The 144179-nt window shown below is 30.0% G+C and overlaps 8 protein-coding genes, 2 long non-coding RNA genes, 1 other non-coding gene and 1 pseudogene across 13 annotated transcripts; 9 read left to right on the forward strand and 3 right to left on the reverse strand.

Moving 5' to 3' along the window:
* The first annotated feature begins 2307 nt into the window (after nt 1-2307).
* Nucleotides 2308-5116, forward strand: LOC101254790 (protein LIKE COV 3-like). The gene is made up of 6 exons (XM_004238446.5): nt 2308-2615; nt 3211-3263; nt 3510-3619; nt 4102-4269; nt 4376-4600; nt 4810-5116. The coding sequence occupies exons 1-6, from the start codon at nt 2478-2480 to the stop codon at nt 4914-4916; spliced, it is 801 nt and encodes a 266-aa protein (XP_004238494.1). The 5' UTR covers nt 2308-2477; the 3' UTR covers nt 4917-5116.
* Nucleotides 5117-30376: 25260 nt separating this feature from the next.
* Nucleotides 30377-32538, forward strand: ERF84 (ethylene-responsive transcription factor ERF84). Its single transcript, XM_004237769.5, has 2 exons — nt 30377-31287; nt 31584-32538. Exons 1-2 carry the CDS (start codon nt 30780-30782, stop codon nt 32432-32434), a joined length of 1359 nt encoding a protein of 452 aa, XP_004237817.1. The 5' UTR covers nt 30377-30779; the 3' UTR covers nt 32435-32538.
* Nucleotides 32539-55484: 22946 nt separating this feature from the next.
* LOC138348214 (uncharacterized) lies at nt 55485-57081 on the reverse strand. Its single transcript, XM_069296838.1, has 3 exons — nt 56821-57081; nt 56114-56651; nt 55485-55993 (listed from the first exon to the last, which is right to left on the reverse strand). The coding sequence occupies exons 1-3, from the start codon at nt 57079-57081 to the stop codon at nt 55485-55487; spliced, it is 1308 nt and encodes a 435-aa protein (XP_069152939.1).
* Nucleotides 57082-62817: 5736 nt separating this feature from the next.
* LOC101251576 (cytochrome P450 71A1) lies at nt 62818-65219 on the forward strand. Its single transcript, XM_004237771.5, has 2 exons — nt 62818-64366; nt 64435-65219. The coding sequence occupies exons 1-2, from the start codon at nt 63323-63325 to the stop codon at nt 65056-65058; spliced, it is 1668 nt and encodes a 555-aa protein (XP_004237819.2). The 5' UTR covers nt 62818-63322; the 3' UTR covers nt 65059-65219.
* A 4136-nt stretch (nt 65220-69355) lies between these two features.
* LOC101255092 (trimethyltridecatetraene synthase-like) lies at nt 69356-71360 on the forward strand. The gene is made up of 2 exons (XM_004238447.4): nt 69356-70348; nt 70431-71360. The coding sequence occupies exons 1-2, from the start codon at nt 69440-69442 to the stop codon at nt 71052-71054; spliced, it is 1533 nt and encodes a 510-aa protein (XP_004238495.1). The 5' UTR covers nt 69356-69439; the 3' UTR covers nt 71055-71360.
* A 5461-nt stretch (nt 71361-76821) lies between these two features.
* Nucleotides 76822-79252, forward strand: LOC138348333 (uncharacterized). Its single transcript, XR_011220846.1, has 2 exons — nt 76822-77653; nt 78660-79252. It is a non-coding gene; the product is annotated as an uncharacterized lncRNA (long non-coding RNA).
* A 10476-nt stretch (nt 79253-89728) lies between these two features.
* On the forward strand, nt 89729-93519 carry CYP92B7 (cytochrome P450 92B7). Its single transcript, XM_004237772.5, has 2 exons — nt 89729-92638; nt 92728-93519. The coding sequence occupies exons 1-2, from the start codon at nt 91733-91735 to the stop codon at nt 93349-93351; spliced, it is 1530 nt and encodes a 509-aa protein (XP_004237820.1). The 5' UTR covers nt 89729-91732; the 3' UTR covers nt 93352-93519.
* On the reverse strand, nt 91200-91303 carry LOC112939975 (U6 spliceosomal RNA). The gene has a single exon (XR_003246689.1). It is a non-coding gene; the product is annotated as a U6 spliceosomal RNA (small nuclear RNA).
* Nucleotides 93520-108417: 14898 nt separating the features above from the next.
* LOC138347921 (uncharacterized) lies at nt 108418-109168 on the reverse strand. Its single transcript, XR_011220481.1, has 3 exons — nt 109057-109168; nt 108879-108911; nt 108418-108799 (listed from the first exon to the last, which is right to left on the reverse strand). It is a non-coding gene; the product is annotated as an uncharacterized lncRNA (long non-coding RNA).
* Nucleotides 109169-112226: 3058 nt separating this feature from the next.
* LOC101252174 (cytochrome P450 71A1-like) lies at nt 112227-114036 on the forward strand. Its single transcript, XM_004237773.5, has 2 exons — nt 112227-113192; nt 113267-114036. Exons 1-2 carry the CDS (start codon nt 112326-112328, stop codon nt 113888-113890), a joined length of 1491 nt encoding a protein of 496 aa, XP_004237821.1. The 5' UTR covers nt 112227-112325; the 3' UTR covers nt 113891-114036.
* A 6399-nt stretch (nt 114037-120435) lies between these two features.
* Nucleotides 120436-122738, forward strand: LOC101256280 (trimethyltridecatetraene synthase-like). Of its 2 annotated transcripts, XM_069297296.1 has the most exons (3): nt 120436-121094; nt 121272-121675; nt 121753-122738. In XM_069297296.1, the coding sequence occupies exons 1-3, from the start codon at nt 120785-120787 to the stop codon at nt 122374-122376; spliced, it is 1338 nt and encodes a 445-aa protein (XP_069153397.1). In that variant the 5' UTR covers nt 120436-120784; the 3' UTR covers nt 122377-122738. The 2 variants fall into 2 exon arrangements, with proteins under 2 accessions (XP_069153397.1, XP_010320112.1); XM_010321810.4 differs by having other exon boundaries at nt 120436-121675.
* A 2360-nt stretch (nt 122739-125098) lies between these two features.
* LOC112941315 (trimethyltridecatetraene synthase-like) lies at nt 125099-131234 on the forward strand (annotated as a pseudogene). The gene is made up of 2 exons (XR_011220499.1): nt 125099-125446; nt 130287-131234. The product of XR_011220499.1 is annotated as a trimethyltridecatetraene synthase-like (transcript).
* Nucleotides 131235-144179: the final 12945 nt, after the last annotated feature.

Below are 144179 nucleotides of genomic sequence, written 5' to 3' on the forward strand. Positions count from 1 at the left end.
TTTAATTAAAAAAATAATTTAATAGATTGAGTGACTTTTTGAGGAAAGAGTGAATAGTTGAGTGACTTTTTGAGGAAAGAGTGAATAATTGAGTGACTTTTGAATTAAAATTCAAAGTTGAGTGACTTTCTAAGAAAAAAGTGCATAGTTGAGTGACTTTTGAGTGAAAATTGAAAGTTGAATGACTTTCTGAGAGAAAAGTGCATAATTGAGTGACTATATGAGGTATTAACTCCTATATTTTCTTGTATTATTCACTTTTTTTTTTAATTTCCGTTGTATAATTCACTTCTTTTTTAAAAAAAGAAAAACCCTATAGATTAGGGCTGTTCAAACTGAGTCGAAATTATATTCGAACCAAAAAAAGTTATTAGTTCATCAATATTGGGTTATTAGTGATTTTGATTTTTTTTTTTGTTATCGATGAGGTTATTGCAGTTCTTAACTTTGAAATTTTTCTTAACGGGTTAACCGATAACCCGATAGTTAATTAAATAATAATTATACTTATATCATTTTGTAGATAAAGTTCTTGATTTAGAGTTCTGTTTCCTACTTTTATTTTTGATTATTTCAAACACTTGGTTATTCTATAATGTAAAAGTGTTTTTTTTATCAAGATATAACTTGTGAACATATGTGCAAGGTTTATTTGACTTATCACCTTTTCAAAGTTTTTTTTTTCAAATCTTAACGGTTAAATCGATAATTGAATTGGTAACAATCGAAAATTGATTATCCAATAACTGATAAACTAATATCTTAATAGTTCTATAACGGTTTAGTATCTCTGTAAATTGATAACCAATAAGTCAAATCAATAAATTTTAAAATCGAATCGACCGACGGCAGCTCTACTGGTCAAAAGCTATACGATGATAAATTAGAGAGTTAATATCTCAGGTGGTCACTCAACTATGCACTCTTCTCTCAGAAAGTCACTCAACTTTCAATTTTCACTCAAAAGTCACTCAACTATTGCTTTCTTTCTCAGAAAGTCACTCAACTTTTAATTTCACTCAAAAGTCACTCAACTATTATTTTCTTTCTCAGAAAGTCATTCAACTTTGAATTTTAACTCAAAAGTCACTCAACTATCCACTCTTTCCTCAAAAAGTCACTTAATCTATTAAATTATTTTTAATTAAAAATTGTTGATATTAATTATTTATATAACAAACCAAAAATTTTAAAAAATAAATTAAACCATTTAGTGATCCATCCACCTAACCCGACCCATTAAAAATATGATATGATCCATTTTATTTTGTCTTTAATTCTAAATTAATCCCTCTCTTTAAACCTTGAATTAGGATTAAAGACAAAATAAAATGGGTAATATCATATTTTTTTAATGGTCGGGTTAGGTGGGTGGATCACTAAATGGTTTAAATGGTATTTTTATTTTTTAAAAATTTTGGTTTGTTATATAAATAATTAATATCAATAAATTTTAATTAAAAAAACAACTAAATAGATTGAGTGACTTTTTGAGGAAAGAGTGAATAGTTAAGTGACTTTTTGAATTAAAATTCAAAGTTGAGTGACTTTCTGAGAAAGAAGTGTATCGTTGAGTGCTTTTGAGTGAAAATTGAAAGTTGAGTGGCTTTATGAGAGAAGAGTGCATCGTTGAGTGACCATCTGAGGTATTAACTCATAAATTAGAAATACTGAAAATAGACAAATTTAAATAGTGCGGCAATACATACAAACCTTAAAGAATTTTTTAAATATGACTTCTCGATTAGAAAAAAATATATCAGATACATAAAACTTCCTCGAACAAAATATCAGATACCTAATTATTAGTAGTCTTTGAGGAAAACAAAATATTTTTTTTGGTTTGTGTGTTGGTGAAGAGTTGAAGGTTATAGATGAATGAGTTTAATGAAGGCAATCACATGTTTAGATATATTTATAATAATATGTAAGTTGTTGATTTAGAAATTAGAATCCATATATGAGTGATTAATTAAATATGGAAACTTATAGGAGTAGAATTAACCAATCATGGGAATAATGCATGTCCTAATTAATTAAATCCTAAATTATTTGGGAACTAACTACCTATTATTTTCTTTTGATTTTAAGTAAATAACTAAATTAGGTATACGTGAAGAATCCGAAAACTTTGATCAAGACCGCCTTTAATTACAAATCAGCGGATTTTTTTCATTATTAAATATTAATCCTTTTTTACACTTAAAAAATCTAAAAAATATCATTTCATATATTCAAATGGTGTGTTGGACAAATAATTTCATTTTTTCTAAAAACAAAATGTAAAAGAATTCATTTATTTTGCATATCACATTAAAGTTGAAACTTTTCCAATTTACCACATGGGATGGAGTATTAGATGATTAGTATTTATTTTCTTTATTTTTTGATTAGGAGGAAATATTCAATAACTGCATTTTGCTTATGATCAGCATTTGTATTACCAGTTCTAATTAATTAATTACTGTTCATTAGAGATGGGAAGATCAGACAAGGATAGAGATCTGGAACGTCTGATGCCGGTGGGAACCTTGGCCGTTGATGTAACAAAAATCAACGGCTCCAAATCTTCAGATCAATCTCCCTCGCCTTCCTCTCATCACTCCGACAAAGAGGTCTTTTCTCTCTATCTCTATGTATTTTAGACGGATTTAGAATTGAAATTCTACGATTTCAAATATATTACTTATTGCAATTTTAAATAAATTTTATTTTTACATGAAAACACTGAATTCAAATGAGCTTGATATATCACTCTACCTCTATCCTTCTATCACATTATACACGTGACATAAGGGAAGCTTGGGTTAAATAAAAAATTATAGGGTTCAAAGACGAATTCGGTATTTAAATATTAGTAAAAAATGGTTCAATTTTGTGCTCTTTAATGAGCTCTAAATTGATTGTATAATTTAGATTATTGGTTCAAAATTTGATATGAAATTTTAGTAGTAATTTTTCAAATATAGACTTATATTACAAGACAAAAAAGTATTTATATTTTACCTAACATGTTAAAATATTGAATTCAGTTAAACATGTAGCTTAGTGATTTGACATTTAGGGTGAAGAAAAAAAGAAGGAAAACTTGAACTAAAATATCATGATAAATAGGATTTAACCTGTTATAATTTTCTTGTTTTAGAGTTGCTAATTAATTTCAGTGAAAATGAATTCAGCTAATATTTTGTTTAGTTTTCACCTTTGTAGGCATTTGGCAAACATATTCATAGCTGGCTTTCAAAAAAATTTGTGAGCGGATGGTTAGTTTCCTTCTTATCTTTATTTATAATTTTATACTCTTTTTGTAATAAACTGTGTTCAAGTAAATAAGACAATAGAAGTAAACTGGAAAACAGAAACAGAAATTTTTATTAAGAAAAGTATTTAAGTCCACAGAATTGATAATGTATTTTTAAGAAATTTAATTAATCCCCTTGTGATTTTATTTTACTCAAAGAGAAAGAAAACATCTTTGTTATTGATGTGATTCTCACATTGTTTTGCAGTGTCATATTATTTCCCATAGCCATAACTTTCTACCTTACTTGGAAGCTCATTAATTTTGTGGATGGCTTCTTTTCTCCAATCTATAATCATCTTGGGATTGATGTATTTGGTCAGTATATTAACTTCATTCTAATTTATGTCATTTAGTTTGATTTAGCAAGAATTTTAGTAAAAATTAGGAAGACTTTTTGAAATGTGTAGTCTTAATTAAACTTGTCATTACATTTGCGCGAGTCTTAAAAAAAAGCTTCACAAATGAGAATAAAATGAGGAGTTTAAATTTGAATTTCTTCGGGATAGCACCCAAACTTGTGATCTAGTGGTCAGTGTGGTAAGTTGGAAACTATGAGGTCTCAAGTTTAGTTCCTCGTAGAGATAACAACACTAGGTGATTTCTTCCTATCTGTCCTAGTATAAAATTATCGAGTATCTATTGTTGGTGAAATATGATAGATATCTCATGGATTAATTAGTCAAGGAGCTACCTGATGCCTATTGGTGGGAGGTGAGATGACAGATATTTCGTGGAATTGCTTGTTTTGATGAACAAGTATTTGTGTCTCTCATAACTATTTCTCTAACAATTTACAGGTCTTGGATTTGTGACATCCTTAATTTTCATATTCTTGGTTGGTGTGTCCATGTCCTCATGGTTAGGTGCATCTCTTCTTAGTTTAGGAGAATGGATCATTAAAAAAATGCCACTCATGAGTTATATCTACACTGCATCCAAGCAAATTAGTAGTGCAATTTCACCAGGTAACTAAATTACACCTTTTCTACCATTCAAAATAGATTCTCAAACGCTACAACTTCTGCCACAGTCTTAGACCTCCTATCGAGCTACGTTATTATTTTTTTTCAGATGAAGATTCACATGCCTTCAAAGAAGTGGCAATTATAAGGCATCCGCGCCTTGGTGAATACGCGTTTGGTTTCATTACATCAAGCATTGTTCTTCGTAAAAACACAGGTGCTGAGGAACTCTGTTGTGTTTATGTTCCTACTAATCATCTTTACCTTGGAGATGTATTCCTTATCAATTCTAAGGACATTATGAGGCCTAATCTCTCTGTTAGAGAAGGAATAGGTAAAGAGTTTAAACTTCAACTTTTACAAGTATTTTTACGTTTAGTTGGTACGATAGAAGTCATTAAAAATGACATACCTTTTTGAAAGAAGAAAAAACATACGTTCAATGTTAATAAATTATATAGAAAATGACTTCAGTCGTACCAAAACAATTTCCTGAGGATAATATAGTTATGAAGTGTCCGATTTTTCGTCTACATGTTGCAGAAATTGTAATCTCAGGAGGCATGTCTGTACCCCAACTATTGACGATAGTTGATAAGCAATCTACTCTATCTCCAAGAATTGGAAAATTTGCTGTTCCTCAAGTTTGATGATCATAATGTTTGAACTGGGGAAAATGCACTTTACTGTTAATATTATTCAATAGATAGTCTATTTGCTAGAGGCAAAGCCAGAATTTAAAGTTTGTGATTTTGTGTTTTTACTTCTGTTACGTTATTGGGTTCTAAATCAATAATTTGTACATATTAACTCAATGGATTACGTAAGGCAATATAAGATTTGAATCAAAGTTACTGTGTTCGCGGATTTGCTGCTGGTGGATAATTCTTGTGGCTCTTCTTTACTTGACACCCTTGTTTGAACAATGGTAAATGTGGGGAAAAAATATTTGTAATTCTAACTAGCCTATGAATGAGTTGGATATATAAAATCTCGTTAGGATTTTATATTGCTAAATCTTGTTCCTTTCTTCAAATCAATATATAATTCCTTTAATAATATTCAAATGTGAGTATGTGACGGGCTTAAACACGGTGTATTGAACAGTGATGATTCATACAGTCGGTTTTAACTTATACTTGGATGGATGGAAGTCTGGAAATCAAATGAATAACCTTGACTCTAATACCACTTGTTAAAATCAAAGGATGACTTTTATTTTAATCAAACCCATCGAATGAACATGTTCTATTCGTGACTCTGATTCTGACGCGACCACTCCAATCTCATCGTGATTGAAATAGTAGAACATTATGTGCAAGCTAATAATTGCAAATCATGATAGTGATATACGAAAAAGAAAATGAAGGGATTAGTTATCTTACGTAAGTTTTTCTGACCCAAAAAATTATGTACTTTTTGGACCATGCTAATTATATGCTTCAATTATACGCTCCTATCTTGAGTACAACAAGGTTCTATATCCTTGAAATATTAATTATTTTCACCATGTACTTGGAATATTTGAAATTTGGAAGTTAAAGGGATATATATAAATCTTCAAAATTGAAATCATATCTCTCAAATCGATTTAGATTTGACATGGAAAGGGTATTTAGGGTCAAAATTTTCCACTATTTTTAATTTGTATTTTCTTGACATTCCTTTTGAAATTTTCACCACAGGATGCATGATTATTAGACGTAATAAATGTTTATCCAAAACTAAAGATATTTCTTCCCAAGTTGATCAATATGCTTGGTTTTTCCTCTCTTCATATTACTAGAATGAGTGTATGCTATCTAATTCATCTTAAACATCGTTACATAATTTTGTCTTCTCAATATTACTATAGTGAATATACGATACGATATTTAATTCATTTTTAAATATAGTTATATAATTTTGTCTTCTCCATACATATCATTACTACAATGTAATATACAATATCTTATTGTGGAATTGGCAATCAAGATCTAATTAACTGCTTCCCCACAAATTGTTGGAACACGGTTTGTGTGTGGACAAAATGTGTGAATACAAAATGTGCTGATTGTTGAGGACAAAATATAATTATATTGAGCTAGTAATTAGATTTGTAGACCCACTCACTAAAACACAATTATAATTTCGTTTGTGATCACATCACCAATTTAAGTTCTTCAACTTTACAATCTATGTGATGAAAAGATTTCATTTCACATCATTGAATAATTTTTTTCCAATGAAGACGTATAGTAAAAATCACTAATATTGCATTTTTTGCATGCCTGAATATTTTTCGATGTTACTTCATTGGGTTTGCCTCTCCTTTTTGGGACTTTTATTTAGTTCTTAAATTAGAAATTCAGTGAATATAGTGTTGTCTCCTATATTCAGATTAGCAAAGCTGAAATAATAAAAAATGAAGAGAAAAACATAAAGAATTATCCGAGTCCACAGAATTCACTGTGTGTCCTTAATTAAAAAAATTTAATCCCGTCAAGTTCCTGAGGTTTGCAGATTACCTCCCATGATAAAACGGATTAACCATTAAAGAAGTAGTGGTACCTTAAACTTTAATAATTTCAACGAACTCAAAAAGACAACAATGAATCACACACACAGACACGATCAATCAAATTTATTTTGTACGAAATGTATGTAAGAAGAAGGGAAGAAGTCGATGCAGAAAAATAGAAGAAAGTCTCTCTATGTATAGCCGACAAAGGATAAAGATCACAATCATTTGAAAAGAAAACAATCTTTCAGAATTGTCACAACAGTTTAGAAAAGACACAACCTTCCAAACGGTCACAATCCATTAAAAAGGACACAACATTTCATGTTCACACCTTTATAACCCTGACATTTGGTGCTGCATGCCAACACTACTTGTTGTGCGGAATTTGAGATAATACGAGAAAATATAAACGCGAAAAACAAGACAACAGATTTACGTGGTTCACCAATAAATTGGCTACGTCCACGGGAAGAGAGGGAGCAGTTTTATTATGGAGAGGCAAAAACAGAATTACAGAATAGGGTTTGCCATAGCGTCTATATATAGTGCTAAGCTACGCCCTAAAAGGCTTGGGCCCAACATACAGAATCAACAGAAAATTAAGGGCCCAATACAACAACATTGCAGCGAGAACCCCGTCCTTTCTGTTTGTAGCGGGTCCGATTCAAGGCATTCAACACTACTCATCTAGTTTTAGGTAGTCTCAACCTAAGTTGTTTTTTATTCTTTATTTTTTGGTGGCGCATCCTTGTTGATAGATCATGAATATGGCTGTGGTATGAGATTCGTATAGAACTTGGTCAATTGGAATTTAAATACTTTGGTCATGATCGACTGAGACATTTGAAAATAATAGGATGATTTTTGTAATTAAAAATAAAAGTGAAAGGTCAAATTCCTCATGATATTTTTTCTTATAAATATGAAGATTTAATTTGAGTACCACCCCAAAGTAGGTTGATCTAAAGGAAAACTAAATGCTAACTCGATTTGCTCAGATAAAAAGAAGATAATTAGGATTGGACCTTTTGTCCTAAGTTACATTAGAAAAAGTATTAGTACAAGATTTATTCAAAATACAAGTGGCTAGCTCTATAGATAAGATCGAATATAGAGTATGTTATCTAGTGTTACCATTATATTTTGGGAAAATGCATAAGTATCTTTTTAATTTATGCCTGAAATTTAGAGACACTTTTATACTATATTAAGGTCCTATTACCCTCTGAACTTATTTTATAAATAAATTTTCTAACCCTTTTTGGTATACGTGGCACTAGCTTGAAAAAAAATGTCAACACATGTGGGCCCACAAGATAGTGCCACATAGACCGAAAAGGGGTAGAAAAATATTTATAAAATAAGTTCGGGAGATAATAAGACCTTAGTATAGTATAACTGTTTCTCTGAAATTTCGGGCATAGATTAAATGGGTATGTTTTCCCTTATATTTTTACAATATTGTCAAGGTAGCCTTATAAGGCAACACATAACAAAGTTCATATGATACATATGTTCTAAAATTCAATGACAATGTAGCTCAAAAATAATTATGTAAGGTCAGTTAAGCCAAAAACAGATAATACGTATTATAATGAACTTGGATCATGATCATACAAATCATATAAGACGAATAGGTTCTATTTAGTTTGATGTATTAGATGTAACAATCATGATATAAATATGGTCTATCTCGTTTATAGTTTTTATTATTTTAGATCATGCATAGCTAATTATATATGGTATGATTTAGTATTTAAGTGGTGTCATGAAATAACAACACACAAATACAAGAATTAAATACCAAAAACAAAACTATATATCTATTATATTTTCCCCAAATTCATCATCACCACCCTTTTAATTTTATTAATTTTGAAAATAATGTGAATATAGAATATGCTAATTGTGATGATAGGAGGCAAAAAAGTTTCAAGCCGTAATTAGATATTTTAGACCCACCACTAACATCTTTTCTCGAAGTACTTAATTAAGACATTCGAAGTGAAAAGCAAAACAAAAATGTACGATGATTAGTAGGAAATTAAACTTTATGTGAAAGAATAATGATTATTATATCTCCCTTTTCCTTTTAAATTTGAAAAAATAAATAAATAAAGTTTTAGATATATTCGGACGAAGTCAGAATTTTCATTGAGGATTTAATAAATTTAAAATAAATTATATAAATTTTATTATAATTTTTTATATCAAGTAACATCAGATAAATTTCCTTGCACACACTTGACTACGCTTCTACCGAGTTCTCTCCACCTTTTTTTTTTTATGGAATCTAGCATCCGTGATGTAAATATTTCAATTAACATCATTGAATTCATTGAATCAATCCACGATCGTAAAAAAAAATAAATTGATTTCGACTAATGCATGCTTAATTATTTTTGATGTCATTTCATTGCTTTTGCCTTTAATTTTCTTTATTCCTTAATTTGAGTTTGACAATAATTATATTCTCAGATTACTGCTACTTTAGGTTAATTATCTTCTTTATCGAAAGAATCTAATTCTACTAATGGAAACACCCCTAATATATAGAGTTTTAGCGAGAACAATTTTAATCATATTTTATGACTCTATTAGAAAGTAAAACAACAAATTGTTTCCACAGCAAATTAATTAAAAAAAAATTGAATTGTAAAATATAATTTCTTATCGAATCAATTCACTAAAAAAATATTAATACACATCTTTAAATAAAAACGATATATAAATAAGAATAGATTGAGAAATATTTATTCAATAAATTTTCTTCATGAAATGCATATACCTTCTAAAATTATCATTAATTAATACACATTCTTCCTTGTCATGATTCTCTTTTAACTTGCATTAGTGTGCCTAGCATGTTCCCTTTTTTACTTTAATCACTTCCAAGCCAATCAATTAAACTTTAGAACCCATAAATCAAAGGCGGCATGATTATAATATTTATCATAACATAGCTTAATTAAATCATTACTGTGGCGTCAATTATTTATAATTATTATTATTATTATATATATATCCCTGTTCATCTTTATTATTTACGGCTTCTAGAAGGCATACAAAATTAAGATGGTTAATTATTCTAAAAAAAATAATTTACGGCTTAAGTTAAATCTTTATATTGATTAATCATTTACTTTAGACTAACTATTTCATTTTTCTATTATATGTAATTTTTATAAGCTTCATGTTTGCTCATTAGAATTCGAAAAGTCTTGGGTCATTCGTTTTTGGGTCGTATTATTTTTTGTACAATGCATCGTAAGTTAAAAAAAAAACTGAAAATAACTCTGGTATTTAAAAAAACAAATATTTTACTAGGCAAATTTTTATATTTTCTTGTATACAACGCATAGTGAGTTATGCCTTGACTTATTCATTCCTACAAAACTTATTTATATCTTAAGAATAAATGTTCAGGTTCAAAACCCACAGGTTTTTTTAACCCACAAGTAACATGTTATGTGTCAATATTTATAACTAATTTACTATAATATCTTTTTCATTTTAATATAAATTAATTATTTTTTATTTTTTATTAAAAGGTATTCAAGTTAAAATAGTAAAAATATTTTAAAAGATAAAATAACAAAATGAAAAATATGTTATTTTATCATTCTGATCAAATTTAATTTTTATTAATATGATTAACTTTAATCTCTATCAGTAATTTCACCATCCCTAAAATTCAAATTCTAGTCTTTTATTTAAGGGCTCAGGGCTCATCTATTCCATCATATCCTTAATTATATTTATATTAGCGCAACCAACCACTATTATAATAATAGTAGTAGGATAATGACAAATGACAAGTCCTCACACCCCTTTTTTAGTTTGTTCTTCTCTGAAATGACGTAAAGTAGAGTTTTAGAGTAAAATAGTTTGAAATATAAAAGGGCTAAAAGAGACAAAGTTCATATACTCCTTCTTCTATTTCTATATATTTGTTCATATTTTTTTTATATTTGGCTCTATTTACTTATATATTTTAACAAAATAAGAAAGAATAATAATTTTTTTCTAATATATTTTTATTTAATTTTAGAAAATTTCTAATACTACTAAATTGTAATGTATGCTTTTGGGAATTAAAAAATATATTTATTATAATCTTTAAGTTAAGGGTAAATTTGTAACTAATCTTTGATAATCATTGATGACTTAATATGTGTGTCACTTCTAAAGTGAATAACTAAATAGAAACAGAGGGTGTATTAAATAAATGAGAGTTTGGTGCCAAAAAAATTTTTGTGCTCTAACAAGATTCAGAGAGATATCACACCTCAAGAGATATGATAAGACAAATATTTTGTGATCTGAAGCACAAAATTCAGAGAATTATCACACCTCAAGAAATATATTAAGACAAAGAGAACTACTAAATGGCCAGAAAAATATGGCAAGAATTTGGCCAGAATAGTGAAAAAGACTATTATAGCCTTTTCCTCCAAGATAAAATTAACTTTTTGATATTTTTAAAAAAGTATGGGCATTAATTATTTTAATAAAATTAATTTTCTGGGTCTCATGCTTTATTACTTCTTCAAATTTTTTTTCTTTTTGTCATTTCACTTCTCCTTCTTGACTTTTTTTCTCTTCTTATAAAAAAATTAGAATATGGTAAAAATAAATAATTTATATTTAAGCATTTAAATTGGTTAAATTCATCCTACGAATGAAACAATAAAAGAATTTATTTTATGTTTCTATTGGAACTTCATCAATGTAAATATTTTTTTAAGAGCATAAAGAAAATCAAATTTTTTGGAAAAAAGCATAATTTATTTGCTTCAATGTCAAATTTTCTATGTATAAATAATTAATACATTAATTATTTTTGTAATATGACTAAGTTTTAAATACACTCTCTATATTTTAAATTTAAACATTTATACTTTATGTACTATAAGAAATATACACTTACACCTCCAACTAAGTTATCCATAACTAATTATATTAAAATTTAATTATTAAATAATAAATTTAAAATATAAAAAAAATATTTTTTTGACGTCATTCTTACAAAATTAATTAGTGTTGATACTTATAAGTAATAAAAATTTTATGATTTCTGTATGTTTTGATGTTTATCGTATATAAAGTGTTTTGAGTTTTGCATGACTTTTATTGAAATATTTCAAATTATACTTACAAAATTATTTAAATATGTACTTTAAATTTATTTGAACACAACTTCATAAACTTATTTTGTTAGAACTCATATATATAATAATAAATAAGTAATAGTTCACATATTATCAAGTCAACATAATATAACTATCACATATTCAATATGATTGTTGTTAAATAGGATCGATGCTGACGAAATATATGAATTTAATTTTTTTTTTATATTTGCATCTCTAAGGTGTTTCGAGTTTTGATTGCCGTTATTAATATAGTTTTAGATTATATGTTAAAATATTCAAATAAATAACCTAAATATATTTAAACATAATAATTTATAAAATTATATACTTTTCATACTAACAATAAATATGATTAATGATCTATAATTTATCAAATTGACGTAATATATTGCGGATACAAGACTATAATTAACATTAACATGTTACTCTCAAGGATTCTCAGCAAGATGCAATATAATTAAAATAAATATGGATTCTAAAATTTACAATTGAATGATAATGATTAATACAATTTTCACTAATTAATTAACTGTTTATACATCGCATGTTTTTCTTTTAGAAAAATAATAACATAATCTTAGACTTAGATAGTTTTAATAACTATTAATAATAATGCAATTTTCGTAGTGATGCCTTGAATTAAGAAAGTTATTTCTTATTATATAATTATCTTAATATCAAGGTTGGCTACTCTCTTTTTAATATAATACTAACATTGATATATATAGAATAATCAAATAAGAAATAGAATATTTTTTCCATTTCATTACTATACCACATTGTTTGTTTGATCTTCATGATAATAATATTGTGCAAATTATGTTGAATTATTATTAGGAGAAAAAGATTTAGTATACTCCTTAATATTGTGATATAGAGATAATATATATTCCATAAAGAAAAGGTCACATATACATTTATTGTTACATGAGCAAATTAAATAACTTATATATCCTCTTTTAACTAACGAAAGTTATACTTTAGATTTTTAATTTATTTATTTTAGTTATTTAACCAATCACATAGAGGAAAATCATGTAGTTTTTTCACGTGATTTTATTTTTGAATTTTTTGAATTCAACGGCTAATTTGGTCTTAATTATCTCCTTAATGGATATATTTGTTACCATTATTTGAGTTTGTTGTTCATGTTTAATTTTTCGCTTCCATTCTTTAGTGTAGAAAACATGAGAATTAAAAAGAAACAAAAAGAAATAGTGAACAAAATTTAAAAAAAAAATCGGTTATATTAAATTTTATTTTGTAGTTGCAAAAATATAGATGCATCTATAATAGACTTTGCAAGAAGATAAGTGAAAAATTAAATTTGATCATCAATATAGTATATCAAAATTAGTCATGAAATTAAAGAAGATAAAAAATAAATAAATAAGTCAAAACTTCATGTATGAAGAAGATCAAATATAACTCGAAATATTTCGAAAAGGGTCAAATATACCTTTTATATTTTTATTTTAATAAAAAAATTTATTAATTTTTCACTTTCATTTGCGAAAATAATTTTGGCTCTTCAAACATACCTCAAAATACTACGAGAATGGTCAAACATACCTTGTATAATTTTTATTTAATTTTAAAATACATAATTTAATTTTCTTAAAACATAGTAATCAAATATGTAACTTAAATTTTTAAATATGTAGTTTAATTTTTAAACATGTTGTTGTAAATATGTAGTTTAATTTTTTAAAACATAATCACCAAACATAAACTTTAAATATGTAATTTCTCAACATTAATGTGTAGTTATCTTGGGTTGTTGTTAAATAGGATCGACACTTATAAATCATATGATTTTTAGTATTTCTTTAATGTGTTGTTGTCTATCAATTCTAAAGTATTTTGACTTTTGATTGTTATTATTGAATTATTTTACATTATATATATATATATATATAAAAAAGTATTGAAAATGTATTTAAATAGGTAATTTAAATTTATTTATATAATAAATGCAATAAAATTACTTAATTTTAAAAATTATTGATCCGTTCAAAATAAATATTAATTTGAAAGAAAAAAATAATATTGTGACTACAACTATGTATACTTAATATTTTAGCAAGATCATTTAATAGCAAACATTTATAAAATAACAAATAATACTAATAAAAAAAATATACGTGATGAAACTTAAATCTAGTTCATGTTAAATTTGGATTGTCATTGTTATCGGAGAACTATAAAGATGTTTTTCTTTCAATTTTTTTTATAAAAGTTAATTTTGAAATCATAAAAAACTCTCTTTATCCTTTTTATGTTATTAAAATTTTTTAATGAAGCATCATCAAAGTTTTTATTAAAAAAATTGTGTATGTCTCTAGTACTGAAATAATAAATAAAAATTAATTTTAATGAGTTTTTTTGCGTATGATATGATTTATATGTTATCGAAAATATGAAGATAATCATATAATAGAGAAAACATGATGGTAATTTTAGTTTCTTCTTATGTCGCTCACATAATTTTGAGTATACTTGGATAAAATATATTTTTATCAATAATTTTTTTCTAGAAAATCGATGTATAACAATAACTCCTTTGAATAAATAAGAGTAACTCTTTAGTCAACTCGGCTAATTTCATATTTTTATATAAATTTTTAATATTTTAATTTATATATAAATTATCTTTTCGCGATTAAAAATTATAAATTAAAATAGATAATTTAACTTAGTTCTGTTTTATACTTTTTAAAATTTTTCTTATCATTAAGGAATAAAAAATGAAAAAAAAAACTAAAAAGAATAAGTGAAAAGGAGGAAAATCGAATTATGTTTTTTTGGTGAATTTTTTGATTCTTTTTCCATGTTTAACTAATAAATCATCAATAATTAATTTCACTAATTATTTTCAATATCTTGAAAACATAATTGAATAATATATTTAATATTTAAGTTAAAGGACAAAAATATCTAAAAGTAAACTAGATTATAATAATAACATATCAAACTTTTCTGGCCAAAAGAATTTTTCCTAAGACAAATAATTTTGATCTGTTAATTGGTATTACTGTAGCTCCCTTAATTTTAATTGAACATTTATTTCGTCATCATTACTCCTAAAGTAGTCATTAATATTTTAAAATGCAATATATATATATTTATTTATTTATTTAAAGACCTAACGTAGAAACTTAGATCAACAAACTGACAAAGGTTATTGGTTGTTAACTAACACTTTCAACATTTTTGTTTATTATTTGAAAGTTCCCTTGTAGAATTATAGAATTATTTTAAAGATTCATGTGGACTAGTACACGAAGCAACTTAATTGGTTTTTTATGAATATAATTGTGACATGATTATAACGCTTTGTTCACTATATTTATTGTTGATTTTGTCCATGCACATTGAACTACTCCAACCATGGATTGTTGTGACATTGAGATATATCCAGCTTTATTTCAAAAATCTTGGATCGATTTTTAAAGAATGAAAAAAAATTATGTTAAAAACATTATTTTTAAAATGAGTTAGGTGAAGTGTAAATGTAAATTAATCGAATTTTAATATAAATATTAAATATCAAAAAAATAATTATCACAGAAGAATTTTAGCTTAATGATTAAATCATTGAGTATATATATTAGCACTACTACTAGTGGCAAAAATATAATCATTTATAGCGCGTTTTGGTAAGTGGTAGTAACTACGTAGATAAGTGAAAGTTTGTATTGTTTAGTAGTTAGTTATGTAATCATGATGGAGTCCCAATTTTATTTTATTTTTTAAAAAAGAAATTCTTATTAAATATTTTAAATTAAAAGTTTTCTTAAAAATCATTATACTTTAATCAACATTTCTTAGTTCTTATACGAAGAATCTCATGCTTGTCTTCATTTCACATTACTTTTTAGACTAGAAAACGTAATGTCCCTTCAAACAAAAAAGATCAAAAAGAGAATAGATATTTGCTAAATCAAATTCAAAGCTTACAAATTACAATAAGATCTTTTGATTTCTTAAGCTTAAATTAAAGAGAAAAAAATTCTAACTTTTTAAGTCTATTAACTTTAAAGATCGTCAACCATTTTTCGTTGATTCATCCATAATGACATTAAGAGGAATTGACTCAAAATTTTCATAATTCGTATTTCCAAGTTTGGAGTGGATTATTTAGATGCAATTCTAAATGAAGTTATCTCATCAAGATCTTGTTCTTTTTTGGCGCTTTTCTACTATTATTTTGCTTTTCAACTTTGAAGTTTTCGGTGCTTGAGCATTCATATTGTGAACACCTAATTTTTATTAAAATATAAAAACTCAAATATCAATTTTTTTTTAAAAAAAGTTATATTTAAAATAAATAAATTGTGTAAACTACTTTAATAATAAAAATTATGAATTTATGGTATTTGTTTTAAATCTTCAACTTTTAGTTAGTTTAAAATAATGGTAGAAGAAGAAAAAGTGGAGTCCTAAATATTCAAATTACCTTCCCTTATCCTAATTATTCCCAACTTTCTAACTTATTTTACTAAAAAATCTCATCCTATTTATTTTTTATTTTTTCTTTCTTCTCTCTCTTTGGACGTTTGTTGCACTTTTTTTTATATATTTTTTTTGTTAATTTTCTATTATTATTATTTATTTATTTTATATCCTTATCTCAACTCCAATTCCCTCAACAATATTTCAAATTAAATGCTAATCCAACTCTATTACTTTCTTTTTAATTAGCACCAAACTCTCAGCCAAAATGATTATAAAAAAAAAACACTTTCAACAGATACACAAATACACAGATATACAGAAATAGAGAAGAAAAGTAAGTCATTCTTTTGAGAATTAGGTCAGAGATAGAGATTTTTTGTCGTGGTTTCAAATTCGTGGCTCAAATTAGTAGATCATAGAAGTTATTTTTCGTGATATCCATCTTCGCATGTTATTATTATATAATATCAATCCGTAATGCATGTGTTATGTTTTTTTTTAATTTTTTCTCTCGATCTGAGTGTTAATCTGTTAACAAAAATAATATAAAATAAAAAAATATATCATACATTTTTTTGCATTATTATTAGTGTTTTTTTTTATGCAATTTATATTAAAATTTATTTTGTGATATTTAATAGAAAATGTTTTTTCTGGAGCCTAATTTTTCCCTAAAAAATAAAATAAAATTTATAAACGTGTTAGATTAAGATGTAAACTAAAATTTTAAAAACTTATGTGTAATACGTTTCAATTTTTTTTAACACATTATTTGGATTAAAAACTATCTTTAGAATAAGTATAAGATAGTTATCTAATTCGAATTATTAAGTTTATTATTGAGAGTATATATAAATATTATTTTGAGTCATAACTAAAATTAAAAATAATGAGAAAGAGTAATTAAAAAAAACAAAAAAAAAACCATAAGAATTAAAAAGAAGAAGAAGAAAGCATAAAAAAAAATATCAGAACTTTTTTTTTTTAGAAAAAAAACAGAAACAGAAAATAAAAGAAAAAAAAGGAAAAAAAACGTGAAAATCAAATAAAAAAAAGAAGAAGAGAAAAGTAGAATGAAAATAAAATATAAAATATAAAACTAATAAAAAACAAAAAGTAGATATAAAAAAAATGAAAAAGAACGAAAAAAAAAAGCAACAAAAAATTATTTTTTAAAAAAAGGAGAAGAAGACAAAATCTATAAAATAATGATAAAATAAAATTAAAGAAAAAAAAAAGAGAAACAAATTTTACAGAAAACAAAAAAAAACAAAAATATAAAATTTAAATTCAAACAAAAACGTGCAGAAAAAAGAAAAAAGAAAAAAAAACGTGAAAAAATTAAAAAAAAACAAAAACAAAAAAACGTAAAAATAATAATAAAAAAAAAGAGATAAAAACATAAAAAGAACAAAAAGTAAAAAATAAAAAATAAAAGGAAAAAAAAAGGATGTAGAACAAAATTTATTTTTTAGTAAGGAACGTAAAATTTCTTTTATATATATATATAAAAAAAAATAATAAACGTAAATAAAAAGAATTGATCTAAAAATAATAATTAATTTTTTTTAAAAAAAGAGACAGAATGTTAAAAATTGTTACATGCATTAAAAAAAAAGAAGTTAAAACCTTTCTTAAAAATTAAATATAGTCGTAATCTATTTAGAATTTTTGTGATTTTAAAACTAATTTCAAATCTCATAAACTTTCATCTTTCTATTTTTAAATTAAAAAATAAACAAAATAGAAATCCTAAATTAACTTGAACTCTAAAAAAAAAATTTAACTATAAAATACATATATAAATTCATCCCCGTAATAACATAAAAAAATATATATATAAAAAAATGTAAAAACAAAATAAATAAATAAATAATAAATATATAAATAAATATGAATGTTTCAAATTTTGAATTAATGGACACACCAAAAATAATAAAATAATTTTCAATATATTTAAAATAAATAAGACTATTTTTAAAAGGTTTAAAATAAATGAGAGAATAAAGTAAAAAATAAATAAATAAATATTTTTATTATTAAGTTAAATAATATAATATTCAAAATTAAGTCTAGTCATATCAAAGTCAATGAAGCGGCCGTGCTAGAATCACGGAACTCGAGGGATGCCTAACACCTTCCCCTCGGTCAACAGAATTTCTTACCCGGATTTTTAGTTCGCAGACCAATAAAAAATAGCGTCAAATTTCCTTTTGATTAGGGATTTAAATAAGGTGACTTGGAACACCAAAACTCAATTCCAAGTGACGACTCTGAATAATAATTATCCTTTTTTAAAATGTCACTTTAATTGGAAAAACTCTTTTTTTCTTTTCAAAAAATAAAAAATCAAAAAAATATGTTGAGAGAAAAAAGGGGTTTGATACATATTTATATAAAAATTTGAATGAATAGTACCCAGACAACAAATAGTTGATTGGTGCAGTTGTTATTTGAAGGTGCTCAGAGTTGTATATTATATTTACTGTGTTTAGATTTGATTCCCACAATGACTTTTTAAAAATTTTAAAGATTAATTCTTCTTAAAGTATCCACAATCTTAAAATTCTGAAGCTGTCTCTAATTATAATAATAATTATATGTTACCGCATGGAATCATTTATTTTACACATTCATACCCTTTAAGTATAGATGGTTATTTCATTCTTTCAATTCTAAAGAGGTGTACAAAATGGGGATGAATTTTGTGCATAACTTAACTTATTATAAGGATTTTAATTTACACAACGTTTAGATAAATATGAGGGATGATTAAAAAAAAACATATATTTTTTGAAAATAAAATTGATTGCATTTCAGTAACATCAGCTGTGCAACCTTCATTACTCTTATTATATTGTTAAAAAGAAAAAAAAAATTATTATGTCGAAATGACAAACAATTTGAGGTATTTGAAAATTATACTTCAAGGAATATAATTTGATATCTAGCTTACAGCTCAATTCTTCACGTAGTGGCAGATTTATTATTTAAAACTAGATTATGTGCATTTTGATCGATATAAATATTTTAAACTTGTTTGAAACTATCTTTCGCCTTTGAAAATATACAATCATTTAAAATCAAATATAGGACATACAACTTGAACAGAAATATTTTATTTAAGACGCACAATGTTGACGAATTTTACATTTTTATTTTTATTTTAATTCCATTCACGTTGTTATTTCTTAAGATGGGATTTTTGAACGGTGCCTAGTATTATTATTTTTAACTATTCATTGATTAATTAACACGATATTTAAGAAATTTTTTTTTAAAATTTTGTGATTTAAAATAACTTTTAGATATTTGTACGGTTGTTAAACATTTCATTGAGGATAAAAAAAGAAAAAAATAAATTGTTTCTAGTATAATAATAACATTTTTTTGAGACGAATTAAAAAAAAAATACCACATAAAATAAAATAGATTAAGTGTTTTGTATAGTCATAGAGTACGTATACATAATTTTATTTTGTCTGTCAAAATTCCAACGTATGTATCGTGATTTTTCAAAACAGATGAGATTGACTGAAATAGTCACATAATCTAAAATTTAATTCTTACTTGATATATTTAACATATTTTTTAAAAATAATAATTAGAATATTAAATTTATTATATCATTTTTGAATATAGTAAACCTGATAACTAATTAAAAATTATTAATTTTTTAGATTGCTAAATAAATAAAATAGATATTTTTAATATAACGAACAAATAAAAAAATTGACGTTGGAATTAACTTTATTCCAACTCATACTTACTATTTAAGGACTTATTGTATGATATTTGGTTTTTGCCACGACAAGTCCCGTTTGGCCCTGTATATTATTTTCTATAGATAGAAGTCTTTATTTTTGCTTCTTACATGCGACTTTGAATTTAATTTTTGTTTCTGTCATTTAGCACATCATGATCGTACAAGTTGAAATTCATGTTACCTTTTTCTAAAGCAATAATATTTAAAATATTTAAATTGTCAAAATATATGTTCTATATGCTTCACTATATCATTACAACCCTCCTATATAAAATTAATATAATTGAACGAACCATTCATATGGTCAACTAAGAGTTCTACTTTCATATGAGGATCACGACACTAATTTAATTTAATTAAATGGTCGAAGTATAATAGAGTTAAATTTCTTCTTTTCGATTAATTGGTGTTATTAGAGGTGATAACATTTTTTATTCTGCTGTTATTACTAAATTTTTACTTTCAATTTAAATTATTTTTGAAGTATATATCTTCAAATATATAATAATAATAATAATACAAATTTTATATAACATATAAGTAATTAAGTGATGAAACAATTAATAATTAGATATTCACAAACAATGGAAAAGGGAGATCAAAAAATGCAATTTGAAGTGATAAATTGTTAAAAACATATAAATAATAAATATTTCAATAAGTGAGGGACTAAACTGATGATCAGATGATTGCAGATGAAGGAGTGAATGATAGATGTTTTGTCATCATTTCTTAGTTACTTTTGTCACATAATTTATGAATGCATTGCATACTTTTATAGATATTTTTTATTGGTTTAAATAGTAGCGGAGTCAGAAATTTCTTAAAATGTGTTTAGAAATATAATTTAAAGGTGTTTAAAATAAATTATTTAATCATTTTATATTTTACTTTATTTATATACATGTTAATTTTTTTCGATAAAAACTGTCCGATTAAACACCCTTAACAGTATGTGACTATGCCACTAAATTTAAGTATTTAAATATGTAAATTTAATTTCTAAATTAAAAAATGAAATTTACGAACAAATTTAACAAGCCGCTTATAATTTTGGCCTTTTGTTTTTATTGCGTGAGGAAGAGAAATTGGAAGCGATCAAAAACATTAAGAAGAGAGTTGTCTCATTATATGTATGCATAAAGACATATACACGTCATTTCTCTTCAAATAAAATGGATTTATATGCTCTATACATAGTATCATCATTTAATTATTTGTTTATTTTATTATAATATATAGTTCACATTTTCTGCATACCAAGAAAATCTTTAGAAACTTATAAGTATTATTAATTTGCGTTGTCTTAATTAATTATATTATTGTTGTCGTACCATTGAAATTTTATTATTATTTTATTTCATTATAGCTGACCAAAAAGACACATGGCACACCAAGGAGAAAGATTCAAAGAAATACATAATGTAGTTCTTAGCATATACTAGAATCTTATTGTATGCTTTTTATTACTTAATTAATGATTAATGAATTAGTATTCTGCAGTCACAGCTCACCCATGACAAAATTTGTTTCTTTTATCTGTCACATTAGGTAAACATTTAATGTGAGTAAATCAATCGATTTTAAAATTATTAAAACACATTTATTAATTTAGTTGATATTAATTTCAACTCAATTTCGCTTGGTTATAAGTTATACAAAAAAATAAAAGTACAAACAATTCACTCAAAACCAAAAATAATAATTAAAATGAAAAATAATTAAAATAAATGACATTACATAATTTTCGATCACAATAATTTTTTTATCACTAAATTTATTATGAATAAAACTTTAAAACTCACTGATTTGGCCAACATGATGAAGAGACAATGACATTCATATAGTCCTGTCAAGAACTATCATAAACGCTTATATATATAAAATCAATAAGATAAATATTTTTGTCTTGAATTATTTTACTTTCATAAATAAATATAAAATATTTTTTTTATGAAAATGTCTATAATATTTAAAGTTGTTCTTAAAATAATATATACTCGTATTGCTATAAATGTATGGATATAATTTGGTTCAATTATTTCTTTAATTTACTTAAAAATAACAAAATCAAGTCAAATATAATTAATTTTTAAAAATGTAAAGTTAAATCAAACTCAAAATCAATTCATTTAGTGGACAATCTACATGAGTAGACGTGCTCCATTATCATATATTACTATTATCATCACCTATGCTTTTAAAAATATTTATATATTTTATTATAAATTAAAAATTATTAATCGTATATTAAAAAAGAATACATTTAATTATATATATATTTACTATAAGATATATTTAAAATAGGAAAAATTATTTTGTTTATTTAAATCGTAAATGTCACATGATCGATGAATGTAATTAGCTTCGTTGACTAGTATTCTGAAGTTATAGCTCACGCATGACAAAATTTGCTTCTTGAATCCATCACATAATTAGTTGAACATTTAATGTGAGTAGTTCAATGCCATACGTTTCTGTTTTACTTGTTAACGTTTGTTTTTTGCCGCGTATTCTTTAAGAACTAATTAATCAAAAAAATATTTTGATTATATTAATCTTTTCGACTCAATTTGCTATTTGAGACTAAATTAGGAATATTTTTAATTAATATTTGCATTTTTAAAAATATTGATATATATGAGAAGCATTGTAATTACCGTAGTTCTCATATTCTGTTCGTTCTAAATCAACTGTCATATTTCACTTTGCGAGAGTCAAACTATTCAAATTGTGTTGTTTCGAATTTTAAGAGTCAAGCTATAAAAAATATGTTGATATTTATTCTTTTTCATTAAATCAATGTGATAGCAGTCGCAACTACTCTCTCCGTCTGAAATTGTTTGTCATGATTTCTAATTTTTAGAGTCAAAATTATAAAAACTTTGACTAACATTTTAAGATTTCATCATATTAATATGCAAAAAATTGTAAGTTATAGTACTTTTCATGTGGTTTTAGAATATTCTTTTTGTTTAAAATATCAAATTAATGTAATCTAATTTACTTTTATAAATTAGTTAAATTAATTTTCGATAAGCGCAACATGATAAACAATTTCAAACAAAGAAAGCAGTAATTATTCTTGTATAATTTTTAAGTATCTAAACTCTAATTATTGTTATACATTGAATGAATCTAATTTAACTTAATTTTAAATATTAATCATATTTATCTCAAATATTAAATTATGATAACAACTAATATTAATTGAAACTTTAATATAAATATCAAAGAAAAAGAAAAGAATGTGTGTTAGTGGTGGGTGGGTTGGTCATAAGGTATGACCAAGGAAGTGGACACATACACAAATGGATAAAAGAAGTTCAATATAGAAATGCTCAATTTTGGTTAAAGAAGATAAGGCATGCTATTGTTATTCACACTACAACTTGTGGAAAACATGTGATCATATTTGATACCTTTCTTTTCATTTTTTCTTTCCATTAATTAATACTACATCTTATTTGTCTTTGTCAGAAAATCCTTTGAGATCTATAAAATGTACATGTGATAAAATGTTAGTAAATTATGTCACACATGCTACAATTCATTTTTTGTGTGTATTTGCATTTTCCACCACATTTTACAGTAAAAATTGAGAAATTCAGTGATGGAGTTAAATTTTTTTTAAAGAATATTCAAGTGAATCTATTTTTTTAAAATGAAAAGAATTGTTAGCAGTGAAATTCGAATACACAAGCATTTAAGTTTGTATGCATGTCTTTTAACTCTTTCAAAACGCATAAAATTACTAAACTACATATAGTTGATAAATGTAACAACGCAATTGTATGAATAACAAGAAAAATTAATTATTTAAATTTATTAATATTTTATGAAAAATTAGATTATAATAACTTTAATTAAATAAGATCATGTGAACCACTTTACTTCTCTAGGAAGAAAAGGTGTACTGTTCAGGTTTTGTGTTCTTTTACCAAAAGGAAGAAGAAAATTGGAACAGTAAAAGAGAAAAAAGGAAAATATCAAAGGGCTTTTGCATTAATAATATCCACGTCTTTTGTAGTATAATTTAGAAAATATAAAAAGTTTCAAATTCTTTACTAATTTTATAAACTGATACATAGTTAATTTTGGCTAGGCAATTACCATGATAAAGACTCATTTCAAATGGAAAAAATAATATACATTTTCCGTCCAGTATTATTTGCCATGATTTCTATTTTTAGAATCAAATTATAAAAAGTTTGATTAATATTTTAAAATATATTTTTCAGCATATGTAAAAAATTATAATTTATAAGATTTTTAATATAGTTTTAGAATATCTATTTTTTTGTTTAAAATATCAAATTAATATAAATTAATTTATTTTTTAAAACTAATCAAATTAACTTTTGATAAGCGTAACATGACAAATATTTTCGGACAGGAGAGAGTAGCATATAGTTACTATTCTTGTCAACCATTAATTCCGTTTTACATACTTTTTCCCCCTTTTTTACATGCTGTAAGTGATCCTTTTCTCAGTTTACTTTGACATATACTTTTTATATTTTAATTAAGTGATAATTTAATTGTATTTTTATAAATAGAAGTACTATAAATTTAAAGTTATTTTTTTACTTTTAATGAATTAATTTACATGAAAAATTTCAAAACACTTTCTTTCTTCAACTTCTGATTTAATTAATATATTTTCTTTCTTAAAATGTTGGGTGCGTTTGGTATAGATGAAAATATTTTTTAATTTCTCTCTTTGAGTTAAATAAAATATTTCATTTTTAAAAAATATAAAAATTAAACGACTTACGTCATAGAAACATGAAAATTAAGTTACATGAGTTGCATTATAAATTTTCTGTCTCTGTCCACCCCACCTTGACAATTCTTCACCGATGTCAAGTCGAATAGTGTCACAAAAATAAAATAAAAATGGATATAATTTATCTAGTTGATTTTATAAAGGGTCATGGGTGTGAAGAGGGAATAATTAAATTAATGAAGAGTTGGCTATATTTGGTCCTACCTAAACAAGTAAAACGACATAGTTTGGAACCCACCTAAGTTTACCTACTAAGCCCACGTGTGGGATTGACTAGAGTCCACGTTGACATTAAAAATATATCGTTCTTATCACTTTATCCATTACATTTTTGAGTTAATCCAATTCTTCAATTTCCTATTCGACCCTTAATCTACCATAGTTAACCTTTAAAATTTAAAATATAGAGATAAAGACTAGTTCAAATTCAACTAAAATTGGGTTAAAAGTAGAACTAAATTAGGCTAAATAAATAAATGTGACACGAAGCACATTCATTTTTTGGACGTGTTCAATTTGAAACAAATAATAATAATCAAATTTTATGTAAGAGACGTGCTTTGACTCAACCCTTTACAAGACTACAAAATATAAACAATTTTGCATCGACGATGAGTTCGTGCGAAATATATACATTAATAAATTGTATGCCATGCGTGATATTGATTCAAATTTCTATGAAGGAAAATATTTTAATTTTTTATTTAAATTTTAAAATTTAGGTGATGATTTGGGAATTATTGGGAATCATGTAGGAACATGACATGTTAATTGTCAAATTAACATATTAATAATCAACAAAGATGGCTTAACGAAGTTACCGGTCTAATCGTAATACATTGAAAGATTCTTGAGCTAATTTTGTAAAATTAATTATACAATTATGAGACAAAAGAAACTTCTAGTGCTTTGATCTTCTGGTAAAATTGCATCATATGATGTGTGGAAAACATTATATTTTGGTGAAGGAAAATATAATGAATTTATCGAGTTTTAAATTTTACGTCACTAAGCATCTCAGTCTTTGGAATTTCGAAATTGAAAAGGATAAGACATACGTAAGACTTGCTTTCTGATGCAGACGTGACCAAAAAAATTTTAATGCAGAAAGATTAAAATGCAATTAAAAATTGACTTTCTTAAAAATATGAACAAGAAATGAGCATACATACAAGAAGAAAAAAAATATATAAGCTAATTAATGCGAAGGTAAATATAGTAGTATTTATAGTTTAATGAGAGGAAATTTAAGTTATTTACTCACTATTTACAATCATACCAAAGAAAAAGATGTTAAAAATTTAAATCTGTATCAATAAAAAAATAATTACATAGATTATATGTTACTATATTTTATAAGAATAATAATAATAATATCGTATTTAATATTTTAAAGATATTTAATATTTAAGGTACTAAAGTGATGATATCATTTTTTTTAGCATGTAACAAAAAAATAAATATTACATTTAATTTAACATTAAAAATCAATTCATCAGATATTAAATTATTCAATATTATATAAGGAGGTAACAACTCGATCTCTTAATCAATAATGGCAATGTAATAATCCATTTTTTCCCTTTTCTTATACAAAAGGTGGTTATCAACTTATTACTATGTTAAGATATTTTCCCACCAAGATTAGTCCATCAACTTTAACAGTTCGACGGCACAAATAAGGTGCTCGAGAAGCTTTTTTTTTATATATATATATATCTAAATCGATAAAATCTTTTATTAATATATTAACAATTAAAATAGCTAATTAATTGAGCTAACGAGAACATGGATGAGAAAAGTTTATTATCGGATAAAGTTACTTTAGACATATATTTTCAAAATTATAAAAAATTTGCTAGTTATATCATCCTGTAATTGTGTGCATAGTATGGTAAATCCTCACATATTCATTAACCAGTACTTACTAAAATTCTTTTAAATTAATAACTTTTTATCGTATGCTCTGCATAACATATTTAAAATTATAAAAAAATTTAAAAATATTTTAACACATATATATATTTAGAATTCATAAGATAATTTTTTTTTAATTTTTTTAATTTCATGCCGGATATAGTTAAGAACCATAAAGTGAAATTGAGAAGAGTAATAAATTACATTATGAATAAATGATTTATATAAGATAGACATTTAATTTTTTTTTTATATATATATATATATATATATATATATATATATATAGCATTGAATAGTCTAAAGGAGCTATTTATTCAATCATTTGGTGTAAGAAAAGTCTTTATCATTTTTATTGCCACACCACTCTATCATAAATCGTAGAAAATCCAAAAAGTAAAAATGAAAAATAGATGCCTTTAAATTCTAATCCTCAAAATATAGATTTGCTATTGAATTTTATGGTGATATTTAAGTCACTATACATACCAAATAGAGGATAACCGTGAACAAAAATTATTCTCAACGTCTACATCATTAAAATATACCATCTTTTAATCATATATATCTCCCTTTAATTTATTTTGTCTTTTTCCTACAGATATAGCTTCGATTTGTTACTCAAAAGTGTGTGTTGAAAGTACAGTTCCAAAATACAAATTAAAGAATCAAGCATTTGAATAACTACCAATTATTTGATTTGACTGGAGATAATTATCTTTTGTTTTATTGTTAGCAACAATAACAATATTTAATTTGTAATTTTTGCAAACCTAATCTTTAATCATTTTTTTTTAGCAATATGAAAGAATAATTGATGAATCATTTTTTCAAGATCGAACTTGGACCCAAAGCTGAAGTCAAAGCTAATTATCAATTATGTAGGGGAACTATAAATATTGAGTTCAATTCATATTTTTTAAAAAAAATAAAAATCAATAAATGTTATATTTGGAACTCAATTTTCAAGTGCGTAAAGATTCGTACTTGAACACACTTATCGGGTTTTGGATTGTTTGGCTTGAAAATAATTTATAGTTTAACGTAGAAATTAATTATGTTGGGTTAACTTTTGCTGATTGTTTAACTTATCAGTTATTATATAAAAAATGATGTATTAATACAAACTTTTAGGTAAAAGTTATTTGTTTATAAAAAATCTCCATTATATCTAATATAGAAAAAGAGAGCTTAGGGATATTCTGTTATTTTCATTATTTTATTTTGAGATAATTAGTTTTGATACTATTATTTCTCAGACAAGTACGAGTGCTACTAATTACTAGTACTCATATAATTAATTTATTTTAAAATTAGTAACCAAATAAATAAGACATTACCGCTGTTTGGACATAATTCCAAATAATGATTTAAAATTAAGTTGAGATCTTTCGAATTTATAAAATTGTACTTATTTCTTATAAAATGAAACCTCATAATTTGTAAGAATTATCAAAACTTACATGACTATTACTCAATCCTACCAAATAGTATATCGTAGATCATAAATAAGGTATCAAATATCTTAAAATGTAAAATTAATAATCAAATGTTTTTATATATATATATTTTTTAAAATAACATTTGTGATTTTACGAAGATTCACTAGTTGAAAATTTAACAATTGTAGTAACTAGAATTTTTATATATAAATATTTTATGTAATATGAACAATCTCTTTATATCAAGTAGGAACTCTTTTTTTTTTTAGTAAAACTTAAAATTATGAATTATTACTTTTGTAAAGTATAAACTCGTACAACAAATTTTACATATAAAAGGAATAAAAACCACAATTCATATTTTTTCACGATACTTTTGAAAATTTCATAGATTTAAAATCTTAATTTGAATTTGAAATTTTATGCAAATTTCATAAAATAAACACTGATTTAAACTCATGCTACTAAATTCCATCATCAAACATATATATATATATATTATATGCATAAAGGACTATTCAAACTATCTAATATTAATTAAAAAATTCTTTTATTTTTTATTTTTCATTTAATGTTCAAAGTCTGTATTAGAACTTTAAATAAATTTAAATTACTTTATTGATCCTACAATTTAGAAATAATGTCTCTAACAAGATTTATCCTAAACACAAGATTCAAACTAAAATTTGTAATTAAAAATAAAATAATTCCACCGTTATACCATTGCCATATTAATAGTATAGAAGAAATTCAATGAACCTAATTAATATTGGGTAAGAAGCACCATATAAATAATGAAAAAGGAAAACAAGTAAAGTCGAAGATGAACTCTTACCATAAAGTATAAACCGACAATTCCATAGATGCATATAATGTCACCATTATTATCAGTCAAACTGTGTGAACATAAATAACTTCATGTTTTTCTTTTTGAGCAAGCATCAACACATTTTTCTAATTATTTATGGTGTACTTCAAAAATAAATTTAAAATAGAATAAATCAGCACTCCTTTCTTTTCAATGATGAAAAAAATAAATAATAAATTTGGTCCCTCATATATTCACCATATATATATTATGGTCCTTTTAAAATGTGTTCTATTTACAAATTTAAAGAAAAAAAAAATACATTCTTGTTAAAAAACAGTAAAATTTTGATGTCATTTATTGATAGTTAAACCATGAAATAATTAATTTAAAATATACTAAATAAGATATTACAAAGACTCAAATAAGAGTTTATCAATAAGCTGATGGAGCAAAGTGCTATAAAATACATTTAATTTTTATGCACTGATTTTTGTATTAGTCTGCTTTTAAAAAGAGATCATATTTATAGAATTTTATTATCTTTATCGTAGCATATTACTTGTTTAATTTTTTTTAAAAAAAATTAATATTTAAAATTTAAAATCTTAAATTCAAAAGTCTCTCATGCTACATAAAACTTTGTATCAATGGAGGACATGTATTTATGCATGTATTTAGTTAATATTCTATTCATTTTAACTTATCACCATTATACTTTATCTATTTTTTAAAAAGTTTTTTTTAGTACTTTAGTTTCAATTTTTCTTACGATGACATATTTAAAAAGTTTAAGAACATCTAATACATTTTATAAATTTATGAATTCACATAATTCAAAAAGTTTCTTCTTTTTTTTTTTTTGTAAGTTTTTCTTTTTTTAAAGTTTAGTTAAATCACAATTAGATAAATATTTTCTTAACAAAGGAAGTACTTCCTCTATTTCATCTTATTTGAAATACATGTAGATCTGATTCATCTTTTAAATTTTTTACTTAAATGTATATTTTACTAAATTATCAATAATTTTTTTGCAATTTTATATTTAACTAACATTATTTTATATAGTAGTTATCTACTATTAAAATGAACAAGTACTCCCTCTGTCTGTAATTAAAAATAATTATTTTATATTAATTGTTATGAATAAATTATTAAATCTTTTATTTAAAAAATATTTTAAAGAGTGAATTAATAAATGACTTTTTTTATATATATATATATTTTCTTAAACATGGTGCAAAATGTAATGACTAATATAAAATGAAGGGAAGAAACAATAAATTGACAAGTGATTAACATTAAAATTTTGTGCAAATCTATAAGAAGAAAGTTACTCCAAAAATTAGATACTCTTTATCTACTGTAGCATTGACGGCTGTTCAACGATAAATTTTCCTCCTCCTTATAAATCCCCCCTGTCTCTCTATATTGTCAGCTGGAAAGTGAAATTTTTGTCTGATCATAACATCTTCTCTTTAACATAAATAGCTGATGAATTGAGTACTCAAATAGATTTTCAATTAATTAACCCATCAATTCATATAAAGATTTTCAAAGTCGGTGATTTTGGATTCATTATTATAAAGTGTTTTTCATCTTCTTTATCAATGAAAAGGGTGTTCATACTTGTTGTTTTCTTGAAAATTTGAGGTGTTTTTTATATAGTAGTATATGTGCATATTAAAGGTGGCGAATCAAGGAGATTCCGGCAAGTATGACAGAATTCCGTCGACAGCAGGTGATTCTGAAACTACAACGAATGAAGGAATTCCTCAACCGTATGAACAGTCGCAATCTTTTGAAGAAATGTTACAGCAACAAATACAGCAAGAAACAGAGTATTTGATGTCGGAATCGGCTAATCCGATGTATACAGGGTATAGTCAGTCGAGGGATATGTCGGCAATGGTGACGGCGTTAACACACGTGGTTTCGGGTCGGAGAGAGGCAGAGTGGGGTTACAGGCCGGATATTAGCGGTGTTACGACTTCGTTTGGTGGTGGTGGTTCAGGGAGTATTTATTCGGCAAATTCACCGTCTTCTTCGAGTTCAGGATCATGGGCTGGACAGAAAAGAAGACGTGATCAAGAAGAAAGTGTTACTGGAGAACAAGCTCAAAGGGGTTATGGAGGTATCGGAGAATTTAAAAATGGAGAATCATCTTCCTCTGTTAAGCTCGGTTCGTATCGATACTTTCCACTTATTAAACTCTCTTCCGTTCTTTTTAGTTGGAAATATTAGGAAATCACCGTAACTCACGCTATTATTTCACCCGATATAAGTCTATCGGACGAGCTAAATATTTTGGGTTCATTTCAAGATTCTATCCTTTTATTTTATTTTTCTTCTCAATTTTCAAATTGTTCTCTGTTTTGGACCGGATATATGCTCTGTTTTCTTTATCTTGTATTGATTGATTTTGACTCTTTAAAACTTGATTTTGATTCCATATCATCTTCTAATGGTTGGTTCCAGAAGAAGATACAAGCCTGGCAACACCACAAACGAGCAGCATATCGACAACTACTGCGTCGCAGACACCACCGCAAGCATCGGAAGTAACAGGTGAAGAAACAGGGGAGAGGAAGAGGAGATACAGAGGAGTAAGACAGAGACCATGGGGTAAATGGGCAGCAGAGATAAGAGATCCACATAAAGCAGCAAGAGTTTGGTTAGGCACATTCGATACAGCAGAAGCAGCCGCTAAAGCTTATGATGACGCCGCTCTTAGATTCAGAGGAAACAGAGCTAAACTCAATTTCCCTGAAAATGTTCGGTTATTACCACAACAACAACAACAACCCACAACAAGATTAGCCATATCAACCTCATCATCAACCGCAGCTCCGCGATTCCAATTAATGTCTGCAGCATCAACGCGATCACCATCACCATCACCATTTTTTTTTCAATCATATAATCAACCTCCGCGTCAATCTGATCAGCAGCATCAGAATCAGCAACAACAGTTATTTCAGAGCTCAGATATGGCTAGAGATTATTGGGAATACTCGCAATTACTTCAAAATCCAATAGATTTCCATGGAGGACAACAATCATCATCTTTGTTAGAACAAATGTTACTAGCTTCATCATTGGGAGTGTTACATTCACATACATTTCCTTCTTCGTCATCTTCTTCATTAGCAACTTCTGCAGCTTCTTCCACTACTTCCCCTGCATATCCCCTGTTTTACTCTGCTCAACAATCACGCTTCTTTCAGCCACAAACTCATCAAAATCAAAGCAATAGCAGTAGCAACAGCTCAAATTTTCCTCCACCTTTTTGGACTAGTTCCGGCCACTATCCACCTTCTTCTAGCTAATTTTTCATACTACTTCCCTTTTTTTTTTTTTTTACTTTTGTTTTTTATTTTTACATATTTTTTTAATAAAAAATTTAAATAAGAATCGTATTATTTTTTCTTTTCTTCTCTTTTTGAGATTCTAGTTTTAAATTTTCTTGTATTTTTTGCATTCGGATGACATAAAATAGATATGATTTCTTCATTTAATCATATTTAGAAATTTCACTTTTGAGGTTTGAGTATAGAAAATATTTTATTAAAAAATATGTTTTGATATGCAAATATACTATTTAACTTAGCTTTAACTAACATTTATGTTATTCAAACTCAACTTTGAAAGTGAATAAGTTATACTTGAATTTATATATTATCAAATAAGTAGACATTTGTATTTTGTGTGGCATTTATTTTAAATAGAATATGTGTGCGCATTTATTTAATCTTATATAAAATTTAATTGATTGTTTATGTATATCGAAGATTGAAGGACGAAAATATGAGTTAGGTGGTTTAATTAAATGGTATATGTATGTATTTTAAAAAGGAAAAAAAGGCACAGGTAGTCACTATTAGAGATCTCTATTAGAGGCATTTTTAGTTGTCCGTTTAATATATATATATATATATTAAGTATACAATACAAGAAGAATAGTACAAGAGAGAAGCATATGTAGTTTATTTTCATTATAATGATACCCTACAAATCAGAAATGTTTTTTGTCATTTTTTTTTTTGATTATTTACAAAAGAATATTGTAGAAATCATCCAACTTGTGGTGTTGTCTATTCTTCTTTATTTTTTAGCTTTGCAAGTTACCATCACATTCAATTACTTCTGACAATTTTAATAGTGTTTTGATTATCTTTGTGACTCTTTAAATATTTTTATTTTTTTGTGAATACTTGTTCCTTTATGTGGACCAATGCTTTTATCTTATAGTGAATCCATCTCTTACGTTATCCTAATAGATCTAATATAGTCAAGTTTCTTTTGTTAATTAAATGTAACTTTGGTTTAAATTAATGGAGAATTGTGTTAGTCTTAATCCTAACATAGTTTAGGTTTTATCCACATTTTTTGGTGGATTACGAGTGTACGTGACGCTGTTTTTTTTTTCTAATAGTTTTGAATTAAAAATTAATATTATTCTATTTCTTGTTGGATTACGAATTTGAGATAAATTATGTTATGATTAGTAAGTTGTATTAGGATTAATTATTTCTATAAAAAGGTGAAACAATAAATTGAGATAAAACAATGAAATGACAAAAATATTTCCCTTTTTTTTTTATTAATTAATGTGTTTCCAAAGTCTCTCGAATTTCTTATCTGCTACCATCTTCTTCTTTTAAGAAATTAATGTAACAAAATAAATTGTCAATAAAAAATAATATCACTATATTTAAATGACTTCGTAGTTAATGTATTTGATTAGATAGAATTGAATAACGTAAACACCCCTCAGGTTGTTGCTATCTATTTGATGTTTACTAGTACCTCGTAAACAAAGCGTGAAAGAATGAGATTCTTGTGTCACCATTAATTATTATCTCAATCTTGTATTATTTTGTTTTCATTCTTTTTTGTATCTTTGTGTTTTTTTAATGACCTAATCACATGATAATTGAAGTTAATTACGCTTGCATATATTGCTAATCAAGACTCCAAATGACATCTTGTCACCTAGTTCTTGAATAGGAACTCGGAGGTGGTCTTCCAACGTTTCTTGTGAATACACGTAAAAGATTATCTCGGTGCATGAAAGCAAATTATGAGGACCTATTTTACGTAATTTTATCTTGCATTTTTGTGAAACATTGTCTTTCGGTCTTGAATTCGTGACCTCTTGATCACATGACAATAATTTTTAATTACACATAGGGATGTCAAAATCAGCCCATAGAATTAATATGTTTAATTTTTATTTTATTAAAGCGGGTTAATAATTCACATATTTTATTAATTGAGCTTATTTATATCTGCTTTGTTTAGTTCATCTTGAAATTGAACTGATATATCGTCAGGACTGACTCTGAGAAAACACTTTCTAAATATTTTCAAGAGAACTTTTATTCTTTGATATATTTTTTATAGTCAATGATATACAAGGGAAACGTTAGATAGGTACTCAAACAAACTTTGAATTTAAACTTGGGAAAAATTGAGTAGGTTGCGGAACTTATGATTTGGTTTTTAGCTCTTTTTAGTTTGACTTGCTTTAGATCAATTAGGGGTGTGCATTCGGTTTGATTTTATACTATTTAGTTTGGGTTTTTGATTTTTGGTTTTGTAGAAGTGTAACTCAAATCAAAATAAATTTGGTTTGATTTGGTTTTTCTCTTTTTGGTTTGTGTTTTTTCGATTTGGTTGATCAATTATGTCAATAATTAAAAACATAACTTTTAAAACGTAAAACACAATACTTAAAAGTATATCAATTATAGATGTCTAAACGCAAGAAAATAAACTAAATCATAATGAAACATATATATATATATATATATATATATATATATATATATATATATATATATATATATATATATATATATATATATATATATATATATATATTTCGCTTTTTTGGTTTCCATTTTTTGTAAATCCGAAATCAAACAAAAAAAATAAATTGTAAATTCAAAATCAAACCAAGAATCCAAAAACTAATCCAAACTAGAATTCGGTTTGTTTTGTTTTGATATTTTGATTTTAATCCATATAGCGCACACCCCTAAGACCAACTAATATTTTAAGCAGGTTAATAACCCACTCATTTATTTACTTAACTCATTTTTACGTACTCAAATTCATTTCATTTTCACTCATTTGACACTCTAAATACACACTTTATTGTTTTCTTTTCCCTAACTATTTACGGCGTGAGAAACTATTTATGTTGAATTATTCAAATTCGCATGGTAAAATATCTATTCGAAGAAATTTTAGCACTTCTTACCGATGAAAACGTCAATTTCAAAGACAAGAAGTAGTTGTTCAGGTGGTATATAAACATCTTCCCCATTTATTAAAACAAAATTGTGCTAAAAACAATCACGATACGCATTCTAATTAATATTCATCACTTGAATATGATTGATCAATACGTGTTCTTACCTTAATTGATTACTTAATTAATCCTAATAAATTAACGTGATTTAGACATATTATACAGGTTCAGATAATTAAATTTTTAGTCCTCCAGTCACACACATATTATACAGGTTCAGATAATATTTGTGCTTATGTATTATAGGGTGTGTTTGGTATGACTTAATTTGTTCCGAGTTTTTTTGTTTCATGAAACAGTAAATATTGTCAACAATAATACTCAAAATTAATTTATTTGCAAATACCATTATTTTTACTATAAATTAACAAAAGTTACCTATTTTAATTTCATACTTAAGTAACAAAAAAATATTTAAATTATTATTTTAAATAGCAAAATAATTTGGACAAGGGATATTTTTTTTCTCACACAAAATTTCTATACAAATCATACTTGCTTTCCACTGACATATTACAAGTGTATTTCTCTGTGTCATATTATTATTATTGATCATATTTTCTCTCTTTCTTTTTGTGGTTGTTTCAGCTTGGAAGTAATTATACTAGAGTTAAGTTATGAACTAAACATTGTTGCATTTTTTTTACACAATTGGTTACTTAAGTACTCCCCATTTTTCTAATTACGTATCATTTTTTGTTTTATAGTTAAACCCTAATTACTTACTTGTATGACAAATCAAGAAAGAATAAATCTTTTTTTTTTTTACCTATTATACTTTCATATAAGTATTTTGAAAAAATTAGAACCTTTTGAAAAACTTAAATTTTTAATTCATCCACTTTATAATTAATATGGATAAAATAGTAAATTCACTATATCAATGATTATTTATTAATAGATGTGACAATTTTAAAATGGACAAATAATTAGAATTTTTTTTAATAATACTAGGTGATTCAACAACAATAATTAATCTCTTTAAATATAGATGCTAAATATATTCGCAGACACAATTTTGATTAGACACCTAAATTTAAGGGTGTTCTAACCTATTAGACGAATCAATGAGAAATTTATATTATATAAAAAAAGTCACTCTATTTCCATCTAGTCAGTTCAGTAAGAAATGTATGGTAAAAAATAAATTTTTATCAAAATGATAAGACTTTCTTTTTTTTGTATGTGTGTGAAAAAATGATTATTTTTTTAATTTTCAGTAAATCAATTTAAATTACAAGTGAGAATAGCCATTAAATATTTTTGAGGAATAATTTCAATGAAAGAAAAAAGTAATTTTTTAGTAGTGCTATTACGCACTTACACTATTTGAAAGTTGTAGTACAAAGTTAGGTTGAGCTTTGGAGACGTGTGATAAAATTAGAATCTATAAGTACTATTTATCTACCTTTAATATTAGACAGACACCTAGCCTTAATAATTACATTTATTTACATCAATATAACTTTATGAGACATCCGTATAATTATTTTGGTACTCTTAAGACAAAATGATCACACAGATGCACTGGCTTTTACACCTAATTAGGTGGTAAATTTAGCTATATTATTTATTGAAATGTCTATATACATTTTAAATTATGAAGCTAAACAAAAATTCATCACACGTCATTTTCTTTCCACTTTTGAAGTAAGGTACACATGACACACGATTAATTAAAGTCTTGAAGGAATGTATTAATACCTTAAATTAACAAGTGACAAAATTGATAGTGAAATGCGAAAATCTAGCCAAAATATTTGAAGAGTTAATTAATTTAAGAAATGGTTCCATTGTGGCCCTCACAAAATCTATTTTAACTTATAAATTTAAAATTAATAATATATATTTTCAATAAAAATTACTGAATTTCGATAAATGGATCGTTAAGTTGCTACACTCTTGATCCGCTCCATGCTTATTCTCTTTAGGAAAGTACACTTCCAAGTGTCGGACATTCGTGCAATTAATTATTTTTTTAGAAAATAAAATAAATTGTAGAATAAAAGATATAATAAAGTCATCTTTCCATGTACGACATGTTTCTCTAGAAAATAGTGGAATTTTTTTTTATAAAAAAAAACGTGTTAAGGGGCTCAATTAATAATTGTTTTATTCTCTCTATTTAGCCGTTCAAATAAATATTTTTAATTATAACACAAATATAGTGGGTGAGCACTCCAAACCTAAAGTTAATTTAGCTCAATACTTTATATTTCTTTTTAATAATTTTTACATTTATGATTTTTTTTTCTTAATAAAAGTTAATTTTCATGCTGATGATTATTCTCTTTTGGTCTCCAATCTTCATCACATAAAAGTGAAAAAAGCAATGCTGTGTAATCCTTTTGCACTTTTATGTAACTTACTTTTTTTCCATTTTTTTTTTGTAATACTTCGAATTGTGACATTTTGTTCATATTACTTGACCTTATTATTATTATTGCTTGACAAGTACAATAGTTACAATTTCCTTGAACTTAATTATTTCAACATTAATTCTTTGGAGAACCTTTAAATATTTAGTAGAGATTATTCGTTATATATACATTTGTGTGTAAAAAAAATTTAGTGGACTTATTATTCACGGGCTTAGAAAATTATATAAATATGAAACAATTGTTAACAAAAAATATTATGAGGAATTAAAAAGAATAAAAGTACACATTTTGATGTCTTCAATTTTTTTCAAACTAAAATCAGACAATGGACCGATGCAACGTTGCAGCACTCCTTAGTTCATTTGTGTCTAGTACTTTTGATAATGAAATAAAATTTATTAGTGAAAGTTCATCAAATAATAAGATAAGTTTTACATATAACTTAGAAAAATAATAAATATATAGCTACACATATGTCACAATGAAGAGGGGTGAGATATCAATCAGCTCTAGTTAATTTTAGGGGAGGCAGAGATAGACCAAAAAACTATCAAAGAGAAATGATTAAGTAAGATATGAAACACGTATAATAATTTATTAAAGACGTAATTCTAAATAAAAGAATACGTAAATTAAAAATTAAGATAGAATATTAGTAGATAGTCGAACGTTATCTATTTTCTTTTTCAGTAATATCATTAGCTTATCATCCTACTATCCTATTGTTTGAATTTACTATTATTTGTTATTTGTTTCCTTCGTTTATCATACTTGCTACTATTTTTTTCCATTATTTAATATACATTTCACTTGTATCGAAGATTTATTAAAAAATAACTTTTTAAGTTTTATCTCACACCATAAAAGCTAGTTCAGAAAGAGTATATTCATCTTATAAATTATCTATATAAAATTTTTTGTCATTCTTTAAAAGATAATAATATTATTATCATTATTTAGCTAAATTTTAAATTTTGAACTCATCTCGACCTACTTAGAAGGTTACGTCTCAAACAAGTATTTGCTTGTCACTTTCTTCTCCCTGCTAGAATGTTTTTTCATTCTTAAAGGGGAAAACTTTTCCCTTTTTTTCTTCTTTTTTGTTCCTTTTTATTATAATATTTCTATTTGTATACCTATATATTGTTAAATTTGATGATTTAAGCACCCACGCGTAGAACACGTGACCTATATTGGATGGGTATGTTATTAAATTTAATGCTAACCTAAGCACCACATATGGTATAGTGCAAGTGCAATGAATGACAATTTAAAAAAGAACCTTATAGTTGTCCCACACATATGCATATAATAAATTAAATTATTTTTTAATTCTTTTCATACCCCTATTCTAAAGACACATTGACGTGTATAGGTTGGTGACAATGAACTACTAGAAAAAAAAAAAACAAATTGGCAAGAATTTGCCACGTGGTTTTAAAAAACCATATATTATAAAAGGAAAAAAGTTACTTAAATATGAAATAAAATAATTGTTGGTTGTTTACCTACCTATTTTGGGAAAGATGAATGTAGGACTAATCAACTTTTTCATGTCTAAACGTTCTACTCGATATTAATTTGCGATCAATATTTACATTAAATAATTTAAAAATTAATAGTTTAACATTAAAGGTAGGAATACATGACATTTAATAATGAATATGTGTACGATAAAAATAGTTATATCTATTATTGAAATATCAATTTTAAATATGAATAAATTATCAAATTTTCACGTGGAATATTAATTTATTGACATAATGTTGGAATACTTTGAAGAAAATATAGAAGAAGCTAGTATCTTCATGAAGGACAATGTGAGATCTAAATAAAATATCTTTATATTTGATTAAAGATTTTGATATTTAATTAAGAAAATAGAAAATTCCTTTATAAGAAGTACTGATTTTACTTCATCTTGAAAAGTTCATTATGCTTAAATCCCGATTATAGATTCTATAGAAAACTTAAAGATAAAATAAAGAAAGGACAGCTTTTTAAATATTTCTTTGAGTATCCAATAAGTTATTCCATTTCGAATTTTGGAACATCACTTACTTTAGTATAAAAAGAGATTTCCTTTAAAAAAAGTCATAAAAGTGCTTGCTTAGAGCCCCACTGGATAATAAAATAAGCAATTATGATTTTGAAATTGAAGTTTATGTAATTTTAATTTTAAAATTATATTTTCTATCAAAAAATTATTATTTTTTTTAAATTTTTATACGATGAATAACCTTATTAAATAAGTGAAATTATAGTTCATAAATAAGCTATAAGAATATCCTAAGACATTCCATAGATAAATTACATATATATCTGCATGTTCCTTTTATAAATAAAATCACAGTTCATAAATAATCTACACGAATAAGACATTGTATAGATATATCATATAATATATATCTACATGTTCTTTTTATAAATAAATATTTTTAATTACAAACTTTCAATTACACATAATTTTATAAAGATTTACTAGTCAACAATAGTAAAAACTAATAATTCTTTAATCTCCTTTTACAAACTACAAAAAAATCTCTTCATGCCAAATATAATTTTTTTTGTTAAAATCTAAAATGATGAGTTTCTGTTTATCAAATATACACTTATGAAACAAAGTTTACATATGTCTTTAAAAAATAATTAAATCATGATTTGAATTCATAAAACACATGTCCAAATGTTAATTCAAAAATCAAACTTTACATCATATATCTAATTTATGCAAGCTTAGTATATTTTCTATTACTTTATGTTAAAGAAGAGCTTGTACATGCATGTATCCTATTTTAGTATAATGAAAATAAAATGGGACAGGAATGCAAATGGACTTGCTACTTTCATCAAATTATAATGCTTGTAACTTATCACTGTTTCTGCTAATAAGGTGATAAAAACTCATATCAATTATCATAGAATTATTCTATGAACTTGAATGAAAAATATCTTTAATTGAAATGACTTGCACCAAGCTTGACAAATAATGTTGTATCATATTATTTGGATTCTATCCACCCTATCCATGTATAAGAATTATTTGGATCCATATAGAGTTATTTTGGTTATATTTTTTTTAAAAAATAGTAACTGTTATGTACTTATTTTTGAAAGCTCATAAGTTTAAGTGTATTAAATTAAAATGATTATGAATTGAAAAATACGATAAGAAAGAAAATATGACAAACAATACAAATAATTAGGTGTGTCAAAATCCGCCCCTTCGACACCTTTATAAATTCAGCCCAATTAACTTGCTTAAATTTAATTCAATTCAATCTGCCCCTTGATATCTCTATAAAATTAGGGCATAATACATATGAACTCTAAACTTGGTTTGACCTTCAACTTTCATAATGCACAAACAAATACTATAACTATTCAACTTTTAAATAAATAAACACATGAGTCCTACATGACACAATACACGTAGGACATCACGTAAGGCAAAAAATGACATGTAGGAGTACAATGTAGGACATGTGTGTCTATTTGTTCAACTTTATACAAGTTTAATGCTTACTTGTGCACACCCAAAGTTGAAGGGTATAAATGTGATTCGAAGCCAAGTTAAAGGGCATATTTATGTATTATGACTAAAATTAGGGTGTATATCTACCGGTTCTGTTCGATATTTATGTCTTATTGATTCGATTATCAGTTTTTAAGTATACTAAATCAATAACCATATCAATAACACATTTTTATCAATTTTCGATTTATTGATTTTGATCCTTAATAGTTCGTTTTTTAATTTATCCAATAAAAAAATATTTACATAAACTACATATATGACTTCTCCAATAATTAATTAAAGGAAAAATTACATATAATGACAAACTAACAAATCAAAATGCTATAACCACACTTTAATTTAATTGTGCCTCGTAGCAAACTGTTTGTCAGTCATCTCTCTCCCTCAAACTCTCGCTCACCACTCTCCCTCTCTCGCTCCATCTCTCGCTCCCTTCCTCTTACTTTTATATAAACACAAGTGTATAAAATGAGTTTCTATTTGTATAAAGCGAGAATTTTTTTTATATATATACATATATTTTCGTTCCCCTATCTCATCTCTCTCAGATCTCGCTCGCCTCTATTGCATATATAAACAGAAACGAAGTGTATAAATTGTGTTTCTGTTTGTATAAAGCGAGAGAAAATTGTATATATACTTGCTAATATATATATTTTCGTCCTATACACTTATAGTTGTACAATACAAATATTTCCCTGTCCAATTTTCTTTTGCCTTTCTCTTTTTCTTGTTTTATACATAAATTATACAATTGATTTGTATACAACTACTTTCTTTTGTATATGTATAACAAATTATATAATTGGTTTCTTTGTATATATATAATGAATTATACATATTTATATTTGTTATGGAGGACAATTGTTTTATTTAAAAATTACTATTAACTATTTTTTGGTTTAAAAATGAAAAAATATTGACTAGGTTTCGAAAAATCAATTAATCTTATTATTTAAGAAAAATCGACTTTTCGAATTACGGAGTCGCCACTTGATTTTGATAAAATCAAGAAAATTTCAAAAGATTTAAAACAGATTAAAATCAATTGAAAAACAAAGGTTCGAAGTTCAATGTACATCCCGAGAAGGTATTAGGCCCTCGGGATGTCCGCTAACTTGCGGTTGACCGGCGATTTGACTAAATGACTTTTTTAAGTAAAAAGAAAATTTATTTTAATATTTATTATTTTATTTTTTTATTATTATTATTACTATTTTTTATTTCTAAAGGAGCTATTTAAAGGGATTTAATTTAAGAAAAACTAATTTGTGATAAAAGTAAATGAAATGAAATAAGTTAATAAAATAGTAAAATTTAAAATAATAAAACATGGCTACCCTTTAGGAGATTATTTAAATCATACCAAAATACTAATCAATTCAAACAAATATTAAACAAAGAGAAAAAATATTTGAACTTGGGCTTAATTGCCCAAATTCATTCAATTGGGCTTTAGCCCACCTGTTCTAATCCAATAATTTAGATTTGGGCCTTTTACCAATTAACATCCTGCAAAAAAAAATATTTAGCCCCTTGGGCCTATTAAAATCTGCTGCCCTGGCCCATCTCCTGAAAAGAAATTAAAATATACAAAATGATGGCATACTGTATATATCCAATCCATATTGGACTTTTAATCCCTGTATTTGTTCGAATACAAGTTCTCATGATTTACCCTGTATTTCCCATATCGTTTCTGCGTATTTACCTGTATCATTTTTTAAACTTATTTAACAATTGTATATCGTCGCCCAAAAGATGTATACTAATGTATAAGGGCTTCACCCTACGTACGTATTCATTGCCTAGTCCTGTATTTTATTTAAAATCGGTGTCCCCGTACGTTAACCTGCAATTCACATTTTTTACACATATTTATATTATATCGTGTCTGTATATCAGTGTATACAGACTGTATATCTGCCTGTTTTTCAACTTTCTGAAGTTGAAAACTCCTTCCCAGGAGCGTAATTTCCCTGCTATCAAACCAGATTTCGAGTTCGGATTTGCTGTGCATTTTTGACATGTATACCAGTGTATATCAGATGTATACAACTAGTATACAGCTTCTTCAACATCTGCAGATTATTTCCAGCACTGCATTTCCACCTGTTCTTCAACTTGTCCATCAATTTACCAATTTTGGAGAGGCTGGACGACTCGAGGGTGGAGGTTTGAGCCTTTACGGCACAATGAGAAAGTGCAACGAGATGGATTAAAGTTCATGAAGACTCGAGGAGAATTTCCCATGCAATAAAAACAAGACAAAAGAAGGGAATTAGGAGGGTAGAATTCAATATCACATCATAATACTAATGTCACCCATAAACAAAATAACCATGATAATCCATACGATTTACATCAATCAAACCCAACTAGAAAAGCAAATCGGAGACGAAGCAAGATATATTTCAAACAAAATCCTACAAACTTCGGCTATGCATGCTGGAATGTATGAAAGCGACAGCCTATAGCTTCCAAAATTTCAAAAGTAATACTTTAAACTCAAATATGCAGAAATACAGCCATTAAGTATGAAGGAAGTGAGCTGCTAAAAATTGAAAGGAAACAGGTACACAACACACATACGAACTTTAATCACGCACAATCCAACTGTTTATCAAACTAGGCAAGAAAACAATTCATTTAACTCGCTACAAGACTTCGTATTAATGCAGTCAACCACAAGTGACCTTGCAAGAGGAAAAACAACCTCTCAAACTACAGATTTCCCGAAAATTTTGGATAACTGACGTTGGTTCATAACCGGTTTAAACACAAGAACAGTGGCTTAACGTCAAATGCAAAACACACACATTCATTCTTGCTGACTATAGGCAGACTATATGAGAAGCATAGCAATTCAAATATATATATATATATATATATATATATATATATATATATAAAATGTAGACAAGCTAAGCAACATTCATGTTCTCTTGAACCGTGTACTTGAACAAAGCTTAGAGATGGTTCAAATGAAGAGAGGCTTCAGCTACAACTCCAGCGAGATAAACAACATGAACAAACTTAAAACGAGATAGGCAAAACAAGAGAAGACTACACTCTAAACACACAAAAACGCACAAACAGTTCAATAGCATTCGAACGAACAGACTCGATAAGAGAATTAGCGAGCCAGCTGCAACATACATCCGTATTCAAATTTCATAACCGTCATCACCACACGAATCGTCAGACGAAGCCATTTCGAAATGAAAGAAACAAGAAAGTTATGCGAAGTAGGGGATTACCTGTCGACGAGCAGCGAATTGAGACGATACGAGCAGGTGCGAACTGCTTCTGCCACGAATGACAACTCGAACGCCCAAGCGAGGGAAGGAAGCCGATGGATCGATCAACTCTTCCGAAGTGCGTAAGGAAAGCTGAAGAACTGGACTGTTCTTATGCTAAAATGTTAACAAAGTTTCAACCAACGATTCAACTTAAACTTTTGACCAAATTTCCAAAAAATATCCAACCCAAGTTCTGCTTTTTCCGAATTTTTTCGATGAAAATCCCCCCCTTCTGATGAAGAAAAGGGGTATTTATAGAGGAGAAGAATTAGCCCCTTCTTGAATTCAAAAAATTTCAAATTCGCTTTGAGTCAAACCTCACATGGCCATCGCGTGCCGGCGAGGATGACTGCGGCGTTTCGCAGACCTGCTTGACAGGGTATGGGTCTCTGTCGTTGCGTCTTGCTCACGCGAAAAGGAGGAAGGGAGAAGAACGTGGGGTTGTTGGCGCGATTTCTGGGGAGTTTGGTCTGTTTTTTCTGGGTTTCGGTCGAGAGGGGAAGGAGAGAGCGAGCGTGGGGGAGACGCGGGAGAGAGGGAAGGAGAGGAGAGAGAACGTGAGGGAGACGCGAGGAGAGACGCGATGGGGTTGCTGGCGTTTCTCTGTTTTTCGCGTGATTTTTGGGGAATTATGGGTTTCTGTTTTCTTTCTGGGAATTAGGTGAGCGTTTGGGAAGAAGAAAGGGAAAGGGTCGTCTGGGTCGGGTCGGGTGGCGGGTCAGCGGGTGGGTTATTTAAGTTTGGTGTTGGGTTGGATGAGGAATGGAGTTGGATTGGGTTGTTGTTTAAAAGCAATGAAGTGGGCTGTTAAGAGTTTGGGCTTGGAAATTAACTAATTGTCTGAAATTGGGAGTGGGCTTGACAGTGTTGAGTTGAAAGGAATTAAGTTAGTGTTGGGTTGAGGGGTAATTGGGCCTGGGAATAAGAGTGGGCTGATGGGTAAAGGAATGGGTTTAAGATATACATATATACATATACATATATGTATATACATATATGTATATATGTACATATATTTTATTTTCGCAAGATTTATAAAACTAACTTTAAATAATTAAAAAACTCACGAAGTTCGATAATTAATTTATACCAACGCGGGTCAAAAATTGGGTGTCAACAACAATCATGCAAACTTTGCTAGAGCATACAAATATAAATTTTATGTTTGCTATATGTGAATGTTGCTCTTAATAATTAAGGGCAACTTTCACATATAGCAAACAAAAAATTCATATTTGTATATTATAGCAAAGTTTGCATAATTTTATTCCTTTTCCCTTCCTCCCTCCCTCCGCTTCTTTTGTCTTCTGTGTTTTGTTGTTGTGTTTGGTTTGTTCTTTTTCGTTTGCTGTGTACCTGCCTTTAACACTTGTTTATATAAGGCAGGTCCAAATGTGCTCCATAGCAAACATAAAACTGTATAATTCGCTGGCCTAAATTGTATAATTCGCTGGCCTATTTTGCTGGAATTGTATAATTCGCTATCCTATTTCACTTGCACAATTGTATAATTCGCTGCAATATTTTTATAAAAATTATTTTGCATACAGTTGAATCGAATTAAAATGTATGTATATTGCATAATTATAAGTGTATAGAAAGAAGTTATATGTTTTTCTCCCGCTTTATACAAAACAGAAACACGATATATACACTTCTATTGTATAAAGCTAGAGAAAATTGTATTTCACTGCAATTGTATAATTTGTTGGCCTTTTTCTCTGCAATATTTAAAGTAAAATGTTTGTAAATTGTATAATTAAGTGTATAACACGAAGATATATATTTTTGCATGTGTATATACAATTTTCTCTTGCTTTATACAAAACAGAAATAGAATTATACACTTCTGCGTATAAAGCGAGAGAGGCGAGCGAGAATCGAGAGTGGCGAGCGAGATTTCTGGGAGAGAGACGCTGGCAAATTTTAGCTAACGTTTGCTATGGAGCACAATTAAATCAAACCCTAGCTATTCTATTTATTTTTGGTTATTAGTTTGCTATTATATACAATTTTCCCAATAATTAATGGAAAAATTTCTTAATTACACATCATTTGTTATCATATTTTCTTATTTTCCCTATTATTTCAAAAAATATCAAAAATCCCTTCTTTTTCTTTCAGCATCTTTTTTTCCTGATACATTAACTTGAACTCTCATACCCATGATTTTCTTGCCTTTTTTTTCATGCCACAAATCTCTCTATAATTACATCAATTAATATATTTTTAAATTTTAAATCTTTTTATTTCCAATTAATAATTTCAAATTATTCAATAGGTAGATTTCTTTCCTTCTCTTCAATCTTCAATTTCTTTTATTATTATTTTTTAGCTTTTCATCTTAAAAAATAAAAACAAAATTATCTCCTCCCCTTGACCCCATTGAAATCTTATTGAACCTTTATAATTTTAGTTAATCATTTCATCGTTAAAATTTTTTCTTGAAAAATATTTATTTTCTTTTAATGTATCTACAGTTAAAAATGTCAAATTTTTTTTGTTGAATCAGCCATTGCACGCCATCACCGTCAAAGATAAATAATTTTAATGTATCTCATTTATTTAGAGTCTTAAATTAGTCTTTCTTAGTGTTATCATTGATCTGATATAGTGCTACAATAATCTTTGTTGTATGCAATGTATCATGTTCATATTTAAGGTAGATACATTACTCTAATATTGTTGAATCTTCAATTAGTGTTTATCATGTTCAATATAAATGTACTTGATACATAAAATTTGTGTTATGTATCACACACAAAAAGGGAAGCTAATTTGATACAAATACATGTATAATGTACTTTTTTTAATTTTAAATTATAGAATTTCTCAAACAAAATAAAATACATAAATAATAATGTATCATGTACTAATTTTTTAGCTTTGATATATAAATTTGAATTTATACCAAATGTATATGATACATAACAATTACCAAACAATAATGTATCGATCTCAAATCTAAAATCTTATGAACAACGCTTTCTTATTTAATGTATCTACTAAAAATACGACACTTATTTGAATCAGTAAAAGAAAGTGAAATATAAGAATAAAGAATCAACAGAAAGATGGTCAAGAAATAACTGTTTCCAATGACTACAAACTGAGAAAACAAAGTCTACAGCAAAAATAAGAGTTTTTTGCTACATAGGTTCTTTTCGAAATTTCTTAAAAGGAATCAAAGTAACTAAATAGAGATTTTTCGTGCTTTAACTTTCAAAGACACGGACGTTCTTTTTGTCAATTCCCTCAATTATGGACAAACCTTCTAATTAAATATCTTTACAACTTATTTTGTCTTGATTTTGAAAGGATCTTCGTGGTGTGTCTCCTCAATTTTTTCGATATTATGAATAAAAATTTGAAAGGATCTTGAATGAATTGGAGATGAATTTTGAATCTCAAATTTTTCGGCAATCTTGTGTCAAAATCGAAAGGATATTCGATGAACTTGAAGATTCACAAAAGAAATTGTTTGTCCAAAAATAATTTCATCACTTTTGTATCCTTCATAACTCACCCTGCTTATCCAAAATTTTGACAAAAGTTTTTATGAAACAGAGAAAACGATGAACAAGAAGAAATTTAATTTTTGATTTTTTTGCCTAGTTACACTATATGATTGAATTCTTGACAATATGGACGGGAATAACGCAATTTATGGGACTTATATTTTTTTCAACTTTTTTCCTCTTAATTAGTGTAACATATGGATAAGATCGTAATTCGATTTTTCAATTTTTTTTTCTTAATAAGTGCAACAGATTGATACAGAATGTATCAACAATAATCCTGATCCTTTTTTATGTATCAAAAATACCTAAAAAACATGGAATTTATGTAATTAGAAAAATAATAGGGATAGAAGGTAATTAAGATCTTACACTATGGGATTTAGGTAAGTTATACATAATTAATTATGTGTACCAATTCGGCCGGTTGTAGCCCAATATTCAGAAGTTGGCTACGAGTAGTCATGTTTTTAGCTTCTGGGCCAAATTGAGCAGCCCATTAACACTCTCTCTCTTTCTGAAATTATCAATTTATTCTTGGAAAAATTACATAAACAAAGACCTTTTATTTTATAATTACCAATTTTAAGTACACGTTTTATTTATTACCATTTTTGTCAACTTTTAGCTATATTAACTTAAAACAATTTAAAACCCATTTATTCCTTTTTTATACAAATTTTAAACAAAGTAAAACATATTATCGTTCATATCCTTTCTCGCTCTTTTTTTTTCTTTCTCCTTCTCCTCGTCAAAAATTAGGGTTTCTGTTTGTTTTTTTTCTCCATTTTTCTGTACGAATCTTAATGGAAGAAGGTCTTAGAAGAAGTCCGCGTCTAGTGACTACTTCAAATCCAAAAGTTTATCGAAGAAATCGAAAGAAGCTTCAAGTTTCGTCTTCTAATTCTATGGATGAAATTCCAAGTTTTAGTTTGGGTATATCACAAATTTCGGGAGATAAGAACAATGAGGAGAAGAACAATGAGGAGAAGAACAATGAGGAAGAAAACAAGAAGCAAAAGAGAGGTAAAAAACGAGTTAAAGAGGTTAAAACAATGAAGAAATCAAAAAAAATATGTGTTACTTTGGCATCTACATCGAAGAAAATCGTTGACAGTGATGATGATTTTGAGGATTTACCTCCTCAATTTCAGTCAAAAAGTTTGAAAAATAAAGATGGATTGGAGAAGAAAAGGCCGGTGAATGATGGAAAAACACGAAATCGTTTACCCAAAAGTGTCATTCTACCAGAGAGTAGATATCCGGTATGTGCTAGTACTTCTTAGTTATTTGTTGTTTAGCAATGGGTTGTATGTTGATTGCTGCTTGTTTTTTAGATGTAGTATGTGAAATTATCTTTAATTCAACTTTCATTCAACTTTAATTCATTTTTAATTCAACTTTAGTTGAACTTTAATTCAACTTTAATTCAACTTTAATTCATTTTTTATTCATCTTTAGTATGTAGTAACACATTTTTCATTCATGTTTAATGCATATGCAGGATCGTAAATTCTTCCTGATGTTGTGTATATTTCGAGTAGGTGGTCATGTTACACTAATCATAGTGTCATTGAACAAATCAAACTATCTTTATCTGTTAAACAACTTGAGATGTTTAGGAATACATGTTTTGGGTACTTTCTTGACCTTCCAAAATCAAGCACACAACTACAACTTATTCATTGTCTTATAAATAGAGAGTTAAAACACACACCGGATGATGTGTTTGCTATTGAAATAAATAACAAAAAGTTATTTTTTGGTCTTAGAGAATTTGGGATAGTTACAGGCTTAAATTGTGTTGGTGATGGCACATCTATCAATGTTCCCAATTCTAGATGTAGTTTGATGAGTAGTTATTTTCCGGAAAAAATCACAGTTCCAAAGAGTCATCTACGTGCACTGTTTTTAGCTAAAAAATTCATAGATGATGACTCGGCTGTTTCATTGGCTGTTCTATACTTCATTAATGATTTTTTATTTTCATATGAGGACAACGAATACCAAATTAGCAATAGAGATTTTTACCTTGTGGAAAGTGGAAAATTCAATTCATATCCGTGGGGTTTAGATGTCAACAAAAAGTTGTCTGATTCTGTGAGGCATGAGCTTAAGTCAACACATAAGTACTATAGAATTGGTGGCTTGCCTCTTGCTCTTCAAATTTGGATATTTGAGTGTTGTTCAAAGGTTGATGAAGATATAGCTATTCGTGTTGCTGATTCTATTCCAAGAATCTTGAATTGGAAGACAATTGCAGAAAGTCCATGGTTAAAATATATTGAGAAATGTCTCTTCATGCCTACAAAAAATAAGGTATTTGTACAAAGTTAATACATTTTATTACATTGTTTATTTGAACTCAAGTTACTATATCTAATGTTATTTTGTGTATTTGGTTTTTCAGTTTGAGAACATAGTGGCCAGTGAAGATGAAGTATCCAAATTCAGGCTTCCTGAAACTCGTGATTACCATGCTGAAATTTTGAAATTGGAGCCTAAAGGATCAAATCATGGTCTAGACATTTTGACCAATGAAGTCATAGAATTGAGAAAAGAGCTTGTAAAAGTATACACAAACTAAACTTTAGGCTTTTTATTTTAAAACTGTTATTTTTTTTAATATTTTCGTTATGATTTAATATCTATTAGGTGAATGAAAATAACAAAGCGTTTGAAGAGAAGATTGATTTAGGATTCAATCAAATCAAAGAATTTGTGGTGAACTCAAACAAACAATTATTGGAGGATATTTCTTTGCTGTTTGCTAAGAGTGGTGGTAGCAGCTCTGTTATTCGAGAAGTTAAGGAACCATTTAAGAAGCATGCTGGCGAGACATTTTCAGGTGGATTAGATTTTAATGGAGGTTCGTTTATATTTTCAGTAAATTTCTGTTATATTCATAATATAATTTTAATATATAGTTTAGTATTTTCTTCCAGTTAATCTATAAATGACACGAATTCGATATTTCATTTTTCAGTTAAGTTTGATATGTTTTTTTTATAATATGTTAATTACATATACAACATTTTCTCCTCGTGTTAATGCATCTGTAAATGAATCGAGAGGGAACGATGCTCATGTTATGGGATCAAATCAAAATGAAGAATCTCAAGTGCTTAAAGCTACAGTTAGATTTGCTGATGTTGAAAATCTTGAAAGAGTATCAAGTAAAATAGGTAATGAAGGATTTTATACAAATATATTACATATTTCATATATTTTAATTCAATTCTGTTTTTTTAAATGTTCTTGTTATGTATAGATGAAGATATTGCAGGAATTGCTATTGAAAAAGTTCTGTCAGAGGTTGTTGCTGATATAAATGGTATTCATTTTCTTAACTTCAACTAAAATTCTTTCGATTTATTTTGATAACATTATTAAAATATTTATTTTGCTTACAGTCCAAGAGGCTGCTGATGTGAATACAGTTGGGGCGAAACCTGATGGTAATGTAGTAAAAAAACCCAACATAAATAAGTGTTGCATCTGTTGATTGTAAATTAATCAATATATCTATTATATGCAGATGCAACAGAGGATTGTCAAAAACCGTTGCATACTTTAGATGACTTTATTTTACTTGATAAAGATCTTTCTCAGATCAATAGGACTGAAGAATCTTATCTAAAAAAAGAGCCCAAGTTGATCAAAACAAAAAGAAAGTGTCACCGAAGAAACGTGGTAGAAAGAAAAATCCAGGAAAGTTAATAACATCTCCCTTCACACAACATTTTGAATCTGGAGGAACTTTATGTGTTACACGTCAGGTTTTTGAGACAAAACATCCTTTTTTATATGCAAGCGGAGGAGATGATGAATCTGATTTGATCGATTCATTCACTAAGTGGCTTTATATGGGTACAAAAAAGAGGTAATTTATTTTGATGTTTTTGGGATAATTTTCCTAATTCATAATATATACAAGCTTAATTCAACTTGTGGAACGCTTTGTACCTCTTTTTTAGTTTCGTATTTGCCTCTTTTTTAGTTGTTCCTGTCTCGGTTTTGAGTATTTTTTTATTTTTGTTCTTTTTTGATAGGGGAAAGAAACCTTATACAGATGCTCTTAATGTTATCAATCCAGCATTTGAATTGGGTGTCTGTACGGTAGATGAAAGACTCTGGTTTTTCAAATTGGCACATTCTGGACAACAATGGTGTGATGAGGTTTGTTATATAAATTTTAGTTGGACGTTAATATTTCTTTGATTCGTTCTGTTTCTTAATCTTGAGTTTGCCTTTGTCTCAACTAAAATTCTTTCTGTTTAGTTGTGTAGATAAATTGTATTTTTCATCTATTGAAGCTCTTTAGTTGTGTGACATTGTAATTCTATAGCTTGCAAGTCATTTTTCTTTCTGTTCTTGTTCCCTTTGTCTCTGTCTTTCAAGAGGGACAAAAGCTCAGGATATTGCGAAAAGAATGAAACTTGTAATCATGTTCTTGTCATTTTAGCTTCAATTCTTTTCTTTTGAGGTTCATTATATCATTAAGAATCCACATATATGCATATACATGAGCTAGAATATTATATAAAATATGTCAGCTTCAGTAAGTTACTGTTGTCTCTAAGTTTTTTTCTGGTAGAAATTGAACATCTTCATAAGTTCTATCACTGTTGTGTTTCACCAATATGTGATGAATGAGCCACACTTGGGGCGAAAACAGAGTTTTCCCTTAACTTTGAGTTGAAATTTCTGCACTGTTCTGTCACTATTCTGTTTCATAAGTTTTTTTTTTGCAACATATTGATGTCATTTTCTATTACCTAAGAAAGAAAGGAAAATATGAAACCAACAGTAATGTTCGTTTTACGACGACTGATTGTGTTTTCAAGACAAAGATTACCAATTCTTTCTTTAAACTTTGTGATGCTCATGAGGATAAGAAAAATTTTAAAAGTTTTAGATTCTGATGATATTGCCCGGTATATCAGTGGACGTCGTTTGTTGGCAAGTACCTCGTGGGATAAAGTGGATTTTGTTCTTATTCCACTAAACATTAAAGAGAATCGTCATTGAATTTTTGTGGTGTTTGATATTGGGCAAAGGTCATTGGAGGTGTATGATTCATTTCCGGCTAGGGGTGGGGTGAATTTAGAGGTAAAAAATATTGTTGAGATGCTTTCGGTTGTTTTACCATATTATCTAAGTGTGGTTAAGTTCTATTATAAGCGTCCTGAATTGAAGTCAACACCAAAATACAGTGAGATAAATGAGTTCGAGAAAATTGAGTTTCATTTCATAACTAAAGATGTTCCCAGACAAAATGAGGATTCACTGTAAGTATTACCAAATATGTGTTTTTTTAATTATTAAATTGATTTTTTGATGATAATTTTATATTGAATTTTGTAGGGGTTGTGGAGTTTTCGTTGCTGCATTTGCGGAGTTTGTAAGTAATGGCCAACATATTCAAAATCAACAAGTAAAGGCAGACATTGTCCGAAAGAGATTTGGAGCTATATTACGGGAATATGCAAGAAGGAAGCAAGCGAGTGACCTTCAAAGTGAAGACGAAAGACCAGTTAGATAAAGGAATATAGTTATATTAGTTAGTATGACTATGAAAACTATATAATGTAAAACAATTTGTAGTTACTATGGCTATGAAAAATTGTATTGGTCTATTTTGTAAGTCTTGATATTATATACCTAACCGTGTTGTTTATATGTAAGTCTTCTATCTGAAGTTGTTCCTTCTTTGTGTCCTTATTGATCCTTTCTGTTTGTACTTCCTCTAAGGAATTTTGCCTTTGCAGTTGGAATGCTACATATGTTAGTTTGTTTGGGAGCAACAAGTTGCTGCCCATGTCTATCCAGCTTGCTGGAAGTATGCATGATTGAGTTTAAAGAAGTCAATGCTCCTCATACTTCTGTTTGAATGACACTATGAATGCTCATGTAAAACTGGCAGGAAATGGTAGTAAAAAATTGTAATTAGGTTGATTTAAAGTTATAGTTTTATTTGAATATGTAATTTGAGTAGTAAAAAATTGTAATTTTCGAGGTAAACATGAAACCTCAATAAGTTGTGAAAACTATAAAAAAATCATGTATTTTTTTTTGTTGCAAATATATGAACTTCTGTGTTACGAATCGATACTATTTATTTTTTTGAAATCCTATTTTTTTTTATAGAATTAGAACAAGACATTAATCTTAAAATTTCCACAAGTGAATTAAACCTGAATTAAACTTGAATTAAATCTATATTACACAAATGGTAACAATTGAATTAAACCTGAATTAAACTTGAATTAAATCTATGTAACAATTGAATTAAACCTAAGCTAAAGTTGTATTACACAAATACTAACAAGTGAATTAAACTTTGAATTAAAGCTATATTACAAAAATACTAACAAACCAAAAACATACCAAGCATCACCCAAATTCCCCAACCTGACAAATATACTCAGCAAGACATTTCCAAGCCTCAAGCTCAACTGAGTTATTCCAGTAAACTATATCATTTCATCTATATATCATATAAAATGTAACTATACACATAGAAACATTCCAGTAAACTGAATAACATGAGATTGCACAACTAAGAAAGCATTCTATTAAACTGAATAACACGAGATTGCGGAACTAAAAATATAAACCATATAACCGAACATGATCCAAATTCGTAGAGTCAATGAGCTTCTAAAACAAACTACTAAACAAATTATTTTTTTATTCTTGATCATAAGGCCTGACATTTTTGCAAGTCTTCCTGTTGTGATCATGTTGTCCACAATTGCTGCATGTAATTTTCGCCTTCTTGAATCCATCTTCTCTCAGTTGAGTATGTCTTTTATTTTTTGGCCTTCCTGGAGGTCTCTTTCCATGAGGTGGAAGTACAATATCTTCAAGAACATGTGTTGGTGTGTTCCATGTACTTTCATTTGGCAGGGGATCCATTTGAAATTGATATGTCAACAATAAATTTATTCTTGTATAGTAAGCCGAACAATATTTCTCATAACCAGTGTGTTTTATTGTTAAAACGGCCAAAGCATGTGGACATGGTAACTCATCCAATTGAAATCTCCCACATGTGCATGTACGTTGGTGAAGACATACTGTGAATTGTGTAATACCATCAAGTACGGTATACACATATTTATTTGTCTCTACAACCTATGAAAAAAAAATATATTCAAGAGAGATGTTAGATATGAATCCGAAGAAAAAATACTAGCAAACAGATTAGGCATACCTTTAATTTCTCTGATGCAGTTTTATTGCGCCGCAATATATTTTCATACTTTTTTCCAAGGTGACAACCTAAAAATGTCGCCTTTGATCTATTATTGTTATTTCATTTCTGTACAAGTTGTCTCATGAATTCCAAGAGTTGTAAGACTGTAAGAACTTTGGCATGTCTTGTTCGTGAATTGACTGATTCTGCTATATTTGATGTCATCATCCAAGTTCTGTTTACTTCAGCATGCACACGCGACCATTTGTTGTATCCAATGTTCAACAAGTAATCTTTGATCCTCTTATCTATCTTCTCAACCATTGTCATACATTGATTAAATTCTGTCATGGTGTATGTTTTTGCCATAGAGTAGAACAACTCAGTGACCCTTTGTTGACTTCTTCTGAAATTTTTCATTATGTTTTGCAGTAAGTGCCACATACATGCAAAATGAGGTACTTCATCATAAACTGTTGAAACTGCCTTAATAATGCTTGCATGCCTATCGGAAACGATACACATCTCTGGTCTTTGACCAAATGCATCTCTGAATTGCTCAAAAAACCACCTCCAAGATGAATCATTCTCTGAATCGACAATAGCATAAGCAAGTGGCAATATACTCCCTGCACCATGTACACTTTTTTAATACAAGTTTAATACATTTTTACTGCAATCATAATTCAATTTTAATACATAGTTCAAAAATTCAATATAAAAAACAGTATCATATTCGAAAGTCTGACCTGCTGCATCTAAGGTATTAGCGGTTAACATTGTCCCTTTGTATGCTTCTTTTAAGAAAGTTCCATCAACAACTACAATTGGTCTACAATATTCCCATCCTTTTATCGAGGTGAACAAAGCTACAAACGCATATAAAAAACGGTCATCCTCTGATTTGTGAAATCTTATATGAGAACCAGGGTAAGTCGCCTCTAGTATGTGAAAGTAGCTTGGCAACTTTGCATATGATTGAATTGGATCATCCTGGATTAATTCAAGAGCTGCTTCTTTAGCTCTCCAAGCTTGCATATATGTGAGTCGCACACCATATTCAGCTAACATGTCACGTTGTATGTCTTTTGGTGTGTAATTAGCATCTGGTTCAGCATATTTACCCACAATAATACTCCCAACAACACTCTTAGTTGCTAGCCTTTCCGATAATGAATTATGTAGCAACAAACAAGTGTGTTCGCTTTCAAATTCTCTAATCTTGAACATTTCAGATTTGTTCAAGCTTGAAGCTCGTAAACTCCAACTGCAGCTTTCTCCTAGGCACTGTATCGAATAGTTGTAGAAAAAAATATTAATACACAATTAATAATTTAAAGTGACTTGAATTTAGGTCTTACCTTATTGCGCTTGATCTTGTTGTCTTGAATTGAAAATGATTAAGAATGGAATGTCTTTTTAGTGCACTAATGAGGACATATTTATTCTTATACACCTGATCTTTTTCAAATAAAGAGTGATTGAGATTAATAATGATGCCTGGTGCTAATTCTTCTAGCTCATCAACTTCCTCACATGATCCGAATCCAATTAACCCTATTGCTTCATCAATACCATTAAATGTATTAGAGAAGTATGAATTGTGTATAACCCTCATATCTCCTGAAGTGTCTGAACACAAAAGTGGAATGAGTGCAGCATTAGTCTCCAAGTTGACTGGTTCAGTTGTTGTGACACATAAAGGGTATCTTGTCATATCTCGATGTTCCTTTTTAGTTTCAAGATATACCTTTACCCCATATCATTATGAATTTGAATTGGAGGAGACCTTTCATCAATTTTATATCTGATTTCAACTTTACTTGTTGATGTGTCTATTGACAATTGAGTAGCAATTACAGAAACGAGGGTGGCAAACGTTGACTCTGTGTGTATCAACACACCATCTGCCAAGTAGTTAATATATTTGTTGCTAGGATCCCATCGTCCATTGAAGTAAAGCATCACCGCTATATTAGTCATATTTTTTCTGCACATCATTAAAGAGTGTATTACTATTATTAAAAGACTAGAGAGAGACATATAGATTAATCTGCTAGAAGAGCATCACTTTGCTAACAACTGAATTAAATCTTAATAAAATCTAAATTAAAAATTTATCACACAAATGCTAACAAGTGAATCAAACATGAAAAGAAGTTGTATTACACAGATGCTAACAAGTGAATTAAAACTGAATTGAAGTTGAATTACGCAGATGCTAACAAGTGAACTAAACCTGAATTAAAGTTGTATTACACGAATGCTAACAAGTGAACTAAAATTGAATTGAAGTTGTATTACACAAATGCTAACAAGTGAATTAAACATGAATTAAAGCTATATTACAAATGCTAACAAGTGAATTAAACTTGAATTAAAATTGTATTAGACAGATGCTAACAAGTGAACTAAAACTGAATTGAAGTTGAATTACACATATGCTAACAAGTGAATTAAACCTGAATTAAAGTTGTATTACACAGATGCTAACAAGTGAACTAAAACTGAATTGAAGTTGTATTACACAGATGCTAACAAGTGAATTAAACTTGAATTAAAGTTGTATTACACAGATGTTAACAAGTGAATTAAACCGAAATTAAAGTTGTGTTACACGGATGCTAACAAGTGAATTAAACATGAATTAAAACTGTATTACACAGATGTTAACACGTGAATTAAACTTGAATTAAAATTGTATTACACAGATGCTAACAAGTGAATTAAAACTGAATTGAAGTATTACACAAATGCTAAAAAGTGAATTAAACCTGAATTAAAGTTGTATTACACAGATACTAACAAGTAAAATAAAACTGAATTGAAGTTGTATTACACAAATGCTAAAAAGTGAATTAAACATGAATATATAGATGCTAACAAGAGATCATACTTATTAGAGAAGAGAACTGAATACCAGACACTCACAGGAACTTGAATCAAACAAAATCTCAACATAAATCATCAAACAAAAAGGCACACAAGTAACGTAAACATAAATCAAACGAAATCTCAACATAAATCCACACAAAAAGAAGAAAGGCGTAACGATCTGGGCACTGTCAAGACCACAATTGCAAGCTCACATTAAAGGATCAGTTAAGTGCAAAGGAGACCAACAAAAATCGCAGAATGCAGTGCAAGTAACCTAAACTAACAGATCTTACTCAACACTAACCTTTAAATTGCAATGGCGAGAGAAAATTGAAGTCGCCGGAAAAAAATTGCAATCACGAGAGAGAGAAAAAATTGCAGTCGCGAGAGAGAAGAAAAAATTGCAGTCGCGAGAGAGAAGAAAAAATTGCAATTGCGAGCGTGGGAAAATTTTGAGGCGAGAGAAAAAATATGAAGTTGAATATTCAATTAAATTGACATTTATGGTTAAAAAAATAATACTGACAAATATGGTAATTATTTTTTAAAAAGTAGACACACAAGTTATTTTCCCTTTATTCTTTTCTTTTCTTAAAATATGTCTGTACTTTTTAAAAATAAATAAATAAATAAAAAAAAATTTGTACTGTTATAAATATATCTGTATTTTAGCAAATGTGGATTTCTTTGGAGAAAAATCAGGAATGATACGGACCAAGACAGTTTTTCTTATAAATAAATAGTTTTTTCTTCATTGTAATTCACCTTTGAATGTTCCTCAATCTGAATCAATTCTTGGTAATTCAAGTTAAGAGAATTATCTTGAAATATCATTTATGTTTCATTTAAGGCCAAAATATCATTTAACTATCCCTATTTTTCTCCAAATATACTTGAAATTTCAAAATCATCATTTTCTCCTAGTTGACATGACATGTCATTAAATTTCTTTTTTAATAATAGATTAACTTTAATTCATTAAATCCATTTTAACTAATATAATGATTATATTATTTTTTAATTTTTTTATTAGTTTATTAAAAATAAATTTTCATACTTAAATCTTTTATCGTAATTAAACTTTTTATTTTTTTTATGTTATGAAGAATACATTTTAAAAATGTACTATAATTCTTTTGAATACTTATAAACACTTTTATTCAAAAAAATATTGATATACAAATCACCATGAATGCTAATTTATATTAATTAATCATATGTTATATGATAAATCAATAATATTAAAGATCGATTAATTATTAAATAAACAAATTATTTGGGTGCTTTGAAATCCATATATACTTACAATATCGTTTTTAAAAAGAAAATTTTAACCGAATAATTAGTCTATTATTAAAAAAAAAGTTTGACTAAGCAAAAAACCTTTTAAGCAAAGGATTGATCAAGGCGCCCAACATACCTTATATAGGTAAGATATTGAGTTTGAATTTTAATGTACCATAATAATAATAAAATGATGACTAAGGTAAAAATATATATATTTTTGATGAAAAGTCAAGAAGTTCTCTCATTGAATTTGCTCCATTTCCTGAAGTACTGAATGTGGTAGCAGTACATGATAAGTTTGAAATCTGCTCAATTGCTTTATTCTATCGAGTGAATATGGTAATGATAAGTTTGAACGAAGACAAGTGATTGAACCTTTAAATAAAGGCGTGGAGGGACAAATTAAAATAGTCATCATTTTGGTAATTAGAAAAGGAAGAATACCTTGGGTTCTCCAAAATAGTCCTTCAAAAAAAAAAAGTGAAGACAATTATCGAAATGATATGAAAGGTCATTCGACACACGATTGTCGTGTGATTGAATTTAATAAATTTATAAATTCTTCATTGAAATAAAGGAAGATAAAATGGTGGTACACTTATGCCTTTTAAAGTGATGTTAAGGTATTTCATGAATTATGTTACAACACGCGAAATTAATTGTGAGCTCCAAAAGAGCTATTGTGTTACTATTTGTAGGAATAATATTTGGGTTGTAACAAGTCTAAAATAGCTTTTTATTTTTTTTAAAAAAATTAAATAAAAAATTATTATATTGAAATTATAAATTATGAGAAGATTTAATATCTTCAGATTACTACAATCAAAGTTGGTTATAAATATTAATATAAAAGGTTTTCCACCTTTTCTCTTGTTTGTTGTATTCAAACATGGATATGATTATGGAATCACATGCAAAAGTAAATTAGAAGTTTATCGAAAAGAATCAGTTGACATGCCTGATTGGTCATTTCAGTTCAAATATGATGCAAAAGTAATTAAGAATTTACATGGCTATATGTTGAAGAAATAAAAGATTTTTCAAGATTTTTCTTGTGTTGCTTGTTCTCATGATGAAATAATAACTGTATTATTGTATTCCCTGAAATTTTGAAACATATAAAATGGTGAATATGAGCTTGTTCACCTATCATATGGACCGTTTTCTATTATATGATGGTTACGAACTTATTCTATGTGACAGTCTCATGTGGTTTGTTGTCAATTTACAAATTGATTTATTGGTTATGCAAATGTTAGAAGATTATGTCATGTAGGAACGCCTGTTTATTTTTTTTTATTTATAATTTTATACAAATTTAAGTATCTACTTATGCATAATAATTGAATCCTCAAAAATTACGAGAACCCTCGAAGTTGAAGGATATAATTGCTAGCCAAATCTAAATTAAGAGTTATATTTATATATTATATCCGAACCTTTCTAAGATCAATACGTGTGAGTATGTACGATTCTAATATATAGTGGTCATCTGCTCCCATAATTATTCCATCGTTAAGGTCAATTACTAGATCTAATGTCATCGCATACGTATTACTGCAATAATACACGTTCTTACTTACCTTTCACAATAGACATAGACCTGAGCCATTCCATCAGGTCCATTCCGTCTTTAAAGGATGAATCTTTAAATTAGAGTATTTTGTAATTTGCTGACTAATAAAAGTATTTATTTATTTATTTTAAAAAATAATCTAAAAATTATTTTATTTTTGTGGTTGTGAGGAATTGTTGAACTCTTTTAAGTGATTGATTGTAAAAGAGACATTTAGCTAATAACTTGATTTAGCCAAAATTGTTTATCGCAGTACTTGTCAAGGTGAGTTGATTGCCTTAGTGGTCACTCAATTTGTGGTAATCGACAATCAAAGATGACCACGTAAGAATGGAAAAACGATATTTACGTAAGTTAATGTAATTTTTATTATTATATAATTTAATAAAGTAAAATAAATTAAAAATTAAATCAAATAATATGCATGTCAGGTGCAGATAAATTTTACAAAAAAAAAAGACATTATTTTATCTTTCAAAATTATCTTACTTATCTAACTTACTTTAGTGATGAGCTAAATTTTGTAATTTTCTAAAAGAGAAGTGACAAGTCTGATTTAAGAAAATATTCAAAAATACAAATTTAGAACATAGAATCATATTAAGAACACATCATCCCACTAATCAATATATTTTTTATTCCAAAATTAGAAGAAGCTCAAGCGTTCAAATCATTCCATTTTAAGAGGATGAATCAATCTCAAAATTAGAGTATTTATTATATTGTCGGCTAGAAAAAAGTGATTATTAGATGCTTGTCACGACTTTATTGGACTCTTCAAGAAATTGATCGTAGGAAGATTTAGCAAATAACTTAATTTAGCCAAAGTTCAAATTGATTACTTTAATGACCACTCAGACTTTATCTTATTTTTACTTTAAGAAGAACTATTGAGGTGACGAAGTTTAATTTTTTAAAAATGGTCCAAATACTATGTTAGAACATGGATCAAAATATAAACAAAGCCACCCTAAATTTGATGCACCGACCGAGATGAAGTTAGTTAGGTGGGGTTTGTGTGTTCGAACAAATTTATTATTTTTTTTTCAAGAATTTTGTATTTGTAAAAGAAAATTAAATAAATTTGTATGTTAATTATTGATTTGTGAACCCTTAATAAAATTGATTGACAGTTCAGTGATAAAGAAGTGACCTTGGAAATATTTTTCAGGCTAGAATTATGGATTTAAACCCCATCTCCTTTTTCAAAAAGAAACTTAAAATCCCAAATTTTTAATTCTGACTCCGCCTCTTTCACCCACCCATTCATCTTAAGAGGATAAGTCTTTGAAATTAGAGTGTTTATTGCTTGTCTGCAGGTAAAAGTTTTTTTTTAATTACTTGTGGAGACTTGTCAACTCTTTAAGCAATTGATTATAAGAAAAATTTAACAAATAATTTAATCTATCCAAGAGTTTTTTTCTCCTATTGCTTGTCAAGGTGAGTTTTGCCTTAATAGTCATTCAATTAGTAGCAATTGACCATCAAGGATAACTTTAATTATTTTATTTTTAAAAATTGTATCTGACTTTTCTTAAATTCATTTTTAATTATTACCTTAGGTGAATTTTCTACTTTCCAAAGTGAATTAATACTGTGGCAAATTTGATTTCAAATTCTGTTTGTTGTACAATTCAAGCAAATACTATTCAAACCCCTACAAGAAGCATGAAGCGGTAAGATGCCTAGCTAGTATCTCTCGTGATATTTTTTTTATATCAATAGTTTAATTTATCAGATATATTCTTCCATACTTTTCATATCAGTAATTAATATAATCATTTTAAATATATGTCTCTCTATTTTATGCTATTTTTGTTTTATTAACGAAGACGAATAAAAGAGTCTCTTCTTTAATACAACTAATCATTCTTATTTTAAATTTCTAGATTGATACATCACAAGACCTCTCATGAACGCTTACTTAAGCTACGAAACGAGTGGCCCCACTTCCATGGAAAAATTTAACGGTGACTGATTAAATTCATAGAGATAAGATTAAGCAATGGTGTTTATCTTACAAAAAAATTGAATTTGTAGTCGTCCAAATGTTATCTTCCACAAAGAGAAAAGGGACTTACTATTAAGAATTATCAATTACAACAATAAAAAAATAATCATAATTTATGAAAACAATCAAATTTTTCTCCTAGCTCTTATATCTCTCTTCTCTAATGAGCAAATCATAGTTAATAGTACTTATTAGCCCTTTGAAAAAATGTCTATTTTTCAAAGTTACTTAAAAGAGTTTTACACAATTTCAACTCTTTATTTTTTATATTATACCAAAATATGTAGTGGTAGGCTGCCCTATATATATATATATACATATATTTGGAACTCTAGTTTTCTTGAATTATCAGATATGGAGATCTCTTGGGCTTTCATAGTGTTTGGCTCATGGCTATTCGCATTTGCTTTTGTCTTAAAAATATTGAACCATCCTGCCAAAAGGAAATTACCACCAGGTCCAAAGCCATGGCCAATTATTGGCAATTTGAATCTCCTTGGTTCACTCCCACATGTATCTTTGCACCATCTTTCGCAAAAATATGGCGATTTAATGCTACTAAAATTTGGTTCGAAGCCTGTTTTGGTAGCATCATCTCCAGAAATGGCTAAAGAGATACTGAAAACACATGATGCTATTTTTGCATCTCGTCCTGAATTAGCTGCTGGTAAATACACTAGTTATAATTACTCAGACATGACATGGGCACCTTACGGTGCACACTGGCGTCAGGCTAGAAGAATCTACCTAACTGAGATATTTAGTCCTAAAAGGCTTGATTCATTTGAACATATCCGTGTTGAGGAAGGACGGACTTTAATTTCTCGTCTTTTTCCTCTCTCAGGAAAACCAGTTTTGCTTAAAGACCATTTACCTCGATTTACACTTCGCACTATAAGTAGGTTGGTTATGAGTGACAAATATTATAATGATGACCAGTCAATAATAACACTTGAAACGTTACAACAGATGCTCGATGAGTGGTTTCTTCTTGGTGGGGTGATTAATATTGGGGATTGGATACCTTGGCTTAGTTGGTTCGACTTACAAGGATACTTAAAGCAAATGAAAACTTTAGGGAAAAATTTCACAATTTTTTTTAACTATGTAATTGAAGATCACAAGGCAACAAAGAGAGAAATAGAGGAGGATTATGTTGCTAAGGACATGGTTGATACTTTGTTGCACTTTGCTGATGACCCTAATCTTGATGTTAAGCTTACGTCCGATAGGCTAATGGGATTAATACATGTAAGTTTTAATTATTTTCTCTACCATAAGATAGATCATTTTCTTAATTTTTTTGCAATCGATGTTAGGATTTGATATCAGGTGCAACCGATACTTCAGCAGCAACAATAGAATGGGCATTTCAAGAACTTTTGCGGAGTCCAAACATCACGGAGAAGGCACAACAAGAACTTGACAGAGCCATTGGAAGAGAACGATGGGTAGAAGAAGAGGACTTCTCTAAGTTACCTTATATCGATGCCATAATCAAAGAAACATTTAGACTTCACCCTTTATGTGCATTGCTTCCTCCTCATTACTCCATTGAGGATTGTAATGTTGCGGGTTATGACATACCAAAAGGGACAATTGTTTATGTAAACGCGTGGTCTTTAGGGAGAAATTCAAAGTATTGGGATAGGGCACAAGAGTTTATTCCTGAAAGGTTCATAGAAAATAACATAGACATAAAAGGACAAAATTTTGCATTGTTGCCATTTGGTTCAGGAAGAAGAAAGTGCCCGGGGTATAGCCTTGGTATGAAGGTTGTTCGAACAACAATGGCTAACTTGTTGCATGGATTCAATTGGAAATTAGGAGGAGATATGAGGCCAGAAGATATAAGCATGGACGAGATTTATGGATTGACTACGCACCCAAATAAGCCTGTATCTGTGATTATGGAACCTAGACTTCCCCTCCATCTTTATTAGAACTGACTTTAATAATAATAGAAAAAAGGGAAAAAAAAAATCTTTGTTTCATTTTCTTGAACTTTTTAATCAGTTGGTTTTAGTAGTGATCCAACAAGTAATTTGATTGCCTCAGTTTGTTGTAATTGACCATCAATAATAATTTTATTTTTTCTTTCAAAGTTATCTTACTATCTTGCTAAATTTAATAATGAACTAAATTTTGTATTCTCAAAGAAATGACAAGTAATCTGATTTAAGAAAGTAGTAAAAAAATAATAATAAAATACACAAGCCACCAAATTTGATGCACCTAAGAAGTTTTAAGTATCCATACCATTCCATTTTAAGAGGATAAGCTTGAAATTAGAGTATTTGTAGTTTGTTGTCTAGTAAAAATTAGGTTTGATGCTTGTGGAATATTGTTGAACTCTATAAGCAAACAGAAAAAAAATTCACAATGGTTCTTATGGGTAATGCTCTATTTTGGTCCTAAATCTATATCACTTTATTGAAACCGTTCTTAGTATATAATGAATGTGTTTTTTTTATCTTTAATACATTTTACTTGATTAAAATAGTTATTAATGAATGATAAAAAAGTATCAATTCGGTCTTTTACTTTAAATTTAACAAATTTACTTTTAAAAAATTGTTAAATTTCATTATAAACCCTACGCAACAAATAAAATTTATCATTAATGTTTTTCTTCGTTAGCTTCAAGAAAGAACTTCATAAACTATAACACATTATTGAGTGTCTAAAAAGATTCATAACTCATATATCTTTTTATCTAACTTGTAACTTCTACTCATAATAATTAATATCATTCATAATGTACTTTTGTATGTTTCTTTTAAATAATATTTAATTAATGTTACAAAAATATAATAAATAAACATAATAATAACGACACAACGAAAAACTTCCATTTTTTTTCACGAAATCAGAGTTTATTTAGAGGATCAGTACTACTATCAAAGATGGTGAAAACGAAAACCTAACGGGTAAATGTTTTATTCTATTATATACATATGAATTGTTTGGACTTAAAAATGTAATTTTCTTTTTAAAAGTTTTTTTATAAGTTTAAACAAACTTCAAAATATTAACCTTGTCTATATGACTAATACTAAACAAAATATAAATATTATATCCTATTATCTTATAAATATTTTTTATAGCCGCACAAAACACGAACAATTTTTCATTCTCAAACCTGAATCAAATTAAAACACAAATCAACCCCATAATTGATGCAAACGATCCATCCTTTTCTTATTCCGAAACTAGAAGAAGCCCAAACGTTCAAACCATTCAATTTTAAGAGAAAGAATCTAGAAATTAATGTGTTTGTTGTTTGTTGGCTAGTGAAATTAAAGTGTTTGTTATTTGTTGGCTAGTGAAATTATTTTTCATTGCTTGTTGAGACTTGATGACTCTTTATGCATTTGGTTTGACAATAATTTAATCTAGCAAAGAAAAAAAATTCTACCTTTAAAAAAATATTTGACTTTTCTTAAAAAGTTTATTTGTAAAGGATGATTTTATATTTTATTTTAGAAAGTTTATTTGACTTTGCTTAATTCATTTAACGGTCATCTTATGTGAAATTTATATTTTGTAACGAGAAATAATGAATTGTTCATGTATTAGGTGTTCATTTTTATCGAGATACGTATGTCCTAAAAAATTTATTATTTTCAAATCTAATAAACCAAGCTGACAATAACCAAATCGGCGGTTGTTTTTTCATTTGGTTTGATTTTAAAAATTTAAAAATCAGCTAGATTAATTTGATTTTAGTTTTAATCAATAACCGAACCACGAACATTCCAGTGACTGTTGAAGGAAGCTTGAAGATAGATGGAACATGTCCATCGAAGCCTGACGAGTTAGAGTAAGAGTCATACTAGGACTAGATTACTAAATTCTAAGTTATGTACGACCAAGCTACTGAATATTGTAGGAGTCGAATAAAATATTTGACTTGTAATACAATACTATTCATGTAAATAATTGTGTTGTAGTAGAATTCCTAGTATAACTAGAATAAGAGTCTTCTCCTATATAAGGAGCTTGTAACTCAACATCAAAATTATCAATATAATCCTTGATTTCTCCATACTTAAAAGTATTTAAGTGAGAATTGTATAGTGACAAATCATAGAGATTAGATTACTCATTGGTACTCGTCTTATAATAATTGAAAGCAAGGCAAGACAAAGTTGATTTTGTAATCGTCCAAAATTATTTTCCACAAAGAAAAAAGTGACTTTCTATTTAGGATGATCAGTTCTAAAATGGCAAAAATAAAATTAAATCATAATATATGAAAACCATAAAAAAATCTATTCTTAGATCATCTCTTCTTTAATGAGCAAATGACACTTGATACTTGATACCCTAAATTTGCTACAAAGAAGTTTACTTATTTTCTCTACAACTAACTAGAACAACAATTGAGGACAATAGATAGATAGATCACTTTCTTAAATTTGCTACTTTGTCCTGAAAAGAACAAAGGACCTAAAATGCCCCTTAACCCTACAATTCTTATAAAATTATTCTCCATCTGTTTCTCCCTCCTTCCCCTCCCACCTCAATACACTTGATATTAGAATTGCGTATCGGTCTGTTCAGTTCAGTTTCATTTTAAAGTTTATTGAGTTGGCTTATTGGTTATCGGTTTGTAGAGATGCTAAATCATTATAGAACTATTAAGATACTGACTTATCGGTTATTGATAGTTATCGGTTCGGTTATCGGTTTAACCGTTAAGATTTGACACAAAAGAAAAAATATTGAAAATCACTTAGAAACAAGGTGACAAACCAAATAAACTATGCACTTGACAAGTTATATCTTGCTCAAAAGCAAACACTTTTACATTATAGTATAACCAAGTGTTTGAGACAATCAAAAATAAAAGTAGGAAATCAATAAGTCGAAGACTTTATATACAAAATGGTATAATTATAATTATTTAATTTACGATCGGTTTATCGGTAAACCTGTAAGAAAAAACTTCAAACTGATAAGAACCGATAAACCGATAACAAAAAAAAAATCAAAACCGTTATCAAAACCACTAAACAATAACCCAGTACTATAAATCAATAACTTTTTTATCAGTTCGGCTAATTGATTTCGGTTCGATTTTGAACAGCTCTACTTGACATCGATTTTTTGACTAAAAATTACTTTTATTTCTAACAATCCACGCTTATAAGGCGGATGGAGGATATATTTATACCAAATCTCCTATATACCCCTATTATTATACAAATGACTCGCATATATCCTTTTCCTCTAATGAAAAAATTAATTTTGATTACTATTTTTCTTAAAAAAAATAATCCATATGGGGTATATTTGATTTACTCACACACATTTTGTTTTTACTTTTTTATTTCAACTATTAATTTAAATTTATTATTTTGATGGTCAAATTTATTTGTGTTTCACTAATTTTCTTCTAAAATTTATTATAGATGCCCCATTTTTTATTTGATTTTTACAAATACAAAAACTAAATTACAATATAGCCGCAAAAAAATAGCTGTAAATTTTTTTCTTTACACTAAAGAATGAAATGAAAAATAAAATAAATAAGAAACTCAAATAATGATAATCAAAGAAGAAAAAAATAATTTTTGTATGAAAAATATTTAAATATACCTTGAACTTTGTCCAAAGGACCATATATATACCCTACATGAATTTTTCTAAAATTTAAAGTAAAAAAAAATGAATTTTAAACAACTTTATTTCAGTTTTGTTAGATAAAGGGTATATGTGAGTTTTTTTTTTCAATAAGAATATATGTGAGTCATTTGTATAACGATAAGAGTATTACCAATGGCGGACCTACCTTGATCCATGGGGTGTCAAGCGACACCCTTGATCGGAAAATTACGTTGTATATAGTGGTTAAATTTTAGTTTTATAAATACATAAATTGACACCTTCTGAAACAAGTAGCTTAGTCTCACTACATCAAAAAAGATCAATAGCGGCAGTTAATTCCTAATTGTCGCTAAATATGTATTTTTAACGGCAATTAATACTCTCAGTATATGTCCCTAAAGCTTTTAGCGTCATTGATTCTAATGACACTTAAGTAATGCCGGTAAAGACTTTAACACTTTTTATAATGTCAATATTTAATGCCGCTAAAAGTTGTTTTATCGTAGTGTCTATTGGTTTGGGACATACAAACACTATGTGAGGTTGTGTGTTCAAGCCCAACTAGCCTATTTATATTTTTTTTACTAATAACCATTGACACTCGTTAAAGAAAATCCTGCTAAACTCTAGCAAGTTGCACTATAAATATTTCTCAAACTTGCTTGAATTATTATATCTATTCAACTTCAGTCACTTATTATCTAATCAAAGATGGACATCCCTTGGGTTTTCGTAGTGTTTGGTGCATGGCTACTATCATTAGTTTTCCTCTCAAAAAAATTCAATCATTCCAAAAGGAAATTACCACCAGGTCCAAAGCCATGGCCAATTATTGGCAATTTGAACCTCATTGGTTCACTCCCACATGTGTCTTTTCACCATCTTTCACAAAAATATGGAGATTTAATGTTACTTAAGTTTGGTTCGAAGCCTGTTTTGGTAGCATCATCTCCAGAAATGGCTAAAGAGATATTGAAAACACATGATACTATCTTTGCTTCTCGCCCTTCATTAGCCGTTGGTAAGCACACTAGTTTTAACTACTCAGACATGGTATGGGCATCTTATTGTGCATATTGGCGTCAAGCTAGAAAAATTTACCTAACCGAGATATTTAGTCCCAAGAGACTTGATTATTTAGAGTATGTTCGTATCGAGGAAAGGAAAACTTTGATTTCTTGTCTTTTTGCTCACTCAGGAAAACCAATTTTTCTTAAAGACCATTTACCTCGATTTACTCTTCGCACTATAAATAGGTTGGTTATGAGTGACAACTATTGTAGTGATCAGTCAAACGACTCAGATACTTCAATAGTAACACTTGAAAGATTGCAATGGATGTTGGATGAGTGGTTTATTCTAGGTGGGGTGATTAATATTGGGGATTGGATACCTTGGCTTAGTTGGTTTGACTTGCAAGGCTACGTAAGGCGAATGAAGGCATTAGGGAAGAATATGACAGAGTTTTATAAATATGTACTTGATGATCACAACGCAAAAAGGATACAAAAATCAGGGGATTTTGTTCCAAAGGACATGGTTGATGCTCTGTTGCACCTTGCTAATGACCCTAATCGTGAAGTTAAACTTACTTCTGATCGCATGATGGGACTAATACATGTGAGTTCACTTATTTTCGATTCAGTATTTTCTTAATTTATTGTTGATACTTGGTAATGATTTTTTCCACAATCAATGGCAGAATTTGGTAGCTGGTGGAACAGATACATCCGCAGCAACAATAGAATGGGCATTTCAAGAACTTTTGCGGAGTCCAAACATCATGGAGAAGGCACAACAAGAACTTGACAGAGCCATTGGAAAAGAAGGATGGGTAGAGGAAGAGGACTTCTCTAAGTTACCTTATATCGATGCCATAATTAAAGAAACATTTAGACTTCATCCTTTATGTGCATTGCTTGCTCCTCATTACTCTCTCGAAGATTGTAATGTTGCGGGTTATGACATACCAAAAGGGACAACTGTTTATGTAAACGCATGGTCTTTAGGAAGAAATCCAAAGTATTGGGATAGGCCAGAAGAGTTCATTCCTGAAAGATTCATAGAAAATGGCATAGACATAAAAGGACAAAATTTTGCACTGTTGCCATTTGGTTCAGGAAGGAGGAGGTGCCCGGGTTATAGCTTAGGAATGAAGGTTGTTCGAACAACAATGGCTAACTTGTTACATGGATTCAATTGGAAATTAGCAGGAGATATGAAACCAGAACATATAAGCATGGACGAGATTTATGGATTGACTACGCACCCAAAAAAGCCTATATCTGTGATTATGGAACCTAGACTTCGCCTCCATCTTTATTAGGACTAGTACTTTGTTTTGGTCTTATTACTATAATTAGTTTTATGCTAGCATTAAGTTAAAATAAAAATCCACTTTTTGACGAAGCAACACTTCTTGCTCCATCCTATAAAAATGTAGTGCATGTATAATATAATCTCTTTTTGATAGAAAAACATCAAATATCCTAGCTAGCTTTATATGGACAAGAGGAAGAAAATGTTATACGTAGTTATAACTTACGTACCTTTAAGTCCTCTCCCGTTTATTAAGACTTTCTTTTCATTTTTATTGATTTTTCATCTTGTAATATTAGATTTTACATTTTTATATAATGACAATTTGAAATTTTCAACAGTAGGTAAAACACTAATCTAAAACCTGAAAATCAAAATAATACACTAAGGGGTAGTTTGGTAGGCTGCATTAGAAGAAATAGTCTATGGATTATGTAAGGTATTATTTAGTACTATGTTTGGTAGGAATTTGAGCCTATATATAACTAATTTATGGATTAGTTATACCTCCAACATGGTATTATAGGATGTATTACTAATACCTTCCATTTGGAGGTATTAGCTCTAATACCATGGGACTATTCTAGGTAAAGACAAAAAATACCCCTCAAATCCTTTTAATATTTTATTTATTTTTTTTGATTTTATATTTATATTTTATATTTATACTAATAAAGTTATTTAAATAAATTAGCTTACAAATTTTATTATTTAAATATAATTTTTTGTTTCTAAAATATGAATTACTTAATCTATTTATTATTAATATAAAATATTATAATCCGACTAATATGTTAATGTTGATGTATGAATTTAAGAACAATTCATAAGTAAAATATTGTCTATTAATGAAAGTTCATTAAACATTACACAAGTAGTCTAAAAAAGAGTGTGTGTGTATATATATATACACACACATCTCGAGTATAAAAATAGTTTAATTTATTTTATATTTTTATTTTATTTTATGATAAAGAGTTTTTTTAAAATTTATTGATCCAAAACAAAGTTCAATAAATTTTCTCTATAATCATTATAGTTGTGTGACCTTTTGAGTTATTAACTCTAATTTATTAAGATGACAATTATCTACTCTCAAATAATTTAAATGAGAAAATAGTGAACATGACAATAAAAATTTTATTCTCCTAACTAGTTAAAAATGTTATAAAAAAATAATATTTTCCGTTAATTATCTACTTTGACTCAATTACATGAAATACAAAATCTCATAATAACTCTAGGGTATAATTGGAAAGTTTTTTTTAAAAACTTTTAAACCACACACAAAATTAGATAAGAAACAATGAACCAAACACTTGATAAAAATAATCCTTGCATTGCTAATCCCTGCATTGCTAATCCCTTCATTACTAATCCCTGCATTATTCATTTTTGTACCAACTGTCAATTCCCTTTTTATACCAAGACTAGAAGAACTCAAGCACTCAAACTATTTCATTTTAAGAGGAAATAATCTTGAATTTCTGGTCTTTTGGGTAAAGTTATTTTAGGTGTTTATTCTGACTTGTTGGACTAACCAATAAATTCTAAGAGAGAATTAACAAGTGCAACACCTTGCAACTCTACTCTTATAATCTAAACCAGTTATTGTAAGTGTATCAACTTGGGTCGGGTGGTTCATATATGTTAAACTTCATTCTTAAGTATTGGAAGTGCTTAAGATGTGAGTTAAAATCATAATGAACCTTTAGCACAAAGTCAAGTTTGAGAGGTTCTTTAATGATTGATTTTTTTTGTAAGTTCATTCAAGGTCAACTTCAATCAATCATGATATCTCCTAACATATGAAGAGTTTTGTGGCTTCATATCAACCAAAAGAAAGACCATGAAGTTTTCTTTCAACCGCTTTTGACTGTTCGCCAATCCAAGTTATTTGCTAAAAATTATGCCTATTTTTTTGAGCACTATGTAATTTGTGCGAACCAGTGTGCAAAGTAGATATCCGTCGCACATCCGCACATCAAGATCAGTGCTACTTTTAAGTTTGCGGGAAGTTTTGTGCTAACTAAGCTTCAGGTGCACGACCACACACGTTACTTAAAAAAATTAATTCTCTTCTTTTCAGATTCTAGGAGGGATATTTTTGTCTTTTTCTCATAACTTAACCCAAAGATTTACCAGGTGTTACACTTGTGACTTATCTCTTAGAATTAATTGTTCAAAGAAGTACTTTGGAGTAATAACTCAACATAGATATTATTATGAGCATAATGCACACATTTTTGGAATATTATTGAACACCATTTAAGGTAAGAGTTAAGATAACTCAAACCCCATTAACTGCGCCGCCATCGTACATAAGCTTGTGCTATTGGACCGGGAAACCCCTCCCTCAACCTTGATAAGGGCTTAGGGATGGATCCAATACTCCAGCAAGGTATAAGTTGGAATTCTACCCCCCAAAATCGCTTAAGCAACAAGTTTGTTCTATATGTTCCTTTGTAGATTAAAACAATTACATTTTGTGAAGTAAATAAAATAATAATACAATATTTTATCGCGGAAAACCCCACTCTTAAGGGTAAAAATCACGACCTACACCTCTGTAGGATTTAACTCCACTTTGTTAAACTTCAAGTCTCAACAAAAGATTACAAAGATATGTAACCTAAGGAATTATAAACTCTAATTCCTAACTAAGAAATTATAAACTCTAATTTCTAGCTACCCAAAGACACAAAAAACCCTGATTTTATATCTTCTAATATTTTTCAAGTTCTACAACTTTTAGAACAAATTCTACTCACAAAACTCAGATTGTAAACAAGACTCTTGAATACAATCTTACAATTTTTCCTAACAAATTGCATCACTCCCAATAAATTTCAAAACTCTCTCAAACCTCTTGATCGTGTTTTGATCTTCTTTCTGTGCAAGTTCACAATTTTTTTTCAAGCGAATCTATCACTCTATTTATAGATTTGTACTTGAATCCAAAACCTATTTCAATAGAAATCCTACTTTGTATGGAACTCCTAGTTCAACTCGAACTTGTATTCACCGCATCTTCAACTCCTTCTTCAACTAGAACATAACTTTGTCGCATCAAGAAAACCTATCTAGGACTCCTTCTCCTACGTGACTTTGTCCTTAAATAGACAACAAAACAACCTGCCTTCTACGCAATTTTCCTTAATTAAATAAGAAAACATTATTGAATGCTAATTCCTTTTTCAACTTGGTTGCGAACTCCTTTATAGAAAGAAAACTTTCTGTACTGGTTGCTTGTTGAAAAAGTAATACTTCCACATCTTTATATCTTCTAATTCGCGAGGTTAACATTCTCCTTATCCAAGTCGGATTCGGTCTGTAAGGAACATGTCAAACAATCTATTTCTTTCATCTTTTCCTGTATTTGTCAAATATCAAAATCTTTCTCATTCTAACAAACTTCACCTTTTTGATGATGACAAACACACATTACGAACACATCAAATAAGACATACATCTTCCTCCTTTTGCCATGTTACTGCTATAACTCCTTAACTTTGTCATACTTCAAAACAATGAGACTTTAACAAATTCCCCCTTTTTGACATTAGGCAAAAATCAAACATTGTGAAGGCATACATCATACTAAAAGAAGACAATTCAATACTATAGCCATTGGTTATCAACTACTCAAACATTTAAAAAATCAAGAACTCAGTTTGCTATAACAAAACATTTGCACAAACATAGGAGATAGACATGAACCTGAAATTCAAACCCAATATTAGAATTAATCAAAAAGCATATACACCACAAATGTAATTAAAATTAAACATAGAATTAAGCACTTGTGATAAGAAAAAATTTAAAGTCAAAGACTAGAGTGGCTAGGTAATATCAAAAGATGAGAGGATAAATAAAAGTCATTTTTCATCAGCAAAAATATCTTTTGGATTAACAAAATTAACAGTCTTCTCAATTTCAAAGGTAGCCTTGATCTATGCACGTTAATCCCTTTTTTCCCTCTCTTTTTATCTCACTTTTAAGGAACTTGTTCAATCAATAATGTACCCTCTGCAGAAACAATAGTTCAATAATCTTTAATTTTGATAGGGTTAGTAAGAGGAACAAATTTTCTTGAATATCATTTGTAAAGGAACATGTTCTCTCAATTTGTTCCCTAGACATGGTACTATCAGATGCAACACCAACTATAATACTTTTTGATATCAATCAGAAATCCCAGTTTATATGTTTCCCAATAGAAGAACTAGATTCAACAGATGGGTCTCCCATCGATTCCCTCTCACTAGATGCACCCAAGTTGAACTCTTGAATATAATCTTACAATTTTTCCTCACAAATTGCAACACTCCCAATAAATCTCAAAACTCTCTCAAATTTCTTGATCGTGTTTATCTTAACACTGTGTAAGTGGACAATTTTTCTCAAGCGAAACTATCAACCTATTTATAGATTTGAACTTGAATCCAAGACCTATTTCAACTAGAAATCCTACTTCATGTAGGACTCCTCTTTTGTGTGAAACTCCTAGTTCAACTTGAACTTGTCTTCGCCGCATCTTCAACTCCTTGTCTGAATCAACTTTGTCTTTGCCTTTACAAAACCTTATTAAATTCAACTTGCACTTCTTTATAATCAGAATTGATAGCAATAAAAAATCAACTCATTCTCCTACTCAGATTAGGCAGCAACACGAACTCGAATAGGCCAACAACTTCCAGCAACTTGTCTCTGATTTTCTGCCGCCTCGAACATTCTTCAACTTTTTCCTCGTCAAACTCCTATTTTGTATTTGACTTGGACACATAAACTCTTCCAGCAATTTTTCCTTTTTAATTAATAAAACATGTTTTCTTTAATTAGTTAGCCACCGCCTCAAGAAAACTTGCATCAGGTTTCCGTAAATAAGTTTGCTGAAATCCTGTTTAAAGTTGAACTGCTGAACCAAGTTTTTACTACCTGTTCTTCATGCTTTTACCATAGTTCAAAACAATGAGACTTAAACAATAAATTCCCCCTTTTTGACTATGGCAAATTCAACTTCTTGCAACAAACAGGTAAGTAAGTAATATATATTTGCAATGCTGCTTCCCGATTTACCATCAGCAGTATTGCTTGCCTTGCTTCATCGTTTCTTGGCAGATGACTTCTTGCCAGTGATCTTCTTAAACACAGATCACATCTGCTAAACTTGTTTCATGATGTAATCGTTCTCATTTTTTCAAAATATACATATTGTTGACACCCAATTTTGACCGACCTTTGACCATTTTAGGAATACAATTCGATTAAATACGTATTTTAAATTTTAGAATCTTTAAATCGACTTTGCTTGAAAATTATATATTTTAGTATGTTTTATTCTATAAAATTATCATATAAATTATTAAAATATTTTAAAATTATTAATGAATTTCAAATGTTAAAATTTAAATGATTTTCAATTATATAAAAATATTTTAATATATGTAGTATTTCAATTAAATAGTAATTCCTACACTTTCCTTAAATTTTAAATTCTAGCCTATTCCATTCCAATTTCTTTCAATTCTAGCCACTTGAATTAGAGTTTTATTACAATCATAGCCTCTCTTTCATTCCAATTCTAGCCAAATTTTAATTGCAATTTTAGCCATTCCGTATCTAACTCATCTAATTTCAAGAAGTCATCTTTTGATCTCATCCTTCCATTTTAATTAATTCCTAGATCTAATCCTAACCCCTCATCTCTTCTAAAATCAATGGTCCAGATTTAATCTACATATTTTAACCTAAAAGACCCTAATCCCTAAAATAATTCTGATTCTCTTCTCCCTCCCTTTTTCAGCCGCCTCTCCCCTCTCTCTCTCTCTCCAGCCCGGCCCCCTCTCTCCTCGCCACTTCCGGTGAAAGCCACCAGAAGAACCAGCCGCCAGTCGCTCCTCTCTCTCTCTCTCTCTCTCTCTCTTCGCCACCTCTTCCTCTCCAAGCAGCCGCTCCCTTCTCTCTCCCTCTCCTCCACCTTTTCCGGCAAGGGAGACAGCCAGGAGACAAGCAACAACAGCCATGGCGGACAGCATCAGCAGCCATGACCGGCGAGGAGTCAGCAGCGGTCGCCGGCGAAAACTCCTGCGTCCGGCCAGCAGCTGCAAAAGAGGCGAACGACCACCTCTCTCTCCTCGTCGCCTCCCTCTCGTCGCTCTCGCAAATGGCGAGCAACCAGACCCACCAGCGTGCTGCAAACAAAAGCCGCCGGACGAGCAGCGAGCGGCGTCAACCATCAGCCCACAGTCACCGGCAGCATGTCTCCCTCCTCTTCATTCCTCTTCCTTCACCCGTCTCCCCTCTCCCGTCATTCCCCTCCTCCCGCTTCTCCTCTCCCTCTCGCTCTTTCTCTCCTCCCCGTTTTCCCCTTCTTCTTCTCCTTTTCTTTTCCTCTTCTTTTGCAGAGACAGGTAGCATCTCCGACCAGCAACGTCTCGACGAGACAGCAGCAGCAGCGTCTCGAGGAGACAGCAGCATCGACTCCGGCGAGCCTTTCCTCTTTCTTTGTTTCCAGCCAACAAGTTCGGCTAATGAAGACGTAGATTCTATACATATCTCAATATTGCGGCTGATTTTAAGATGAATTTCAACAGATCCGTCTGGGTTAGTTTCTGTTTTAGTTTTTATTATTATTATTAATTTAGATGTTTAATTTGCCTAATGTTCGGCTTGTTTTTCAGAAATATTTTGTTATGAATATAAAACTATATTGTGATTTGCTTGATCTTATGGACTGATCTTGTTGATTTTTCTCTTGAAAATTTGCAAAGTACATGTGTTTTAGCCATGTTGAAAACAATATTGTATGATAATCAGTTCCTGTAAGTCTGCTAAATGTGATTTGGGTATTGACATGCTAATTGTATATTGGTTTCACTTTGATTATTATTTGTTACCTTGTAATTTTCAATAGTAGTTGCAGATTTCTTATATCTTTTATAAATATTATTGTCATTTTAATTGATTATTTTATTTTACCTTGATTGACTTCAAATATATTCTTGGTTGTTATATCTTTGGAAAGTGATATTTAATTAAGGTAAAAAGGATTGTACTGATTTTACTCTCTACTAGTTAAGGAAAATAAGTTTAATTGATTTATTTTTCCTTGTGAATAAATACTGATTCCTTATTTGTTTGTATTATGGTAATGAATTATTTTTTTTCTGATTTGGCTCTCTTTTAAATAAGGAAAAGGGAATATTAATTGATTCCTTAAAAATATTTATTTTCCTTATTTGTTCCCCCTCCTCTACTATATAAATAAGACCCCTCCTCTATTTCATGGACCCCATTCACTCTCAACCAAAAATTCTCTCATCACTCTCCCTCCTCTCATTGCTCTCTTGCTACTTTAAACAACATTAATATTTCGGTGAATATTCAAGTGCTTTTCTTCGCTATTTTCCTATTTTGTTCGAGTAAAAGGTGAATCATCTTGTTTTGTTTAACAGGTTAGTATTCTCAACATTCATACTATTTTCATATTCACATATTTGTGTAAACCATTGTCTGTTTTTATATAGAATTCGTCATTAAACGATTGCATATTGTCTCACCTTAACTAACAAGTGTGATTACTTGTGTAGTTATTTAATTACTTTGACAGGTTTCATATTTGAAGTTCAAGTTGAAGATTAACTGAAGAAGGATTTGTTTATTTGTTTGAATGTGTATATATATATATATATATATTTATTTTTTCCGCTATTTTATTTATTTGAATGATGTAACAATTGTAACCCTAAAGATCATATAATAAAGTTATTTGGGGGTCGTCTAGGGGAGGGGGATTTATATGCTTACTTGTTCATTATTTTTTTTAGAAATCATGCCTATAGGTTTGTCTTTAACCACCTAGATTTGATATTTGTAGGTGTTATAATCTAATCAATTTTCAATTTGCTTGACGTTTTGTTAACAAGCCTTAAAAACTAGAATCCATTAATTTTTTAATGTTAAAATCAAATCCTAATAAATCTAGTAGGTTGTTAGATGTTAAAATATTATAATTTCTCATTTGTCTTATCATGTAGAAACCATGTCTAAGGTTTAATTTGTTCATACCATTTACGAAATCATGCATATATATGTTACTTTTTTTGAACACCTAGAAATCATGTCTATAGGTTTGTAAATAAGAGAATAAAATTTGTTTGTGCATATTTGAGTCCTCCCCTAAAATTAATTAATATTATTTAACTAGTAATCCCATTTGTTTTCCACATTCGTGATGCAAATATTTTTTTTTCTTCTTAATACTAACTTAGAATCATTTCATGCATTTAACTTGGCTTGTAACAAATTTTTTTTTTTTTAAAAAAAAAAGTCATTATTCAATCTTTCTTTAAATTTTGGATTGATTATGACTCTACTTTATTTTGAAATAAATTATAAAGTACTATCTCCTAACCTATCGTTATTGGGAAAGTCAAAGGAACTACGAGGTCTAGCTCCAATTTTTAAAACCGATGCGTCCCCGGAAGTACCACTTCCCATGAACTTCAAAAAGAATTATGTGCATTTATATGTAATTGTTTATGTGCCTACGTGTGAACTAAATATTTTAAATCATTTTTCAAAACATAACTATTTTTAGACCGACCTCAAATCAAAATTGTTTCTATGGTGGAGAAGCACGATCAATAATATCGTGGCATCATCCCTATAAAGAAACAAACATTTTTTTAGAAAAAATAAAAATTCCTATTCAAAACTTATAAATTTTCAAACTTTATTTTCGCACATATTAATTGCTTAATATTTGCCAATTTTGTTTATAACATAGTGTCGTATGTCAAAATAAATAAAATGAGCCTAATTGTTTATTTATTGCCATCACCTAGCTTCACATATCTAAATGAGAATAATAGTCCTAATTGTTTCGTATTTGTTATCACTTAGTAAGATTAAATAAATTAATAAACGACCTTGATTGCTATTTGAACCCCCACATAGATTGCATGAGATACGGCCGGGACCCACACTTGTGGACCTCGAGGGATGCCTAACACCTTCCCTTCGAGGTAATTTGAACCCTTACCCTAATCTCTGGCTCGTTGACCTTAGTTAGACTTAGTTAAGTTAGATAGGCGCCCTAACGCGCCTTAATTCGTTAGGTGGCGACTCCAAAACTCAAAAATTTCAAAAGAGTTGCTAGGTCGTGCACAAAACCCGTTTTCTGCGAAAATGGGGCGCGACACATATTCATGTGTACCCTAACAGATTCCCTTTTTTATGATGACAAATCATTGCTTCTTGTGTGAATAAATCAATCTGTGTTGTGTCAGTTTCTTAAAACTCAATGCACAAAACAAACACATTAGAGGATCAAGTTAGACCAATTGGGTTATAATTATTACACAAGTATGCACTTTTCCCTTTCGACAGCATAGAACACTGTGAAGGCTTACACCATACTAAGAGAAGCAAATTTGATACTCATGACCACTAGCTATCACCTACTCAGACACTTAAAAAATCAAAAACTCAGTTAGTTATAACGAAGTGTTTGCACAAATATATGAGATAAACATGACCTGAAACTCAAACCTGAAACATGCACTTTTCCCTTTCGACAGCATAGAACACTGTGAAGGCTTACACCATACTAAGAGAAGCAAATTTGATACTCATGACCACTAGCTATCACCTACTCAAACACTTAAAAAATCAAAAACTCAGTTAGTTATAACGAAGTGTTTGCACAAATATATGAGATAAACATGACCTGAAACTCAAACCTAACATAGGCATTAATAAAAAAGCATATACACCACAAATATAATCAAAATTAAAGATAGAATCATACACTTGTGATGAGAAAAAATTGGGAAGTCAAAGGCTAGAGTGGCTAGTTAATATTAAAAGATTGGGCATGAGAGGATAAATAAAAGCCATTTTTAGCAACCAAAATATATTTTGGATTAACAAAATTAGCAGTCTTCTCAATTTCAAAGGTAGCCGTGGTCTATGCACGCTCAATCTTTTTTTTTATCACCTTTAAGGAACTTGTTCAATCAATCGTGTGCCCTCTGCAGTAACAACAATTCATTCATCTTTAATTTCAATAGAGTCAGTTAGAAGAATAATTTTCTTGAACATCATTTGTAAAGGAACATGTTCTCTCAATCTATTCCCTGGACGTGGTACTATCAGGTGCACTACAAAAATATAATAATTGTTGACGTTAATCCTGAATTCCAGTTTATATGGTTCCTAATAGAAGAACTAAGTTCAAACAAATGGGTCTCCCATTGATTCCCCCTCACTAGATGCATCCAAGTTGAACATAACAAGTGAACTTTGTTCAAGTGTAGGGTCCCCAAATTATTCCCCTTACAAGGTAAATCCTCCAAGACTTTACTCAATACAAAAGATTCACCTAAGAACTAACACACTCTACTTTCTCAATCAATATTTTATAAGGCACCAAAGTAGAGGTGTAGTCCACCAAATTCATCTCAACCATAGACAATCACATTTGGATAAGGCTTTTTAAGATGATCTTTGTTTTGGTAGTATTTAGGGCATGAATATCTTTTGGGACAAGCGGAAGAAATAGGTTCAAGTGCATTGACTTTATATTTAATCATGAATAATTGTAGTGCATATACCTTAGATCTCTGGATAATGTTGAATTTTGCTTCAATTTTACTAAGCATTTCTCCCGTGCTAGATGCAAATACAATGTTATAGTGCATGAGTAACATGACTTTAAAAGTGGTATAGAGGCATACAACTTAATATACAAAACTGAGCATAGAATTCAAGATTAGAGGGCAGTATGCGCAATGTTCATTAGCCATTTAGGAATATTCATGTCACCTTAATCATCCCCAAGTTCCAAAATTTTCCTTTTGAAAGTGTTTTCCTTGGCTGATCATATTTTTGATTGATTGATCATGTGAGTGTGCATAACTGTTAGATTGGACCTGTTCCTTTCATATGCTTCTTCAGTCTTTCCCTTTTCTTTTTTTTTCTACCTTTTCTTTTTCAGTCAATGTTATTTATCCATTCCTTTTTTTCCCCAAGTGAGAGGAATTTTTTTTAGTTTCAATTATGCATCTGAAGCAAGATGTTCAATTGGTGAATGTTGCCTGTTTTCTCTCATTTTTACTGTAAATTCAAAGGTTAGATTTAGGAACCCTGACTAGCTTGGGTCCTTTGTATTGATAAAATGATGAATAAGATCTCTATGAGCCCACTTGGCAGATTATTTTTACTTTGAATATACATGCTCCTTCGAACAGTTTAATAAGTTCCTCTTGCTTTATTTTCTGTACTAACTCTGTATTTCGAATAATTTTTCTTAGAGTGGCCTGAGTTACCACAAATAATACATAACAAAGAATTTCTAATCATAGGTTGTTCATACCCTATTCCATTTCTTATGTTTCGAGTACTGTTACCTAGATGTGTTACTATCATGGAAGATTTTGTTCATTTATTAGCTTTTTCCTGATCAATTTTTATCCTAGACAATTCAAGATTCATTCTCCTAGAATTTTCCCTATCAAAAGATAGTTCATTGTTTAACCTCATTAGATCTTGGTCACATCTGATTTGATCACCACTAATTTTTTCTTTTTCATTCCCAGTAACACTTTGTTTCAGAATTTCAGATTTGAGAGCCAAAGTGCAAAAATCAAGTTGTTGTACCTATTTCTTTAGGAGTTGATTTTCTTTATTGAGATCAGAATTAACTTTTTCAAGATCAATATACTCAAACTTTAAACTAGTCATGAAACAAGCAATTGATTCTTTGTTTTAACTAGTTCTTTGAACTGTATCTATGGAAGTGAGTAATAAGAAGGATAATTTTTTCTTAGAGAACTTTACTAGTTTATCTTTTAAATCAAAAAAATTTACCTCCATTCCTTCAGAGTCTGATTCAGGTTAAGTTTCTTATTCTTCTATGGCCATCAATGCGAAGTCCTCATCATCTTCGTCATACCTCACTGAATCTGTTTCCCGGACAGCATACATCGCTTGCTCCTTCTCTTTATTTTTTCTTTTGTTTAAAAGTTCTCTCTTTACCTTTTCAACTCTTTCTTTTCTCCATTCTACCTCTCACATAGCACAATTCTTAATTTGAAGACCAGTTTTTCCACACTTGAAGCATTCTTCACTTTGTCATTTCTCTGTTTTCTTTTCTTTAAAGTGTGTTACCTTTTTTTTCTCTCCAGAATTTAAGCATCTTTTAAAGAGTTTTTCAAGTTCCTACTTATTAGTGTCAATTCATCATCATCCATATCTGATTTATCACTTTCAGTTGCTTTAAATCCAAGATTTTTCTCTTTGTTTCCTTCAACTCTTTTGTCAACATTCATCTCATAAGTTTTGATATTTCCTAATAATTCATCCAAAGTCATATTGGTTAGATTCTTGGCTTCTCTGATTATAGTAACTTTTATCTCCCATGATCTAGGCAGAGTCCTAATTTTTTTGTCTATCTGTTCCTCAATGGTGTATACTTTCCCTAAGGATATTAACTCATTTACAACAGTGGTATATCTGGTGATCATATCTTAAAGTGATTCTCCATATTTCATCTTGAAGGCTTCATTTCAGAATAAAGTCTGGCATGTTGACACCCAATTTTTGACCCACGTCGGTATAAATTAATTATCGAGCTTCATGAGTTTTTCAAATTATTTAAGTTAATTAGTTTTATAAATCTTGCGAAAATTAAAATATATATATATATACATATATATGTATATGTATATGTATATATGTATATCTTAAGCTTAGAAAGTATTCTATTAAACTAGTTTACTTTAAATCACGACTATATTTTGAATCATTATTTTATAATTTAAATAAATTATGTTACTAAATGAATAAGCTCGTTAATGAATTTACGCCAAATCCGTTTTTTATCTTAAATCAATTGACCATTTATCACCATCAGCCCACACCTTCCCTCTCTTATTCCGACCCAAATTCCCTTCAACCCCAAACGATCCAGGCCCAAACGATCCAAGCCCAAATTCCTTTCTCAGCCCACAACCCATTCTATGATCCTAACCCAATTCCCTCTAATTGTAAAAACCCGACCCAGCCCATACCTGCCCCGACCCAGTACCCCTTTCCTTCTTCCCCTCACCCATGCCATTTCCCAAAACGGAACAATTCCCAGAACCCAGAAGAACGCAGAGAAAAACGCAGAAAAACAGTACCTAGAAAACGGAAATCCCCCCCCTTTTACGCCCCGCGTCTCTCCCCCCTCTCTCCTCCTCTCTCACGCGAGCTGTGCAACAACTTTAGAGCCGTTTCCTTCTGAAATTCGTACGCTCGCGCCGGCCTAACAACAAGAAAGGCTACAAACTTTGTCCATGGGTACAAGGATAGCACTAGTGGTATCTTCAACCTTATCTTCATGGGTTTGAATTTCAAAATGGAGGGTGAAGTCTCGAATTTGCCCCAATCCTTTCCTGAAATTCCCCCGCCCTCCTACCCCAAGAACCCTAAAAATTCTCCCTCTATATAAACTCCCTCTGTTTTCGGAATAGGAGTTGGAAATTTTTAGTTGAAATTTGGTTGTAAGAGTTTGTCGGAGTAAATTTCTTTCTGTTTATCTTTGAAATATCAAGAAAACTTGAGAAAAACATCGCAAATACTTTGAAAACGACTGAGACGGAAGAGTTGCTAGTGTCTCGTGTTTGAATCTAAGTTCTCGACTAGACTTCGTTTCTTCGCCAGGGGTTCGAGTCTTCGTAAGGTGGTGAAGTTATTAGGCTCCTTGCTGTTCCAGTTTGCCGCTTCCGAAGAGGTAATCCCCTGCTTCGTACAACTTTCTTGTTTCTTTTGTTTCGAAATGGCTTCTTCTGATGTTTTGACGACTCGGGTGGTGATGACGATTATGAAATTTGAATACGGATGTATGTTACAACTGACTTGTTAGTTTTCTTATAGAGTCTATTCGCTGAGTGTTCCTTAAGTTGTTTATGCTTTGTATATTTCATGATGCTCCTTTCTTTTTCATTCCCCTCGTCTTAGGTTTGTTAGTAAGTGTTAGTTATGGCGTTTGTTCCCCATGTTCTCTCGGTTTCTTGGTGTTTTCAGCTTGGTATGAATAATGTGCAGTGTCATGATTTTTCTCTCATGAGTTAACATGTATAGCTGCACCTGGTGTTCATTAATGTGAATTCGACTGTCCGGACAGTGCATTTTCAGTTTAGCTTATCTCCCTTTCTGTCTTCACTTTAAGTTTTCTTTGTGTCCCCTGAAAAGTTCTCTTACTATTGCTTAATGTGCTGTCCCTTTGGAGTCGCTTGGCATGCCCTGTTTTAAGAGTTCTTTCGTCAAATATTGATTCTATGTGTACTCTAAGCATTAAGCGTGATTCATGTGATGATGGAGGTTGTTGTAACGTTATACATTGGTCGTTATAGGCCTTGGCTCGAGTTCGTATTTGTGAGGTTAATTAATGCGTTGTTTGGGGTTGTTGGTGTCCAATGTTTGTCTCTCTTGGTTGGTTCTCTTTAATAAGTTTCTTACGTTGCTTGAGCTTGGTTAGGGAGTTTTGAGGTTTGCTTCAATAAGCCAAGGCACTGTTATTTGCTTTTCTTTTCTTAGGATTGGGATGATATGTTGGTTTCATGTGGGCAACTCTTCTTCTTTTGACTTCTACATCTTAATGAAAGCATGACTTCCCTTTGTTTCAAAGCATACTTTAGTTACAATAGTTTATGTGTTGTTGTCTATTGCTATCTTCGAATTTGCCGAAGGTTTCATACTTATGTATGTCTGAAAGTCTAAAGAACTCGTTCTTGCCTAATGCTTGCTTTGTTGAGGATCTCGTTTTAATGATAATATTTATGGCTGTTGTTAATCCTTTTCTTTTGTTTTTTCATTATATGTGACATCGATTCGAGTCCGTTTCGGACTCCACTCCCGCATTCCTCCGAGTTAAAAGATCTTTGAGTCGGCCCATCTCAAGTCTAGGAGGTCTTAAGACCCATTTACAGGTCGAAATCCGGCATTGGAGAGCTGCTGGAAGTGGCAGTTTGCAGAATTTGACTGCATGTTTTTTTGAAGCTGTAAACCAGCTATATACATCTGATATACACTGGTATACATGCCAAAAATGCACAGGAAATCCGAACTCAAAATCTGGGTTTGTGGCAGTGAGGATACGCTTCGGAAAAGGAGTTTCAACTTTCGAAAGTTGAAAATCAGGCTGATATACAGCCTGTATACACTGATATACATAGACGCTATACTATAAATATGTGTAAAAATTCGTACAGGGACGCTTATTCTAATTAAAATTCAGAATTAGGCAAACAATGCGGACGTAGAGTGCAGCCCGTATACATTAGTATACATTATCGGGCTACGATATACACTTGTTAAGTAAGTTTTAAAAGAATAATACAGGTACAAATACGCAGGGCAATGCAGGGAAAAGTAACGAAAATATGTAATTAAACAGGTGGAGGACTCAAGAGGTCCAAAAGGGTCAAATATATACTGTATACAGTATGTATACATTTATGTATATCCTTCAGGATCCTTTTTCAGGAATGGCCCAGGGCCCTTCAACAATTTTTCTAACAGGCCCAAGGGGCCAAAATGTTTTTTTTTTTTTGCAGGATTTTTAATTTGTTGAAAGGGCCCAAGTTCAATTTTGTTCTCCTCTTTACTTATTATTTGCTTGAATTAATTAATGTGTGGTAGGATTTTAATAATCTCCTAAAGGGTAGCCATTTTTCATTATTTTAAACTTTACTATTTTATTTTATTTACTTTTGTCACAAATTAGTTTTTCCTTAAATTAAATCCCTTTAAATAGCTCCTTTAGAAATAAAAAATAGTAATAATAATAAAAAATAAAATAATAAATATTAAAATGATTTTTCTTTTACTTAAAAAAGTCATTTAGTCAAATTGCCGGTCAACCGCAAGTTAGCGGGCATCCCGAGGGCCTAATACCTTCTCGGGATGTACATTGAACTTCGAACCTTTTCAATCGATTTTATCTGTTTTTAAATCTTTTGAAATTTTTCTTGATTTTATCAAAATCAAGTGACGACTCCGTAATTCGAAAAGTCGAGTTTTCTTAAATAATAAGATTAATTGATTTTTCGAAACCTAGTCAATATTTTCCATTTTTAAAATAAATAAATAAATAAATAAATAGTTAGTAGTATTAAAAAAAACATGGCAATTCTAAATTTACCAACTTGAGTTGTACCTTTGTGAGTGTTTTGTAAAACGTCTCATATTTGTTTTGCAGAGGTACAACTAGATGTGGTTAAACTCTTCAGGTCCTAGTCCAAATATGAGAATGCACTTAGCTTTTGCATTCTTCCTTAGCATCTTGTAGTCAGCTTTTCCATATTTTTCTGTAAGTTTAGGTACACTATCAGTAATAGTAGGAGTTAATGGTCCATTAGTAATTCTAACCCATACTTCATAATCTTCAGCTTGAATGAAGTCTTCCATCCCAGTCTTCCACCAAGAGTAGTATTCTTAATTAAATAATGGTGGTCTTTTGATGTGTTGCCCTTGACCATGCCCAATAGGAGGTGCAGAATTCATAATGATCTTATCTTGAGTTATTGAACTTTTCAAATATAACCGACTCTGATACCAATTATTGGAATTGTGACCCCAAAAATCGCTTAAGAAACATGTATATTCTATAGGTTCCTTTGCAGATTACAACATTTACGTTTTGTGAAGCAAATAAAATAATAGCACAATGTTTATCGCGAAAAACCCTAACTCTTAAGGGTAAAAACCACGACCTACACCTTTATAGGATTTAACTCCACTTTATTAAATTTCAAGTCTCAACAAAAGATTACAAAACTATGTAACCTAAGGAATTATAAATTCTAATTCCTAGAGGAATTATAAACTCTAATTCCTAACTAAGAAATTATAAACTCTAATTTCTAGCTACCCAAAGACACAAAATCCCCCGGTTTTATATCTTCTAATGTTCTTTAAGTTCTACAACTGGTCGAACAACTCCTACTCACAAAACTCAGATTATAAATAAGACTCTTGAATACAATCTTCAAGCAAATCTATCGCCCTATTTATAGATTTGAACTTGAATCTAAAACATATTTCAACTAGAAATCCTACTTTGTGTGGAACTCCTAGTTCAACTCGAACTTGTCTTCGCCGCATCTTCAACTTCTTCAACTAGAACTGAACTTTGTCACATCAAAAAAACCTTGTCTATGTAGGACTCCTCCTCCTACGATCTATTAGGGTACACATGAATATGTATATTTTGAAAAACGACAGATTGTATCATGAAACAATTTTAGCAGACGTGATCTCTGGTTAAGAAGATCACTGCTAAGAAGTCATCCGCCAAGAAGCGATGAAGCAACGCAAGCAAGACTGTTGATGATAAATGGGAAAGCAGCGTTGCAAACACATATTACTTACTTACCTGTTAGTTGTAAGAAGTTGAATTTTCTAATTCAAAAAGGGGGAATTCGTTGTTTAAGTCTCGTTGTTTTGAACTATTGTAAAAGCATGAAGAACATGTAGTAAAATCTTGGTCCAGAAGTTCAACTTTAAATAATATTTCAGCAAACTTATTTAAGGAAACCTGATGTAAGTTTTCCTGAGGCGTGGCTAACTAACTAAAGAAAACGTGTTTTCTTAATTAAAAAGGAAAATTTTCTGGAATAGTTTATGTGTCCAAGTCAAATACAAAATAGGAGTTTGATGGAAAAAAAAGTTGAAGAATGTTTGAGGCGGTATAAAATTAGAGCCAAGTTGCTGGAAGTTGTTGGGCGGTTCAAGTTCGTGATGTTGCCTAATCTGAGTAGGAGAAGGAATCGAGTTTTTGTTGCTGTCCAATTTGATTAAAAAGGAATTCAAGATGAACTTAACAAGGTTTTGTAGAGGCAAAGACAAAGTTGATTCAGACAAGGAGTTGAAGATGCGGCGAAGACAAGTTCAAGTTGAACTAGGAGTTCCACACATAAGAAGAGTCCTCCATAAAGTAGGATTTCTAGTTGAAATAGGTCTTGGATTCAAGTCCAAATCTATAAATAGAGCGGTAGTTTTGCTTAAGAAAAATTGTGCACTTACACAGAGAGAAGATCAAAACACGATCAAGAGGTTTGAGATTTATTGGGAGTGTTGCAATCTGTGAGGAAAAATTGTAAGATTCTATTCAAGAGTCTTGTTTACAATCTGAGTTTTGTGAGTAGGAGTTGTTCGACAAGTTGTAGAACTTGAAGAACATTAAAAGATATAAAAGCGGGGGGTTTTGTGTCTTTTGGTAGTTAGAAATTAGAGTTGATAATTTCTTAGCTAGGAATTAGAGTTTATATTTCCTTTAGGAATTACAGTTTATAATTTCTTAGGTTACAAAACTTTGTAATCGGTGTGTACGTGTTCCTTTGAAGAATTCAGGAGGATAGAATTCCAACAATATATGATGACTCTGAAAACGCGGACTAGACGTTGTATCATCACGATTCACGACGTTCATAGTGATGGTTATCGGCTAGAAAACCTTTTATAATAAAGCTTCACTTGTTTTATTACATTGCATGATTTACTTCCACTTGAGTTATTTTTAATACTCTTCGAGCTCATGTACTATTTCATTCAGATCCATTACATATTTTACATTCCATATCCTGACCTCTTTTATTATATCGTTTTATGATGCAAATATAGGTGTTGGGGATCATCAACAGACACTTCGTTGAGTCACTATCTTGTCAGTCTCTGGTGAGACCTCCTTACTTTTGGGAAACTCCATTCACTATACTTATTATTAGTAGTAGTAGTAGTCCGTTAGTACTTTTGAGGTAGCGATGAGTTTTTCCCAATACCTACCTTTAGTCTAGTAGAGGCTTCGTGGACAGAGTTAAAGAGTTAGTTCACTATTTCCTTTCAGACGTTTCGAGCATTTTCATTATCTATATTTAGTTCAGAAAGTGCATAAGATTTGACCAAGTTTATTTTTTTGGAATTTTCATCAATAAAGTTTCCGCATGTATGTGTTTATTCTTCCGCTAAGAAGTTAGTCATACCAAAGATTCACTTGAAATCAACAATGATTTCCAAGTGTTGATCCCACCTACGGGACGTAGACTCGGAGTGTACACAACGAGTAACTTAATCTAGCCAAAGTTGATTGCCTTAATAATTATTTAATTAGTAGTAAGACAAGTTTGATTACAACCTTTAAATTCTCTTTTTTTACAATTTCAAGCAAATACTGTATTCAAATTTCAGACCTTCACTAGAAGCATGAAGTGGTACAACTCCTAGCTAGTATATCTCAACCTATATATATTTCAAATTTTCTTGAATAATCATCAAAGATGGAGACCTCTTGGATTTTTTTAAAATATTTTTTTTTGAAGTTGAAGTTCGAAAAATATGTGGTCATCATAAAATTTTGAAAAATTTTGTTTTAACTTTTTCTTTTTTTTTAAAAAAAAAAGAATCAGAACTTCAGAAATATATATTATTAAGTCTGTTTTCACTTTTCCACTCCAAAAGAAGACTAATAATTGGAACAAAATTCTTATGACATTTTCTTAACATGTCATATGAACTCAGAAAAGCTTTACAAAATTATTTTGAATATTTGCACTTTATTCTAAATCACATTTCCTATTTTACTTGGTTAACTTTTTACATTAACGTTAATGAATACTTCCATATTGAATGACGAAATTAGGAAGTTGTTCAAAATATCTGTCCAAAATGAAATTAAAAATATATATAATTTTTTCAATTTACCATGTCCTGTCTCACTCTACTTTGTTGAAATATTTCTTCGTCCCATTGTCATTTGTACTAACTCCTACTAAATATCTCATGTATGTCCAAATAATAGTACCATTGGACATCAACTTTGAAAGCTAATTGTGTGGAGAGAACACATCCTGACTCATGTTCTTAAATATCAAAGACAGTGTTTTTTGAAGACTTTAGAGGATCATAGTGGAAACTGGAAAGTAGTCTATAATTGATGTTCTTTAATATTTGTCTGAAGGGATATGACAAATCATAATAATTCACTTCTCATAGTTATCTCAGGATTAATTATGTTTTGGGATAACTTATCCCATCGTGTATATGAGATGACTTATTTCACCATATATATAAGATAAATTATTTCAAAATGATAATTCTTTTTTTTAAAAAAATGAATCATTTCTCGATTTGTGCATGCCATCCTTGCACCAAAGACCATGCTAATCTTCTCTATCATGTTTTGTTGGCCATGTCATTACCTGGTCAACATAAAATATGGTGTCTTAATTCTATCTATATTAAAAATGAAACAATACCTATCTATATTATGGTCAACATAAAATATGGTGTCTTAATTCTATCTATATTAATTTTAAATTCTATCTATATTAAAAATGATATTTTTTTCTGCTCGAACTCACCTTTAATAAAATGAAATGTCTTAATGCTTATAAATAAGGAGTACTTTTACTAACTTTATCTTTAATCAAACAATACCTATATAGGAGTATATCTTTTCTTAGTCACTGTAACAAAATAAGGTAAATTTAAATAGTTATTATAATATATTATTGATCATTTGAAACACCACTTATTTTGAATAACAATGAAAAGGTAAAAGAAAAAAAAAATTAAAGCAAGCTGCTCTATAAATATTTCTCAAACTTTGTGGAATTAGCTTATTATCTACTATCAAAGATGGACATCCCTTGGGTTTTCATAGTGTTTGGCTCATGGCTATTTGCATTAGCTTTTGTCTTTAAAAAATTGAACCATCCCAAAAGGAAACTACCACCAGGTCCAAAGCCATGGCCAATTATTGGCAATTTGAATCTCCTTGGTTCACTCCCACATGTGTCTTTTCACCATCTTTCACAAAAGTATGGAGATTTAATGCTACTAAAGTTCGGTTCGAAGCCTGTTTTGGTAGTATCATCTCCAGAAATGGCTAAAGAGATATTGAAGACACATGATGCTATTTTTGCATCTCGTCCCGTGTTAGCTGCTGGTAAGTATACTAGTTTTAACTACTCAGACATGACATGGGCACCTTACGGTGCATATTGGCATCAAGCTAGAAAAATTTACCTAACTGAGATATTTAGTCCCAAGAAGCTTCATTCTTTAGAGTACATTCGCATTGAGGAAAGACAAACTTTAATTTCTCGTCTTTATCCTCACTCAGGAAAGCCAATTTTTCTTAGAGACCATTTACCTCGATTTTCTCTTCGTACTATTAGTAGGTTGGTTATGAGTGACAAATATTTTAGTGATCAATCAAACTCAGATACTTCAATAGTAACACTTGAAAGATTGCAATGGATGTTGGATGAATGGTTTCTTCTAGCTGGGGTGATTAATCTTGGAGATTGGATACCTTGTCTTAGTTGGTTCGACTTGCAAGGATACATAAAGCGAATGAAGGACTCGGGGAAGAATTTCACACAATTTTACAAATATGTACTTGACGATCACAACGCAATAAAGATGCAAAAATCAGGGGATTTTGTTCCAAAGGACATGGTTGATGCTCTGTTGCACCTTGCTAATGACCCTAATCGTGAAGTTCAGCTTACTTCTGATCGCATGATGGGACTAATGCATGTAAGTTCACTCATTTTTTTTTATACAAGTAGAATATTTTCTTAATTTGTTGTCGATACTTGGTAATTTTTGCTATATATCAATGGCAGAGTTTGCTAGCTGGTGCAACAGATACTTCAGCAGCAACAATAGAATGGACATTTCAAGAACTTATGAGGAGACCAAATATCATGGAGAAGGCACACCACGAACTTGAAAGAGCCATTGGAAAAGAACGATGGGTAGAAGAAGAAGACTTCTCAAAGCTACCTTATATCGATGCCATAATTAAAGAGACATTTAGACTTCATCCTTTATGTGCAGTGCTTCCTCCTCGTTACTCCACTGAGGATTGTAATGTCGCTGGTTATGACATACCAAAAGGGACAACTGTTTATGTAAACGCATGGTCTTTAGGAAGAAATCCAAAGTATTGGGATAGGGCAGAAGAGTTCATTCCTGAGAGATTCATAGAAAATAACATAGACATAAAAGGACAAAATTTCGCATTGTTGCCATTTGGTTCAGGAAGAAGAAAGTGCCCGGGGTATAGCCTTGGTATGAAGGTTGTTCGAACAACAATGGCTAACTTGATGCATGGATTCAATTGGAAATTAGGAGGAGATACGAAGCCAGAAGATATAAGCATGGACGAGATTTATGGATTGACTACACACCCAAAAGAACCGATATCTTTGATCATGGAACCAAGACTTTCACTCCATCTTTATTAGTTCTTCAATTATATCAATCTTATTCTATTTAAGTTATATTGCTTGCACTAAAATAAAATTTCACAATTTGATTAAAATTGTGTTGCTTTCATTTCTTGCTCCATCCTATATTGTATAATGTATTTTGAAAAAGACTCGAATAATTCTATTTTTTTTCTTCTTTTCTTATATAGAAGAGTACTGGTAAAGACTTGCTAGCTTTTTGCCTGTTGGACTCAACCTATATGGCCTTTCAATTAACTTATAATTACTTGTGGCACAATTGTAATGGTTGTGTTTGTGGTAATTTTAAATAATTTAGTCATTTAGATGAAATCATATGACAGGAGTTGAAGATTTGTTTTCCGAGAAAATCAAGTCGGATCCTTGTGAATGAAGTAAGTTTACATGAGCTACATCCTACCTAAATTTGTTACAAATTGCTTCTTGACTACTTGTATTCATGAGAATAAGTTTTTGTTCTGTTGCTCTTTCATGCAGGGCAAACCTACTTTCACTTTGTCATTGATAAATGATGTAGGTTTGAACAATATGTAATTTAATTTGATGAATATGTATAATTGATCAAACGAAGAACTGATTTATTAACACTCATAATTAACTCATGTACATTATTTATTTCAAGTTAGTTAGTTGGTTGTATTTCCATTTTATAGTTAGTATTGTAATAGTTAGTTACATAACAAACTAGTTAGTTAGTTAGTTATTTTCTTTCCACTAGTTTGATCCATATAGTCACATGTATATATACACTTCATGAGTAATGAATGAAGGTAACAAAACACTTCACAATTGAATCACAAAGCCTTGCATTGCAGTCTTCATTTTTCCAGTTTCGTTTGGGGAAGTTTGTAGCATCATCAATGGCTGCTCATGCTGCACTTTGAAGATCTTAACATGGTATCAGAGCACACGGTTAATTGCTCTTTTCTTCTTCTTTTGGTTACTCGTTTTGATTGATTCTCAATTGATAACAAAGTTGGAAGTTACTGTGTTTGTTATACTTTCTGTTTTTCTGAAAGTTCATCTGCGATCTGTTTCCTTTCTTTATCGAGTAGTTCATAATAGTCATTGTTGTAATGGCCATCGAAACTACTACATCCACATCTGCATCTGAGGGATCTGTCATATCTGGAAGTGATGCCAATGGTGTTCTGTATGTGCATCCTTCAGATAATCCAGGAATGATGCTTGTCCCTGTTCAATTTGATGGAACAGGATATAGGACTTGGAGAAGAGATGTTATGAGGGCATTGTCAGTAAAAAACAAGTTAGGGTTCATTGATGGAAGTTGTGAGAAACCAAGCAGCAACAATTCACCTCTGTTACGTCAATGGCAGAGGTGTGATGATATGGTGACATCTTGGATTCTGAACTCTTTAATCAAAGAAGTTTCAGACAGTGTGGAGTATGTAAGCAATTCTGCTGAGTTGTGGAAGGAGTTGGAAGACAGGTATGACCAAACCAATGGAGCAAAGTTGTATCAAATTCAAAAGGAGATCAATGATCTCACACAAGGAGTTTTGGACATTACTGTATATTACACAAGGATGAAGAAGTTATGGGAAGAATTGAATACTTTGAATGTGAAGAATCACTGCAGTTGTGTCTGTGTGTGTGGTGCAAAGGATAGTATATTCAAGGCTGAACAAGATAGGCGCCTAATTCATTTTCTTATGGTGTTAAATGAAGTGTACACAGTGATAAGAGGAAACATTCTCATGATGAATCCTCTTCCTTCTATGGGACAGGCTTTCTCATTGTTAATCCAAGAGGAAAAACAAAGAGAATTCAAACCTATTGGTAGAATGTCTACAGATTCTGTATCTTTGAATGTTAAAGCTGTTGATAACAAAGGACATGGAGGAAGACCTTTTAGAACAAATTTTCAAGGAAATAGCTATGGAAACTATGGTGATACTAACAGTAGTTCAGGAGGAAATCACTATCAAAGTAACAACACTAACAGGAATGTCATAGTGTGTGACTATTGTAAAAGGGCTGGACACATCAAGGATAAATGTTATAAGTTGCATGGATATCCCCAAAACAATAACAACCAAAATAATAGATCAGGAAGTTACAATGGTGGCCAGAATTTTAGACAACAAGGCTCAAGCTACAAAGGAAGGAGAGTGGTAGCAAATGTACATGGTTCTGTTGGTGATGTGGTATCTGCAAATGGAGAAGAACAATCACAATCTCAAGGTGATGTGTTAAAGAGTGTTAACTTTACGAAGGAACAATATGGACAGATCATGAATCTGCTGCAGCATTTCAAAAATGAGAATGTGGGAGAAGATACTGCTGTCAATAATACTTCTGGTCTGGCTGCTGGATCAATGAACTTTGCAGGTATTGTGGTTTGCTCTTCCTCTATTGTTTTTGACAATCTATCATGCAAATGTTTTGAGTCAAGTGCTAACTTGTGGATCATTGATTCAGGAGCATCAAACCACATAACTTTTAATAAGAATTCTCTAACCAATATCAAAACTTTGCCTACTCCTATACTAGTTTCTCTTCCAAATGGATACAAAGTCAAAGTAACAGAGTTTGGAGATGTACCAGTCACATCTAATATTACTTTACATCAAGTCTTATATGTGCCTTCTTTCAAGTACAATCTAGCCTCAGTCCATTCACTAACTAATACAATGAAATGCATAGTCATGTTCACTAATGCATTGTGTCTATTGCAGGCCCCTTTAGTGAAGAGGCCACAGGTTCTTGGTAATTGAAAAGATGGGCTTTACTTCTTATGCACAAAATGCTTGAAGACATCTGAAAGAGTCAATACATGCCAAATATGTTGTTGTTTTCCAAATAGTAGTCCTTTTTCTAGTTCCATTAGAGGTGAAACATGTAATTCTTTTCCTGCTAAATCCTATTCTCCTGATCAATACAAAGTGTTAACTTCTAATTCTGTTCCTTTCAATTCTTTTAGTCATGTTATGGCTGATCACAACTCTGGAGATAATGTAGACTTGTTATGGCACAGTAGACTTGGCCATGTACCTTTTGTTAAGATGAAAAATATCATTGGATTACCAGTCAATGGATTACCAGTCAATTTTTCTTCCAAACAACCTTTCTGCTGCAATATTTGTCCTATGTCAAGACAACAAAGGCTACCTTTTAGTCATAGCACAAGCCAAACCAAATCTATTTTTGAACTGCTACATGTTGACTTATGGGGACCCTATCATGTATCCACTTATGACAACTACAAGTATTTCATTACTTTGGTAGATGATTATAGCAGATCAACTTGGACACACCTCTTGAGTACTAAGAGCAATGCTCTACAAGTTTTGAAAAATTTTATAGTCATGATAGAGAATCAGTTTAGTACCACTCTTAAAAACATTAGAACAGATAATGGGCTAGAATTTAATAATAATGAAACACATCAGTTTCTTTTATCCAAAGGAATAGTTCATCAGAAAACTTGTCCATATACACCTCAACAAAATAGTGTAGTGGAGAGAAAACATAAGTATTTGTTGGAAACAGCTAGAGCTCTTTTGTTTCAATCTAAACTACCTATAAGATACTGGGGAGAGTGTGTTCTAACAGCTACACATATTATTAACAGACTACCATCGAGTTATTTGAGAAATAAGTGTCCATATGAGGTATTATACAATAAGAAACCAAGCTATAGTCAGCTTAGATCTTTTGGTTGTCTTTGTTACCCTACTGTGCCAAAGGTACTTAGAGATAAGTTTGAGCCAAGGACTACTCCACATGTTTTCTTGGGATATGTTTTTGGAACTAAAGGCTATAAGGTAATGAATCTAGCTACAAAGAAGTTACATATCTCCAGGGATGTAATTTTCCATGAACATGTCTTTCCTTTTACTTTGTCAACTGAAAGTTCTTCTTTCCCTTCTGTTTTGAAGTCATTTTCTTCTCCTGATTATACTGTTTCAGATTCATACAAGAATTGTGTAAGTGATTATGACAATATGACTGATACAACTCCTTCTCATCTACCTACTCACATTACTCAAAATCATGATATACCTTCCACTAGTCCTATTACTTCTTCAACATCTTCTCAACACAATACATCCACAATAATACAAAGAAGATCACACAGGGAAAACAAAATACCATCACATTTGAAAGACTATGTTGTCAATATTCCAAAATTGAAATCATTCAGTTCTAACACATCCAACACAACCCTCAATAACAATTTGTCACTTACTGCATTGTTTACCAAACACTATCATATATCTCCTGAAGTCATTGCATCTAATAGTCAGTCACTTGTTGAAAATATTTGTCATGATAGTGAGCCATCTTCATATGAGGAGGCATCCCTAAATCCTGCATGGCAAAAAGCCATGACACAAGAATTTGAAGCATTGTATGCTAATGATACTTGGGACCTTGTTGCATTACCTCCAAACAAACAAGCAGTTGGATGTAGGTGGGTATATAAGGTAAAACACAAAGCAGATGGGAGCATAGAAAGATTCAAGGCACGACTAGTTGTGAAAGGGTATACACAGCAGGCTGGAATTGACTACACTGAGACTTATTCACCTGTGGTTAAGATGACCACAGTGAGAACTTTGATAGCTTGTGCAGTAAAGAAAGGTTGGAACATGTTTCAACTTGATGTAAATAATGCATTCCTTCATGGAGATCTTCATGAAGAGGTTTATATGAAACTACCCCCAGGACTTGAAGTACTTAATTCAGGGCTGGTGTGTAAATTGAAGAAGTCCCTTTATGGTCTTAAACAAGCAAGTAGACAGTGGTACTCTAAGCTAACTGAAGCATTGTCATCCAGAGGATACTCACATTCACAATTTGATCACTCATTATTTTACAGAAAGGAAGGTTCCTTGGCTGTGTTTGTTGCAGTATATGTGGATGATGTTATTTTAACAGGCACAGACACAACTGAGATTGCACATTTGAAGGCATATCTGGATAACACTTTTAAAATCAAAGATCTTGGAAGGCTTCACTATTTTCTAGGCTTGGAGATTCTTGATACAGCAGATGTGGTACTTATTTCTCAGAGGAAGTTTGTTTTAGACTTGCTAAAAGAGTATGATTGTTTCAATTATACACCTTTGTCCTCTCCTTTAGATCCTACTGTTAAATTGAAAGCCAAGGAAGGAACCCCTTTGTCTGATCCTACTTTCTATAGAAAGTTGATAGGCAAGCTGAACTTCTTAACTAATACGAGATTAGACATAGCTTTTAGTGTTCAACACTTAAGCCAATTCATGCAGGATCCACGAGCTCCACATTTACAAGCAGCCTATCATCTGCTTAGATATCTCAAACAGGATACTACCTTAGGAGTTCAGTTGTCCAAGGATCCTGACTGCACAGTCCAAGCCTTTTGTGATTCAGATTGGGCATCATGTCCAGATTCGAGGAGGTCAGTCAGTGGCTATTTAGTACTACTTGGGAACAGCCCTATTAGTTGGAAGTCTAAGAAACAAGAGACAGTCTCCTTGTCATCAGCAAAAGCAGAGTATAGATCACTCAGAAAAGTTGTAGGAGAACTGACTTGGATCCATAGATTGCTTACTGAGTTAACTGTCTCTATTTCCTCTCCTATTAGTGTTCATTGTGATAGTCAATCTGCCATTCATATTGCTCGCAATCCTGTGTTTCATGAGAGAACTAAACACATTGAGGTGGATTGTCATTTCGTACGTGATAAGCTTCAGGAGGGGTTAATTTCTTTGCATCATGTATCGACTTCAAATCAGCTTGCAGACATTCTTACCAAGGCCCTCACTGGCATCAAACACTCAGCCATCTTACACAAGTTGGCTGTGAAATCATCACTTCCAACTTGAGGAGGGGTATTAACACTCATAATTAACTCATGTACATTACTTATTTCAAGTTAGTTAGTTGGTTGTATTTCCATTTTATAGTTAGTATTGTAATAGTTAGTTACATAACAAACTAGTTAGTTAGTTAGTTATTTTCTTTCCACTAGTTTGATCCATATAGTCACATGTATATATACACTTCATGAGTAATGAATGAAGGTAACAAAACACTTCACAATTGAATCACAAAGCCTTGCATTGCAGTCTTCATTTTTCCAGTTTCGTTTGGGGAAGTTTGTAGCTTCATCAATGGCTGCTCATGCTGCACTTTGAAGATCTTAACATGATTGATTTTATATTGAAAAATTGATTTCTATTGTTCATGAACATTTATCTCTCGAACTCAAGAAGCATGTGCAGATATTTGTGTTGGGTTGTGCGCAGCACAAGCAACTCCATTTAATGTGTTGGATGCATTTTTGAAAATTTTTGCATATGTGAGGGAGTAGGTGTATGGTTATTGTAACAAGAAGTAGATTTGGGTAGATGTTAACAACATCGGAAAACTAACGAAATCTTCTTTTGACAAATTGCTCCAATCCAAACTTAGAATTACTAGGAATAAAAGATAATGTGAAGAAAAGCTCTATCAATGAGCTTTAAGAAGATGAAGAAGACGAGAGAAGAGATGAGAGAATGATGAAGAAAAAAGCTTTGTATATTTCTGTGTGTATCTGTACATATGAGCCCTCTTACTTATATATACAATTACATTTATGTATTAAAGAAACTACCTTAACTAACCTGTATTTAACCAACTAATTAATTACCTAACTAACTAACTAACAAACTGAAATATTAAAAGAATACATGTTTAGTTTATAAGCTATCTTAACACTCCCCCTCAAGCTAAGAATTGGAAAATACATTTTTCATTCCTAGCTTGTTAATCAGTTCTTCATGTTGAGGTTTGCACAGCCCTTTGGTGAGTATATCAGCTTGTTGATCTCTTGTTCCTAAGTGTTGTGTCTGAATAAGCCCTTCAAGTATCTTCTCTCTTACAAAATGACAATCTATGTCAAAATGTTTAGTTCTTTCATGAAAAATTGGATGTGCTGCTATTTGGATAGCAGCTTTGTTATCACAAAATACCTTTACTGGCACCTTTATTTCCATTCCTAACTCACTGAATAAGCCTTTCAACCACACTATTTCAGCAACTGTAGTAGCCATACTTCTGAATTCTGCTTCTGCAGAGCTCCTAGATACTGTGTTTTGTTTCTTTGACTTCCAGGATACCAGTGCTCCTCCTAGTTTAATCATATAGCCTGTAACTGATCTTCTTGTTTCTACACAAGCTCCCCAGTCTGAGTCACAATAGGCTACCATTTCATTGTCTTTGTTACTTGGCATAAACAATCCAAGACCTGCAGTTCCTTTTATATATTTAACTACTCTTAGTGCTGCTTCCATATGAGATGACTTTGGTGAGTGCATATATTGACTGAGTACTTGTACTACAAAGGCTATATCAGGCCTAGTCATAGTTAAGTATAATAACTTCCCTATCAGCCTTTGATATTTTCCAAAGTCATCAAGAAGTGAGTCTTCTGCATTAGCATTTTTTCCAATGAATTCATCAAACACAGTGGAAGTTAGCTTGTGATTGAACTCCAAGGGTGTAGAAGAAGGTTTACAACCTGCTAATCCCAACTCAGACACAAGTCCTAAAGCATACTTCCTTTGATTCATTAGTATACCTTCTTTAGACCTGGAGAATTCAATTCCAAGAAAATATTTAAGCTCACCTAGATCTTTCATTCTAAACCTTTGTTGTAACTCCTCTCTTATTTGTTGTATATAATGCAAACTGCTCCCAGTAACCAAGAGATCATCAACATATACCAAGATAACTAGAAGTTCTTTACCTATGTTCTTAGTAAATAGTGAATAATCATAATGTGACTGTGAAAATCCCATATCAACTAAAGCCTCTGTTAGCTTTAAGTTCCACTGTCTTGGTGCCTGCTTCAGTCCATACAAGGACTTATGAAGCTTGCAAACCATGCTTTTCTCCCCCTGGTTTGCAAAACCTTCAGGAATCTGCATATACACTTCTTCAGGAAGATCTCCTTGAAGAAAAGCATTGTGTACATCCATTTGAAATATAAACCATCCATATGAAGCAGCTAAAGCCACTACTGATCTTACTGTAACCATTTTTGCTACTGGTGAGTATGTCTCAGTATAGTCTAAGCCTTCCTTTTGATTGTATCCTTTTGCCACTAACCTGGCTTTATATCTCTCAACTTCTCCAGATGCTTTATACTTAACTTTAAACACCCACTTACAGCCAATAGGAACTTTTGTTGGAGGTAGAGGAACAATAGACCAAGTATTGTTGGCTTCTAGAGCATTAATCTCATCTCTCATAGCATTCACCCAATGAGTATCTTGACATGCCTCTTTATATGTATGAGGTTCAGAGATAGTAGAGTATGTAGCAAGTGATTCTCTATATGTAGGAGCAAGTTTGGAATAAGTAACATATTGTGACATAGGATATAGACATGCATTTTGTGCATTTTGAGTCACATATGAGTCCAACCAAATAGGTGGCTTAGATTGTCTAGAAGATCTTCTTAGAGGAACTAATGGTGCTGTAGTATTAGAAGAAGTCTGAGGCTGTATAGAAATTGTAGGATTAAAACCTTGAATAGAGGCATTATCAGAAGTTGACTCAATATATGAACTATCATGAAGATCCAGAACAGGAAATAAGTGGTCTGGAAAGGATTTAAGATTCTTGAAAGGAAATATGTCTTCTTTAAACACAGATTCTCTGCTTATAAAGAAGGATTTGCAAGTCAAATCATACAAGATATAACCTTTCTTGTTCATTGAGTACCCCATATGCACAGCTGGAACAACTCTAGGTGCAAATTTGTCTAGAATCTTAGGATCTGTAGCATAGCATAGACTCCCAAATACTCTAAGATGCTGAAGACTAGGAACTTGGCCAAACAATTTTTCAAAAGCACTCTGTCCTTGTAACAACACAGTAGGTAATCTATTTAGTATGTACACAGCAGTAGTAACACAAAGTCCCCAAAACTGTAAAGGTACACCAGCCTGAAACCTTAGTGCTCTTGCCATGTTTAGAATAGACCTATGTTTTCTCTCAACTACTCCATTCTGTTGAGGAGTATACACACATGAACTCTGATGTACAATGCCATTAGCCTTGAATAGATCATCCATTTGATTATTAACAAACTCTGTTCCATTGTCTGTTCTTATACACTTAATGCCTACACCAAACTGATTTCTTACCAGGTTTACAAAGTCTTTTAACACTACCACAGTGTCTGACTTAGTGTGTAATAGAAAGATCCAAGTATACCTGGACATATCATCCACTAGTGTTAAAAAATATCTTTTTCCATCATGATTAGGCACTTTGTAAGGTCCCCATACATCACCATGTATAATGTCAAAAACTGAAACTGAATGAGAAAGACTAGTAGTAAAAGGCAGTCTTGATTGCTTAGCAATTGGACATATAGAACAATGATGCTCATGTACAGATACAATGTTCAATTCCTTTATTCTACTTAATACTTTGAGAGGAGCATGTCCAAGTCTTTTATGCCATAGACTACTTAAAGAATCAGCAGTAGAACTAAAACTAATAGGCCTAATTCTTTTATATGCAGCTTCCTTTGCACATTCTCCAGAAGATACTTGATCATTTGAAGGCTTTGTTGTGACAGGAGTATTGAGGATATACAATCCTTGATTCTCTTTACCAATCCCCAGGACCCTCCCATTGAAGAGATCCTGAAAAATACAAAAATCAGGAAAAAATACTACTGCACACTTCAACAGTTTAGTTAGTTGTGACACTGATAAAAGATTATACTTGAATTCTGGAACAAATAACACATCCTTTACTACTTTGTCCTTAAGAACCAAAGATTCACCAATGTGACTAATAGACACCAAATCACCAGTAGGTAGATTAACTCTCATACCACCCTGAACATCAAGATTTGTTGGCTGACTCATTAAACCAAAGTTGTGAACCATATGATTAGAGGCACCAGTATCTATAATCCAGTTAGTATGTGAGATATCAAACATTAGAGCTGTAAAATTACCTGATGTTCCAGATACACCTGCAGTAGCTACATTGGCCATTGTATCCACTTCCTTACTCTTCCCTTTTCTCAGCATCTGCAAGATCTCATAATATTGTTCTTGAGTAAACATTGATACACCTTGTCCCAAAGAAGTATCATTAGATGACTCATTTGTTCTAGTATTAGAACTTGAAGTTGAGTCAATTATTCCAGACTCATTTCCAGTAGAAGCATTATTTGCATAAGAAGATACTCCTCCTTTCTTCTTTGGATAACCATGAAGCTTATAACAGGTTTCTTTTGTATGACCTTTAAAATGACAAAATTCACAATAGAGCTGAGACTTTCCTGTAGTGTAGCTAGTTCTAGCATCTCCATATCCCTTATTTCTGTATCCACTATTTTGGAAGTTAGAAACACCTCTTCCTGTTCCTGAGGAAGTTGTATTATTGTTATAGTATCCACCATTCCCTGAACTAGAAGAACTAAGAGGCATTCTATTACTCATCAATGCTGTTTCAGACACAGCTTCAGCAGACGAGAATGTATTTCCTGTACCATGAACTCTTTGACTCTCAACACTAACAATCATAGCATAAGCCTGATTTACACTTGGAACTGGAATCTGCATAAGAACTTGGCTTCTTGCATGAGCATAAGACTCATTAAGTCCCATCAGAAATTGCCACAGCTTTTGAAATTGCAAATGCTCTATGTATTGTTTAGACTCAGGACAAGCACATGAAGGACAGGGAATCAAAGTTTCAGCCTCATCCCACAACTCTCTTAGTCTCGAAAAATAGATTGACACAGAAGAAGTTCCTTGTGACATAGTGACTAATTCCTTGTGTAGATAAAAGGCCCTAGATGCATTTACTTTATCAAATCTTTCACGTAGATCTTCCCACACTGAATGAGCATCAGATCCATAGATTACAGTACTAATCAGACTTTTAGACACTGTATTCATAATCCACCCAAGAACAATTGCATTGCATCTATCCCATACATCATGTAAGCATTCAGAATACATTTCCTTTTTACATGTTCCAAGTAGAAATCCTAACTTGTTTTTTCCAAGTAACACAAGTTTTAAAGATTTACTCCACAAAGAATAGTTTTCAGAACCCACTAATTGAATTGAAATTAGAACAGAACCTTGAGTATCTGAAGGATGTATAAAGAGAGGGTGATTGTGATCGATTTTGGCTGTGTTCGTAACTGTTTGTTGTTGAACTTCACTCGAAGCTCCATCTCCAGTTGAAGGCATGATTGATCGAGTTTAACAGCTCCCAATTTCTTGATTTAGACAGACAATTGATCTTCAATTCAAGATTCTTTAGACTCTTGCCTTCAGATTATGAAGAGCTTAACAGAGAGTTTCAAATTCTCCTGAGCTCTGATACCATGTGAAGAAAAGCTCTATCAATGAGCTTTAAGAAGATGAAGAAGACGAGAGAAGAGATGAGAGAATGATGAAGAAAAAAGCTTTGTATATTTCTGTGTGTATCTGTACATATGAGCCCTCTTACTTATATATACAATTACATTTATGTATTAAAGAAACTACCTTAACTAACCTGTATTTAACCAACTAATTAATTACCTAACTAACTAACTAACAAACTGAAATATTAAAAGAATACATGTTTAGTTTATAAGCTATCTTAACAGATAATTTTTCACAAACTAAATGTTCTTTTGTTGGATGTCTCGAAGACAATGATTTTTTATTTTGTATTTTTTAGCTTCTTGTTTTCGTTTTTCTCTGAGGAGTGCAAAAACACTTATTTAAAAAGGAGCTTATTTACGGTGGAGCAGTTAGTCCGTAACTATTTCCATCCCTTTTTAAAATTGTTCTTATCTTGTTTTTTCAGAAAGTAACTTTGGATCAAGTCGGGTGGTCCATATGGTGATCCACGATTCAAAACCTACATTTTGCATTTTGCATACGGTGGAACAGACCCAAGCGAATCCAACTCCAATTAAACATATATATTTATACGACTAATAGTTGGTGAGACCTATGGGTATGAAGAACTTATATATATCTTTAAGGTTTTATAAGTCCCATACAAAAATTCACTATTTATATGACTATACTAATACTCACAATATCCAAACATTATTAACTATTTAATAGTTATTTATTCAATCCCTCATCCTCTTATAGAGGTGATTGAGTATGTGTTTAACTTTGTATACACAATTACACTCAATACGTATGAAGTTAGTGTAATACTCAAGTTGTGTATACAAATTACATTATTATTAAATTAATCGTCTTTTTTTTTTTGAATCTATCTGTTCTAGTTCAATTGATCATTTTTTTTATACATGCTCTGCACTGTCGAATCATAATGGCTATTAGTGACATGCTAAAATAGCAAAATTGATTGAAACTTCAAGAAACAGTAAAAGGTCGAAGGTTATTCCAATGATAAGTTATTTTAATTCGTTGGGGTCTCACACAATGAAGAAGCAGGAAACCATTCTTTCATTAACCCATTGATTGCTTAACATATAGGGTATAACACATGTTACAATGCATTAACCTTATACTACACATGTGTCTCATTCTTTTGATTATCCAACATCGTACTGATAATGACTTGAACACCTCTTGATGTTTAACCCGAGTTTTCTTTTTTTAATGATCCTCAGTATCATCTTCCAAGAGAGGCTCTTGTTTGGCTAATGAAATAATTCATTACATGATAGTGAAAATCATTTTTTCACATTTTCCGACATAAGAGGTGATTACTCATGTTAGAGAGTCGTTCTCGTAATTTGTCTGACACTCTTTATTTTTAAAATTATTATCACGTACATATGAGATATGGATATAAATTCAAAATAGACATATATTGACAAGAATTTTGACTCTACCAAGAAAGAAAAAGAGAACGAATTACGATATCCGTTAGAAATTTTCATTTGAAGGATTTGATATTTGTTATCAACCTTGTCTGATATAATGGATGATTATCGTTAGTTTCTTATTAGATGTTTATTTTCGAGATAAATAAATAGTAATGTATTATGCCATTTTATTGATCACGATTTTCACTTTCAAATTAATACAAAATGTACCTGATACATTCTAATTAATATTCTTTGCTACATGCATCAGATACACATTATAGCCTGATACGTTTCATACAAATCATTACCCATTCGTGTATACTGATACATTTATACAAAAATAATACATCACATGTATCTCATACTTATTAATGAACACATGATAATGTACAAATAAAAAACAAATACATTACACGCTACAACATAAAACATTTGGCCATGATACATTCATAAAAAAAAAGGGAAAAAGTTAGCATTACAACTGATAATTCACTAAATTTTTTAGAAGTGACAGTGTATCATGACTTCTGTATCAAAAATAAAAAAATCTAATACACATCACAAAACAACTAATTTTGTACTTTTTTTAACACGTCTCTTTATCCTAAAATTGAAATTGTGCTCTATTTTATATTTCGTTATTACAAGAACGAGTGTTGTTTTATCCTTATAGAATTATATCTCCTTCATCTCTATATTTGTTTGAATCGATTATGTAATTTGTTACTTCTAATTTCGATATATAATATGAATCACCTACTTCTTACTCAATCATGCATGCACAACAAGATCTAGTGCAACCTTTTCTGAACCTTAGACACAAATAATTTCACCGGGTGCAACATCAAAGTAATTTATCGCTCCGGTCATCATGTTCCTAGTACAGTTTTACTCCCATGTCATTTTTAATTTTCATTGAAGGTGATTTACCTTCTACGATGTATCAAGATTTTTCCTCAACTCATTGAATTCTAATTTAGATGCAATGGTGAATTTGAGATTCACATAACAACTATTCAATTACTTTTGTATCGTTCATAACTCGCCTTGCTTTATCAACTTCCTGAATGTCTCAACAAAATATATATATTCATCACGTATCAGCTAATGATTTCAACGTTTTAAATTTTGTTACGATTTGGCAGAGATTAGAGAGCATAAAATTGAAATTTGAAATGTATGAAAATGATACAATTCGAGAGAGATCAACATTAACTTGATTTTACGTGATTTATGAATTTGATATTTAATTTTATGTTTTGTTTTCTTTTTAATCTCAACAGACAAGTTTTTTAATGTATCAACTGCTATGTATCGGATGACACAAATTTGAATGATTTTTTGTAAATTCAAAAAGATAGCGATAAGATATAGTTTGCTTCATACACGATTCATTTTCTTGTATTTTTACTTATTATTATTATCAGGGAAAATTTCTTATATGGCAAACTGATGCTATGAAATTACATTTCATGGGTATAGTTTACATAATTACATTCCATGGGTATAGTTTAGTTTGTTAGGTGACTCTAAATTTGCATAAAACGTTTTTTTTAATTAAATTTATACAAAAAAATTATTTTTCGATAAATGATAACAGTAGCACAAAAGATGCTAACAATAAATTTACATAATCCCATGATTTAAGCAAAACATTTAAAATCAAATATTTCCCCCCAAAAAGAATTCTAAAGCTATAGAAAGACAATACCAGTTCAAAATTAAATATTTTTCTAATTTTTTTTAGATAAATCTATGAAACACACACAAAAATATATTTATATATAAATTGATTATATTGTATATATTTGCGAAATTGTATATAATTTTTATATAATATTTGTGTGAAATTGATTTTGTGTTTTAAACTGTATATGACCATCATATATTCTTTTAATTTTTTTGGGTAATCTTTTTGTATACAATATTTTATTATGTTCCTATTTTTTCTTTTTGTATAATTCTGGAAATTTGTATAATGTACAATAATCTTGATATATATATATATATATATATATATATATATATTATAGTTATATATGTGCATCTGTGATTAAATGTATTAATGATTAAACTGATTGTATATTATATTCATTTGTTAATTGTATATATAGTAAGCTTGAAATATGTTTCTATATTTGAGGGTGTAACGTTTATATATACAATATTTTATTATGTTCATAATTTTTTGTATATATCGACGAATTTGTATAATGTATTATAATATTAAAGAGTGATTTACAAATTTCTTTATACAAAATTAAATAATTGTATACAAATAGCTATTGCCTCATAAGACTTTGTATATGTTACCTTAATATACACCCACTATATATCTAACTTTAGTAATTGGTATACAGCTAATAGAATATACAATTAAGAACTGTTTCATAATACTTTGTATACATTAACTTAATATATAAATCACTATATACATAACTTTGTAATTTGTATATAAATTACACTACCTGATATTTCCGATATTCTTCAGATTTGTCCAGTTCTGATGAGGCAGATTCAATTGAATGACTTTATGAATTGTCATTGGGTCATTTTTTCTTTTCATGGATCTCAATTCTTCAATAGATTGTTCAACTTAAACTTGTTTATGTTTTGCCATAGACCCTACATTAACCCAGAATTATGAGTTAACCCAATTGAAACGAAAGTGGATTATCAACAACATTGACATGCAATGACATACCTCTCGTAATCCTCATACATGGACAGAAATCATCTATTATGATTTTGAAAGATTTGTAAATTAATAAGTAATAAAGATTTTTTAAAAAAATATGAAAAAACTAATAATCATACTACATATACATTTGTTATAGAAGGAACCAAGAAAAAATATTGAAAGCCATGAATTTAGCAGTTACCTACGAAAAGTGGAAGAACATTGGAGGGAGAAGGTCAAAATTTTCCCAATGGAAATTCAAATCAGAAGAGAAGAGTAATTTTAGGAAAAGATATGGAATGAAAATATGAGAGATAAATTTGATTTTGAATAAAATTATATAAAGATCTTTGGATGACTATTTTTTATTTTGTATACAAATAGATAGTGGGTCCCATTAATTATGGCAAAAAAAATGAAACTATATTTACTGACTGTAAATAAATTAAACTATACCCTTATTAACTAATTACATAGGGATGTTTGTCATCCCACGTAATTATCCCTTATTATTATTATTTCTTATTTAGCCCATGGGTTGGCCCAACTCATATTGCTCAAGCCCTACGGACTAGGCTAGGCCCGTTGGGCCAGCCTGGTCTCACCCGAAATTTAATAGGGCTGGAATAAGATTTTTGGAGCTAATTTAAGGAAAGAACTTTTCAGCCCGGCCTGAATAAGCCTTTGGTTTGTGGGCTTGAGAAATATCGGTAGGGCCGGCTCGTGGGCCAGTACAAATTTATTAAAAATATAATATAATATTAAAATTAAAAATTAAAGAGAGTCCAAACTCAAAAAAATTAAGTTATATTTCTATTTAGATATTTGTACTTTTCCTTGAAAAAAACTTGATAAATATTTTATAAAGATAATTTTATTTGTAGATTTGATTAACAAATAGTAACATTAACATCATGTAATATTGTTTTGTCGATATTTATGATAATATTTTAAAATTTTAATAATATATAAAACTTATTTTTTTGAAAAGTAGATTGACCCAACAAGCGTGTAGCCCACATACTTGTGGGTTGGCCAACCGTTTTCTGGTCCACCAAAAATGGAATAACCCAACCTAACCCGTAAGATATCAAATCCTATATGGGTTAGCCCGGATGGGATGAGCTAGCCCATATTAATAGCTCTACTTGTAGGTTATTCAGGCAGTCATTCGTGAGTGCAACACACACCTTTTTGTTGTTTCGGAGCTGTTTATTTGGGCAGAGCGTACTAAACCCACTACGTAGATAAGAGCGATCCAACCCAATAAACCTAGCTCATATTAACGACTCTATATATAAGGTAATCATACTATATTTTAAGTATATTTATTAATTTGAAGTCATTTTTTTTATTGAAAACCGAATCTTTACATAAGTGGCTTTGATCAGGATTCCTCTTATATACGACATGGTTAATTTTGGTTTGAAGACTAACAAGTAAGCTTCCCCAGCCAATATACAAATAAAACTCTTAGATTATATTTTTACAAAAATGTTTAAAATCTTGACATACAAGTGTAATACGGTATAAACTAAATCTTAACAAAATCAAATAATTAACTCAAAATATACGCTATTAATTAAATAAACAGGATTATAAACTAATTAACTCATGAAAAAATTGTAATGGATGTTTGATGTGTGGTTTCTTCTTTATGGGGTGATTAATCTTGGCGATAATACCTTGAGCTTAATTGGTTGTACTTGCAAGGATATGTAAAACGAATGAAGGTGTTAGGAAAGAATATGGTTGATGACCTAATCTTGAAATTAAGCTTACTATAGATAAACTTCAAAATCGAATCAACCAATAAACATCCTTATCGATCACCAAATCTTATCATTAAAACGTGATTTAAGCTATGTAAATATTTTGACTAGAAAACAAAATTGAGTACTTTTTTCCCCTAAAATATTAGATTAATAACATCTTCCTCCTAACCTTATCGTTCTTATTAGTTACAGATGAATCCAAAATAGTACTTGTTAAATTTCGAGAAAACTACTAATAATATTAATTAGAGGAATCGGAAACAATAAATAGAACTACCAACTTTTGAGTTACACAAGTCATGTGCTATCTAAGTTAGTCCATATTTTTATGCCTAATCTTTTAATTAGTTATCATTTAGCGGTATTAATGCCTAATCTTGGAAAAAGAAGGGCCTAATTCATCGGTGGCCATCAAAAGTTGGCATAAATTTTCACTTGGACATCTTAACTAGACTTTGTTCATTCTAGACATCTCGTGTCATGATCCGTTATGTCAGTTTGACACTTTTTGCTAACATGACATAATAAGTGAGATGCACTGGAAAATCTTATAATTCATTTTTATTTTATTTTTTCCTTTTTTTAATCACCATCTCCCAAAACTTAAACTCCTTCCGTGGAGAAGTAGATTTGATGATGTTAATTAATTAGTTAAAACAATCAAAATTATAGTATATCAAGCTATAATTAATTTAATTTATGAAAAAACATAGAAATAGTAGAGAAAAACAATTGAGAAAGATTAGACAAGAGAGTATTGCATCTTAAGTGAAGAATTAGTCATAAACTTGAAAGAAAAGATTTCACTGAAAAAAAGATTTTGATAGGAGAGAGGAGGGAGTTCGGTGATGGGGCTGATGGGGAAAGATAGTTTGGATGTGGGAGGGGTTTGGGAATCGGGTGGTGGGAAAGGGGTTGAGAATTGGGGGTGGGGTGCGGGTGGGGGAGAAAATAATATATGATAGGTTGTCTTTATTTAAAAAAATATTTAGACTTTAAAAATGACATATGTCATTGAGTGATCGATCATTTTTTTCTATACAAAATTCATTATATAAGAATTATTTTTGACATATATGTCACATGTCTTTAATTAATTCATCAATTTGACATGTCATCAGTGAGTGAGCTACACACCTTACACATTTAGCTAATTGTCAAAAAAGTGTTTAAAAAGATATAACGGCGCATGACAAGAGGTGCCTAAAATGAACAAAGTCTAATTAAAGTGTGTAAGTAAAAAGTTGTGCCAATTTTAGATGACCACTGATGGGTTAGACCAATTTTAAAACTTGTGAACCCATGATAAAATTGATTGACATTTCAATGATAATAAAATTGATTAACGACTCAATGATAAGAAAATAGAAAGAAAATTTAGAAGCTTTGACTTCAACTCATAATATTAACTGTCTCTGAATTTTGTATTTGCTATATATGAGAGTTTGATTTGTAAAAAATAACTTTATAAATTTGCAAGAAAATAATTATTACATAATTGATCAGATGACACACCACTTATTTTGAAATAGCATATAAAATTAAAAGTACCACTTAATATGGACCAAACCACCAAGGTATTAAATAGTGGCCATATAAATATTTGTGAAGCATTCTTGAATTATTACATCTATTCAACTTCAGTCACTAAATTGTCAAAGATGGAAATCCCTTGGGTTTTCCTAGTGTTTGGCTCATGGCTATTTGCATTAGCTTTGTCATAAAAATATTGAACCATCCCAAGAGGAAACTACCACCAGGTCCAAAGCCATGGCCAATTATTGGCAATTTGAACCACCTTAGTTCATTCCCACATAAATCATTGCACCATCTTTCACAAAAATATGGAGATCTAATGCTACTAAAGTTTGGTTCGAAGCCTGTTTTGATAGTATCATCTCCAGAAATGGCTGAAGAGATATTAAAAACACATGATATGATCTTTGCTTCTCGCCCTCCATTAGCTGCCATTAAGTACTTTAGCTATAACTATTCAGACATGACATGGGCATCTTATGGTGCACACTGGCGTCAAGGTAGAAAAATATCACTAACCGAACTACTCAATCCTAGAACACTCAATTCATTAGAGGATATTCGCGTTGAGGAAAGAAAAACTTTGATTTCTCGTCTTTTTAATCTCTCGGGAAAACCAATCTTGCTTAAAGATCATTTAACTCTATTTACTCTTCGCACTATAAATAGGTCAATTATGAGTAAAACATATTGTAGTGATCAGTCAAACTCAGATACTTCAATAATAACTCATGAAAGATTGCAATGGATGTTGGATGAGTGGTTTCTTCTAGGTGGGGTGATTAATATTGGGGATTGGATACCTTGGCTTAATTGGTTGGACTTGCAAGGATACATAAAACGAACGAAGGCATTAGGAAAGAACATGACAGAATTTTATGAATATGTACTTGAAGATCACAAGGCAAAGAGGCAAACAGAGGAGAATTATATTCCAAAGGATATGGTTGATGCTATGTTACAACTTGCCGATGATCCTAATCTTGAAATTAAGCTTACAACAGATAGTATCATGGGATTAATACATGTAAGTTTACTTAATTTCTCTTAAAAAAAACTAGAATAATATAAGATAGACCATTTACTTTATATCAATGTCAGGATTTGGTAGGTGGCGGAACAGATACTGCAGCAACAATGATAGAGTGGGCATTTCAAGAACTTTTGAGGAGTCCAAACATCATGGAGAAGGCACAGCAAGAACTTGACAGAGCCATTGGAAGAGAACGATGGGTAGAAGAAGAGGACTTCTCTAAGTTACCTTACATAGATGCCATAATCAAAGAGTCATTTAGACTTCATCCTTTATGTGCAATGCTTCCTCCTCGTTACTCTACTGAGGATTGTAATGTCGCTGGTTATGACATACCAAAAGGGACAACTGTTTATGTAAACGCATGGTCTTTAGGAAGAAATCCAAAGTATTGGGACAGGCCAGAAGAGTTCATTCCAGAAAGGTTCATAGAAAATGGCATAGACATAAAAGGACAAAATTTCGCATTGTTGCCATTTGGTTCAGGAAGGAGAAAGTGCCCGGGGAATAGCCTTGGTATGAAGGTTGTTCGAACAACTATGGCTAACTTGTTGCATGGATTCAACTGGAAATTAGGAGGAGATATGAGGTCAGAAGATATAAGCATGGACGAAATTTCTGGATTGACTACACACCTAAAAAACCCGATATCTTTGATCACGGAACCAAGACTTTCCCTCCATCTTTATTAGTTCTTCAATTATATCAATCTTGTTCTATTGAAGTTATATGCTAGCATTAAAATAAAATTTCACTATTTGATTGAAATTGTGTTGTTTTCATTTCTTGCTCCATCACAAAAATAATATATTATATATATAATTCTACTTGCTTTCTTCTTATACATATTTTTGTAATGTATGTATCATATTCGAAGGTATGAGCGAGTTACTATCTATTTTATATATTCTAGTATTTATTTATCTATTTGTAAATTGTAACTTAAATGGTGGTTATAAAGTTAAGTTGTGATATTTTAAAATTATTAAGATTAAGTTGGTTCAATTTGGTGGGTCATGATTCAAGTCAACTTTTTTCTCATTTGAGCCTAAAGTAAACTTGGGCGGATCATAATTCAATCAAATTTCTATTTCAACTTCTTTCAATATCTACGATTTTAATTCAATCTGATTATTTGATAACTAAATCTCAAAAATTTGATATTCATTTTCGCATGTATGTATGTCCACAATAATGATAAATTGCATAATAGATAGGTCAATTTCTAAGTGTTTAGAGATTTGTTTTGTATCAAATCTATCAATTTTAAAACCAAAAAATAAATATCTTTAAAATTCGATAATCGATAAATTTCAAAACCAAAATCAAAACGAATCAACCAATAAGCATCCATGCCGGCTCCCAAATCTTATGAATAAAACGTGATTTGTAAGAGCGTACAAATAGAGTACTTATTTTCTAAAACATTGAGATTAACAACAACTTCCTCCTAACCTTATCGTCCTAATTATTAGTTATAGATGAATCAAAGTAGTACTTGTTAAAGTTGGAAAAAAACTACTACTACTTTTAAATGTGCCTATTAATCATTTTTAAATTTTATGCCTAATCTTCTTTTTAGACGTTTGTCTTTTACGATTCGATTCTATAAAATCAAAGCAAACGGGCATCAAAATTGTTTAGGGTGGTAACGGCGATCAGGGTGATGCTAGTTCAAGTAAGAAGAGGAATGGAAAAGCAATCAATTCTACCGATGAACAAACAAACATAATGTGCATGAGTTTAGCGATTTTTTTACGTAACAGAAATTATCGCCGTTCCATAACAAAAAGAAAATTTATTATGGAGCGCAATTATACAAATTATAGCTATAAAATATAAATATGAATTTTATCTTTGTTATACCTAAAATTTACTCAATTCATATTTCAAACTTTAAATAGACTTTGAGTTTAGATTTTATTTTTTTTAACTCTCTATTTTATTTTTATTTTTTTTTGGGAAACTTACATAAATATACTATACCTAGAAAATATTTATAATTTATAGCAATAATATTTTTCTCACTTGATTTAATATATTTATAATATAGTGTTAATACATATTACAAAGAACAATTTGTTATTCACATATAATACGAGTTTTATTGATCATTGACACATTTATCACACATTTTAATACATTTATATTAGGAAAAACTATAGAATATGACAAACATCAATATACATTTAAATAAAATAGCTACGATTTAATTTTTATAAGTTATATGGGTATAACTATACAATAAATAGCAAAGTTAATTATATACCAATAATCAATTTTTTTTATATATATTTAATATAAATAAATATTAAATAGAAAAGTTCTTATTACACTCATAATTAATTATGTCCTCATCAATACCTTCTCTTTCATAAATATCCCTATATTACATATTTTTTGTATTTTTACCTCATATTTCTTCCAATTCAAGATCTTTTGTCTGATTTTAGGAGTGAATTTTGTGATTTGAATTCATTATAAGTTATTTTTTAATTGATTTTTCTCCTTGTTTTTATGAAAATTTTATTTAGAGATAATTGTATAGAATGACAAATTATTAATATAAAATAAATATAATAGCTATCCTTTGATTTATTTTTGTTCCATAGCCAATTGTTTGTCAATCCCTCTCCCCCTCGTACTCTCTCTCGTCACTCTCCCTCTCCGTCACTTCCTGTCGCTCGCCTCTCTCGCTTTATACAATAAAATTGTATAAATTGTGTTTCTAATTGTATAAAGCGAGAGAAAATTGTATAAACGCATGCAAATACATATATATTCGTTTTATACACTTATAATTATACAATATAAAAATTTTCCTGTCCAAGTCTCTTTTGCCTTTCTCGTTTTATACAAATTCAAATTGTATATAATTTGTCTCTTTCTCGTTTTATATAGTTCGATTCAATTGAATATTTCCTGTACAAGTCTCTTTTTGCCTTTCTTTCTCGTTTTATACAAATTCAAGTTACATATAATTTCTCTCTTTCTCGTTTTATACAATTCAAATTGTATATAATTTCTCTCTTTCTCGTTTTATACAATTCGCTTGAATTGTATATGTATATCAAATTATACATATATAAGTTTGCTATGGAGCGCAATTATGCAAACTTTGCTATAACATACAAATATGAATTTAATGTTTGCTATATGTAAAAGTTGTCCTTTTATTTATATACATCTATTTTTATAGGGTTTTGATTCAAATTGCTTTTTCATGAAAATTATATTATTTTTATATTTTTCTTTCCATGGCCAAATTGCATGTATCCTTGCGAAGGGTGTCACCTTTAATGCTGGATCAATTTCCTTGTCTCGGCGCATCGATGAGAGATCCCCGACGGTCTATGAGATGGAGCATAAGGAATATCCACAGTTCAACGGAGTCGTTAGGTTATCATTGTTAGCAAAGAGTGTAGAGAGATAATTTTGTTATTTGTCAAATTTATTTATAGTGTAATACTTACATACATAGATAATTGTATTGTAATATTAATACAAATGATGATGTGTGAATAGAAGTATACCTGGATACATAAATAATTTATCCAATTTGATTAGGCAATACAACTATAGATGGATACATCAATACTATATTTTTATAAATAAATACCTTAGTCAATATCAAGCATTATAGAAAACACTTCACAAAAAAATAGATTGACGTTTTGTTGGTTTTTTCAATTTTTTATGTAGTCGAATACTTTCACACTTTGATACATACACACTCTATTGTTTTTCCATTTCTTATTTAACAATAGTGTATTTATATGTATAGTATATTAGTGTATTCATTTTTTTGGATTAACAATAGTGTATTTATTTTTTAAATTATTGTATTCATATGCTAAAATTGTACTACTTTACCTTATTTGATGTATAATATATTAATTTTTTTTAAATACTTGTATACTTGATATATTAATACTTTAAGTTTTATATATAGAAACACAAATTTGAATTCAAAGTATTCATATGCTAATTGTACAAGTAATACATTTTACTTATTTGGTTATTGTAATTACAACTATATTAGTGTATAAATAAATAAAAAATAAAAAATATGTGCAAAAATACAACGAGAAAAAAACAAATACTCTTTTATATTTTCAAAATTTTATAAATATCATTATAATTAGTATTTAGTGAATATATTGTATTTAGGAATATAAATACAACTTATTGTATTATGTGAATAAATCAGATAAGCATACAATATGTATTAGTTGGTAATTTAATAATGGAAATTTGAATGATTTAGGAACATAATAAAAGATTGACACTTGACAATAATGGTAACATATCATACCATATTTAGTGCATAAGATCACTTTATAAATAATAATAGTTTTAAAAAAATTTAATACAAACATGCAACTAGAAATTGACATAAAGTGTAGTCATTTCTAGTAAATAACATATTTATAACTATTGAACTTTAATAACCCTATAAATATAGTCATTTTTGTAAGTTACTCCACATATAATACTATGTATTAATTTCTTACAAAATAAGTCTGGTATATTTTTAAAAACAGTTATAATACATATTTATTGCATACATAATTTACTTTTAATATATATTGCAGATTTAACATCGTGTTGCTATAAATTATAATAAATAAAAAGTATCGCTAAAATCAGTAATTATTTATTAAATGGCATCAATCCAAATAGTTTTTTTTTTTAATTTAGCCCACAGTCGACCCAATCTATATAGCTCAAGCCCCACAAATCAATTATCTTATTCGAATCGGGCTAAAAAATTCTTTTTTTAAAACGAATTTTAAAAATTTTGACTCAACCTTATTAAATTACGTATAAAGTTAATACAGATCAACGAATCTAGCTCATATTCACAACTGACCAATAAACCAATATACAGAACTCTTATATTATATTTTCGTAAAATATTTTAAAGCTTGACATACAATATTATACTATCAATATATTATATTATTTAAATTTGTAGAGACATACTGAATTCATCTTCTCCCTTGAATTCAAGAATCAAATTTGTCAAAAAAAAAACACTTCAAAAACATACCAAATCATCCAAATTTCACATTTAGACACATCGTTCACACGTAATTAATTTTTTTAAATTTTTTTTTTTCAATAATGCCCACTTAAAATGGAGCCTATTTGTGAAAATTTAATTTTCAAATTTTAAAACTTTAAGCTGCAACAATGACTGTATATGAAGTTATTGTACAAACTGAAAACTTTCGAAAGTCTTAAATTTTCATGAGACTCAAAAATTCGTATAAATCACAGATCTATAACATAATTTAAGCCATTCAGATAATTATTCTACTAAGATTGATTTTTATCGTCCACCCAAACTTATATATGTCAAATCAAGGCTCTAATATCAGTTTGTTAGAAAATGAAGAATAACAACAAAAATATTCAAACAAAAAATAATGGGGATATAATAAAAAAAATAATGACACCAAGAAATCTATATGAAAGTATTTTTTTTAAAAAAATCATAAAACAAAAGCAAGCAATTGATATCATTATAAATCAAATTTACATTATGTGGACCTGAATAAAATATTACAAAAAATAATTCAAACTTGAAACAAATAGTTTTTAGTTTGATTTAATACTTCATATGATCAATTAACTATGCACTCTTCTCTCAGAAAGTCACTCAACTTTCAATGTTAAATCAAAAATCACTCAACTATGTACTTATCTCTCAAAATGTCATTTAACTTTGAATTTTAATTCAAAAATTACTCAACTATCCCATCTTCCCTCATAAAGTCACTCAATATTAAATTATTTTTTTAAATTAAATTTATTGATATTAATTGTTATATAACAAATCAAAATTTAAAAAATAAAAAATATCATTTAAATCATTTAGTAGTCCAACCCGATTCACTAAAAAAATAATATGATCCATTTTATATTTTTTAATAGGCCGGATCAGGTGAGTGGATCACTAAATGGTTTAAATGGTAATTTTTATCTTTTAAAATTTTAATTTGTTATATAAATTAATTTCAGCAAATTTTAATTTAAAAATAACTAAACAAATTGAGTGACTTTTTGAGGAAAGAGAAGATAGTTGAATGACTTTTGAATTAAAATTCAAAGTTTAATGATTTTTTGAGAAAAAAATACATTGAGTGACTTTTGAATTAAAATAGAAAATTGAGTGACTTTACAAGAGAAGAGTACATAGTTAAGTAATCATATGAGATATTAACTCGTCTTTTAATTTTTTACCTTATTAAAATATTTCACTCTTCATATATTTTTCTTCACAAGCTATCTTATATATAGTCTATACTCTATAGTATAGCTCACTCTACTCTTTAATAGATTTATCTCTATAGTGATGTAGAGCTCCTTTATTCATAGAGATAAAATGTGCCTAATTTTTTACTTTGTATTAATTGACCTGTAGCAAATTTCAATATAGATATACCAAAAGTCCTACTACAAACAGAATAGGCTGGACCCCAACAAACGAAACTAGAAAGTTCTTAACACGTAATATCTATTAGAAAATATTATGATATTTTATTCATTCATTTTTATTTATAACTTATTTATAAAATAAATTTACATATTTACTTTTCACTTTTAATATATCAAGAAGAGACAATATCTTTTTCAAATATTATACCCTTAACATTAAGTATTTATTTTTCAAATCACTTTCTAAGACATCATTTAATAGGAATAATTTGATAAAACTTTATTTATTAATTATTTTCTTAATTAAAGTATAAATCAAACTGTAAATATTACTATACTTCGTCCATTTATTTTTATTTATAATTTATTTCTAAAATAAATATATATATTTACTTTTCACTTTTAATATATCACGAAGAGACAATACTTTTTTCAAATATTATACCCTTAACATTAAGTATTTATTTTTTCAAATTATAGGTCAAATCCACCAACTTCCCAGCTCCATTTGCATTTCTTAATAATGAAATTTTGTCTTGCCCTATTATGTTCTGTTTTGCCTCATCTTGTTTAAACATTCTTATACACTAAACCATTGTCATCTACTAAATATCCTACGTACTTGTTTGTTTGTTTTTTTTTTAATTTTATTTTTTATTTTATATTTGTAGCTTGTATTGGAGCTTCAATTGAAATCAGATAGCTCACTATAGAGAACCATTTTGTGTGACATTTCCAACAAAATTACCTCTATTTCAAAAATTTTAACTCGAAACCTCTAATTAAGAATAAAGAAATATCATTATTAAATCATAACTCATATTAATGTACTTGTCCAATTCTAGTATACAAGAAGTGTTCATGACATTTCTTTATGTAATAAAATAAAACAAGCAATCACAAAAAAGTGCTTTTTCGCTAAAAAAAAAAAAAATCCATCACTTGAGGACGCACTTAAATACCAATTTTTCTCAGCATTAATAATAATTTTGCAGCAATCTTCAAAAAAATATGATTTTTCAGCATTAATAATTTTGCAACCACTTCTTCTCTTTTTATTGATTAGTCAATTGCCCTATAAATATTTGTGAAGCATTCTTGAATTATTATATCTATTCAACTTCAGTCACTTATTATCAAAGATGGTCATCCCTTGGGTTTTCCTAGTGTTTGGCTCATGGCTACTAGCATTAGCTTTTGTCATAAAAATATTGAACCATCCCAAGAGGAAACTACCACCAGGTCCAAAGCCATGGCCAATTATTGGAAATTTGAACCTCCTTGGTTCACTCCCACATAAATCTTTGCACCATCTTTCACAAAAATATGGAGATTTAATGCTACTAAAGTTTGGTTCGAAGCCTGTTTTGATAGCATCATCTCCAGAAATGGCTAAAGAGATATTAAAAACACATGATATAAGCTTTGCTTCTCGCCCTCCATTAGCTGCCGGTAAGTACATTAGCTTTAACTATTCAGACATGACATGGGCATCTTACGGTCCACACTGGCGTCAAACTAGAAAAATATCACTAACCGGACTACTTAATCCTACAACACTTAATTCATTAGAGTATATTCGTGTTGAGGAAAGACAAACTTTGATATCTCGTCTTTTTCCTCTCTCAGGAAAACCAATTTTACTTAAACATCGTTTAGCTCGATTTACTCTTCGCACTATAAATAGGTTGATTATGAGTGAAACATATTGTAGTAGTGATGCTTCAGTAGTAACTCATGAAAGATTGCAATGGATGTTTGATGAGTGGTTTGTTCTTAGTGGGCTTATTAATATTGGGGATTGGATACCTTGGCTTAGTTGGTTCGACTTACAAGGATACGTAAAACGAATGAAGGCATTAAGAAAGAATATGACAGAATTTTATGAATATGTACTTGAAGATCACAAGGCAAAGAGGCAAAAAGAGGAGAATTATAGTCCAAAGGATATGGTTGATGCTATGTTACACCTTGCTGATGACCCTAATCTTGAAATTAAGCTTACTACAGATACAATGATGGGATTAATACATGTAAGTTTACTTAAATTCTCTAAAAGTAGAATAATATAAGATGTATAGATAGAACATTTACTTTATATCAATGTCAGGATTTGGTAGGTGGTGGAACAGATACTGCAGCAACAACGATAGAGTGGGCATTTCAAGAACTTCTGAAGAGACCAAACATCATGGAGAAGGCACAACAAGAACTTGACAGAGCCATTGGAAGAGAAGGATGGGTAAAAGAAGAGGACTTCTCTAAGTTACCTTATATCGATGCCATAATTAAAGAGACATTTAGACTTCATCCTTTATGTGCATTGATTCCTCCTCATTACTCCACTGAGGATTGTAATGTCGCTGGTTATGACATACCAAAAGGGACAACTGTTTATGTAAACGCATGGTCTTTAGGAAGAAATCCAAAGTATTGGGATAGGCCAGAAGAGTTCATTCCTGAAAGATTCATAGAAAATAACATAGACATAAAGGGACAAAATTTTGGGTTGTTGCCATTTGGTTCAGGAAGAAGAAAGTGCCCGGGGTATAGCCTAGGTATAAAGATTGTTCGAACAACAATGGCTAACTTGTTGCATGGATTTGATTGGAAATTAGCAGGAGATATGAAGCCAGAAGATATAAGCATGGACGAGATTTATGGATTGACTACACACCCAAAAAATCCCATATCTTTGATCATGGAACCAAGACTTCCACTCCATCTTTATTAGAACTCAATTTTGTTTTGAGTTTGGACTCTCCTTAATTTTAAAATTTAGTATTGAATTATAGTTTTTAATTAATTTTTATTGGCCCACGAGCCGACCCTACCTATATTTCTCAAGCCCCAAATCAACAGGTTTATTCAAATCAGGCAAAAAGTCATTTTCTTAAATGGACTCCGAAAAGATTTGTCCAACCTATTACCCATCGGGTTAGCTCACGCCGGCTCAATGGGCCTAACCCATATAGAAGAATCAACTTAAAAGGGAGCCTATTTGCGAAAATTGTATTGCAAAATCAAGCTCATGGGAATATTAATATACAAAGAATAAGACAAGACATAGAGATGAAGAAGATGATTTTCTTCTTATTCAAGTGTGTTATACAAAAGGTGAATAATATCTTTATTTGATATCACCCCAAAAGCCACCATGATAAATGTTTAATTAGTAGATACATAGTTATCCACAAAGGTTCATATCACCTTGAAATTATACGTACATGAATTCATCATAGTTCTTGAAGTAATCAAATGGACAATCCATGATTCAATTGATTTACAACAGTTTTCAAATTTTATAATTGTCATCTACAACAATGACTATCTATGAAGTTATTGTACAAATTGAAAACTTTCAGAAGTCTCCAAATTTTAAAGAGATTAATTTAATATTTTTTTAAAAAATAGGGATATAATAAAAAAAAATAATGATACCAAGTGATTTATATGAAAATTTTTGAAGAAAAAAATCATGGAACATTGATATCATTATAGTAAACAAATTTCTTTACATCATGTGGGCCTGTAAAATATTACATAAAATAATCCAGTCTTGGAATAGATAATCTTTTAATTTTTATCTTGTTAAAATATCTCATATTTTATATATTGTTCTTCACAAGTTATTTTATAAATATCAAAAAATAAAAAAATTAAGTCGAATTGAATTATTTTAATTCTTTAGTGTTTCGATTTTGGTTTTTTCTTTTCGAAACTTCAATTTTTCGATTCAAATTTTAGTGTTAAAAGCCCAAAATTACGATGTACTGAATAATTAAAGTTTTATCAAATAAATTTAAAAATATTAATTATATTTTAATGTGTGAACACTAGACTTGTTTTGTGAGTAAAGAAAATTGTTGTGTGCTCTTTATCATTTATCTGCAATATGTTTGCTTATTCTGTCATTGTATATTTAATTGGTCATCTCTATAGCAACACGGGAGGGTAAATAATCCATCTAATAGAAACATAAACAGAATTTGAATTCTCCTAGTTAAAGAATCATCTATACTACGTCTTCTTAATTATAAATTAAACACATGAAATTCTTACTATTTTATCATATTTCTTTTTTATTTTTATTTACATCAAAAAATTAATTTAAAAAATAATGAACTAAATCGAACTAAAGTAAAAAAAATCAACCAAACCGATCTAGTTTGATATAAATTATGATGCACAATTTTTTAAAACTGAACATCAAAAAATCAAATCAAAATTTAATTATATTGAACCGAAGAACCGAACGTATATCTATAAATCCATAACGTACAATATAGATAACTCTACTCTTTAATCATTTTATCTCTATAATGATGTAGAGCTCCTTATTCATAGAGATAAAATGTGCCTATTTTTTAACTTCGTATTTATTGACCTGTAGCAAATTCAATAAAGATATACCAAAAATTTATTGCAAACAAAAAAGGAAGAGTTTCTTCCTTTTTAACATATGGGATATAGGCTGGACCACACAAACGAAAGTAGAAAGTTCTTTGAACACAAAATATCTATCCAAAAATACTATAATATTTTATCAACTTTTAATTGTCATTTATTCTAAAGTATAACATTTTATTTATTTATCACTTTTAACAGAACACAATGTTTTTCAAATGTTTTATCCTTAATATTAGATATTTATTTTTCAAATTATTTTATAAATCATTATTTAATAAGAATAGTTTGGTAAAATACATTTATCATTAATTATTTTCTTAATTAATGTATCAAGTCAAACTATGACAAGTAAAAGTGAACGAATGAAGTATTTTGCTTTCAATTTTTTTTAAAAAAAATTAATCAAACCCACCAACTTCCCCAGCTCCATTTGCATTTCTCAAAAATGAAAGTTTTATCTTGCCCAATTATGTTTTGTCTTGCTTCATCTCGTTTAAATATTCCTCTACACTAAGCCGTTATCATCTACCCTACAGTAGCTTGTATTGGAGCTCGATTTGAAATTGCGCACTATAGAAAATCGGCCACTATGACATTTTCAATAATTTTATCTTTATTTTAAAAAAATTTAATTTGAAATATTTAATTAAAGATAAAAGAATATCGTTACTACAACATCATTCATACTAATGTACTTGTCCAATTCTAGTATACAAGAAGTGTTCATGACATTTCTTTATGTAATAAAATAAAATAAGCAATCACAAAACAGTGTCTTTTTTTAATTAATAGATTGCAACACGTGCACTAATTATTATTTTTTCCATCACTTGATGACGCACTTAAATTTTACCAACTTTTCTCGGTATTAATAATTTTGCAGCAATCTTAGAAAAAATATGATTTTTTAAAGCAATATATGGGGCCACTTTTAAATATGCAACCACTTCTTCTCTTTTTATTGATTATTCAATTGCCCTATAAATATTTGTGAGGCATTCTTGAATTATTACATCTAATTCAACTTCAGTCGCTTATTATCAAAAATGGAAATCCCTTGGGTTTTCATAGTGTTTGGCTCATGGCTATTTGTATTAGCTTTTGTCTTAAAAATATTGAACCATCCCAAAAGGAAACTACCACCAGGTCCAAAGCCATGGCCAATTATTGGAAATTTGAACCTCCTTGGTTCACTCCCACATAAATCTTTGCACCATCTTTCACAAAAATATGGAGATTTAATGCTACTAAAGTTTGGTTCGAAGCCTGTTTTGATAGCATCATCTCCAGAAATGGCTAAAGAGATATTAAAAACACATGATATAAGCTTTGCTTTGTTGAATGCCTTGAATCGGACCCGCTACAAACAGAAAGGACGGGGGTCTCGCTGCCCGGTCAGCGAGTCGGGGGGTCCAGGGGGGCGACGCGCCCCCTGGCCTGGGGGTCCGGGGGGGCGGAGACGCCCCGGCCCGACGGTATACAATGTTGTTGTATTGGGCCCTTTATTTTCTGTTGATTCTGTATGTTGGGCCCAAGCCTGTTAGGGCGTAGCTTAGCACTATATATAGACGCTATGGCAAACCCTATTTTGTAATTCTGTTTTTGCCTCTCCATAATAAAACTGCTCCCTCTCTTCCCGTGGACGTAGCCAATTTATTGGTGAACCACGTAAATCTGTTGTCTTGTTTTTCGTGTTTATATTTTCTCGTATTATCTCAAATTCCGCACAACAAATTGGTATCAGAGCCTCTCGGTTAATCGGTGTTCTTGGAGAATTCGAGATGTCTGCTTTGAACGTGAAAATCGACAAATTCACAGGGAGGAACAGTTTCAGTTTATGGCAGATCAAGATGCGGGCTTTGTTGAAACAGCAAGGTTTCTGGGCGCCGTTGTCGAAAGACAAGAACGCCGTCGTTACTCCTGAGATGGCGATTCTGGAGGAAAGGGCACACTCGACGATCATGCTGTGTCTCGCAGATGACGTCATCACGGAGGTCTCGGATGAAGAGACTGCTGCTGGTCTGTGGTTGAAGCTGGAGAGTTTGTACATGACAAAATCTCTAACCAACAAGCTGCTTCTGAAACAACGTCTATTCGGTTTACGAATGGCTGAAGGTACACAACTCAGGGAACACTTAGAGCAATTGAATACTTTGCTATTAGAATTGCGTAATATCGATGTGAAGATCGAGGATGAAGATGCTGCCCTGATTCTGTTAGTATCTCTCCCAATGTCGTTTGAGAATTTTGTTCAATCGTTCATTGTTGGGAAAGATACTGTGTCACTGGAAGAAGTCAGATCGGCCCTTCATAGCAGGGAATTACGGCATAAGGCTAACGGCACAAGTACGGACATACAGCCTTCCGGTCTGTTCACCAGTAGCGGAAAGGGAAGGAAAAACGACGGAAAGAAAAATAAGCCGATGTCGAAGGGTGCAAAGCCGGATGATGTTTGTAATTACTGCAAGGAGAAGGGACATTGGAAATTTGATTGTCCGAAGAAGAAGAAGCAATCGGAAAAACAATCAGTGTCTGCTGCTGTTGCTGAAGAAGACACCAATTCTGAAGAAGATATTGCCCTAGTTGCGGATGAGCACACTCATTATTCAGATGTGTGGGTTCTTGATTCTGGGGCATCCTATCACATCTGTCCTAGGAGAGAGTGGTTCACGACTTATGAGCAGGTAGACGGAGGCAGCATCTCGATGGCCAACAGTTCTGTCTGCAAGGTGGTTGGGACAGGCTCGATCAAGATAAGGACACATGACGGTAGCTTCTGCACATTGAACGAGATCAGGCACGTTCCATTGATGACGAAAAATCTGATATCTCTCAGTCTTTTGGACAGCAAGGGATTCAGCTGGTCGGGAAAAGATGGAGTCTTGCGGGTCTGGAAGGGTTCAAATTTGATTCTGAAAGGTGTCATGCGTGGTACTTTGTATTTTCTACAAGGTTCCACGGTTACAGATTCAGCCCATGTTGCATCGTTAGAATTTCACCAGAAGGATATGACTAAGTTATGGCACATGAGACTTGGTCATATGGGTGAAAGAGGGATGCAAATTCTGTCAAAGGAGGATTTACTTGCTGGTCATAAGGTTAAGAGCCTAGAGTTTTGTGAACATTGTGTTTTTGGAAAACTACATCGCAACAAGTTTCCAAAGGCCATTCATAGAACAAAAGGCACACTTGATTATATCCATTCTGATTGCTGGGGTCCATGCCGTGTTGAGTCTTTGGGAGGCTGCAGATTTTTTGTGTCCATTATTGATGACTACTCAAGGATGACTTGGGTGTACATGATGAAGCATAAAAGTGAAGCCTTCCAGAAGTTCAAGGAGTGGAAAATTTTGATGGAAAATCAAACAAGGAAGAAGATCAAGAGGTTGCGAACTGATAATGGGCTGGAATTCTGTTGGTCTGAATTTGATCAATTCTGTAAGGATGAAGGGATTGCTCGACATCGTACAGTCAGAAATACACCACAGCAGAACGGTGTAGCTGAGCGGATGAATCAAACACTTCTGGAGAGAGCAAGGTGCATGCTCTCTAATGCTGGGCTAGATAGAAGATTCTGGGCAGAAGCGGTTAGTACAGCTTGCTACTTGATTAACCGCGGACCACATACAGGCATACAGTGCAAGACACCTATGGAGATGTGGTTCACCAATAAATTGGCTACGTCCACGGGAAGAGAGGGAGCAGTTTTATTATGGAGAGGCAAAAACAGAATTACAAAATAGGGTTTGCCATAACGTCTATATATAGTGCTAAGCTACGCCCTAACAGGCTTGGGCCCAACATACAGAATCAACAGAAAATAAAGGGCCCAATACAACAACATTGTATACCGTCGGGCCGGGGCGTCTCCGCCCCCCCGGACCCCCAGGCCAGGGGGCGCGTCGCCCCCCTGGACCCCCCGACTCGCTGACCGGGCAGCGAGACCCCCGTCCTTTCTGTTTGTAGCGGGTCCGATTCAAGGCATTCAACAAATCTCCACCTTGACTTGAATTCTCCGAACAGATTCTTCAGACGCACTATGATAGTGCCAGGCCTCCCCCTCTTCCTCAGAGTTGCCCCGCAGGGCAATTAACAGCTTCTGATGTTGAGCAAGTCCAAACAGTGTTGAAACTTGCTCTGTGGAACCGGCTTTGTGAACATATCAGTAGGATTATCAGCAGTTCCTACTTTCTTCACCTTGATTCTCTTCTCACTTCTCAGAAAATGATACCTTACGTCGATATGCTTGGTTCTCTCATGATGGACTTGATCCTTGGCTAGACAAATTGCGCTCAAACTGTCACAATACACCGTAGCCTGATCATGATGCAGACCAAGATCACTAACCAGCCCTTTCAACCAAATCCCTTCTTTTGCAGCCTCTGTCAAGGCCATGTACTCCGCTTCCGTAGTAGACAAAGTCACTGTAGGTTGCAAAGTTGTCTTCCAACTGACGACAGATCCTCCAAGGGTAAACACATAGCCAGTCAGCGATCTTCTTGTGTCAACATCTCCAGCATAGTCTGAATCAGAATAGCCAGTAACCAAGCACTGAGTATCACCTCCATAAATGAGACCAACGTCAGATGTACCTCTAAGGTACCGGAAAATTCTCTTCACAGCCTGCCAATGTTCTCTCCCTGGTTGTCCCATGAATCTGCTCACTACACTGACTGCATGTGCTAAATCTGGCCTTGTACAGACCATAGCATACATTAAACTTCCTACGGCACTGGCATAGGGGACTCGTGACATATACTCTTTCTCTTCTTCTGACTGTGGAGCGAACATGGCAGTGAGATGGATATTGGCAGCACTGGGGGTATCAATGGGCTTAGATGAAGACATGCCAAACCTCGCCAAGAGCTTCTGAATGTAGCTTCTCTGTGACAAGAAAAGTTTCCTTCTCTCTCTGTCTCTAATGATCTCCATCCCTAAAATCTTCCGAGCGGCTCCCAGATCCTTCATCTCAAACTCAGCACTAAGTAAACCCTTCAGCTTCTGAATGTCATACTTCTTCTTTGCAGCTATCAACATATCATCTACATAAAGCACCAGATAGATGAATGAATCATCATTGAGCCTATTGTAGTAGACACAACAATCATATGAGCTCCGAGTATAGCCCAACTTCACCATATAGCTGTCAAACCTTTTATACCACTGCCTTGGAGACTGCTTAAGTCCATATAAGGACTTCTTCAACTTGCAGACGTGATTTTCCTTCCCTGGAACTTGGAAACCATCCGGTTGAGTCATGTATATCTCTTCCTCCAACTCTCCATGTAGAAACGCTGTCTTCACATCAAGTTGTTCAAGCTCCAGATTCTGATGTGCAACTATCGCTAGTAACACTCGGATGGAAGTATGTCTGACCACTGGTGAGAAGATCTCATTGTAGTCCACTCCCTCTCTTTGGTTGAAACCTCTGGCAACAACCCTAGCTTTATACTTGACTCCTTCTGCTGGTGATATCCCTTCCTTCTTCTTGAAAACCCATTTGCAAGTAATAATCTTTCTCCCCGAAGGCTGTATGACCAGATCCCATGTCTGATTCTTGTGTAGGGACTCCATCTCATCTCCCATAGCGGCAAACCATTTTTCAGAATCAGAACTTAAAATGGCTTCTTTGTAAGTAGACGGCTCAGATGTATCTACCTCTTCAGCAACCTGCAGTGCATAACCCACCATGTCCTCAAAACCATACCTCGTAGGTGGCCGAACTCCAACCCTCCTTGGCCGATCTTGAGCTATACTCTGATGGATATCTGATGGCATAGATTCTGGAATATCAGTTTCTGTCTGTGGCTCTTGATCCTCCTCTTCAGGTTCCTTTAAATCTCTCTCGTTCTGAATGACTTGAAACTCCACCTGTTTGTCAAGACTCCCAGTTTCTGACGTAGTTGTAGGCTTCACAATGGTTCTAAGCAGAGAACTTTCATCAAAGACAACGTTCCTGCTCATAATAACCCTCTTTTCTGCTGGAGACCAGATTCTGAAACCTTTCACTCCATCTCCGTAGCCCACAAATACTCCCTTTTTAGCTCTTGGTTCTAACTTACCTTCACTGACGTGATAGTAAGCCGTACAACCAAAAGCTTTCAGATTTGAATAATCAGCAGCTTTTCCTGACCACATCTCCATAGGTGTCTTGCACTGTATGCCTGTATGTGGTCCGCGGTTAATCAAGTAGCAAGCTGTACTAACCGCTTCTGCCCAGAATCTTCTATCTAGCTTAATTCATTAGAGTATATTCGTGTTGAAGAAAGACAAACTTTGATTTCTCGTCTTTTTCCTCTCTCAGGAAAACCAATTTTACTTGAACATCATTTAGCTCTATTTACTCTTCGCACTATAAGTAGGTTGATTATGAGTGAAACATATTATAATAGTGATGCTTCAGTAGTAACTCATGAAAGATTGCAATGGATGTTTGATGAGTGGTTTGTTCTTAGTGGGCTTATTAATATTGGGGATTGGATACCTTGGCTTAGTTGGTTCGACTTACAAGGATTCGTAAAACGAATGAAGGCATTAAGAAAGAATATGACAGAATTTTATGAATATGTACTCGAAATCACAAGGCAAAGAGGCAAACATAGGAGAATTATAGTCCAAAGGATATGGTTGATGTTATGTTACACCTTGCTGATGACCCTGATCTTGATGCCATAATCAAAGAGAACGATGGGTAGAAGAAGAGGACTTCTCTAAGTTGCCTTATATAGATGCCATAATCAAAGAGACATTTAGACTTCACCCCGTATGTGCATTGCTTGCTCCTCATTACTCTCTCGAGGATTGTAATGTTGCGGGTTATGACATACCAAAAGGGACAGCTGTTTTTGTAAGCGGATGGTCTTTAGGAAGAAATCCAAAGTATTGGTTCTGGAAGGAGAAGGTGCCCGGGGTATAGCCTTGGCTTGAAGGTTGTTCAAACAACAATGGCTAATTTGTTGCATGGATTCAATTGGAAATTAGGAGGAGATATGAAGCCAGAAGATATAAGCATGGACGAGATTTATGGATTGACTATACATCCAAAAAATCCGATATCTTTGATCATGGAACCAAGACTTCCACTCCATCTTTATTAGTACTTAAATTTGTTCTGTTCTTATCAATCTTGTTCTGTTTAAGCTATATCTAGCATTAAATAAAATTGCATGTTTAACAAAGGTACACATTTTAAAATTGGTCTTCTTTCACTTCTTGCTTCATTTTAGAAAATCATGTTGCATGAATAAAGTTGTTATCCCTTTTGAAAATTGAAAAGCAGCAATACAATGTTCCGTAAGCTAAGTTCTTTAAAAGTAGAGGTCAAATTTGCAATACACATTTATTTCTTTAGATCCGCCTTATGAAATCATATTGGGTTGTTGTTGCTATTACTTTAAATTTCCGTCTTATCGATTTGAGATAATTTTATTGATCTTTCTCTTAAGTTTGTTCGTTATTACATTATTTTTTGTTATCATTTGAAATATTACACTCGCCTCTCTTTTTTTAATTTTCCTAACAAAAGTCTAGTTATTTTAAATAATATATTTTTTACAAAATCCATGATCGCCTTTTTGCGTCTAATCACTAACAAAAACTAAGGTTGTTTGACCAAACTTGCGGGAGTAAATACCAATTCGATTTTTGATGATTCTATCAGATTTAAACAGATGTAAACAGAGCTAATTAATCAATAAGTCAAAATAAGTCATTTTTTTTGTGTTTCGTCGTAGTTCGTCACTTGACTCAAGAGTCATTCGAAAATAATCTTTCTATTTCCACGAGTTAATGATAAGGATAACATATATTTTATTTTCTTTAGACTCCTCTTGTATAATTTCATTGAATATGTTATTGTAGTACTAATATTACAATGAAGGCAAATTTTGAATTAATCCTTGTTTAAAAGGTTATTTTAAGTAAAGGTTAAAATCTTGGGATAAAATATTGATATTACCGAATGATCATATGTAAGCTTAATAAAATATTTCAATCTCACAATAAATTTACCTAGTTTTTTAAAATGTAACAAAAAAATGCATCTGCTTTCTTAAAATGAGTGCTTTTTATGTTATCCACAAAAAGTTTTATCTACTTTACACTTAGAGGTGTCAAAATGGGCTGGCTCAATCCAACCCTAACGGGCTTGAGAGTTAAATGAATTGGGCGGGCTAACCCTTTTAATTAAAGGAAAAATTACTTAACTACACTCCTTTAATTATTTTAATAACCATTTATCCCTACTTATTATAAAAATTTCAAAAATCCCTTATTCCCCCCAATTAAAAAAATATAAAAGATACATAAAGATTTCCCACCCCTTTTTCACCCAATTGGCAAGTTTTACTTTACTAAAACAAAATCCTATTTTCAAGCTACCCACTTCCCCATTAACAGCCCCAATTAAAATTTACTATATTAATTTTTATTCCTTTTTTATTTCCCTACGTTTTAGGTGTATAATTGTCTAATTTGAATTCCCCATTCCACACGTTTGCAGTTTAACAAAATTTGAATTCAAGTACAAATTTGCAACCATATCTATTTGATATTTTGTAGGAGCCTCCTTCTTTCTAACAAGATTTTCTAAGTTTTTAAAGGGTAAACATTTTAGTCTCCTTCTTTCTCTTCATTGTGTGAGTTTACAAATATTATGGAAGAGTGTAAATCTGGAGATGGCAATTCACAACACCAACTGAAGATGACATTGTTAACATAGATTAGTAATTAACTGAGACAGGATGAACAAGTTTTTATGTTGTTTTGTGTTGAAAACAATTATCTTTTGTGTTTTTTTAAAAGCTTATTGGTATTACAATAGTTTGTTAGTTATTAATGTTGTGTGTTTTCAAGTTATTGTTTTAGACACAATTGTTGCTTTATAACGTTAAGGTACAAAATTTTTATTGTTTCTGTTTAAGTAATTTTGACAATTAATTTACAAAATGAAGTATATGATACTTAAGATCTAATGTGTATGATACATTATTGCTTGAGTTTTAAGTATTTTTCACTTATAAAAATGATGTATATGATACATAAGTTATAATATATACATGTACAAATATTGCAGTTATATATTTAGCAACTTGAATTATACGAATGTATATGATACATCATATGCATAAACAAACTAATCACAGATTAATACTACAATGCAAAGCGCCACTAGAATGTAATATATCAAAATTATAGTTCATAAGGCAGTATACACGAAACATGTAGTACACATTTGAACAAGTCAAGTTTTGGGACACTAGAATAACTCATAAGGGAGTATACACGAAAAATATAACATATTTTCAATCATATGAATGTATCTGATACATAATATACATAAATAAACTCATCTTTAATTACTTTTACATTGAAACCCAACACTGTTGAATATAATATATCAAATTTATAACTCATAAGGGTGTATACACGAATCATATAGTAAACAATTGAACAAGTCAATTTTTTTGTACACTTGAATAACTAAAAAGTCAATATACACGTAACATATAACATATTTTCAATAATATGCATGTACATGATACATCACATACACAAACAAACTCATATAGCATTACTATTACATTGAAAACACACCACTATTGAATCTAGTTATTTATAAAATTTTATCAGTTGTATCAATACAAAGCGGATACATGCCGATTCCAGATGCATTCTTTTTTACTTCGAAATAAAGTTTCACACCAATGTCGTTTTTTATTTTCAATGGACATGAACTTCCCTCGACAATGTATCGTATTTCAATATCCTTTGTAACAGTGTCGATCTCAAGCTCTGATAAAATCAACGTTTTCAGATTCACAAATGAAATGGAATGGCCAACAACAGTACCATCAACTTTGTAACCTTCATAATTAACATCGTTTACCCAAATTTTAGAATGCCGCAGCAGAATTGAGATATTCATCTTCAAACCTTTTTTTTATTTCTTAGTATGCAGATCAACTTTTACAAGAATAATTTTGATTTATGAAGGTCATCTGATTTAAAATTTGAATTTACTAATCAGTTACACAAGCTGTATAGCATTAATTACGAGATTTCAGTTACAAATAACAGAAATCACGATAATTACTCCTAATTAATAGCAGCAGATGCAAAATATGATGTATCAGGACTTATGTATCCCGTGCCATTTGGATGTATCCGCTTCCTTGAATTTTAAGGGATTTTTAGTAATTTCAATTCTAAAAGGGATAAAAGGTCATTTTGTATTTATAATATGTGGTTCCTATAGTTTATACTTTAATTAAATGGTCAATAAAATAGTGGTCCTATCCATCCCTAAGCGGGCCACAGGTTGGGACGGCTTGACCCTTCAACCAAAAAATGAACATTGTTATTCTCTTAGAAAGAGTATCGAATGTTGACGTCTATGAACAAGACATCAATTCATACAAAAATTCATTTATAAATCATATACTTCGTTGAATACTTACAAAAATACATTTATGAATCACACACTTTGATGAATACTTACAAAAATACATAATAGCCAACGTAATTGAGATGAAAAGAGTATCTACGTACCTAGCATATTAACTTCTCGGAGTATAAATTTTATAAATTATAATAGGGTTAATTTTAAAATTATTATTTAACTGCATACATCTTTCTTGCCTTAAATAAATTTCCTAAATATATATCTAATTGTTTTGCCTCCTTTTATTCATTATAAATTCGAATTAATTTGATAATAGAGTATCAAATATAGGAAGATTAAAAAAAATAGCAGTAGTATACTTTTAATTAATTTCTCTGAAAGAGATTTTAGACCAGATTATTATTTTGTAATAATTAGCTTTGTTTAGATTTTAAAAAGAACGTAATAGTTAAATAATATGCACTAATTACGTCCCAATTTGATTACCTAACTCTAAGTTCTTGTTTAATATTCATGCGTGTTGTCTAATCATATCTTGTGACATTCATATGTTGTGTATGAATTCATTCTTCAATTTTGAAGAATCAATTTGATGGTAAGAATAATCTTGCATGGTTGAATAATATTATTTTACGAGTATATGTTTTTTGAATCAAGATATATACCTGCTTGTATACTAAAATATTTGATCTCAGACATTTGCTTATTACATTTAGAAAAATTTGTTTTCTTTCTTCTAGTTATATTCTTTTTGAATACATAATATTTCAAAAACATCACATTTCTGCTTTCTTTAGTATAGTGTATTTGTTTGTTTTAATTCTTAATCTCTATTGGCGTAGACTTAATGAGAAACTAAACCTCATCACTTAATTACTAGAGCATCCCCTAGACAAGGAACACTTTGTTTGATTTATCTTTCTTTTAAGTCCATCTTAAAAAATTGACTCTTCTTTTCTTTTAATGATTCTTCAATTTTAATTTTTGACGCGATAGGTTTAAAATAACAAGAACAAGAGTAAAGAACATTTGTTATCTTATTTTAGTACTCCAAGATCAAAAGAAAATATTTCATTATTTTTTTAAAACTTTATGTCAAATGAAAATAGGCCAAACAAATAAGTAACATTCAGATATTCTACAAATTGCTTCCTATTCCCTATCCTTTGTTCCAAATTTTTTGGTTGATCGATGATTTGGTATTTTGAAATGATAACATTAGATATATTTGTATAGATACATTTTTTTCCTTTTTTTTTTATTTTTTTTTTAGACATCACAGATGTACAACAAGAGATAAGTATAGGTCTGAGTAATAAGTAAACCATTGTGTTTTTCAAAATGCTATGTTACATATATTTGACTCTTACAACATGAACTACACATCAAGTTGTGTAACTTCAGTATTGTTTTAAATGCATATTTCAATTATTCTTATTCTTTTTATGTGAATATAAAAAAAATTAGTTATTGAATATGTTTATTTTTTATGAAAAATATGTCATCACTTTACCTTTTTTTCATAATTTCCATGAATGTCTCATAGTTCAATAAAATATACTATTTCCGAGTTTATATAATTGTTCCATTGAGTTTCTTTGATCAGGTTGCCTTTTGAACACCATCTTTGTGATCAAAACATTATTTCCTATCTTTGCATTCTTGCCAGTGATGCAGTTTGATAGTTTATATTTTTTCAATTCCAATTGGCATTTTTCTCTGCTAATAGGGAGACACTTTCTTTTTGGTAATACCGTGCTTCCATCATCGTAAAAGTTATCTTCAATTTAACAATACAATTTAAAGTGTGATATTTCATCCATTATGGAGTGTTTTACAAAATAATATCTTAACAGGATACTTATTAATTTTGCAGTTTTCTATATTGATAGAGGGAACTATGACATTTGTAAAATTTGTATTTGAATTATAAAATTTGAAATCTTAAAATTTTTGTGAGAGTCAAACTAAAATTATAAAAAGATTTAATTGTATCAATAGACTTCGAAAATATATGATTGGATATTATAATTGTTTATGATTGATGCTATTATTTTAAAGTCAAAATTTTTATAAGTAAGAAAACTTCCTTTCAAGACCTTTAACTCTACATCTATTTTGAATATATGATATTTTTTGATTATTTTGTCATTACTTCATGAAAAGTAAAAAATGTAATCGCATCTTATAAAAAGAGCGCTTACAACACCACTCAAAACTCTCATTTGCTTAATATTCTCTTATAAAACATATAATTGATTAACTGATGTTTCAAATTTAATATTGGTTTATTAGAGCCATATAAAGCAGAATCCAAATTTGATTATTTAAAAAAAAAATTGACAACTCTTTGATTTCAATTTTCCACGTGATATATTTAAGATCATATGATTAATATTAAAAAGTATTTTGATATATGAAATATGATTAATATTAAAAAATATTTTGATACATTTTATATATTTTTAGTTTAAAACTATAAGATTAAAAAATATTCTTTATTTTTTCAAATTCTATTAAATTAAAATTAGATTAAATAAATTTGAAACTAAAAAAAAATAACATCTAAATATATTTCAATCTCATATCCTTTTGTCCACCCCACCGTGAAAATAATCAAAATTAAATGACTGAATTTATCATTTACTAGTTTCACGTGGATTGGTACTTTTGATATAAGTTAAATCGAAAAATGGACCATGTCTTACTAATGAAAGACAATACCTTACAAATACCTTCATTCATCATTTGATTAAAAAGTAATCCTAATTTATTTTTTGGTTTAGAAATACCCTAGAAGTAATTAAATTTACTTTGCACCTTTGTATGGTCATCGAAAATAACTAATAAAATTGGCAGAACATCATACAAAAAACTAGTAAATTGACGGAATAAATATGTTCTTTAATTTATTCGAGATAAAATAGATAATTCTTTACTCATGTTAATGAATATTATCATTTATTAGGAGCAAATAGATGAGTTCAATTTATAAATTAAGTAATATACGTAGTCAATCATATAAGTCATGTAACTTCTTAAAATTAGAAAAAGTTCATCTAGGTTGGGATGTTAATTTTAAAGGTATCTTTTAGCTATAAAAATTAGATTAGAGATATTATTAAATCAAAGGATGGATTGCGAATATCTATGAGTAATTTTCCATAGAATCAAGGTATTTTTAACTCTTTTATGTAAATTTGACAATACGACTTTATTAAAAGAATTTCTTTGAATCATTGGTATAATTTTCTGTTTCAGCAGCACTGCATGTGAGTTCAAATTTCAATCAAGCAAGTTTTTGACTTTTTTTGACATTTTGTTTTAGACACCTCATTTTTTCATATTCAAATTTCGATTCATTTTTGAGTTAGGATAAAATAAACCATGCTACTAGGACAGAATAGTGATCTTTTAGGATTTACTAGGACATATTTGAAACATGTCACATTTTCGATTTCACATTTTTTAAAGTTCGAGATTAATTTTTTTTTATTATCTCTTTTTACTTTTTCATCATCATTTTTAAATTCAATCGCGTCTATTGATCTAAACATCTGCAATACGATAAAGTTTACAAGATTGAGCTGAAAAACGTATAAAATAACTACGAAAGTGTAAGTTAACAACACTGAGTGGTAAAATCAACTCTTATCACTTTGCCATTCGAAAAAAAGATGCAATAAGAAGAGCATATATATCAAAGAGAAAAAAGACAAATATATTTTGAACTATCGTAAATGATATACAGATACTATCCGATATACTTTTGAAACTTTGATATTCCGTCGTCCAAAAAATTAAAGCATATTTACTCTTCACTATAACAGAAGACCATAGAGAGACATGTAACATAATCCTACTTAGGAATCCATTTGACCAATTAATTTAAACCTAAATTTGATAGCCACTCATCTCCACTTAACCCACCAGTATAACTCATCTATCACACTTTAAAAAAAGTTCATATATAAAGCTTCATTGGAAATACAATCATCATTTATTTAAGAGTGCTAATAACTGAAAACTAACATATATATTATTTAGAGTAACTTTCACATATAGCAAACATAAAAATGTATTTGTATGTTATAGCTATAGCGCATAATTGCGCTTCATAACAAACATAAATATGTATATTTCGCTATATATATACAAAAAAACTGTATAATTCGTTATACATATATAAAGAAAGCAGTTGTATAATTCGATATACATATACAAAAAAAAAAAGCAGTTGTATACAAAAGATTAAGTGTATAATTTGTGTATGTATAAAATGAGAAAGATAGAAAGACAAAAGAAAACTGGTTAGGGAAATATTTGTATTGTATAATTATAAGTGTATAGGACGAATATACTTATATTTGCATGTGTATATACAATTTTCTGTCGTTTTACGCAAACAAAAATGTAATTTATACATTTTCTTTCTGTTTGTATAAGCGAGAGAGGCGAGGGTGGCGAACGAGATTTGGGGGAGTGGCAAGCGAGATCTGGGAGAGGGGAGAGGGTGGAACGAAAATGTATGTATATATACAATTTCCTCTCGCTTTATACAAACACAAACACATTTTATACATTTGTGATTATATAAAAGCGAGAGAGGCGAGCGAGACTGCCACCAAAACGAGAGTGGCGAGTGAGATTCCACTAAGGAGAGAGGCGAAAATAGCAATAATTTTCTATAGGATACAATAAAATCAAAGTATATTTATAGCATTTAATTTGAATTAATAGTTTGAATCATAGCAAATATAAAAATCATACTTGAATACTATAACTAAAGTTTTCGCTATATATATAAAAAACAAAGTAGTTGTATAATCTCGCTATACATATACAAAAGAAAGGAGTTATATAATTTGCTTTGGTATACATATACAAAAGCTCAATTGTATAATATGTGTTTGCATAAAGCGAGAAAGACAAAAGAAAATTGGGCAGGGGAAGATCGTATTTGTATACTCATAAGTGTATAGGACAAAAAATATATGCATTTGTATTTGTATATACAGTTTTCTCTCACTTTATACAAACACAAACACATTGTATACATTTTTGTTTGTATAAAGTGAGAGAGACGATTAAACGAGCGAAATCTGGGAGAGTGACGAACCAGATCTGGGAGTGACGAACCAGATCTGAGATAGGGAGAGAGGGGAACAAAAATATATGTATATTTACAATTTTCTCTTGCTTTATACAAACACAAACACATTTTATACATTTTTATTATTGTATAAAGTGAGAGAGGCGAGTGAGCCAGCGAGATATGGGAAAGCGGCGAGCAAGATCTAAGAGAGGGCAGAGACGGAAACAAAATATATGTATATATACAATTTTCTCTCGCTTTATACAAATATAAATGCATTTTATACATTTGTGTTTGTATAAAAGCGAAAGAGGCGAGGGAGAGAACGAGAGTGGCAAGCGAGATTCACCAGGAGAGAGGCGAAATAGCAACAATTTTCTATGTGGTACAATTAAATCAAACTATGGTTGTAACATTTAATTTGAATTAATAGTTTGTAATTATATACAATTTATCCTAGCTAAGTAAATCTATCCTCCCTCCGTCCGGTATTGTTTGTGATAGTTTCTATTTTTAGAGTCAAAACCATAAAAACTTTGACTAACATTTTAAGATGAATTTTTCATCGTATTAATATGCAAAAAATTATAATTTATAGTATTTTTCATATAGTTTTAAAATATCTAATTTTTTTTGTTTAAAATATCGAATTATTGTGATCTAATTTACCTTTGAAAATTAGTCAAATTGACTTTCAATAAGCGCAACATGACAAACACTTCCGGACGAAGGAAAAACTATTTAATTATCTAACATAGCTAATGTTTGTTTATATCACCATTCGCAGCCATTTAATCTCGATAATTATGTTTTCAATTCTTCTTATTTGTATAATCGTGTATGGCAATATTTTTCTTATATACAAATGGGTTAATTCTCTCTCGTCAATCACTTTTCCTTATTTTCTCCTTTTTTCTCTCAATTAAAATTGATTTCAAATTTTGAAATTTTCACTCATTCCCTCTCAATCGTGATTTTGATTCATAGATAACTGTTTTGCAGTTAAATTCTCTTTTATTTTATTTTTTTGGCGATTTCATCATTTTTTTATTTGCTTTTGTATATCACTAAGATTTCTTTTGATTTTATAGATTTTCATATTTGTATATTTAAAGATGAAGATAGTGAAACAGTTGGTGATTTTTAAAATCTTTTAAGTTTAGATCTACAATTTATTGTATATTTTCATATAAATTCATATTTGTATATACAAATTCAATTATATATATGAGGTAAAAGGAAATCTCATTTTAGTTTTTCAAATAAATTACATTTTACTGTATTTCTTTGTATTTGGGTTTGGTTTGGGTCAAATTTATATCCATAGTTGTATAATAATATAATTGTATAGTTATTATTATAAACTCTTCAATCTCAGATCATTTGTTGTGTATTTGTTGTTTTCACTTCTAATTTTGAGGTTTGTAATTGGTATAAATTCATATATTTGTAAATATATTTTCTCTTAAAATTATTCCCTCGATTAAATAGTCAATATAACATTTTCCATCATTTCATTTTTCAGTATGTATTGTGAAAATATCGATGGAAGACATTTTTGTACAGACAAATCTAAGTCATATATACATATACAATAACATAAATTTAAAAAATATACAAACACACGTTCAACAGTTAACTTTTCCACAAAATAAATATTGTAAAATCATATATATACAAAATGTATACAAGTCCACAAATTAAATTTATAAAAATTAGATACATACAAACATTGATTACATCAAGTCTAATTATACACATACAAATACTAACTTATACAATTCTACAAACAATGTAAAATTATATATATATAAAACATACAAGTCTATAAACAATCATTGATGAATATATATATATATATATACACACACAATTACGAACGTATAAATTTGACATAAACCACAGTAGATGATACAAGAAAAAGTTAGCAAACTATACAGTTGATTTCTACTTCTATACGTCTACGTACTCAAATTATTCAAGTCGTCTCTCTCGATCATTTCAAATACAATTTAAAACAGATTCTATAATCAAAACGTCGATTGTCAATGGAGTAATTATATAAACATGGATAAAAATTAGTTAATTGTCGATCTATTAGAATACAAATTGCAAACAACTATTAGAATAAAACTTCAATTATTAATGGAGTATTTATACAATTACATAACAAATCAGTTCAGTTGCTCTGTTTTTTTCAATTCCTCAACTACATGAATGCAAAGCAAAAAATATAAATCAATGCAATACATTTCTAGCCAAGAAAAATAAATTATCGCCGAGATTGAATCAGATGTACATATATGAAATCTATTGGATTGTATGAAGAAGATATAATTGGTAAGAAAGTCTAACGAGCTAATATTCAATAAATTAATGGATTTCATACCTTTTCCTAATTAATATTTCCGTCATAAACTTTTAAAAAATCTGAATTCAATTATGTATAAAACTTTTTAAGAAAAAAATTATACCGTCGATCACTGTTGTAGCAATTTAAAATATGATTAGCTAAGGAGAACAATTAATTTGATTATGACAATTGGAAGCTATATGCTAGAGTTGCACCTTTTTTATAAGTCAATTTGTTACTTTCCAAACTTACGTTGGCTCTTTATTGGTTAGAGCATCACATCATTATTATTTACTCTTTAAATTAAAATATAGAACTCTCTATTTTTTTACGGAATCAATTCCAATTTAATTTTCTACTTTAGTGTAATATTCATATTTTTTTTTATAGTAAAGAGAAGATTGTTTGTTTTAATGCTTGAAAAGAATAAAGAATGAAGTGAAAAGATCTAGTACAACAAAAATGGTTCTTAGTTTCAAGCTTTTGATTTTGATTGATTCACCTAATGAAAAAAAAAAGGTTTTATATAAATTAATTTCAATCAATATTGATATGGATGGCCAACATGACAATCCATTTAACCATCAAAAATGAAATAAATATGAAGGATGAGATTAATTCTATAAAGTTGTAACGACCTGTTAGTCGTTTTGAGCAGTAGAGTTTACTCCTGGTAATAACTGTCTGGGTCGACGGATCCCACGATGGACCGTCATGGGCACGACGGACCGTCGAGGGGGTCTCGTTCCAAAACACTTAGAATCTAAAATTTTGGGTATTGAGAACAACTCTCTGAACTTCGCGACGACATGGCAGGACGGACCGTCGTGGGTACGACGGACCGTCACAGACCCTTTAGAGAAATTTAGTCTCTGAACTTTGTGACGGAAGCAGCAGGACGGACCGTCGCAGGCACGACGGGCCGTCACAGGCTGCGTAACCCTGACTTGGTCAGATTTCCGTTAAAAGTTTTAAGGGGCGTTTTGGACTATTCCTACTTTTAATTATAAAGTTAGTGGGTTAATGTTAATAATTCAACTACTTGGGGGTTAAAGGAGATAACCTTGAATTAAATAGTGGGTTACTTTTGTCATCTTTTATACTTAATTATATGGTAATTAGGGTAAAAGAAAAAGAGTTGAATAAGGAAAAATAGAAAAATCATAAAGAGGAAGGGACGAACGAGCTAGAGAGAAAGAAGAACGAAGAGGAAGCAAGGGCATTGGTGAAGTAGATTTCTCGATCACGATTTTTCGGTGGAGGTAGGTTATGGTTTGTATACTATGCGTAGTAAACTCTTAATAGCGAATGATATGTATTGGGTAGTGTTGTAAACCCTTCTATATGCTTAATTATGTGTTTGCATGTTGTGATTATATAATTGTGATAAAATAAGCATGATGAAGCTATTGAATCCTAAATCTTGAAAAAGAAACCCTAGTCTACTTTGTTAATGATGATGTCTTGGTATAAAGGAAGGCTTGATGAACGAAAGTAGTGAGATTAGGGGATCGGGTGCCACGTTCCGGTACCAGGATAGTATATGAGGATCAGAGTGTCACGTTCCGACACTAGGATAGTATATGGATCGGGTGCCACGTTCCGGTACCAGGATAGTATATGAGGATTGGAGTGTCACGTTCCGACACCAGGATAGTATATGGATCGGGTGCCACGTTCCGGTACCAGGATAGTATATGAGGATCGGAGTGTCACGTTCCGACACCAGGATAGAATATGGATCGGGTGTCACGTTCCGACACCAAGATAGTATATGAGGATCGGAGTGCCACGTTCCGGCACCAGGATTAGCAAAGAGAATGAATCTTGAAATATGTTAATATACTCAATTTAATGAACCTAATTCCCAAATGAGTATGATGGGGAGGCGTGAGTCCTCATTGATGAGCTTGGTGTTGAGACTAAGGGTTATGGTAATTGTAAATACCGCATGTTGAGTATTGTAGTTGATTTTATGATATTATCTGATATATACTGTTTTCTATTTTAAGTTGGCCGATGATATCTACTCAGTACCTGTGTTTTGTACTGACCCCTACTTGTATGTTTCTTTCTTTGTTATTTGTGGAGTACAGCAAACGTACCGTCATCTTCAACTCAACCGCAACTCTAGCCAGTCTTCATTACACCGGATTTTAGGGTGAGCTAACGCTTCTAGCTTGGACTGGATCTTCTTGCACATGTCTTGATGCCTTGAAGTTCCGGCATGGACTAGCTTTTTATTTATTTTAGCTTTCTAGATACTCTTAGAATTAG

This window comes from Solanum lycopersicum, chromosome 4 (genome assembly GCF_036512215.1).
Source record: "Solanum lycopersicum chromosome 4, SLM_r2.1".
Lineage (NCBI taxonomy): Eukaryota > Viridiplantae > Streptophyta > Magnoliopsida > Solanales > Solanaceae > Solanum > Solanum lycopersicum.

Bases quoted from the DNA above. Each gene is read 5' to 3' on its own strand.
- LOC101255092 (XM_004238447.4), top strand. From the start codon at position 69,440: ATGGACATCCCTTGGGTTTTCGTAGTGTTTGGTGCATGGCTACTATCA. The intron at 70,349-70,430 runs GTGAGTTCACTT...AATCAATGGCAG, and splicing joins GCATGATGGGACTAATACAT to AATTTGGTAGCTGGTGGAAC.
- LOC138348214 (XM_069296838.1), bottom strand. From the start codon at position 57,081: ATGACAAGATACCCTTTATGTGTCACAACAACTGAACCAGTCAACTTG. The intron at 56,652-56,820 runs GTGTATAAGAAT...TATTCGATACAG, and splicing joins CTTTATTTGAAAAAGATCAG to TGCCTAGGAGAAAGCTGCAG. The intron at 55,994-56,113 runs GTCAGACTTTCG...TACATGGTGCAG, and splicing joins TAATACCTTAGATGCAGCAG to GGAGTATATTGCCACTTGCT.
- LOC101252174 (XM_004237773.5), top strand. From the start codon at position 112,326: ATGGCTATTTGCATTAGCTTTGTCATAAAAATATTGAACCATCCCAAG. The intron at 113,193-113,266 runs GTAAGTTTACTT...TATCAATGTCAG, and splicing joins GTATCATGGGATTAATACAT to GATTTGGTAGGTGGCGGAAC.
- LOC101254790 (XM_004238446.5), top strand. From the start codon at position 2,478: ATGGGAAGATCAGACAAGGATAGAGATCTGGAACGTCTGATGCCGGTG. The intron at 2,616-3,210 runs GTCTTTTCTCTC...TCACCTTTGTAG, and splicing joins CTCATCACTCCGACAAAGAG to GCATTTGGCAAACATATTCA. The intron at 4,270-4,375 runs GTAACTAAATTA...ATTTTTTTTCAG, and splicing joins TAGTAGTGCAATTTCACCAG to ATGAAGATTCACATGCCTTC.
- LOC101256280 (XM_010321810.4), top strand. From the start codon at position 120,785: ATGGTCATCCCTTGGGTTTTCCTAGTGTTTGGCTCATGGCTACTAGCA. The intron at 121,676-121,752 runs GTAAGTTTACTT...TATCAATGTCAG, and splicing joins CAATGATGGGATTAATACAT to GATTTGGTAGGTGGTGGAAC.
- CYP92B7 (XM_004237772.5), top strand. From the start codon at position 91,733: ATGGACATCCCTTGGGTTTTCATAGTGTTTGGCTCATGGCTATTTGCA. The intron at 92,639-92,727 runs GTAAGTTCACTC...TATCAATGGCAG, and splicing joins GCATGATGGGACTAATGCAT to AGTTTGCTAGCTGGTGCAAC.
- LOC101251576 (XM_004237771.5), top strand. From the start codon at position 63,323: ATGTCTATTTTTCAAAGTTACTTAAAAGAGTTTTACACAATTTCAACT. The intron at 64,367-64,434 runs GTAAGTTTTAAT...AATCGATGTTAG, and splicing joins GGCTAATGGGATTAATACAT to GATTTGATATCAGGTGCAAC.
- ERF84 (XM_004237769.5), top strand. From the start codon at position 30,780: ATGTGCATATTAAAGGTGGCGAATCAAGGAGATTCCGGCAAGTATGAC. The intron at 31,288-31,583 runs GTTCGTATCGAT...GGTTGGTTCCAG, and splicing joins ATCTTCCTCTGTTAAGCTCG to AAGAAGATACAAGCCTGGCA.